Source organism: Myotis myotis, unplaced genomic scaffold (assembly GCF_014108235.1).
Source record: "Myotis myotis isolate mMyoMyo1 unplaced genomic scaffold, mMyoMyo1.p scaffold_m19_p_2, whole genome shotgun sequence".
NCBI lineage: Eukaryota > Metazoa > Chordata > Mammalia > Chiroptera > Vespertilionidae > Myotis > Myotis myotis.
Window position 1 is genome coordinate 69,239,416 of NW_023416324.1, and position 144,179 is coordinate 69,383,594.

Consider the following 144,179-nt stretch of genomic DNA (forward strand, 5'->3'; position numbering starts at 1 on the left):
TTTAAGAGGAACTGCTGGGACTCCAGCAGCCACCGTGTCACTCAGCCACAATCCCCACTGGTTTTTACAGCCTGAAGTTATGGGGACTTCTCTTTCTAGCACTGGAATCCTGGGCTGGTTGTCTGGGACCCCCTGCTCCTCACAGGAGGGCTCTATAGCCAAGATATGCCTCCGAATTAAAACCATGCCACATGTGGGTGTTAGAGCAACCTGTTCCATGCCTCTACCCCTCCTACCAGTCTCAACTTATTTTCTTATTTACTTTTCTAGCTGTATGACTTCCATTCAGCTAGATTTCAGGTGGTTCTGAATGATGGCTGTTCTGTATTTTAACTGTAATTTTGATGTGGTTGTGGGAAGCAGTGAGTACTGTGTTTACCTATGCCACCATCTTGGTTTTTAAGGACCTTTTTAATTGAAAATGGCTTTTTAAAATTTTAACCCAAACAAGATTTTTGTTAAAAGCTCTCTTGTATGGTTTGTTTTATATGAATAAGTAAAGCCACTATATTTAAAACTTAACTTACAAAATAGGAAACTTTAGGCTTATTATTCACCTCACCAAGAGAATATTCCTTTAAGTCATCAGTATAGGAAGCAGGGTTCTGAGTTACATATATTTAACATACATATAACTTCCCAGGTAGACATGTGCACAAAGTAAGGTATGTCTATTATAACACTCAATATTTCATTTATTTTGATTACTTAGGAAGTAAACCTAATATCTTCCCAAGTGTTTCCAAAATCAGCCTGATCATAATGACCTGGAAGATTATAGAATTGCCAGTCCTGTCCACTTGAAATTTCTCAATCAGTAGCTCTGAGGTGAGATCTAGGAATTTATATAGTTAATAATTTATCCATATGTTTCCTTATGATCAGGCAAGTTTGGGAAACATTAGTCTGCTGAGTAAAGCTCAGGTTTGTTTGTTTTGTTTTTTCATCTTAGCATCTAAAGTCCTCCACAACCTGGCCTTAAGGTACATTTCAAACATCTACAACATTTACCTTTGTTTAAAATGACCTATTTATTCACTGTTGTCAAATAGATACTTTTCTCCCTTGGAGCTTTGCTCAAGTTGTTCCCTCTGCCTAGAATATCCTTCTCTCATATATTTGTCCATCAGATCTTTCTTATTCATCTTTCAAGGCTCAACTCAAATTTGAACTTCTCTATAAGGGCTTTCCTGACCACAGGACCAGGATTGTGTTCTCTCTCCTATGAACTCCCACAGCTCTTCAAACCTCTATTGCAGTGATTTCCAAAATGTGATCCCTGAATCAGCAGTATCAGTATCAGTATCAGCTGGGGACTTGTTAGAAAGCCAAATTTTGGGTCCCTCTCCAGACCTACTGAATCAGAAGCTCTGGGTATGGTGCCCAGCAGTCTGTTTTCAAACAAGCCCTGTATGATTCCAATTCCAGGCTGGTGTGGGGGAGAGGGGGGGCAGTGAGGGGTGACCAGGCTGGCAGAGGGGGGCAGTGAGGGGCGACCAGGCCAGCATGGGGGCTGTGAGGGGTGACCAAGCCAGCATGGAGGGGCAGTTGGGGGCAACTAGGTGAGCGGGCGGGGGCAGTTGGGGGCGACCATGTCAGCAGGGGGGACAGTTGGGGGCAACCAGGCCAGCAGAGGGGGGCAGTGAGGGGGAAACCAGGCTGGCAGGGGGGCAGTTGGGGTGACCAGGCCAGCAGGGAGGGCAATTTGGGGCAACCAGGTTGGCAGGGGGGCAGTTGGGGGCGACTAGGCCAGCGGGGGGGGGGGGGCAGTTAGGGGCGACCAAGTCAGCAGAAAGGGGCAGTTAAGGGCGACTAGGCCAGCAGAGGGGGGCTGTTGGAGATGATCAGGCCGGTGGGGGGGGGCAGTAGGGGGCGACTATGCTGGCAGGTGGAGGCAGTTAGGGGCAACCAGGCTGGTGGGGGGGGAGGGGAGTTTGGGGCAACCAGGTTGCCGGGGGGGGGGGGCAGATGGGGGCGACCAGGCTGGCGGGGGGGGGGGGCGTTAGAGGTGATCAGGCAGAGGCAGTTAGGGACGATCAGGCAGGCAGGCAGGTGAGCAGTTAGGAGCCAGCGGTCCTGGATTGTGAGAGGAATGTCTGACTGTCAGTTTAGGCACAATCCCTGATTGGGCAGTCGGACATCCCCCAAGGGGTCCTGATTGGAGAGGTTGCAGGCTGGGCTGAGGGGACCTCCCCCACTGTGCATGAATTTTGTGCACCAGGCTTCTAGTTGTATCTATAAATAAATTAGATAATAACTATTGCATAGTGTGCCTATATACTGTCTATCTATCTATCTATCTATCTATCTATCTATCTATCTATCTATCTATCTATCCATCCATCTATAAAAGCCAAGCGACCGGAACAATGGAACAATCAGAACGACCGGTCACTATGACGTGCACTGCAGCAGCCAAATGGCTCAATTGGGGCTCCAATTGGCACCCCCAACCTCCCACGGCGCCTCCCTCTGGCTGGCCCTGCCCCTGATTGCCCCCCCTCCCATCAGGGGCAGGGCCGGCTGGCCAATCTCCCGTGGTGCCCCCCCTGGATGACCTCCTGCGCCCCCCTCCATGCTGGCCCAGCCCCGATTGGCCCCCATTGGGACAGGCTGGCTGGACGCCATCCGTGCACGAATTTGTGCACCGGGCCTCTAGTCAATACATAAAATTGAGATATAATTCATTGAAAATAATGGGAAATACCTTTTGTTATAGTAAAAGCCAACATAAAGTTTTACAAGTTCACTAACTGAAAAACAAGCTAAAAGAAGACAATAATCTAATTTGACTAATGTTTCATTTATTGCTTGAAGTTAAATAACAGATTCAGATAGCTACTGGATTTGTAAAAATCTTTAGTAAGACAAAACAACATTGGTGAATAATTTAGAAGATTCACTAACTAGCATTATTTTGCTTTAACAGAATACCTTTTTTCTTAAAAAAATATAAAACTAAAATTTTAAACTGGTTCTTGTCATAATTCAAAATATCTAATTAAACATAATTATTTCTAAGTAAAATTTAATTATCAGTTTACTGAAACAAAGCCACTGTAAAAGTACTTTTCCTAAAGTTACAATATAATAGGAAAATAAATAAGTCCAAATATTTTGTTGTGAAAATTTCAACAAAACTGATCAAATCCAAGAGAAATAAATCTGAACAATTATTATCTACTTTTAAAAACAAAAAAGCATCCTTTCTAATTAGGTATCTTTGTAATTTGTCTTATTAATATAAAGAGCACTGTCTTATTTTTGTTTTTAGAAAATACCATCAAATATTCCCAGAAAAGACTTCATTTCGTCAGCTTTATCATCAGGATGGTACCTACTGGGGGGAAAAAAAGCAAATGTAAATATAACTATTATTGTAACACAATTTATTTTAAAATACACAATAAATAATGTAATAAATACAAAATGAATAAACTTGAAGATTGCTGAAAGCTTAATATGTCAAGTGAACTTCAATATGCATAACCTTGTGGGAAGTCTTGTGGTGGAAAATTAAACTTCATAAACTGTCAGATAAGTTCCTTAGATATATCTTTAAACATATTAGAAAATAATGTCAGTTAATCAATACATCTATGACTTTGACTATTCAAGAGGTGGGGGAAATTGCTACAGAGTTACTCATAAAAATGAGCAGCAGTGGGTCATTTATTAGACTTAATGTAGCTTTCCCCCCATTGAACATGTAGAATTATGAAAGAACTGGTTGGCTAAAATATAACTTGAACTTTTGAAATATTAGCTGATCTCATTTGGATTTCTTATTTATGTATGTATGTATGTATGTATGTATGTTAGTTACTACAATATTATTGACTATATTTCCTATGCTGTACTTTACATCCCCATGAGAAGGTTAGCTCACCAGGGATCTAAAATTTCAATGTCTTTAAGTACATAAAATAATCAAGGAAAAAGAATGCTGAATTTCTCTGTAAAAAATTGTTATTGGTATTTCTTGGTATGTCTTTAAAGGGCTCTTACCTTAAATCAATTTTGTTTTTACATTCACTGTTTCTAACAAAGAAATCCACTTTCTTGACATAACTTGAAGAATTTGATCTTTTTTCAGAGTGAGGAAAGTATAGCCTTTCAATCACTGGTGACAGATTTTGTTGTTTTTCTTTTTGTAAATGGACCTATATTTTGAGTTTTAAATAAAACAGCCATCATTGAAAGTTTAACTATTCAAATAGAATTTAAAAGAAAAACAATGTAACACTTTAAAAAAGTATTTTCCCCAAATAAAAGTAAAATAAAAAGTGCTTCTTACAATATTTGTATTTTCATCTTGTTGAGGAAATGTCACTGAGGATGCGCCAAACTTGGATGTAGCAGAATTTAATAAATAAATATCTGGCTCCTCTTGTGATGAAACAAAACTAAAAATCAAAGTTAATTATTTGTAAAATATGTCAAATAAGATAAACAAATCATTCCAACTTAGAGATCAATAATTCTTTGGAGAATATGATTAAAGTTTACCATATTTGTCACCATAAAGATTGATGCCCTGTTTCTTAAGACTCATGGAGACTTGGTGTATCTCCTTTCCTTTGGACAAACAACAACTTAGATATTCCAAATTAGATAAGAATACTATTTTAAAGAGCAACTGAAATAATCACTCAACTATTTTCTTTAAAAAATTGGGTCTCATGCTTAATTGTCTTTCATCTAGCAATCTGTAAATCTTTTCTAGGTCTCCCTTTTAACCTCCTTTCCTTATTCTGGTCTCTGTGTGGACAGACATTTCTAGTTATCTTCCTATGTATAACTTTATAGTAGAATTCACCTTTAATCTTCTGTATTCAATTCATTCATTAAAAAACACCTGTTATTTGCTTCCATATCTCAGATATTGTACTAGGATCTGAGAATAAAGTGGTAAGGAAATCTTCAGGGAGTTACAGTTAGTAGAGGAACAGACAATAAGGAAATACATATCATTCTACAAATCCCTACGATGATTTTTTTTGTAATCAAACTGTTTATCCTGTGCTTAACAATCTTAGGTGATACCTTACTGCCTACTATGGAGGTAAAAAACTAGAGGCCTCTAGGCTACATCCAAACTACAGACATTATAATTATTACTTTTGGAGGAGGGCACTAGAGATTATCACATTTTTAAAATTAGTTGTCAAAATTACAAGTCAGGAGATATCACATAACATTTTAGATGCCTAGCATTTTATTTTTTTAAACTAGAATATTTGATAATACTAGACACCCATTTCCTGCATAGCAACAACTCGCTGGAGCTGAGTAGTGGTTTCTCTCTTTAGATGGAATACTCTACAGTTGGCTTTGACTCACCAAGTCCTGAAGTCAGGTTGAGTCTGTACCTATAAGATGCCTACAGACTCCTAATATGGTGCCTAATATGGCATTTAAGGTTTTTCACATCAGACCTCAGCAATCTCAGCCTTAATGCTGTGGTCAGACCACACTTTATTGATCCTTGAGCATAAGGATGCCTTTTAAAACCTTATCCCTTGCATATGCTTCTTCTACTTGCAATGCCTTATTGAACTCCTATTTAGCTTTCAAGTCTTGTAAAAAATGAAGATTCCTGGGCTCTAGCCCCAGAGACCACGATTCAGAAAGTTTAGTGTGGGGCCCAGGAGTGTGCATTTTAAACATCACCCCCTAGGTCAGTGATTCTCAACCTTCTGGCCCTTTAAATACAGTTCCTCATGTTGTGACCCAACCATAAAATTATTTTTGTTGCTACTTCATAACTGTAATGTTGCTACTGTTATGAATCATAATGTAAATATCTGATATGCAGGATGGTCTTAGGCGACCCCTGTGAAAGGGTCGTTCGACCACCAAAGGGGTCGCGACCCATAGGTTGAGAACCACTGCCCTAGGTGATTCTGATGCAAGTGGTCTGACAACAGCACTTTGAAAAACACAGCTCTAAGATTAAGAGGATTTAGTTTGGGTAATACTTTACAGCTTCTCTGACATCTTAAGACTTGATGCCCATCTCCAATTACATGTCAGGAGAATATAAAATTGTAAAAAGTTGTACAAACTTGTATTCCAAATCCAAGTTCTAAAACTTGCCTGTTTGACATTTCTCTTTGGAATTTGCTCTCTGACTCTTGGAGGCATAGTTCATGTTCCCTGGTAATTGAACTCAAAGTGTTTCCAAATCCTATATAAAGAGATAACATTTTGAAATAAAATGCCAGGAAACAGCTGAATGGAGCTTTTCACAAGATCTAAAAGGGCTCACTTTATACAACAAGTATGACCTGGCTAAGGAAGGAATGCATAATTCTTCTCAATAATAAAATTTCATTTGCATAGCTAAATAAGGGAACAAAAATAAGAGAGTAAAACCATGAAATATGTAGGGTAGCTTATTAGTCACTATATTAAAAGGTCTCTAAGTCACTATTATTTACTTACTAAAGGCCCGATGCACAAAATTCATACAAGAGGCTTGGCCCTCACAGCCATGGCGGCTTGCCTCTTGGCCCTCGCAGCCCTGGCTTCATCCAGAAGGAGGTTCGGAAGGTCGTTTGGCTGTCTGGTCTAATTAGCATATTATGCTTTTATTATTATAGATTTTTAATTCATGTAAATGATCAAATTAAAGTTCATTCAATATTTTCAATGGTCTACATGTAATTAAGATAATTAAAATGTTTCTATACACAGGGAAACATATTGTAATTGATTTTCCCAGTGTCAAAGCTATGCCTCATAGGATTAGGCTGTCTTGAATGATCAGTATAAATTGCTTCTTAACTTACAGTAGACAGTGCTTTTAATTTTGAGGTAGGGACCAGTAGTTGTCTTGTAATATAGGAAATTGTGCCTACTGATCCCATGCTGGAGATTTTTCTGGTCTACGTTGTGAAGGTGGTCAAATCCTATTCCTTCTGAAAGGAGTATTAGCTCTTTAGGTAATTCTTAGAACCCTGAAACAATATTTCAACTTCTATTTGCTTCCTTAAGAAAGCCTTTTTGAAAATAGGACTGGGGTGGATACATTAAAAGTAAACTATAATTCTGAGGAAATGATTTCCCTTCTTGCAGCCATCATGGGAGAGACTGTCATCATCTCACTGTCATGTCATACACTTACCAAGATTTCCACTTCACTGTTTTAGTGAACAGGAGTAAGTCTGCCAGTAACTCAAGGAACTAAATCCCATTATTTTTGGATTGAATGTGACTTAAATACAATATTTAATGCAAAGAAATAAATCCTTTCCTATTTATTTGTACCTGATAAAGTTAATAGTTCTCCTATAAATAAAAGTTATCTTTATTTTCTTGGCTAGCAGATGAATACTTTTAGAAAGGAAATATTTTTGTCCCAAATATTAGCAGACCATGTGCGATCTTAGAATGGAGAGCTGGATAGTTTGTTTTATGAGAAAAAATTGAATAAACAATCTGAATTTGAATAGGGTCTTTAACTAGATAGGGGAATAACATAATAGAAAAAGCTTATTTGTATACTATCCTCATGGAAGGACCTTGACCCTTGTCCTCAGGAGGAGGAAATGCTATCTGTGGAAGGGTCGAATTTTCAGTTCTGCTAAAAATTATAATCTTAACAAACCAAAGCTAATTAAGCAAACAAATAAAAAAAGACAAAAAAAATTAGTCCCAGAGGCTGAACTGAAAAACATTCAAAGAATATCTCAAGAAGTTATTTCATGCTAACATACAATTTTACCTGATGTTTTTGTGTTATCAGCTGAAAAGCTAGTAACTTCCATTAAGTTTTCATCATCAAAATCATCCCAAACTTCATTTTCCAATTCGAAGTTCACATTCAAAACTTCTGAAAATGGAGAGTTGTTTTTATCCACATCTATCAAATTCTGGTTTCCAGATGCATTAAGATTTCTGTTAAACAGCACTGCTTGAGGAGCTTTCTCATTTAAAGTTGTAGAATAGATCCAGCTAGAAAAATCTGCCATGGGTATGGAGAAAAGAGTATGGGTACTTTCTAAACCATAAGCATATCATCTACTGATCTATCAAACATACCTTTTAAGTATAAAACAGAGGTCTTGAATAGCTTTCAAAAGCATTGGGTCAAGCATTATTGAATACTGTTTAACCAATTCTATTCACTCAATTACACACACTGATAGTTGAGCTGACTTTAATTTTTAATGGATTCTTGTAGATTGAATAAAATTTCCATCTTAATTCCTATATGAGAATAACCCCACTCCAAGCTAGAGTTATTATTGGAAAATGGTCTTCCTCCCTTCAGCTCTTCTCCCTACAAGTTAATTTTTAGTATTTTTATGAAATATATTTATCCAAAATATATCTTAATTTTTCTCCTGCTAAAAAATCTTTAGTGCTTTACATTGTTTGAAGGCTGGGCTTAGAGCCAGACTACCTGGGTGAAAATTCCACCTTCCTCATTTACTAGTTGTATGATCTTAGACAAGAAACTTAAACCCGCTGAGCCTAGTTTTCTCCTCTGTGGAATGATAATAATATCTACAAGATTGTTATGGGGACTAAATGACTTCTCTTGTGCAGTTTTCCATGCCAGTGTGCTAATAATTGTTTAATGACTGCTTCTCCAAAAAGTATGAATATACATACATATTGTTTGTTTTATGTATTATATATATTTATTATAAGCAAAGGATATGCAGCACACAAAATTTGCAAATAATAAAATATACAGCATGCTTTATTATAAGTTCCATATATCTAATTGATTCTCACTGAATGTTTTCATTGAATTTTGCCAAACTTTTACATCTATGGTTGCAATTGACAAGTGAATGTAATTCTCACATGAATGTTGTTTGATATTTTTGTTGACGTTAACAAATAGGATAAAAGTTAAATAACAAAGACATATGTTGGGACTTTACCCATTCATCCACTGACTCAAGCAACTTGTTTGCTGAATTGGATTATATTTTTCAAATACTAGATGAATACTCCCTCAGTTTTTTTTGTGCTATTCACAATGTAATGGCTACAGACACAATACACTTCTAAATTTAATTTGTACTATTAACATTTTCTACATCACCTTTTTAAGTCTAAACAACAAACAAAACAATAAACCAAGTCTTGATTTGTGTGTTTGCTGATTTCCATGGTATAAATACTTACACTTTGGTTGATTTTAAGGTATCAACATAACATCACTGAATGCAAAGTTGAAAAGAAAGGCTAATAGCACCCTATTGTATAATATTTTCATTATATAGATACAAATATAGATGTAAAGAATCTCAAGAACACAGACAATAAAACGTAGTAGAATAAGTAGGATCTGATTACTTTTGAGTACTTATAGCCTTTGTTTTTAATATTTTTTATTTAATTGAAAGTTTATATATAATTAAACTTCTAATAATAGTTGAAAGATTCCCAAAATTTTAATAATAATCTCTCACAAGCCAGTATAAGCTTGCTCCAATCACTGCTAAGTTTCCTTCATTTTAAAGATCTTCTATCTTCTTCTTCACCTTTCCAAATCCTATTTTGTCCTTCAACTGCACCTACAACTACAGTTCACATTATTCTACTTTGTCCTTAAACTTCACCTACAACTACAGTTCACATTATTTTGTACATTGGTACACATTCACAATATAATATGTCCTAAAAATAGAACTAGGTACAAAGTGCATAGGGAATAGGACCTAAACTTACAATGGCAGTCAGAGTAACCACCTTTCAGATAGTAACATGGTAAGATGGTAACATTGGAATTTGAACTTGATAGAATTTTGTGACTATGGAGCAGGGCAAGAAGGAAAGTCAAGATATTCCATGAAGGGAGAACAGCATGTGAAAAGCATAACAGTATGAGAGATAAGAGAGTGCTTGGAAAACTGTATGTTTTCAGATTTTATGGAACACAAAGTAGAAGGAGAAGGCAGGGCCCACTGAGATTGCATAGGCAGTTAAGTGTGAGATTGTGTTGAAGCTTGTTTGACATGTTAAGAAATTTACTTTATTTTTCTTATAGGCAATGAATATTAAACATATTTTAGCAAGAAGCTTACATGATCAGGTATGCCTATTAGGTCACCTGGAATAGTATGAATTAGAGGATGAGATTGGAAGCAAAGAAAAAAAGTTAAGAAAGCCACTGCAATAAGTGAAAGACAATGAATATTTAAATTAGAGTAACAGCAGAAGAAACAGAGAGGAAAAAATAGATATAGAGATGTTTAGGTGGTAAAATACATAGGACTTGGTGATTAATTACATGTGAGGTAAGATATTTAGGCTGACTCTTTTCTGCCTTTTAGCAGCTTGGAAAATAAGAGAGTTCTTTCACTCAGCTAAGGAAAAATGAAAAGGAGCAGAGTGAGGTATAGAGAAAACAGAAAGAAAGAATTCAGATGCTGACATGTTAACTTTTAGGTGGATATGTCTAGAAAGGTGATGCATAAATGGGTCAGGGGCTAGACAGGAAGATCTATATGGGAGTATAGATTTAGAAATCATCCAAAGATAGGTAGTAATTGAAGACATGGGCTTAGGTGACATTGCCTAAGAAAGCTTTATAAAGTGAGAGGAAACAAACAAACAAAAAGGATCCTTTTGCAACATCAACGGAAAGAAAAGCCCGAGCAGTTGAAGAAGTAGCAGGAGACCCAATTTTGAGCGGTTTAATCGAAACCAAAGGAGAGATTTCCAAAAGGAAGGACAAGACAGAGTGTCAAATACTACAAAGCTCAAAGAAAATGAAAGGTGAAAGGAGTTCATTGAATTCAGCATGTAGGAGGTCACTAAATGGTCTGAGAAAAAGCAGTTTCAAAGGAGTGATGGAGAACTCAAATTTTAGTGAGTGAAGAGTGATAAGGAGGTAAAGAAGTGAGGACAGTGAGTATAAATTGCTCTTTCAAAATTTTTGTTTCAATGGGAAAGAAAGAGATAGAGAGTATAAAGACTACTGATTCTGTTTTTAATCTGCCTGGCATGCTTGTCTTTTAGTAGGAGTATCTTGTTCTTTGAGGAAACTGCCTCCAACATTCCATGTGAGGCTGGTGAGGATGTCATTCATTGCACTCTGGCTTCCCCAGTGCCACAGTGGGTGGAACACATGGCCCAGTCTTCAGGGTACAGGGAATACTTAAAGCAGGGGTGGGGAACATCTAGGCTGAGGACCATATAAGGCCTGAGAAATTTGGTCTGGCCCTGCCAAGGGATTAGGGGTGAGTTAATTAAACATTTGACCAAATATAGTGGGCTAATTTGTAAGTTGATAATTTTGTATGGCCCTCGAATGATGTTAAAAATATCCCAATGGCCCTTGGCAAAAAAAAAAAAAAAAAAAAAAAAAAAAAAAAAAAAGGGTTTCCCACTCCTGGCTTAAAGAATGAACACAACACTCAAATGAGGCCAATTGGGATGAACTCTGGTCTGCGAAAGCTAATAGGGAACACTGCATTTTTCTACTGAAGCTGTTAAACTGGGAAAATGTGAGCTGGGGGCATATTACCATGTGAGAAATCCCACTTAAAAAATAAAGCCAATTAATAACCAGGATATCTAAATAAATGAGTGAAAACCAGAGGCATGATGGAATCATTTGAATGCCTGGATCTAGAAAAATTAAAGCCAGATAACCTGTCTGGACTTAGCTTACATGAGATAATTGGTTTCCTTTTTTTGAATAGAATTTCTAGAAGTCAAAAAGGCCATAACTAGTTAGTTGGGGACATGGAGCTGAAGAGAAAAGAGATTTGAGCATATTTATATGCTAAAGAGAAAGAGACAATAGGGAAGAGAGCTTGTAAAAATGGGGGGGAAAAGAGAGGGATAAATGGTCTTTAAGTCCCAAGTAAGACAGGATTGGAAAGATTACGATTGCCAGTGGAAAGATAAACCCTGAATAGAAGAAAAGATCATTCTTTTTTAAGACAAATAGAAAGTTAATGATGGGTGCGGAGACAAAGAATTATAGAGTTGTGGGGTGGAAAGTTGAAAGAGTTCATATATTATTGGCTCAATTTTTAATTCTCACAGATAACTAAAAGTCAATTTCAATTTATAGAAATGGCGCTGAACTGGGAATCAAAAGATATGGATTCTATTTCTGGTTCTGCCATTAATTAGATGTGATTTTGGACAAGTCATTTAAACTCTCAAAGTTCTTGGCTTCTTTCACGGTAAAATGAGAAATTAAAATGTTATGATTCAACATGCTTTCTCATAAAATTTCTGGCATTTTTCTTCTTCCCTTTTGGAAATTGGAATACAGATAATAAAACTTGCTGTGTTTTTCTAAAAACATTTCTAAGAGCAATATTGGAATAGATTTACAGTATGTTTTGTCACCAAAGGCTAATGTATGAAAAGTGTAGTTTAGCCGAAACCGGTTTGGCTCAGTGGATAGAGCGTCGGCCTGCGGACTGAAGGGTCCCAGGTTCGATTCCGGTCAAGGGCATGTACCTGGGTTGCGGGCACATCCCCAGTGGGAGATGTGCGGGAGGCAGCTGATCGACGTTCCTCTCTCATCGATGTTTCTAACTCTCTCTCTCCCTTCCTCTCTGTAAAAAATCAATAAAATAAAATAAAATAAAATAAAAAAGTATAGTTTACATTATTCTTAGTAATAATAGTACCAAATACTATGGTAAGAGTTTTACATACATTATCTCATTTAATGCTAAAATATAATCAGATGAGGGTATCAAGAAAAACGGGTAAGTATAGTATGAAAGGTTACACAACTACTAAATGGCAGAGCTAGAATACTATCTAATAAAAGAGTAATATGCAAATTGACCATCACTCTAACACACATGATGGCCAGTAGGGCAGGGCAGTTGGGGGGACCAGGCCTGCAGGGGAGGGCAGTTGGGGGCGACCAGGCCTGCAGGAGAGGGCAGTTAGGGACAATCAGGCCAGCAGAGGAGCAGTTAGGCATTGATCATGCTGGCAGGGGAGTAGTTAGGGGTGATCAGGCTGGCAGGCAGAAGCAGTTAGGGGCAATCAGGCAGGCAGGCAGGTGAGTGGTTGGGAGCCAGCAGTCCTGGACTATGAGAGGGATGTCCCAGATTGGAGAGGGTGCAGCCTGGGCTGAGGGACACCTCCCTCCTCCCCGTGCACGAATTTCATGCACCAGACCTCTAGTATACTATATAGATCCTTCTTTCAAAAGAGGGGGTAGTCACTGCAGGAGAGGGGCAGAAAGATGGCGGATGTGGTCATGGGCAGAGACAAGTGACAGGAGAAGTGCCTCCTATCACTGCCCCTGTCCTGCATCTGGGTCATCATGAAGAGCTCGCCCGAGGTGTCCAGAATCAAACAGGAAGCACTCATGCTCATGGCTAACACTATGGAACACTTTGTTCAATATCTAGCCACCTATTCCTACAGACATGGCAGTGGAAAAGAAAAGAAAGCACTTACAATGATTTATTAAATACTGCAGAAGAATCAGAAACTTTCCAGTTTCTTGCAGACATATTACCAAAGAAGATACCAGCCAGTATATATCTAAAAATACTTAAGTAGAAGAGAGAAGAAGAAGAGGAGGGGGATAACAATGTTGATGAAAGTGATGATAAAGCAGAATCCTACATCCCAAAAAAAATTCTTTTGAAGTCCACCTAGTGAGGAGGATCCTGGATTAGCCCAGTCTTTAGTCTCCTCACCTTTCAGAGGCTTCAAAGACACTGTGCTCCTTCCTGGGATGCAGGGCCTGATGCACCTACACCATAAATGTCCAGAAGGAAAGTTGTCAGGCCCACAATGTAGTTGGAGGGCATGAAGAGAGAGCTGTCTGTACAGCCAAAGACAATTCTGCTTAACTTTCATTTAGGGATAGAATTCAAAGAGCTTCTAAATACCAGTTATGTAAAAGCAACTACATTCAGTTTTAGCTCAATGTAGTTTATGTTACATTTTGTTACATTATATGTAGTATGTTACATTTACATTTTTGTATTTCAAGAAAATTTGAATATTTGTCTAAATACTGCATCTTGAACTTAAAAGTTTTTTAATTAAAAGTTGTATTTTTTTTAACTTTCCATTGCACTGTTTTACTGTGAACATCTGCTATTTTTGTAAAATAGTTTTTATACTTTAAATAACAAACTAATCAACTGAATTTAGTTGCTAAAGGGAATTTATCTTATCCCTCAGGTGGGTTGGGGCATAACACTTGAAACCTACTGATTTCTATCAAATGAAGACCAGGGTGAATCACTGACTTGCTCACACAGAGTTGAACAGAGCCTTGGTTAGGACCCAGGACTTCATTGGGGACTCAAAGGCAGAAGTCTCTTCTAAACATTCCCTGCCTCAGAGAGAATAAGTAAATAGAATATAAAGATATGGTTCATCACCTCTGAACATTTATAAGTCCCTAAAGTGAAGCAGCCCAGGAGTGAAAGAACATATAGAAGCCCAGACCAGCAAAGAACTGTCCAGCCATGTCACTGTTGTTGAAAACCACTAAGTTTTACAGTGTCTTGTTATGCAACAATAATAACTGATACAATATACTTTAAAAAATAATACATTGTTGTCTCAGAACTGTCCAGATGCCAGCACGCTATTATAATTCTGCTTTCTGATATAGTGAAAAAATGTTCCTTTTAAGAAATATTTAAACTTAGAAAAAAAGAAAAAGAAAAAGCCAAACCCCAACCACACGCTAAATTGAATATTTAATACATTCTGTAGGAATATAAGGAATGCAACAAAGATGAGAATTTTATAATATACGTTAGACATTTATGTAAAAACTGTTCCATTTTTCCCAAAGAAATTTCCTCAAAATCTTGTCTTTGCTATTTTCTTCGGAGCAATAACCTGTAATTTCTACTCGAGCAGATAAGGGGTTCCATTGTGTTGGGCAGTAATTATAACTTTATGTTTCAAGTCATTATCACCTACAAACACTCCCTTTAATTTATTTCACTGCACAGTCTCACTGTACTGTTTCATAGTGAAAACACACTCCACTCAAATTCAAAGAGCCTGAACAGAAGCTAGAAGCCCAAGGATGTTTAGGTACTGCTTTAGTAACAATGTCTACTGGCACACACCTCCTATTCATTCATACTATTAAAGCTATGTTAATGAAAAAGGAACTCGGGAATGAGATCATTAACTATAACCAAATACATTCTAAATATAAATACCATGTGTTTCCTGATCAGTATCAGGCAAACATCTAAACCATCCACCCCGAGTTCTAAGAGAAAAAGGTCAGAGACAATTACAAAGAAGGTGCTTCACATTATTAGGTCGATTTTGAAAACAAGGAGGTTCCTGGGTTAATGCCTTTAGTCTTTCTTTTTATCAGAGATTTCTGTCGATCCTGATGTTGGTAATCCATTTATGTCTGCACCCTTATAGTCTATTTTGCCTTTGCTTGTGTCATTGGATTCTTGCACAGCTTTTCTAGGCCATATGCAACTAACAAAGGGGGAAATCAGAGGGTATATGTATGGCTCCAGGAACTTTTTGTAGATCCAGAGCAGAACTGGAATGATGATACAAGGAATGCACACCATTGTCCCAGGTGGGAGCTCCTGAGCCGCAACCACCAAGCCCAAATGGAAATGTCTGCACTTCCGGAGGGAGGGACCTCAAAAGTTGTATGTATTTTTGCAGTAAATGCTCTGTAGATCAAATTTTAGAACCCTCTATTATTCTAATGCCTTCCTTATTACCTGTGACACCTTTGTGAAATTTAAAAATAAGCATTTCTAGCATTTTTATCCCTAGAGAAAAATTTCAAGTCAAATCATAAATTTAAAAAGAAATTATTACCTCTGCATAAGCATATTCTTCTTAAACATTTTAGAATCTTTTGTATATTGAAGATATCTCATTTACTGTTCCTTTCTTTACACCCACGATAACTTTTTATTATCCATAAGAGAAAACCATAAGCTCTGTATTTTTTCACATTGGGTAAATTTTTGGCTCTTATCCTTTTAATCTTTTTTAAAAAATTGAGTTATTTACACCCAGTAAAAGCATCCTTAATGTTCAATCTGTTGGTTGTGTAAGCAAGTAGTTCCATCACCCCAAATATTCCCACATACCCTTTTCCCTATTCCCAGGCAACCACTGATGTTTTCTGCTCTCTTGTTTTTAAAGTTTATTTTTTAAAATAAATTTTAAAATCCAAAAAAGGGGGGTAGCATTAAGCAACACAGTTTTCATTGGAGGTTAAAGTATCATGATGAGACTTTTATATCATATATAAATTGGATTTGGAATAGTGGGCAGAAAAGAAATAAAAGTAGAAAAACTCTGTGAAAACAACATACTAGTAAAAGTAAGTACAGGGAAGGATAAACTCTGCTATGTAGTACAAGGAGTAAGTTATAGGTTGAAGAGAGATAAAAATAAGAGGGTTGAAAATCTTATACCTTCTAAGCATGTTGTAGTGACATTCAGGCTTTGAACAATTGGAAAAATGCTCTGATCCTCTAGGTGAGATCAGGGGATTCTTCTTAATCTTATATTGGGCCTAATGGCTATCATGGTGTCATAAGAAGTTGTGGGTACTCCAGCCCTTGCTTACTTAAGATCTTAAATTAGGGTTAGAAGAAGCATAATGACAGCTTAAAGAAAAGTGTGGCAATAGATACCAAGACCTTTTGGTATGGTTCAATAGATACACACATGAAATTATTTTCAGAAAACCCCACGCTTATCATTTCTACATATAGTTACTGAAAAAACAACTCTATGGCCAGGATTATTTCTCACACATTTTAACAGACTGGTTATTAAATATGACCCAATATGATGCTCTTAATGGCAGGATCCAGACTAATGATGAGCCAATCACAATATTAAAAAAATGTATATGCATTATCTCATTAATTGAATGACAAACACAGATAAAAGGCAAACCTAGATTACACACCAGCTATATCCTATAAATTAGATTATATTCTTACTAGAGGCTGGGTGCACGAATTTGTGCACCTGTGGGGTCCCTTGGCCTGGCCTGTGGGGATCAGCTGAAACTGGCTCTCTGATATCCTCTGAGGGGTCCCAGGTTGTGAGAGGGTGGTTCTTGGGTGGCGCACCCCAGAATCGGGCTCCTTCCTCTCTGATTCTGGGTGTTACCCGAGAACCGCAGCTGCCAAGTCACTGCAGCTTGGCAGCTCCTGTGTTGAGTGTCTGTTCCCTGGTGATCAGTGTGTGTCATAGATATTGGTGGGCTGCTTAGGCTTTTATATATATAGATATATCACAGAAATTGTAAGAGTCATAGGTTTTAGAGATATTAAAGGTCACCTATTTTAATCTCTTAATTTTAAAGGTAAGGCCCAAAGAAATAATTTTCCCAAGGTCACATGGTCAATTTGTAAAATTGGACTAATTTTATAAACAACATTATTTTAAATAATTCTAAAGATATGTAAAAGTAATAGTTCAGCATTTTAATACCTTCTGTACTCAAAGATCCCTTATTTCCTCAGCTTTTCCTCATAGTATCTTTAAATAAAAATAGTCAACACTATATAGGGAAGATTTTTTTTTTTTAATTCTAAGACAGATATAGTAAGACCATCTGAAATAACAGATCCAAAGAATTTAAAATTGGTTCAATAACCCAAGAGAAAAATGTTGCCAAATTTATAACCATAATGATTTCAGATGTTGATTTTTCTTTTTTTTTTTCTTTCTTTTTTTTGTAATTCAATTCTTTATTAAGGAAATTCGATTCTTTTGTTACAATTTTAGATTTGTGCTTGCAAACATTTAACATGGGGTTGGGGAGGGGAAACCAAGAACAACCCACACCACCCTTTCCTTTCCCCAGCTTCTGCTGCAGAAGCTGGACCTAGAATAGGGCTCCAGAGAGGGGTTTTCACTTGAACCTTGCCTGGCTCGAGCTCCGGGGCCCCAAAATGCCTTCATAACCTGGGAACCGGGCTCTGGGTAGTGTTGGGGGAGCTCTGGGTCGCCGCCTCCTAGACTGTGTAGGGGAACAGCTGGGTCGCCACCTCCCAGACAGCGTCGGGGGGACCACTGAGTCGCCTTCTCTTGAACAGCGTCGGGGGACCGCTGGGTCCCCTTCTCTTGAACAGCGTTGGGGGACCGCTGGGTCCCCTTCTCTTGAACAGTGTTGGGGGACCACTAGGTCGCCTTCTCCCGGACAGCGTCGGGGGACCGCTGGGTCCCCTTCTCTTGGACAGCGTCGGGGGACCGCTGGGTCCCCTTCTCTTGAACAGCGTCAGGGGACCTCTGGATCGCCTTCTCTTGAACAGCGTCGGGGGACCGCTGGGTCCCCTTCTCTTGGACAGCGTCGGGGGACCGCTGGGTCCCCTTCTCTTGAACAGTGTCGGGGGACCACTAGGTCGCCTTCTCCCGGACAGCGTCGGGGGACCGCTGGGTCCCCTTCTCTTGGACAGCGTCGGGGGACCGCTGGGTCCCCAGATTTTTCAATAACATTATTTGTTAATCCAAAATAATGAGAAATCATATTCTCTCTCAAGTCAATATCAATGGTAATTTACCTTTATCTTGATAATCAGATGGTTCTTGTTGAACATTTGCACAGATTTCATGCTGATCCCTCTGCTCCAGTATAGATAATTCAGGTGTGTTTAAATATTCTGACCTTTATAAAGATAAATAAAACTGTAAAAATTCTAAAGAAAATAATGAAATTAATCTGACTCTGAAAAATACTTATTCATATAAAGGAAAAAAAAGGGATGGTTCATTCACTCAACATTTCTATGATAAACTGTAGCAGCCTGGATAGTAAAGGGTAAAAAACAGGTTTTAATAGAATCAAGAGATACTTAGTCATCTTTATATGCCCCAAATATGTAGACTATCTGCTATCTATGTATAGCCTTAAAAATCTGTTGCTAATGCTACTTTCTGTTAGATAGAAAAGATAGGATCTCTTGAAGTAGTGTTGGCATCTGTTCTGCATGAGTTAAGTATATTAAATATCATCCCTGCATATAAAATTCCCTTATCCGAATGGGAAATGACATATAGTATTGCCATCTAGGCATCAAAACATAGGTAAAGGATGCTGACTTATTAACTAGGAATACGAGCTTCAGTTATTTCACCTCTACAATGGAATAAAAATACCTTATGTTAAGGGCAAAAGACATAATATATAAAAGTAAAAATTTTTAATTATAAAGTATTTTATTATAAATCTGAGGTATTATTAGTATACAGTGGACCTCTAAATGGAAAAGGTTAGACTTTGTACACAAACATGAATTCTCTTTTTAAACTATACTCATCACCTGTCAAATTTAGAAAGCAGAGAGAGCCTGATAGAATGACATATAGGATGGGTAGTTTCTGAGGGAAGAGATTATTCAATGAATGTTAAAGTATTCTTTAACAGTAGAGTTCTAAGTAAGTTTAGGGTCTGAAAGATAATGTAACTCTTATGATGTCATTACCTTATGTAACCAAATTATTACCATGATTTGAAAGTAGCTAGTGACCACCCTTCTCTGGGTAAATGACTACTTGGAGGAACACAGAGTTTATGATGAATATTTTACCTTGATATACTAGGAAGAGAAGCTTTTGGAGTAAAACCAAACTCCTTAAGGTCCACACTTTGAGATTTATTCATTTGCATCTATTAATGAAAAAAAAAGTTTGGCTACCAATTTCACATCAATACCTTTTAACAAATGAGCCAAATAGTAAAATTCCTGCTGGTACATAAAGACCAAAAACTAATGAATTATGAACTTAGGCTAGTTCTCAAATCATATTTCCTTCTTAGGCCCTTCTTAAATGTAGATATTCTTCAAGGTTCTTTACTAGATATTATTCTCACTCTACACATTCTCAATCAAAGATTTCATCTACTCCCGTAGCTTTAATGATTAACTACATGTGAATGACTCTCAAATATATATTTTTAGCTTAGCTCTCTCCTAATTTTCAAACAGTTTTGTCTGGCTGTCTGTAAAACAACTTTAGCTAGACATATTGCAGGCCTCTAAATTCACTATTTCCCAAATTGAACTTATAGTGTCTCTACACCTCCAAGCTTGCTTTTCCTTCGGAGTTCCTACCCCAATGAGGCCCTACATTTTTTCCCAGTTGCTCGAGCCAGAAAGTTGGTCATTATCTTTAACTACTCCTCTGTCACCCCTCATAACCATTTAAGTACCAAGCTAGTTGATTCTATCTATGGAAAATATTTTATACTTCTCTGTGTTGCTACTTGCCACTACACTAGACTAGGCAATCATCTTGCTTGCATTATTGTAAAACCCACCTAATGAATCCTTACATTCCTTTTGTATCATTCACTAATCCATTCTCTACATTGCATACATAATAAACTTTACCAAATGCAATTCTGATCATGTCACTGATTAAAGTCCTTCAGTGACTACCCAGTACTTTCAGGATAAAGTCCAAATCCTTAAAATAGCAAACAGATGTTTATGATCTAGCTTCTACTTACTTTTCCAGCTTCATCTCTCTCCACTCCCCCCACCACTTATAACTGAAGTCCAGACATATTGTATTACTTCAATTTTCTAACTGAAGAGATCTCTATCTCTTTCTCAACTCTGAAACACTGCATATTCTCTACATATAGAATATTTTTCTGTCCCTCTCTACCACCATCCTGGTGCCCACCTCTTCATACTTTGCTTATGCCAATATATCCCTTAGGTCTCAATCATGATTATTAGGAATCTTTTCCTGACCTATAAAGTGTGAAGTGAATACACTTTCTATCTAAGTGCAAGTTATCCTACACTTCTGCCACAGAATCACCTATAATACTATACTGGAAAAGCCTATTTACTTAGCTATCTCCTTCACTCAACTGTAAGCTCTATGAGAACTAGGGCTAAAACTGTCTTATTCACCACTGTATCTTAGCACCTATTATAGTGCTTGGCATATTTTTGGTGCTCAATACTATGGAAAGGAAAAAAAAACTAATATGGAATAAATATGAAAGAAAGGAAAAACATGAGCAGCTAAAAAATTCTCTCAGATGGTAGTCATTTCAAACTGCATGCCTCTCCCTGTTTCCCAATATTCCCCTTGATTTACCCTCAGGATTTAGGATCTTCATTCTTATACAAGCTCTAGAAAAGAAACAGCCATCTTCTTGACGTGGTTATTTTGTGGCCTGACCCATTATTTTGCCCTGGCTATGATGACTTAGGCTTAGAATAAGTGTGCTAGTGACTAGCCTATTCAACAGTAGGAACTCCCATTTCTTCATTATTTGGAAGGGAGGCTCTTGCTCAGTACTCATCTAGGTGCATAAATCAAAATTAACTCACACTTCCCAGCCCAGTACAGCAAAGACTGAGCCAGAAAAGGGCAAGAGTGTCTAGTCTTAATTATTGAACCAAGCCAAGCTGCATATCCCTCCTTTCTCAAAACAAAACTAAACAAACCCAAAAAACTAATGAGGGAAGAGTCAGTAAATATGTCCCAAAAGTGTACTTACAGATTGATTATTAAGAACTATAATACCTTTTCCTTTAAAAACAGTGTTATGAATAATGGTCATATTCCTAGTCAGGCCCTCAAGTACACTGTGGCTACCTACTTAATTGATACTCAGTAAAGGAATATTCATATACATTTATTTACAGAATAAGGGATAAATGTTATGAAAAATAACCTTGAGACGTTTAACTGGAGGAAGAGATGAAAAAGCATTTCTGTTTCTTAAATCAGATAAATATGAAGAAATTGCTGACTCTTTCATTTCTGACTTCTGTGCAACTCCAGTTTTACCTATGAAAAAAAATTAAAGATTCTTTAGATTAAACTTCAGGTATTGTTCATAGAAAGCCAAATTTCTTTAAAATTTCTAATCTAATATTTACTTTTTCAAGTTGCCCACAAGAGAAAGAAAACTATTTGTTGCAAAATGCATCGTGTAAATATCACACATAAATAATTAGGATGTAATTACTATTTATCAAAAACCTTTCAATTTTTAAAACTTGAAATAAACTTGGGTTATGGAACTCACAGCAGTCATGTCCACAAGTCTGTTTATTTTTACAGTGATGATTACATTCTCGGTTCCCAGGTTTTTTGCAGGTAGTCATTCCTAAATTAATATAAGATAAACAAACCAATTTTTACTATATCCTATCTAATAAAGGAGAAACATGGTAATTGGCGTATGACTGCTACCCTTCCCATTGGCTAATCAGTGAGATATGCAAATTAACTACCAGCCAAGATGGCGGCCAGAAGCCAGGCAGCTTGAAACTAACATGAGGCTTGCTTGCTTCAGTGACGGAGGACTCCAAAGTTCCCCGCCTGCCTTGCCGGCCTCTGAGCCTGCAGTTTAAGAAACATTGTAACAAATATAGAAGCTAAACAAAACCCCAGAAACCAGCTTTCAGCTAGCTGGGATCTCAGAGCTGGAGTTATACATTGTTTTGATTATAGAACCTAAACAAACCAGATACCTTCTTTCAGCAGCAGAGGCCTCAGAGCTGGAGCCAGAGCTAAAGCTGGCCCAGAATAAAAAAAAGAAAAAAGAAAAAAAGAAGCAGTTGGGAGCTTCAGTCCCAGCCTGAAAACAGCCATCAGCCCCTCACCCAGACTGGCCAGGCAACCCAGTGGGGACCCCCACCGTGAAGGGTGTGTGACCAGCTGCAAACAGCCATCATCCCCTCATCCAGGCTGGCCAGGCACCCCAGTGGGGACCCCCACCCTGATCCAGGACACCCTTCAGGGCAAACCAGCCAGCCCCCACCCATGGACCAGGCCTCTATCCTATATAGTAAAAGGGTAATATGCCTCCCAGGACCCGGATCAGCAGAGCCGCGAGGCCTCCAGGCACCGAGATCAGCGTGACAGGGGGCAGCGCCCAAACCCCCTGATCGCCCTGCGGCTCTGTGTGTGACAGGGGGCAGCGCCCCAACCCCTCCACCCCACGGGCCCTGCTCTGTGTGTGACGGGGTAGAGCCATAACCTCCCCATCGGCTCTGCCCTGAGTGTGAGAGTGATGGCGCCCCAACCCCTCCTCCCCCAAGGGCCCTGCTCTGTGTGTGATGGAGTAGACCCATAACCTCCCCATCGGCCCCGCCCTGAGTGTGACAGTGGCGGCACCCCAACTCCCTGATCGGCCCTGCTCTGTGTGTGACAGGGGGCGGTGCCCCAACTCCCCTATCGGCCCTAATCTGTGAGTGACAGGGGGGAGCTCCTCAACCCCCTGATGGGCCCTGCTCTGTGAGTGACAGGGGGCAGCGCCCCAACCCCCAGATTGGCCCTGCTCTGTGCGTGACTGAGGGTGGCATTGCAACCTCCCGATCCGCCCTGCTCTGTGCATGACAGGGGGCGGCACCCCAACTCCCCAATCGGCCTTGCCCTGAGCCCAACCAGGGGCTGCACCTAGGGATTAGGCCTGCCCTCTGCCACCCGGGAGCAGGCCTAAGCCAGCAGGTCGTTATCTCCCAAGGGGTTCCAGACTGCGAGAGGGCACAGGCCAGGCTGAGGGACCCTCCTGTCCCCCCCGAGTGCACAAATTTTTGTGCACCGGGCCTCTAGTCTATTATAATGAATTTAATATAATTAAGTTATAACCAGTCTCTCCTTTCAAACAATACAAAAAGACTGATTTTTCACATTTCTTCCAATATTAACCCATTTAATATGTAATTTTTAAAAAGATAGTTCTGATAATAGTCCCTGTCCCACTATTAGTGGCAACTCAGCTTTTCACAAGCAACACTGAGCCATCTATAAGCTTTTGTTAATTTTCCTGAATTAAATAGAGTAACTCAGCACTTCTTGTCCTGAATGAGGTAAGAATAAGGGTGAAACTTTTTTGTTGCTTTGTACGTAAGCCTGAAGAACTAGGAAAGAAGCAAACCTCGTGGCATTTTGATGGCATCACTGATAGCTACTAGAAGATAGGACACCACACATATTTAATAGATGTTAGAAATAAGTGCTGAGTGGATTAAAAATGGCAGCAGAGTAGGAGGATGCTGCATGGTCATGCTCCCAGGAACAAGCTGAAATTACAACTGAAATATGAGAAGGCTTCCTGAATAATCAACTGAAAACTCACAGGAGAGAACCCTGATACCCAAGGACCGAAGGTGGAGCTGGCATAGAGACTGGTAGGAGGGGCAGAGATGTGACCCACAGAGGGGAACGGAAGTCCCAGAGAGATATCTCAGCCTGTGGTGAAGGGGGGGAGGTGCCACTGAGAATTCTGGGATCTAATCCTGGAGCTGGGCGCCCCAGCAGAGAGCACCAAACTGAGGAAGGTACCCACATAACATCAAGCTGTGAAAAGCAGTGGGGTGCTGTCTGCCAGGGAGTGGCAGCTGAAAGTTCAGGCACCCTCTTAAAGGGCCAAGGCACAAACATTCCCTGTGGAGCCACCCACCTTGTGCTCTGGCAGAGGGAGGGTGAAGTGGACTGGAGCTGTGAGAGCAGAAGCCAGCACTGGGGACTTGGGGACAAAGCTCAGAAGGCAGACACCCCAAGTCTCCTCAGCTCAGTCATTCCCTCATACAGCCACGTAGACATCTGCCTTGCCAGGGGGGAAGACAGTTGACACACCCTATTGGAAAACACCTTGCCCTGAGGCCGCTTAAGAGATTAAAAGTAACAATTCAAAGGAGCAGCAGCTGCTTGTGTAGCCCGCTCCCACCCAAGGAACAGCAGCCTCATGATCACCACACCCTCTGTCTGAGGAACAGCAGCTGTGTGTGAAGCCTCCCCCCACCAGCCAGAGCAGCCACCATAACTGTGAACAGCACCCACCAGAGGAGCTGTTACCAACTGAGGAGCAGCTGCTACCACAACCACCTGAGGAGCAACCGCAGCCCGAGGAGCCACTGCCACCCAAGGAGCAGCCACTGAACAACTCCACATCTAGATATGGTGGTACGATCAAACATGGGTAGACAAAGAAACCCCCAAAGGAAAGAAAAGGAGGACTCGCCAGAAAAGTAGCTAAGTGATACGGAGGCATGAAACATAACAGAAAAAGAATTCAGATTAAGGGTCCTAGAGTGCATAAACTGGATGGAGGAAAAAATCAACAACTTATGCAAGAAGCAAGAAGAAACAGATGAAAAAAATCAATAAATTATGTAAGAACCAAGAAGAAATGAAGAGTGATATAGCTGCAATAAAAAACACCATTGAAAGTCTCAACAGTAGACTAGGAGAAGCGGAGGACCGAATTAGCGAATTAGAAGACAGGGAAACAAAACACACCCAAACTGAACAGCAATTGGAGAAAAAAAATTAAAAGTCAGGAGGAGAGCCTAAGGGAGCTATGGGACAACATGAAACGAAACAACATACGAATAATAGGGCTGCCAGAACAACAGAAAGAGGAACAAGGGTTAGAAAACCTATTTGAAGAAATAATATCAGAAAACTTCCCAGAGGTGGGGAAGAAAAAAATCACACAAGCACAGAGAGTCCCAAACAAGGTGAAGCCAAAAAGACCCACACCAAGACACATCATAATTACCACGGCAAATGTTCAGGACAAAGAGAGAATCTTAAAGGCTGCAAGAGAGAGATGGAAAGTTACATTCAAGGGATCTCCCATTAGATTATCAAATGGTTTCTCAACAGAAACACATTAGGCCAGAAAAGAATGGGCAGAAATTTACAAAGTGATGCAAAGCAAAGGACTGAATCCAAGAATACTCTATCCAGCAAGGCTACCATTCAAAATTGAAGGGGAAATAAGAAGCTTCACAGACAAAAAAAGGCTAAGGGAGTTTATCATCACCAAGCCAGCAATGCAAGAAATGCTAAAGGGACTGGTGTAAAAATAAGAAATAAAAAGGTCAGAAAGAAAACAGCCACACAAAAAGAAATGGCTACAAACAAGCACCTTTCAATAATAACTTTAAATGTAAACGGACTAAATGCTCCAACCGAAAGACATCGAGTGGCTGAATGGATAAAAAAACATGACCCATACATTTGCAGTCTACAAGAGACTAACCTCAGAAGAAGGGACTCACACAGACTGAAAGTGAAGGGATGGAAAAATATCTTTCAGGCAAATGGAAATGAAAAAAAAGCTGGGGTAGCAATACGTATATAGGACAAAATAGACCTCAAAGTGAAGGCCATAACAAGAGATAAGGAAGGCCATTTCATAATACTAAAGGGATCAATACAACAAGAAGATATAACCCTGATAAACATATATGCACCCAATGCAGGAGCACCCAAATACATAAAAAAAACTCCTGGAAGATATCAAAGGAGAGATTGACAACAGTACAATCATAGTAGGGGACTTTAATACACCACTGAAATCACTGGATAAATCCTCTAGACAAACAATCAGCAAAGAAACAGCAATCCTAAATGACTCACTAGATCAGATGGACTTAATAGACATCTTCAGAACACTTCACCCCAAAGCCACGGAATATACATTCTTCTCAAGGGCTCATGGGACATATTCAAAAATAGACCACATATTGGGTCACAAACAAAGTTTCCCCAAATTCAAGAAGATTGAAATCATACCAAGCATCTTCTCAGACCACAAGGGCATAATATTAGAAATAAACTACAATAAAAACAACCCAAAATACTCAAACACTTGGAAGCTGAATAGCATGTTATTAAATATTGATTGGGTTACCAATGAGATCAAAGAAGAAATTAAAAACATCCTGGAAACTAATGACAATGATAACACAACAATACAAAACCTATGGGACACAAGGAAAGCAATCCTGAGAGGGAAGTTTATAGCTCTATAGGCCTACTTCAAAAAACAAGAAAAAATGATAGTAAATCATCTAACTCTACAACTCAAAGAATTAGAAAGAGAGCAACAAGAAAAGCCCAGAGTGAGCAGAAGGAAGGAGAAAATAAAGATTAGAGCAGAAATAAATGACATAGAGACCAAAAAAAAATACATAAAATCAATGAAACCAAGAGCTGGTTCTTTGAAAGGATAAACAAGATTGATGAACTTCTAGCCAGTGTCACCAAGAAGCAAAGAGAGAGGACCCAAATAAACAAAATCAGAAATGACAGGCGAAATAACAACAGACCCCACAGAAATACAAATGATTGTTAAACAATACTATGGAAAACTCTACTCCAACAAATTAGACAACCTGGAGGAAATGGACATATTCCTAGAAAAATACAACATTCCAAAACTCAATCAAGGAAGAATCTAAAAATCTCAATAGGCCAATAACTATGGAATAAATTGAAGCAGTCATCAAAAAGCTTCCAGCAAACAAAAGCCCAGGGCCAGATGGCTTCACAGGGGAGTTTTACCAAACATTCAGGGAAGAACTAAAACCTATCCTCCTCAGACTACTACAGAAAATCCAAGAGGAAGGAACACTTCCAAGCTCATTCTATGAAGCCAGCATCACCCTAATATCAAAACCAGATAAAGACAACACAATGGAAGAGAATTACAGGCCAATATCCTTCATGAACATAGATGCCAAAATCCTCAACAAAATCTTAGCAAATCGGATCCAGCAGTACATCAGAAAGATCATACATCATGACCAAGTAGGATTTATCCCAGGGATGCAAGGATGGTACAATATCCACAAATCAATAAACGTGATATATCACATAAAAAAATTGAAAGAAAAAAACCACATAGTCATATCAATTGATGCAGAAAAAGCATTTGACAAAATCCAACATCCATTTTTGATAAAAACTCTCAGCAAGGTGGGAAGAGAAGGATCATACCTCAACATAATAAAAGCCATATATGACAAACCCACAGCCAACATCATAATCAATGGGCAAAAACTAAAACCATTCCCCCTAAGAACAGGAACAAGACAGGGATGCCCCCTCTGACCACTCCTGTTCAACATAGTACTGGAAGTACTAGCCGTTGCGATCAGACAAGAAGAAGAAATAAAAGGCATCCAAATTCGAAAAGAAGAAGTCAAACTGTCCTTATTTGCAGAGGACATGAAATTATACATTAAAAACCCTAAAGACTCCATCAAAAAACTATTAGACTTAATAAATGAATACGGCAATGTAGCAGGATACAAAATCAATGCCAAGAAATCTATGGCATTTCTATATGCCAATAGTGAATTTACAGAAAGAGATACTAAAAAAACAATCCCATTTACCATCGCACCAAAAAAATTAAGCTACCTAGGAATAAACTTAACTAAGGAGGTAAAAGACCTCTTCTCAGAAAACTACAGGACGTTGAAAAAAGAGATAGAGGAAGACATAAAGAGATGGAAGAGCATACCATGTTCTTGGATTGGTAGAATCAACATCATTAAAATATCCATACTACCCAAAGCAATCTATAAATTCAACGCACTTCCCATTAAATTACCAACGGCATATTTCACAGATCTAGAAAGAACTCTCCAAAAATTCATCTGGAATAAAAAAAGACCCCGAATAGCTGCAGCGATCCTGAAAAAGAACAAAGTAGGTGGGATCTCAATACCAGATATCAAGCTGTATTACAAAGCCACTGTTCTCAAAACTTCCTGGTATTGGCACAAGAACAGACATATAGATCAATGGAATAGAATAGAGAGCCCAGAAATTGGCCCGAACCAATATGCTCAATTAATATTTGACAAAGGAGGCAAGAACATACAATGGAGTCAAGATAGTCTATTCAATAAATGGTGTTGGGAAAATTGGATGGATACATGCAAAAATATGAAACCAGACCACCAACTTACACCATACACAAAAATAAACTCAAAATGGATAAAGGACTTAAATGTACGACGGGAAACCATAAAAATACTAGAAGAATCCAAAGGCAACAAAATCTCAGACATATGCCGAAGCAATTTCTTCACCAATACAGCTCCTAGGGCATTGGAAACTAAAGAGAAAATAAACAAACGGGACTACATCAAAATAAAAAGCTTCTGCACAGCAAAAGAACCCATCAATAAAACAACAAGAAAGCCCACTGCATGAGAAAACATATTTGCCAATGTTATATCTGATAAGGGCCTAATCTCCAAAATTTATAGGGAACTCATACAACTTAACAAAAGGAAGATAAACAATCCAATCAATAAATGGGCAAAGGACCTAAATAGACACCTTTCAAAAGAGGACATTCAGAAAGCCAAGAGACATATGAAAACTTGCTCAAAGTCACTAATCATCCGAGAGATGCAAATCAAAACAACAATGAGGTATCATCTCACACCTGCCAGAATGGCTATCATCAAATCCACAAATGACAAGTGCTGGAGAGGATGTGGAGAAAAAGGAACCCTCGTGCACTGCTGGTGGGAATGCAGACTGGTGCAGCCACAATGGAAGACAGTATGGAGTTTCCTCAAAAAACTAAAAGTGGAACTCCCATTTGACCCTGTGATCCCACTTCTAGGAATATATCCCAAGAAACCAGAAACACCAATCAGAAAGGATATATGCACCCCTATATTCATAGCAGCACAATTCACCATAGCTAAGATCTGGAAACAGCCTAAGTGCCCATCAGTAGATGAATGGATTAGAAAACTGTGGTACATCTACATGATGGAATACTATACTGCTGTAAAAAAGAAGGAACTCTTACCATTTGCAACTGCATGGATGGAACTGGAGAGCATTATGCTAAGTGAAATAAGCCAGTCAATGAAGGAAAAACACCACATGATCTCACTTACTCATGGATAATAAAGACCATTATAAACTTATGAACAAAAATAGATATAGAGGCAGAGCTGCCTGGAACAGACTGTCAAACTACAGCGGGAAAGCCGGGGAGGGTTGAGGGGCGGGAGGGTGGGGGGGGGGTAAGAGATCAACCAAAGGACTTGTATGCATGCATATAAGCATAACCAATGGACATAAGACGCTGGGGGGTAGGGGAGGCCAGGGGATTGTTAAGGGCAGGAAAAAAAGGAGACATATGTAATACTCTTTGTAATACTTTAAGCAATAAAACATTTTAAAAAAAAGAAATAAGTGCTTTCGGGGTATGAGAAATTTGCTATATAAATTCATAGAAAGGAGAGATTGCTTCCAACCTGACCCCCCAAATAGAATTAATATATTTGAATATGTAATTTATTCACTTATTGTAGTTTAAATGGGCTTTTTTGTTGATCTTAGCTCTCACTAGTAAAAAGGAGGAAGGGAGAAACATTTGAACTGGTCCTTGAAGGACAGAAAGGATCTGGACTTGGGAAGGGGAACAAGGAGAGATGTCCTAGGGGAAGGACATGTTATCCAAAGGAGCAAACTACAAATGGTAAAAACAAAATCAGTTTACTTTTGCTAGAGAATAGATTTTAAGTGAACTAAAAATGTAGATAGTAAAGAGCTTTGAAACCTTTACAAGCTTTTACTCTCCGTTTTTAGTGTCTTTGCTCCATCAGCCTTTTTTCAATGATAATACTGTGTACATATAGTACCCTAGAGTAAATGAATAACCTGCTCACCACTATATGAGGCAACTGGCCAGTTACCTTGAGGGCTAAGCAAATCAATGTATTGGGTACCGATTAAGTAATAAAACATCCCTGGCAACTGGAAGCTAGTAGCAGAACAATATTGTTCCCAACTGAACATACACAACTTTGGAAGAATATAAACAATACTCAAATAAGGCCACACTGACTATAGAAGACAGAGATAAGACTACAGTGCAATTATTTCTAAAACTGGAGATACTAGTAAGGACCCTCAAGAACCACAAAAATAACTAAACATCCCCCTCTTCTGGCTGACACAAATGACTACTATTTCTTTAATCCTTTCATCTCCGAGATAAAAAATACCAAAATATCCAACACTCCACTTTCTGAGAGCACCCAATGTAGAACTGACCCTGCGTTCTCTAAAACCTTCTAAAAATCACCCAGCACAAGTGGAAATACTCAAACAAGCTCCTCAACTCCCCGAGATGACTCACAGTTCTGCCACTGCTCTACTCTTCAACACAGGTGTGCTCCCAGCAATCTTTGGTTTAAAGGTCTTGACATTTACTCTACAAGGAAGGCTATGTCTTGCAAAGTTTTGCCCTACTTCTTGACCTCATCTCTCGCAAGGCCAATTCAAACCGCACCTATATCATGGAGCTCTATCCTAATCACCCTATCTGATTTCTTTTTCCTTTGAGCGCCTATGGCATTTTCTTTGTTCCTCTCTGCTTACTACATGCTGCCTTATATTTAATGTATTTACATAAAAAAAAACACGGTGGAAAAGTAAAGGGCACCCTAAACTAGAGTAAGAGAACATGAGTTCTAATATGGGCTCTTACCTGTTAAAAATAGAGATTAAAAATAATACCTGTTCTGTTTACCTCACAGAAAAGATAAAATCAAATATGTGAGAACACTTTACAAACAAGGGATAAATATATTAGTGTATATGTTATCACTACTATTACATTAATTAAAGATTATATAGTGATTATAAAATTAAAATGGATCTGAATGTCATAAAGTAGAGGGGTACATGCTATTTGTTAACAGGGGGATTTGTCCTGGTCAGGTCCCTAAGGAAGTGACAGTTGTGCTGAGGAGTAAAAGTGGGAGTTGACAAGGCAAAAGAGAGGAGAAAGAGTATTCCAGGCAGAAGGACTAACAGGTGCAGAAGCTCTATGACAAGGGAAAGCACTGAGAAACTGAAAGAAGGTCAGTGTGGCTGAGCTCAGCAAGTAAGAGAGAGAGAGAGTGTAAGAGATGAAACTGTAGTAGAAAGGTCGACCTGTGTTTGTAGGGAAACAGCTCCACCATGGCACCCTGGCAATTGCACATAGGCCATATAGGCAAGGCTCAACTATTTACAGAATGCCCTCTGATTCTACTTGGGCCATGTCAACATAGGCAGTCTTGTGAGGAGAAGTTAAAGGTCATTTTTCATCTGCCTCCTTAGCTTGAAGGAGGCTATCTTGCATGCACCTGCCTAGAGGCAGTTTTCATTTACCTTCTGGTTACAGGCATAAGGACTTTTAACCTCACCCTTTTCAGGTACAGCTGCAGGCTATAAAACCACTTAGCTGCAACCTAGTGTTGACTCTTCAAAAACAAAGCAGGCTACCATTCTCATCACCTGGCCCCTCCCAGCAAGCAGTTGATACCTTGCTGATCTTGTTTTACTGTCTAAGTAATAAGCTGTCTAAATCTATCTGGGTCTCTTGTGTCCTTAAATAGCCAATTCTATGGAGGCGAGGCAAGTCTACATAGCAGCTGCCACCGCACTGCTACTTAGGGACTGACTGACTACCTGACAGTATGGAACTTGGTAATGTTTTGAATCTTCTATTCTAAAAGCTATGGGGAGCCACTGAAGTATTTTAACCAAAGAAGGGACATGACTGAATTTGCATTTTGAAAAAAAAATCAATCTGTGGAGTATAATAAGGAGAATGGATTTGAGAGAGAACAGAGTGGATGCAAGAAAACTAGTTAACTTACATGTGGAATCTAAAGAACAAAATAAACAAAATTGAAACAGACTCAGATATAGAGAAGAGGCTGATGGTTGACAGAGGGGAGGAGGGTTTGGGGCTGGGTGAAAAGGTGAAGGAACTAAGGAGTACAAATTGGTAGTTACAAAATAGTCACAGAGATGTGAATTACAGCATAGGGAATATAGCCAATAATACTGTAATAACTATGTATATAGTCAGGTGGGTATTTGAAATATTGGAGAGACCACTCTGTAAAGTATATAATTATCTAACCATTATACAGTACATCTGAAACTAATAAAGAATAATACTGAATGTAAACTGTAATTGAAAATATAATAAATACATAAATAAAACTAGTTAAGAAGTTACTGCAGTCATTTAAGCAAAAAAATGAAAGTGATTCAGTCTAGGTGGTGGGAGAAATACAAAGAGAATGGACTGATTTGAGAGATATATAGAAGGTAAAAATATATTTTATGGAGAATTAAGTGGAGTGCTTTTCTTTCTTGAGCAGCATATTGTTGTCCCTTAAGTTTTATTGCCTTCCTTTTAGTCCAGCAATATCTACCTTAAGTTTAAGTTCATTTAATATTTCAAAGATAAAGACAAATACATGGAAACACTTCACCATTTATTCTCTCTTCATAGATACTTCCTTTCTAGAGACCTCCACCTTCCTCCTAATGTAATCTAGGCCTGTCCTAAAGTTATCATCCTAAAACTTCCTTTCATTCAACTCCTGGACTGACTCTACTATTCCTCGATTCTTTGACTTTTCCTTTCTTGGTTAACTGCTTTGTTTTCTTGTGTTCATCCCCAAACTGCCCAAGAAAGGATGTGTGACAGTTAAACTTTCTGAATCCTTGAATGTATTAAAAAGTATCTTTATTTTACTTTCAAACTTAATTAAAAGTTTGGCTGGGTATAGGACACAGGATTTTTAAGTCTATTGTCTTCCAGCATCCAGTGTTGCTAATAAAAAGATTAACACAACTTTAATTTTTGTTCCTTGGAAGCATTTATGGTTTTCACTTTATTTGTGATGTTCTGAAATGTTACAATTAAGCCTCCTTTGTATATATCTTCCCTCATTCACCCTAAATAGCACTAAGTCTTTTTGATGTGCAGATTTGTTTCATTTCAAGTCTACAAAATTTTCATAAATTATGTCTTCTGATTTGTCTCTTCTCTCTTTATGGTAAACTTATTAGTCAGCTATCAGACTCCTAGGTTACCCCTTTGTCTTTTATTTTTTGTCTCCTTGTCTTTTTGCTTTCATTTAGTTTATACTGACTTTATCTTTTGGCCCTCCAGCTAGGCTATTTTTTTAGTTTTTATTTCCTTGTACTAACTCTTATTAATAGCTTTTCTCATGGCATCCTATTCTGTTTTATGATTTCAATTTAATATTTAATTTCTCTGAGGTTACTAATTAGTTTGTTACATTTTATTACATTCCTGAAATATCCTGTTGCTCTTTCATCCAATTTCGGTTTTATTTTGGGCTTTCTTTCATATGTTCCAGATTTTCCTCAAATATCTCTTCATCCTTGGCTATCTGTCTATAACGCAGTCCTATTCTAGCTCCATTTCACATATGAGAAAATTAATTCATACAGAGGTTAAGTAACACATTCAGGACTATGCAGATAATAAATAGCAAATTTCAGACTCTAATTCTGGTAGTCTAATTCCAGAGCCTGATCTCTCAACCACCCTGCCTTCCTAGTTATTCTGCTGCCTTAGTTCTCCACAAAAAAATGCATTTACTTTATTTTGGAAAAGAATCTACTGTTTTGGGGGTGGGAAGACTAGGAGGAAATGGCTGTTTCACAATAAGGAATAGAGAATGTCCCTTAACCCAAGAACTTTTAATAGATGCATTTCTAAACATTACCACAAGATGGTGCACAATGACTACACACATCTGCTCCCAGTGGTGAAAATTAAGTAGGACCTGAGAGTCTAATTAGAGATTCTGGGACTCCCCAAAATTTCAAAGCAGAGTTAGCAAGTCTTGTCTGGAATTAAGACTGTATACAAGTGTTTTTATAGAATTACAGTATATGGATATCACCTAAGTGACAAAAACTTTTTACTATCTTTCTGTTAGAAATGGCACTTAGGAAATATAAGTGCTCCCCTGCCTCCACTCCACTCCCTGTATCCTGCAAATTGTCTGAATTTGTCTTAACAAATAAAAGCTTACAGAGATTGAGAACTCGAAAAATAAGGTTCAAAGAGATAACTGACCTAAGTTAAGCTGTACTCTCATATATACTGTAAAGAGATTGCATATTTCATCACTATCATAATCTGAAATTCATATTTTTATAGTTTTGTCACATATTATGTTAAATTACATATAATTAATATGTTTTTAAAGCCCCCAGTTCCTAGTACTTAAAGTAAAATAAATTTATTAATGTCAACTAGAAATGTATTTAAGGAAAATACTTAAAATTATTTTAACAGGACCATTATGGTTGCTGGAGCAAGGGTCAGTTGCTTAAAAAAAATTCAGAGAAAGAAATTGAAATAGTGGCACCCATGACAAACTTAGCCTCACATCCTAATTTTAAATTCAAATAATTTGGTCTGTACATAAGCTACTGGAGTTAGTATTGCTAAAAGTATTACTTAGACTTCTGCAGTTTCTGATTTATGTTAATCATAGATTTATGCACAGAGTGATTTTATTTATAAACTAGAGGCCTGGTGAACGAGATTCATGCACTGGAGACCGGGGGGGGGGGGGGGTGTCCCTCAGCTCGGCCTGTGCCCTCTCACAGTCCGGGAGCCCTCTGGGAATGTCTGACTGCCGCGGAGGAGGAAGAAGCACCCACCACCACAGCTGGGCTTGCCAGCCATGAGCCTGGCTTCTGGCTGAGCAGCGCTCCCCCTGTGGGAGCAAAGTGACCACCAGGGGCAGCTCCTGAATTGATCATCTGCCCCCTGGTGGTAAGTGTGTGTCATAGCAACCAGTGGTTCTGCCATTCAGTTGATTTGCATATTAGCCATTTATTATAGAGGATGAGAACATTTTTTAATTTTTTGTCAAATACTATACTATAATTTTGTTATTTATTTATTAAGGAAAAGATTATATTGCTGAATTGAAGTTCTTGATTTTGCTCATATATACCAAAGAGTATAAAGAAAAGCAGCCCTGAGTTGGAACTTTTCTTCGGAGAGAACCAGACTTAACCCAAGAGAACAGCTAGAAAGAAGTTTCCATTTGAGGGAGGAAGAAAATGGCAGAGGTATAGACGGATGTGTCCTGTGCCTTGTCCCGGAGCAGATAAGGGTGAGCAGCTGAAACGGGTAACATACAGCCCAAATAAGCAGAAGATATTCAGCTGGGAGACAGTTTGCAGCTGGGAAAGACAGAGGACCCCCGCAGAAAGGGGACGGTTGGAGACTGCGGCTGAAATCTCTCCCAGAATGCCGGCTCAGCCGCGGAGACCACGCCATCTTGAGTGGCTATTATTGGAAGCGTATTTATCCAAAGACCGGGCATTCACGGCATCCAGAGATCGGCTACTAACTCGGAAACAATGGATCTCAAGCAGTGCAACTACTTGGACTTAGAGGGACCCTGCTTATCCTCACAGAAAGCAGAGAGAGAACTACATATCCAAACACCTGGAGAAGAAAGATCATGGTGAGACAAAGAACCAGGCCGCATATGAAAGAAAAACAGGCATCACCAGAAAAGGAAGTAAACGAAATGGAGGCAATGGAGGCAAGCAACCTGTCAGAAAAAGAATTCAGAGAAATGGCCATAAGGTGGATGAAAAGAATAGAAGACAAATTCAACAATATGTGTAAGAACCAAGAGGAAATGAAGAAAAACCAAGAAGAAATGAAAAATGACATCACTGCTATAAAGAACTCAATAGAAAGTATCAACAGTAGACTAGAAAAAGCAGAGGACCACATCAGTGAGCTAGAAGACAAGGTAGGAAAAAATACCCAAGTAAAGCAGCTTCTAGAAAAAAAAATTAAAAAGTAGGAGAGCCTAAGAGAACTCTGGGACAACACAAAACGAAACAACATCCGAATAATAGGGGTGCCAGAAGGAGAGGAAACTGAGCAAGGAATAGAAAACCTGTTTGAAAAAATAATGACAGAAAACTTCCCTAATATAGGGAAGAAAAAACTCACACAAATCCAAGAAGCTCACAGAGTCCCAAACAAAATGAACCCCAAAAGACCGACGCCAAGGCACATTATAATTAAATTGGCAAACACCAATGACAAAGCAAGAATCTTAAAAGCAGCCAGAGAGAGACAGAAAGTTACCTACAAAGGATCCCCCATCAGACTAGCGACCGATTTCTCAACAGAAACACATCAGGCAAGAAGGGAATGGAATGAAATATACAAAGTCATGCAAAGGAAGGGTCTGAATCCAAGAATACTGTACCTAGCAAGGCTATCAATCAAAATTGAGGGTCCAATCAGGAGCTTCACAGACAAAAAAGGACTACGGCAGTTTATTACCACGAAACCAGCAATGTAAGAAATGCTAAAGGGTCTGCTTTAAAAAGAAAAAAATAGGAAGTGAAGAAGGAATACAGGGGTAAAGAATAAAAATGACGACAAACAAGTACCTATCAATAATAACTTTAAATGTAAATGGATTAAATGCCCAATAAAAAGACATAGGGTAACTGAGTGGATAAGAAAACATGACCCATATATCTGCTGTCTACAGGAAACCCACCTCAGAAAAAAAGATGCACACAGACTAATGGTGAAGGGATGGAAAAAGGTTTTTCAGGCGAATGGAAGCAGAAAAAAAGCCGGGGTAGCAATACTTATTTCTGACAAATTAGATCTCAAATGAAGGTCATAAAAAGAGATAAGGAAGGCCACTTCATAATACTAAAGGGAGCAATCCAACAAGAAAAAATAACTCTGGTAAACATAAATGCACCCAATATAGGAGCACCCAAATACGTAAGAAATCTTCTGGAGGAGATCAAGGGAGAGACTGACAGCAATACAATCATAGTAGGGGACTTTAACACCCCATTATCACCATTGGACAAATCCTCTAAACAAAAAATCAGCAAAGAAACATCAATCCTAAATGACTCACTAAATCAGATGGAATTAACTGACATCTTCAGAACATTTCAAACCAAAGCCACAGAATATACATTCTTCTCAAGTGCACATGGATCATTTTCAAAGATAGACCATATATTGGGTCACAGGCAAAGTCTCTTCAAATTCAAGAAGATTGAAATCGTATCAAGCATCTTCTCAGATCACAATGGCATAAAACTGGAAATCAACTACAATAAAAACAATCCAAAAAAATCAAACACATGGAGACTAAATAGCACGCTATTAAACAATGACTGGGTTACCAGAGAGATCAAAGAAGAAATAAAAAACATCACGGCAACAAACGACAATGAAAACACAACAATCCAAAACCTAGGGGACACAGCAAAAGCAGTCTTGAGAGGGAAGTTCATAGCTCTACAAGCCTACTGCAAGAAACAAGAAACAATGAGAATAAATTACCTAACCCTTCAACTCAAAGAGTTAGAAAGAGAGCAACAAGAAAAGCCCAGTGTAAGCAGTAGGAAGGAAATAATAAATATCAGAGCGGAGATAAACGACATAGAGACAAAAAAAAACAAAAAACGAAAAAACAAACAAACAAAAAACAATACAAAAGATCAACAAAACCAAGAGCTGGTTCTTTGAAAGGATAAACACGATTGATGAACCTCTAGTCAGGCTCACCAAGAAACAAAGAGAGAGGACCCAAATAAACAAAATCAGAAATGATAGAGGCGAAATAACAACAAACCCCACAGAAATACAAAGGATTGTTAGAAAATACTATGAACAACTCTACTCCAACAAACTAGACAACCTGGAGGAAATGGACATATTCCTAGAAAAATAACCTTCCAAAACTTAATCAGGAAGAATCTAAAAATCTCAATAGGCCAATAACTATGGAGGAAATTGAAGCAGTAATCAAAAAGCTTCCAGCAAATAAAAGCCCAGGGCCAGATGGCTTCACAGGGGAGTTTTACCAAACATTCAAGGAAGAACTAAAACCTATCCTCCTCAGACTATTCCAAAAAATTCAAGAGGAAGGAACACTTCCCAGCTCATTCTATGAAGCCAGCATCACCCTAATATCAAAACCAGATAAAGACAACACAATGAAAGAGAATTACAGGCCAATATCCCTCATGAACATAAATGCCAAAATCCTCAACAAAATCTTAGCAAATCGGATCCAGCAGTACATCAGAAAGATCATACACCATGACCAAGTAGGATTTATCCCAGGAATGCAAGGATGGTACAATATCCGGAAATCAATAAACGTAATACATCACATAAAAAAATTGAGAGAAAAAAAACACACAGTCATATCAATTGATGTGGAAAAAGCATTTGACAAAATCCAGCACCCTTTCTTGATAAAAACTCTCAGCAAGATAGGAATAGAGGGATCATACCTCAACATAATAAAAGCCATATATGACAAACCCACAGCCAACATCATAATCAATGGGCAAAAACTAAAACCATTCCCCCTAAGAACAGGAACAAGACAGGGATGCCCCCTCTGACCACTCCTGTTCAACATAGTACTGGAAGTACTAGCCGTTGCGATCAGACAAGAAGAAGAAATAAAAGGCATCCAAATTCGAAAAGAAGAAGTCAAACTGTCCTTATTTGCAGAGGACATGATACTGTACATAGAGAACCCTAAAGACTCCATCAAAAAATTATTAGACTTAATAAATGAATTCGACAATGTAGCAGGATACAAAATTAATGCCAAGAAATCCATGGCATTTCTTTACACCAATAGTGAACTTACAGAAAGTGAGACTAAAAAAGCAATCCCTTTTACCATCGCACCAAAAAAATTAAGCTACCTAGGAATAAACTTAACTAAGGAGGTAAAAGACTTATATGCGAAAAACTACAGCACACTGAAAAAAGAGATAGAGGAAGACATAAAGAGATGGAAGAACATACCGCATTCATGGATTGTTAGAATCAACATCATCAAAATGTCCATACTACTGAAAGCAATCTATAGATTCAATGCAATCCCCATTAAATTACCAACGGCATATTTCACAGATCTAGAATGAACGTTCCAAAAATTCATCTGGAATAAAAAAAAGACCTCGAATAACTGCAGCAATCCTGAGAAAGAACAAAGTAGGTGGGATCTCAATACCAGATATCAAACTGTATTACAAAGCCACTGTTCTTAAAACAGCTTGGTACTGGCACAAGAACAGACATATAGATCAATGGAATAGAATAGAGACCCCAGAAATCGACCCAAACCACTATGCCCAATTAATATTCGACAAAGGAGGCAAGAGCATACAATGGAGTCAAGACAGTCTCTTCAATAAATGGTGTTGGGAAAATTGGATAGATACATGCAAAAAGATGAAACCAGACCACCAACTCACACCATATACAAAAATAAACTCAAAATGGATAAAAGACTTAAACGTAAGACGGGAAACCATAAAAATACTAGAGGAATCCACAGGCAGTGAAATCGCAAACATATGCTGAAGGAATTTCTTCTCTGATAATGCTCCTAGGGCAATGGAAACTAAAGAGAAAATAAACAAATGGGACTACATCAAAATAAAAAGCTTTTGCACAGCAAAGGAAACCATCAACAAAACAACAAGAAGACCCACTACATGGGAGAACATATTTGCCAATGATATCACCGATAGTGGTTTAATCTCCAACATTTACAGGGAACTCATGCAACTTAACAATAGGAAGATAAACAATCCAATAAAAAAATGGGCATCGGACCTAGATAGACACTTTTCGAAAGAGGACATACAGAAGGCCGAAAGACATATGAAAACATGCTCAAAGTCACTAATTATACGAGACATGCAAATCAAAAGGACAATGAGTTATCATCTCACACCTGTCAGAATGGCTATCATCAACAAATCAACAAACAAGTGTTGGAGAGGATGTGGAGAAAAAGGAACGCTTCTGCACTGCTGGTGGAAATGCAGACTGGTGCAGCCACTGTGGTGAACAGTATGAAGTTTCCTCAAAAAACTAAAAGTGGAACTCCCATCTGACCCAGCGATCCCACTTCTAGGAACATATCCCAAGAAACCAGAAACACCAATCAGAAAGGACATATGCACCCCTGTGTTCATAGCAGCACAATTCACCATAGCTAAGATCTGGAAACAGCCCAAGTGCCCATCAGCAGATGAGTGGATTCAAAAACAGTGGTACATCTACACAATGGAACACTATGCTGCGGTGAAAAAGAAGGAACTCTTGCCCTTTGCAACTGCATGGATGGAACTGGAGAGCATCATGCCAAGTGAAATAAGCCAGTCAGAAAAAGATAAATGCCGGGGTCCAACCCCAGCAGGTCCAGGGGTCCCCAAAGGCGTGGACGGAGTCAGCGAAGAAGGAAGGACACGGAGACAGTGTTCAGTTGACCAGCAGCCCAGCCAGGATCTCTAGCCAGGATCTCCAGCCAAGTTCTGGTCTGGATCTCCAGCGAAGTTATGGTCTGGATCTCCAGCGAAGTTCTGGTTAGGATCTCCAGCCAGGTTCTGTGGCCATGTTCTCTTGCTAGGTTCCCCAGGTTCTTCAGCCAGGTTCTGTCCAGGTTCTCCAGCCAGGTTCAGTCACCAGGTTCTAGTCAGGTTCTCTTGCCAATTTCTGTAGTCAGGTTCAGTCCAGGATCTTTTGCCATGTTCTCTCGCTAGGTTCTGTCTCTAGGTTCTGAGGCCAGTTTCTGTCCAGGATCTTTTGCCATGTTCTCTCCAGCGAAGTTCTTCTGTCTCTAGAGAAAGTTCTGTGTAGGTTCTGTGCCTCCTGGTTCTGTCTTCTTAGTTCTGTGTTCTAAGTTCTGTGTTCTAAGTTCTGTGTGTAGGTTCTGTCTTCTTACATCTGTATTTATGCCAGTTGATTCCAATCCTATCAATCTCTATTTCAAAGGTTAGGGCGTTTCTTATCTCCATTCCAGGGAGTAAAGATTATGCAGCTTAAGCGTGATTGTTCGTAGTTAAAGTGATTAATTACCCACCTGGCACTAGTTAAGAGGTTTTATTCCCTCCCTAACTTCAGGGGAAAATCCCTACCTGGGGAAACAACCTTTCTCAGAGACCTTGGTTAAAACACATAGTGCCAAGAAGGTGAGCAGACATATTAAGAACAGTATGCCATATATGCCAGGTCCCTTGAAACAGCAAGCATGGACCAACTCCTGGCAAATTCCCCCTTTTTTATTTTTTAAAAGCAGGCATTAAAAAGAAAAACCCAAAATGCTCTCTTGTATCCATTTTAAGAGTAGGATTGGCGCTTTCTGCTATTACCTGAGTCCTGATCTATCACCCCAGGGAGAGCTTGCCAATCCTGCACTTTCCCGGGGTGGAAAGGCTGGAGTGGGGTTAAGGATAAGGCTCCTTGGGCCTACCTCCTCCCATGCCTTTACATTTACCTTTCCTTCCTCAGAAAAGCATGGACATACTTCTTGTATAAAAAGGTTCTGTCTGACTAGGAGTAACCTTAATTCCTCTGCTAGCAAGCATATGTGTTAAAAGATCAATACAGAGTCTTATTTCTTTAGACTCAGTATGGCACATCTTCTTAATCTAAAGATCAATACAGAGTCTTCTTTCTTTGGACTCAGTATGGCACATCTTCTCAATCTAAGAATCAATACAGAGTCTTCTTTCTTTGGACTCAGTATGGCACATCTTCTCAATCTAAGTTCTGTACTATCCACCTTCTTACCCTACTTATCCTCTATAGGGGGTTCTGTAGCACCCTGGTGGAGTCCTATCCATCCCAAATGTGGGGGTTCTCAATGGGGGGGGCTTACCTAGGGGAATCCTGTTCCAGGGGTTCCCAAAGGTGTGGACGGAGTCGGCGAAGACTATCCACCCTCTTCCTACGGTGGAGTCCTATCCATCCCGAGAGTGGGGCGCTTACCTAGGGGTCCCTGTTCGGGCGCCAGATGCCGGGGTCCAGCCCCAGCAGGTCCAGGGGTCCCCAAAGGTGTGGACGGAGTTGGCGAAGAAGGAATGACACGGAGACAGCGTTCAGTTGATCAGCAGCCTAGCCAGGATCTCTAGCCAAGTTCTGGTCAGGATCTCCAGTGAAGTTCTGGTTAGGATCTCCAGCCAGGTTCTGTGTCCATGTTGTCTTGCTAGGTTCTCCAGCCAGGTTCTCCAGGTTCTCCAGCCAGGTTCTGTAGCCATGTTCCCTCGCTAGGTTCTCCAGCCAGGTTTAGTCACCAGGTTCTAGTCAGGTTCTCTTGCCAATTTCTGTAGTCAGGTTCAGTCCAGGATCTTTTTCCATGTTCTCTCGCTAGGTTCTGTCTCTAGGTTCTGAGGCCTGTTTCTGTCCAGGATCTTTTGCCATGTTCTCTCCAGCGAACTTCTTCTGTCTCTAGAGAACGTTCTGTGTAGATTCTGTGCCTAGGTTCTGTCTCTCCTGGTTCTGTATTCTCATTTCTGTGTTCTAAGTTCTGTGTTCTAAGTTCTGTGTTCTGAGTTCTGTGTTCTAAGTTCTGTGTTCTAAGTTCTGTGTCGTTACATCTGTATTTATACCAGTTGATTCCAATCCTATCAATCTCTATTTCAAAGGTTAGGGCGTTTCTTATCTCCATTCCAGGGAGTAAAGATTATGTAGCTTAAGCATGATTGTTCGTAGTTAAAGTGATTAATTACCCGCCTGGCACTTAGTTAAGAGGTTTTATTCCCTCCCTAACTTCAGGGGAAAATCCCTACCTGGGGAAACAACCTTTCTCAGAGACCTTGGTTAAAACACATAGTGCCAAGAAGGTGAGCAGACATATTAAGAACAGTATGTCATATATGCCAGGTCCCTTGAAACAGCAAGCATGGACCGGCTCCCGGCAAATTCCCCCTTTTTTATTTTTTAAAAGCGGGCATTAAAAAGAAAAACCCAAAATGCTCTCTTGTATCCATTTTAAGAGTAGGATTGGCGCTTTCCACTATTACCTGAGTCCTGATCTATCACCTCAGGGAGAGCTTGCCAATCCTGCACTTTCCCGGGGTGGAAAGGCTGCAGTGGGGTTAAGGATAAGGCTCCTTGGGCCTACCTCCTCCCATGCCTTTACATTTACCTTTCCTTCCTCAGAAAAGCATGGACATACTTCTTGTATAAAAAGGTTCTGTCTGACTAGGAGTAACCTTAATTCCTCTGCTAGCACGCATATGTGTTAAAAGATCAATACAGAGTCTTATTCCTTTAGACTCAGTATGGCACATCTTCTTAATCTAAAGATCAATACAGAGTCTTCTTTCTTTGGACTCAGTATGGCACATCTTCTCAATCTAAGTTCTGTACTATCCACCTTCTTAACCTACTTATTCTTTATAGGGGGGTCTGTAGCACCCTGGTGGAGTCCTATCCATCCCAAATGTGGGGGTTCTCAATGGGGGGGGGGCTTACCTATGGGAATCCTGTTCCAGGGGTTCCCAAAGGTGTGGACGGAGTCGGCGAAGACTATCCACCCTCTTCCTACGGTGGAGTCCGATCCGTCCCGATTGTGGGGCAAAGACTATCCACCCTCTTCCTACGGTGGAGTCCTATCTGTCCCGAGTGCAGGGTGCTTACCTAGGGGTCCCTATTCGGGCGCCAGATGCCGGGGTCCAACCCCAGCAGGTCCAGGGGTCCCCAAAGGTGTGGACGGAGTCGGCGAAGAAGAAATGACATGGAGACAGTGTTCAGTTGATCAGCAGCCTAGCCAGGATCTCTAGCCAGGATCTCCAGCCAAGTTCTGGTCTGGATCTCCAGCGAAGTTTTGGTTAGGATCTCCAGCCAGGTTCTGTGTCCATGTTCTCTTGCTAGGTTCTCCAGGTTCTCCAGCCAGGTTCTCCAGCCAGGTTCTGTAGCCAAGTTCCCTCACTAGATTCTCCAGCCAGGTTCTGTCCAGGTTCTCCAGCCAGGTTCAGTCACCAGGTTCTAGTCAGGTTCTCTTGCCAATTTCTGTAGTCAGGTTCAGTCCAGGATCTTTTGCCATGTTCTCTCGCTAGGTTCTGTCTCTAGGTTCTGAGGCCAGTTTCTGTCCAGGATCTTTTGCCATGTTCTCTCCAGCGAAGTTCTTCTGTCTCTAGTGAATGTTCTGTGTAGGTTCTGTGCAGGTTCTGTGCCTCCTGGTTCTGTCTTCTTAGTTCTGTGTTCTAAGTTCTGTGTGTAGGTTCTGTCTTCTTACATCTGTATTTATGCCAGTTGATTCCAATCCTATCAATCTCTATTTCAAAGGTTAGGGCGTTTCTTATCTCCATTCCAGGGAGTAAAGATTATGTAGCTTAAGCATGATTGTTCGTAGTTAAAGTGATTAATTACCCACCTGGCACTAGTTAAGAGGTTTTATTCCCTCCCTAACTTCAAGGGAAAATCTCTACCTGGGGAAACAACCTTTCTCAGAGACCTTGGTTAAAACACATAGTGCCAAGAAGGTGAGCAAACATATTAAGAACAGTATGCCATATATGCCAGGTCCCTTGAAACAGCAAGCATGGACCAGCTCCCGGCAGATAAATACCACATGATCTCACTCATTTGTGGATTATAGAGAACAAAATAGACTGATGAACAGGGACAGATCCAAAGACAGAGAAACAGCGATCAGACTATCAATCCCTAGAAGGAAAGTAGGGGAGGGAGGGGAAAGGGGAAGAGATTAACCAAAGGACTTGTATGCACGCATATAAGCCAACCCAATGGACATGGACAACAGGGGGATGAGAGCATGAGTGGGGGGGTGGGGGAGGATGGGGGCTAATAGGGGGGATGAGGACACATTTGTAATACCTTAACTAATAAAGAATTTAAAAATCCTATCTAATAATAGAGAAACATGGTAATTAGCCATAACTTTGCTACCCTTCCCATTGGCTAATCAGCGAGATATGCAAATTAACTGCCTACCAAGATGGCGGCCGGCAGCCAGGCCCCTGAAGCGAACAGGAGGCTTGCTTGCTCCAGTGACAGAGGAAGCCAATGTTCCCCGCCTGTCGCTGCTGGGCTCTGAGCTGCTCTCTAAGAAACATTGTGGCAAATATAGAAGGTAAACAATCCCCAGAAACCTGCTTTCAGTCAGCCAGGATCTCAGAGCTAGAGTTGCAACAAAGTTTCAAATACAGAAGGTAAACAAAGCCCAGAAACCTGCTTTCAGCAGCTGTCTCAGAGCTGGAGTCGAGCCTCAGAGTTAAAGCCGCTCTCAGCTCCAGTGACAGGCATAGAAGGTAAATAAATCCCAGAATAAAAAAAAAAGTAAAAAAGGAGAGGTTGGGAGCTTCAGTCACCCGCCAGCCTGAAAACAGCCCTCAGCCCCTCACCCAACCTGGCCAGGCACCCCAGTGGGGACCCCCACCCTGAAGGGTGTGTGACCAGCTGCAAACAGCCATCATCCCCTCATCCAGGCTGGCCAGGCACCCAAGGGGGACCCCCCACCCAGATCCAGGACACCCTTCAGGGCAAACCAGCTGGCCCCCACCCATGGACCAGGCCTCTATCCTATATAGTAAAAGGGTAATATGCCTCCCAGCACCGGGATCAGCGGAGCCACAAGGCATCCCAACACTGGGATTAGCGGAGCCACAAGGCCTCCCGAACCCGGGATCAGTGGAGCCACGAGGCCTGCCAGCACCAGGATCAGCGGAGCAGCGAGGCCTCACTGCCCCTATGTCAAGCGGAGCCACAAGGCCTCCCAGAACCGGGATCAGCTGAGCAGCGAGGCCTCCCAGCACTGGGATCAGTGGAGCCACGAGGCCTCCTGGCCCCTGGAGCAGCGTGACAGGGGTCAGCGCCCAAATCCTCTGATCGCCCTGCGGCTGTGTGTGTGACAGGGGGCGGGGCCACAACCTCCCTATCCGCCCTGCTCTGTTTGTGACAGGAGAAGGTGCCCCAACCCCCTGATCGGCCCTGCTCTGTGCCTGATAGGGGGGAGCTCCCCAAACCCCTGATCGGCCCTGCTCTGTGTGTGACAGGGTGCGGCGCCCCAACCCCCCCATGGGCCCTGCTCTGTGTGTGACGGGGTGGAGCCCCAACCTCCCCATCAGCCCTGCCCTGAGTGTGACAGGGGGGAGTGCCCCAACCCCCTGATCCGCCCTGCTCTGTGCGTGACAGGGATGGCGCCGCAACCTCCCCATCGACCCTGCCTTGAGTGTGACGGGGGCGGCACCCCAACCCCCCAATTGGCCCTACCATGGGTGTGACTGAGGGTTGCATGGCAACCTCCTGATCCGCCCTGCTCTGTGCATGACAGGGGGGAGCTCCCCACCCCCTGATGGGCCCTGCTCTGTGCATGACAGGGGGCAGTGCCCCAACCCCCTGATCGGCCCTGCTCTGTGCATGATAGGGGGTGGCGCCGCAACCTCCCCATCGACTCTGCCTTGAGTGTGACAGGGGGCAGCACCCCAACCCCCCAATCGGCCCTATCCTGAGCATGACTGAGGGTGGCATCGCAACCTCCTGATCCGCCCTGCTCTGTGCATGATAGGGTTTGGTGCCCCAACTCCCCAATCAGCCCTGCTCTGAGCCCGACCAGGGGCTGCGGGGCAGGCACCTAGGGATTGGGCCTGCCCTCTGCCACCCAGGAGCGGGCCTAAGCCAGCAGGTTATCTCCTGAGGGGTCCCGGACTGTGAGAGGGCCCAAGTGGGGCTGAGGGACCCACCCAACCCCCCGCACCAGTGCACAAATTTTTGTGCACCAGGCCTCTAGTAAATAAAAAAAAGAAAAGCAGCCCTGGCTAATGTGCTCAGTGGTTAGAGCATCAGATCTCGGACCTAAGGGTTGTAGATTTGATTCCTCATCAAGGGCAAGTATCTGGATTGCAGGTTTGATCCCCAGTCCTGGTTGGGCACATGCAGGAGGCAATCTATCAATGTGTCCCTTTCACATTGATGTTTCTTTCTCTACCTCACCCCCTCCCTCCTTTCCACTCTCTTTAAAAATCAATGGGGAAAATATCCTGGATGAGGATTAACAACAACAACAAAAAAAGGGTTTAGTATTTTTTAGCCCTAGCAGAGTGCACCAACCATTTTAAAACCATGTCTTCACATGGTCTTCCCTCTGTGTATGTTTGTATCCTAATTTCCTCTTCTTAAAGGATACCAGTCATATTAGATTAGGGCCCAACTAATTACCTCATTTTAACTTATTTACTTCTTTACAGACTCCATATTCAAATGAAGTCAAATTCTGAGGTACTGGAGATTAGAACTTCAACAAACAAATTTTTGGAGGACACAATTCAGCTCATAACTACAAGATATATGTAGTGCAATTTTTTCTGACACTCTCTGAGGTTGCCTTTCCCTCGCTTGATAGTGTCTTGTTCTTAATTTTAACATGGTCAAATTCATCAAATGTTTTTATAATTAGCATTTTTGTGTCCTATTTAAGTAATCAACCTATTCCAAGGTCTTGAAGATCTATTTTTATTTCTAAAGGTTTTATTGTTTTCCTTTCACTTTAAATCAACTATATATTTGTAAATAACTTTTGTGTAGAGTCTGAGGTCAGGGTCAAGACACTGATTTTGTCATAAATCAGTAACTTTACATCTGTAGGTCCATTTCTGGACTCTAATCTATTCCACTGATTAATGTATCTACCCTATGCCTATATTGTCACTCTCAATATCTACTGTTTAATAACAGGTCCTGCTATCTAGTAAGTTAAATTGTGCAGTTATATTTTCTTCTTCAAGTTTATCTTGATTATTCCTATTCGTTTGAGTTTTTGCATGAATTTTATAATCAGTGTGATGTTTCAAAAAAATACTTCTGGTATTGGGATTGCATTAAATCTAAATTAATTTGGAGACAATTGACATCTTTATAATATTGACTCTTTTAATCCTTAAAGTGGTATATCACTCAATTAATTATATTTTCCTTAATTTTCTTATAGTAATGATTTTTAGTTTTCATGTGGTGATATTGAATATCTTTTGCTACTGTATTACTATCTGAGATTTCTGATGTAATTTTTAATGGTAGTTTTAAAATTATTTCTATCTCTTTTATTTGACTGGTATATAATAATGTGCCGGGAGCCGGTCCATCCTTGCTGTTTCAAAGGACCTGGCATATATGGCATACTGTTCTTAATATGTTTGCTCACCTTCTTGGCACTATGTGTTTTAACCAAGGTCTCTGAGAAAGGTTGTTTCCCCAGGTAGAGATTTTCCCCTGAAGTTAGGGAGGGAATAAAACCTCTTAACTAAGTGCCAGGCGGGTAATTAATCACTTTAACTACGAACAATCATGCTTAAGCTACATAATCTTTACTCCCTGGAGTGGAGATAAGAAACACCCTAACCTTTGGAATAGAGATTGATAGGATTGGAGTCAACTGGTATAAATACAGATGTAACAAGACAACAGAAGACAGAACCAGGAGGCACAGAACCTACACAGAACGTTCTCTAGAGAAAGAAGAACTTCGCTGGGGAGAACATGGCAAAAGATCCTGGACTGAACCTGACTACAGAAATTGGCAAGAGAACCTGACTAGAACCTGGTGACTGAACCTGGCTGGAGAACCTGGAGAACCTAGCAAGAGAACATGGACACAGAACCTGGCTGGAGATCCGAGGCAGAACCTCTCTGGAGATCCAGACCAGAACTTGGCTGGAGATCCTGGCTAGGCCGCTGATCAACTGAACACTGTCTCTGTGTCCTTCCTTCTTCGCCGACTCCATCTACACCTTTGGGGACCCCTGGACCCGCTGGGGTTGGACCCCAGCAATAATGCAATTGATTTTTAAATTAAAATATAATTCACACCATAAAACCCATTCCTAGAAGTATACAATTCAGTCTGTTTTAATATATTCCCAAGGTTGTGCAACTACCACCTTACTTTAATTCTAAAACATTGTCATCACCACAAAAAGAAATCACATACTATTAGTAGTGGCTCCTCATTTTTTCCTATTCCTGTCCCTCAATCACTAATCTACACATATATTCCTCTGCAGCCATATCTTTGCTTTAATGCAAAACAGGAATATATATAGCTACTTACCTTTATTGGGTTCTGCTACAGTAGACCTATCTGAATGTTTAAAATGGGAAATCTCTGTTACTGATTTTTTTCGTATAATTATTTGATTTCCAAGCCTCTTGGGTCCTAAGTAAAAGACTGTAAATTTTCGCTGAATATCAAGTCCAACTAGAAAAAGGAAAAAAGCATATAAGTGATTATCCTAGACAAGAGGCCCGGTGCATGAAAATTATTGCACTGGAGTGGGGGTCCCTCAGCCCGCCTGCCCCCTCACAGTCCGGGATCCCTCAGGGGCGGGAGGCGACCCGGCGATCAGGGGAAGGTGATGCACTCATCACACCTCTGCTGCTGCCATTGCCTGCAGCACAAGCCTCAGTCGGCCCTGGTTACCTGAGCCTCGGGTGGCCCTGGGCAGCTGGGCGGCTGCCATCCAAAGCTTGCCTGTGCCTCAGGCCGGCCCTGGGAGGCTGGGGGGCTGAGGAGACTGGGGGACTCTGGAGGCAGGTGCCCTGGCAGGGCTGAGGAGACTGGGCATCACCATTTTGTGGCTATGGGTGCTGTCATCTTTGAGGGTGTGGAAGTCAATTAGCATACTCCCTCCTTATGGGCTGTGGGCGCTGCCATCTTTGCAGCCTGCTGCTCAGTCATTTGGTCGTCCCTCACTAACCCCCTGCTGGCCTGGTCGCCCCACGCAGCCTGTTCAGTTGTTTGTTCGGTTGCAACAGTTGCTTAGGCTTTTACATATACATAGATAATAAAAGCCTAATATGCTAAGTGTCTGGTCATCCGTTTAACCAATGAAAGCGTAATATGCTAAAGATATACTAAGGCCGCTCAACTGCTCACTATGATGTGCACTGACCACCAGGGGGCAGATAGCTGACTGGTAGACCAGTCGTTATGATGTGCACTGACCAACAAGGGGTAGATGCTCTGACTGGTAGGTTAGCTTGCTGCTGGGGTCCAGCCAATCATGACTGAGCGAGACAGGCTGACATGCTCTGGAGCACTCCCACAGTCTCTTCCCAGATGGCTAACCTCCCGTGTCCCTACCCCGCCCCGATTGTGCACTGGTGGGGTCCCTCGGCCAGGCCTGTGCCCTCTCACAATCCGGGGCCCCTTGGGAGATGTCAGAGAGCCAGTTTTGGCCCTACAACAGAACAACCAGTCGCTATGATGCGCACTGACCACCAGGAGGCAGACGCTCGATGCAGGAGCTGGCCCCTGGTGGTCAGTGTGCTCCCACAGAGGGAGTGCCACTCAACCAGAAGCCGGGGTCATGGCTGGTGAGTGCAGCAGCAGTGTCTTCATTCCTTCAATGAACTTACCATATTCAGAACTAATTAGATTTATGCTAAGTTCTGCAGATTTAAGAGCTCTCTTCACATCAATCTTTTTAGTCCAATTTCCAGCTTTTAGCAAAACAGAATCCCTGAAAAAGAGTACTTTAATGTATCACTTAATTAATAATCTGAACACTAAATAAAATAATATGTTAATATTCAAGAGCTGATTGATCCTAAGATATATCCTATCTGGTAGTAAACTGAAGTCAGTATTGAAAGTTACTTTCCCCAGATTCTTGGAAGAGGAACTGGAATGTCAGTGGAACTACCATTACCATAATTTTCTTAACTACACATTGACCCAAAAGCTGATTCCAAGTTGCACTGACTCACTTCAGGCCACCTGATATATAGTTGCTATCAATAACCCATGAGCTTATCCCTTAATCACTCACTGTAAAAATAGCTATACATAAATTACATGACTTTATGAGCACTTCAATAGTATAAGATTGATCTAAAATAGTTTGTATTTAATAACACCACAAACAAATCAACAACCAATTTTGTGACTGAACTTATTTTAGTCTCATACAATTAAGGTTGTCATTAGATTTTGTTGTCAGAGAGAATAAAGATTTGTATAATGATACTAGAGGCCTGGTGCACAAAATTCACGCACTCAGGGAGAGGTTCCCCTCAGCCAAGCCTGTGCCCTCTAGCAGTCCAGGAGCCCTTGGGGGATGTCCAACTGATGGCTTAGGTGGGGAGTGGGCCTAAGCCATCAGCCAGACATCCTTAGTGCTGCCACGGAGGCAGGAGAGGCTCCCACCACCACAGCTGCTGTGAGCCTGGCCTCTGACTGAGCAGCACTCCCCCTGTGGGAGTGCACTGACCACCAGGGGGCAGCTCCTTCACTGAGCATCTGCCCCTTGGTGGTCAGTGCACATCATAGCAACCGGTCATTCTGCCATTCGGTCGATTTGCATATTAGCATTTTATTATATAGGATATTCTCTATAAGTTTGCCATGGCTAGTTGCAGGAGCATAATTATCAGTGAAAGGGATATCCTATCAGTCACTGCAGTTTCTTTAGGAACCTTGCATGGGACATTTTAGGAAGGTATTCTCTATACCAGCAGTTCTCAACCTGTGGGTTGCGACCCCTTTGGCGGTCGAACGACCCTTTCACAGGGGTTGCCTAAGACCATCCTGCATATCAGATATTTACATTATGATTCATAACAGTAGCAACATTACAGTTATGAAGTAGCGATGAAAATAATTTTATGGTTGGGTCACAACCTGAGGAACTGTATTTAAAGGGCCAGAAGGTTGAGAACCACTGCTCTATACACTGGCAACAATTAAGAGATTTCAGAGTCACTGCCATTCCTGAATTTATAAGTACATACAATAATATGATTAGGAAGGAGCATAGGCTCTGGAGTCAGACTGCTTGGGTTCAAATCTAGACTTTAAAGAACCTATATGTCCTTGAACAAACTGATTAAATTCTCTTGGTCTCAATTTCTTCTACAAAATGTAATTAATAGTAGCATTTGTCCCGTACAAAGATTAAAAAATTAAATACCTGGAACCTACTAATTGCTCAAAAATATTAGCTATAGTTATAATTGATATCCTTAGAGTTTGTTTATGACATCTTGGAAAAAAGAGCAGTATTAGAAAAACCAACTCAAGTGAAAATTACAGAATGGCATGCTAAAGAACTAGGTATAAGGGAAGTACCTCCTTTATATATATGATCTGGTTGGCTGTATCCTATAATGGAGTTATAGTAGTTTGTTAGATTTAAATGTTGAAATAAAAGATATATTTTGAAGTGAGTGGTAAGGTCATGAATGACTGAAGAAAAGCAACAAATAAGAAAGTTCAGCAACAGTGGACTATAGATACTCCTAAAGGTTATCTGTTCACTTGTTTCCAACTTTGTTCATTATAGTACCAAATACAATAATCTAAAACAACAGACTCAATGTTAATATCTTCTTTAAAAGACAAACAGAGAAACTACCCCATTATAGCATCAGAAACATGTAAATTAATTAATCCTACAATGATTGTATTACTTTTTCTACTCAGTGGGTTTTTTTTATACTATAGACTTAGAAATAAAATGAAATAGAAATTTTTACACTTACATAATTTTGTGCTTAAAAACCAGTTGATTATCTGTGTCACCTATGATTAAGGTAACATAGTGAAAATCTGGTGCTGTTCTTTTAGTTTGTAGCTGTTCAAAGTTTCTTAATGTAATGGTCACTAATATTTCCGCCATCATGTCACTATATCTTGCAATCTTTAAAAGAGGATAGGCATAAAAAATATTAAAAATAGCCTTACTACTCACACTCAGATCCAACTCATCTATGAGTAGCATTATTCCTGATAAGACAATCAAAATATCTAGAAAATAAAATATTTACCTGTTTGACTTCGAGTTCATATTTTGGAAGATACATCACTGTTTCTTTTATTTGAGTTCCAAAAGGGGGATGCCTATTTAAAATCTAAAAACATTTATATCATTATATTATGACCACACTAAAAATTATTTTAGTAAAATACTTTATATAACAAATAGGTTTTTGTTGTTATTGTTGTTAATCCTCACCTGAGGATATTTTTCCCATTGATTTTGGAGACAGTGGAAGGGAGGGAGGAAGAGGACGAGGGAGAGAGAGAGAGAGAGGAAAAGAGAGAAAGAAACATCGATGTGAGAGAGATTGGAATCAAACCTACAACCCAGGCACATTGTCCCTAACTGGGAATCAAACCCTCAACCCTTAGGTGCCCGGGGCCAACACTCTAACCACTGAGCACAACAGCCAGGGCTAGTCAATAGTTTTAGTAATGCTTATTACTTAAAAACTTAAGTTAAAATACTTATGACTATAAGAAGAAAAATCATTTTACTAGAAATAAATATATAAAAGTTAAGCTTTAGAATTCACACTAAGAATAGAGGTAATATTAGGAATAAGAGAATGTTAAATACCAGTTCAAGTTCCCTTGCATCTGTTTCTTCTATTTTTTTAAAGGAAGTCAAACCTGCATTAACCATTGCATTTGACAATGTTATACCTGTGGAAAATTAATCAAATAGCAGTTTTTAAACAATCGATTTTAAACAAAATATATATTTAAATATTTAACTACATTGGTAAAAAAGTTAGATTCAGACTAATAACTGATTTATATTTTTATTGATTTCAGAGAGGAAAGGAGAGGGAGAGAGAATCATTGATCGGCTGCATCCTGCACAACGCCTACTGGGGATCAAGCCTGCAAGTCGGGCATGTGCCCTTGACTGGTATCGAATTTGGGACCCTTCAGTCTTCAGGTTGATACTCTATCCACTGTGCCAAACTGGCTAGGGCTAATTTTTTTAAAGTTTTTAAAAATCTTTTCAGTTAAATTAGTTGGGAAGTGACATTATTCAGTTGTTTATATCTTTTTTTTCAAATCGAAATAAACATACATTTGCTTACTATACAAAAGAAAGAGGAATTCTTTGGTTCACATGATGGCTCAGCCCTTAGTTTTATCATATGTCATCCATAAAGCAAGTACCAAGAGACACTTATTATTATATTCGTGTTTGAAAAAGGCAACATGATTCAGGGATGAGAATATTGCTTTATGAAACTATGGTATTCTGAGCATTTCTGTCTTAGAGTTCTCTCTTGTCTGTACCTAAATAAGATAATTTTACACTTCTGCTTAAAATTTCCAATACCTTTCCATTGCAATTGGAATAAAATTACAATTTCCTTACTATAGCCAAACTCCCTTACCTATATGCCTTGACCACAGCCTACCTCTCCCATCTAATTGTCTACCCTTCTCCTCTTGCTGAATATTGTCCAGCCACAATATATATTTTGTTCCTTAAATATATCAAGTTCACTTCCATCTTTGGACCTTTTCTTTTTGCTTTAAGAAACTAAAATTTTACGCCGAAACCGGTTTGGCTCAGTGGATAGAGCGTCGGCCTGCGGACTGAAAGGTCCCAGGTTTGATTCCAGGCAAGGGCATGTACCTGGGTTGCGGTCATATCCCCAGTGGGAGATGTGCAGGAGGCAGCTGATCGATGTTTCTCTCTCATCGATGTTTCTAACTCTCTATCTCTCTCCCTTCCTCTCTGTAAAAAATCAAGAAAATATATTTTAAAAAAAAAAGAAACTAAAATTTTAAATTATTACACTCATGAACGAACTTAACCAAATCTCCAAATAGAAGATATTGTCAGAAGTATAAAATTCCAAAATATTACCACTCTGTGTACGCACATATATTACTGATGATGGTATGACACTCCTATTTCCTTACTCATATCTTTATTCTTTCATGGGAATTTTTCTTATACTTAAGACACAACTACTATTCATAATTCCTTAATGTTCATTTTCATTTTCCCTCAAAACTTCTCCTAAATTTTAATTTTTCAGTTTATAAACATTGTTGAAAATCAATGTGTATTCTTTATTTCTTTCCTGATGCTCTTATAAGAGCTTAGATTTGCTTTTTTGCTTGATTCACTTTTCTATGATTAAATGTAGAAAAATGTTAGAGTTCGACAATTAGGGAGATAACAGAATTCAACCAACACTCAGACTGACAATATTCTAAGGTCAGAAAGACTGGCTTTTTCAAGTACAATGAAACTTTTATTAGTAACCATTTCATCTAATTTCAACTTTTTCTGTAAATTGCTATTTCCTAACTGTTATATAGAACCTCCTTCACAATTCAGAACTCTTGTCTTCGTGGGATGAGTGTGGCATTTGATTTGCCCGGACTTCTGTAGGAAGGTGACCCTTTTCATCAGGAATCTCTCCTCGAATTGGACCTGACTTTCACCAGCCAATCCCCACCTTCACCCCAGCTCCTAGAACTAGTCAGCTCTCTGCTACCAACTGATTTCAAATTTCAAGGAAATAAAAAAGTAGATCTTTGTTACAAGGAATAATAACACAATCCTTAATGATCCCTTACATGTTTTTTTTTCATGTCCCAAGATGCATATCCTATATAATAAAAGCATAATATGCTAAGTGTCCGACCAATTGGTCAACCATTCGGTAGACCGCTCGACCAGTTGCTATGATGTGCACTGACCACCAAGGAGCAGACACTCTGACTGGTAGGTTAGCTTGCTGCTGGGGTCTGGCCGATCGGGACTGGGCGAGAGGGCTGGACACACCCTGGAGCCCTCCTGCAGTCCCTCCCCGGCAGGCCAGCCCCCAACAGCCCCAATTGGGACTGGGCGAGATGGTCCCAATTGGCCCCAATCGCTGGCCAGGTCGAGGGACCCCACCGTGCACAAATTCGTGCACCGGGCCTCTAGTAAAATTGTAAAGCTAACTAGACTGTCAGTCATGGTCTAACAACTCTCTTTTTAGAGTTCTACCTAAGAAGGAGGAGGGTCACAAAGCCAATGGCAGCAAACTGGAAAACTCCAGAGTGTTTTAGTCATATCCTGGTCTTTGTAAATGTACCCCTCTAGAGTCTTTCAGTTCACACCCTGAACTAGATCCCAACAGACAGGAAATAGTCAGGCATAATCTTTTGTCTGCAGAATCTTTAAGAAGATTAGTACTAATATCATGCTGTTATTGAAAAAAATAAAGTTGAGATATAAGTAAGTGGTATAATTTTCTATAATGAATTAGGAATGCCAAGACTGCTAGTTCTGTACCTTGTCACTGAGATCAAAACAAAATAGTCATAAAAGTGGAAGAGAGAGCAACTCATAGTTACGTAGTTACTAAAACAAAATTTCACTTTTGATTTGAAAACAAATTTAAAAGTAAGAGCAATAGTTTTCATTGGGTTTCTTAATTAATTTAAAATGGAATTCTTTAAGCCAGAATAAATAAAAATCAGACTTTCAACACAAGTAAAGTACAGTACCTCATTTAGGCCTACAAACATAGTTTTCCTTTATAGGTCTATAACAGAGATGGCGAACCTTTTGAGCTGGGCGTGTCAGCATTTTGAAAACCCCTAACTTAACTCTGGTGCCGCGTCACATACAGAAATTTTTTGATATTTGCAACCATAGTAAAACAAAGATTTATATTTTTGATATTTATTTTATATATTTAAATGCCATTTAACAAAGAAAAATCAACCAAAAAAATGAGTTCGCGTGTCACCTCTGACACGTGTGTCATAGGTTCGCCATCACTGGTCTATAATAATCATAGAATAATTTTCCTAACAGCAAAATAAATTGCAAACATTGACAAACTGCCTGCCTGTATTCAGTACCTACCAATTTTTTCCAGCTGTTTGGATACATGCAGAGAGTTTTCCCAAAGTTTACATCGAAAACATTTAGCTAAAATCAAACTGTTCAATAGTACAGCAAAGTTCTTTTCTTGAAGAGCCACAAACTCTGACAACCCTAAAATAAAAGTTTTCAATATTAAATCTAGTACACTAGTTAACTGAAAAAATATTGAAAATACAAGAATCCCGTAACATACATCTTGTAATTCGTGAGCCACTTCTGAAAATCTTTGAGGTATCTTGTGTCAAAGCAAAGTCCTGTATGGGAATGCATCCTAACTGAGCCTGAATAAGACTGGGGAGAAAAAAAATTCATTATTTACTTTTAAAAATTATTATCTCACAGTATTTGACATCATTGACTGAAATATCTCTTCTTAAAATTCCTCTCTGCCTTGATTTCTGTGACAATACATGATCTATATTTTATATCATTATTGTTGCAAGTATTTTTTACTTCTTTTTCCCAATATCCAAAAGTTCAGTTCTCACTTCCCTTCTCTTCTTTATTCACCTCTCTTTCTCTCAAAAATCTCATTTCTTCTCAAGACTTTCATTATCTCTAGATTGATAAACTTCTAATGCTTACAGGGCACAGTCACTTAGACTGTTTAACCTCAACACATCTAAACTATTTGTCATATTCTCCTTCAATACAGTTCTGTCTTTGGGTTTTATTATATGTAAGTATTATAGAAAAACAATACAAACTGTATAATCAACAAATATTTATTAAATGCCTATGAGTAACAAGCATAATGTTAGGTGCTGATGACTCTGTTCAACATATGGTCAGTATCATATTAGTTAATTATTAGAAATCAGCAGCTGCTTGGCTTCAAAATTTGAGAGCTATGTAGTAAAAGAGGAAATAAGGAGCTACCAGCCACTGTGCTATTATCCCAGGTTCTTTGCTACTTATTTCTACTGTTTACTTATCTAACCAGAAATTGATACACAATAACTCTATGGGTGTAATTAAAATCATTAGACTCTCTTGTATTCTCTCTTGGTGGGTATTTTCTAGAAAATTTGTAGTCAAATATTTTATAGAAAATAAGAAAAACAAAACAAATGGAGCAAATGTACAATTAAAAAGAAAAAGACAGAAGGAAGAAAATAAAGACAAAAATCAGAAATTAGTGAAATAGAAAATAATAGAAAGCAAAGATAAAAAAAAAACCAACTAAAGTGAATAGAACTATTAAACATAGTCAATACCTAAAAATAAATGACTTAAAAAGATTACAATATAGCCCAGCCGAGGTAGCTCAGTGGTTGAGCACTGATCTATGAACCAGAGGTCATGGTCCGATTCCCAGTCAGGTCACAAGCCTGGGTTGCAGGCTCAATCCACAGTGTGGGATCTGCAAGAGGCAGCGAATCAATGATTCTCTCTCATCATTGATGTTTCTATTTCTCTCTCCCTCTCCCTTCCTCTCTGAAATCAATAAAAAAAATATATATTTTAAAAAAAGATTACAATAGAGAAACCCCTTGCATATCTGATTATGAAAAAGAAAAGGACACAAATACTATTAGAAACTAGAAAGGAGACATTATATATTTAGAGGAACATTTTAACTTATTAGAGAACAAAACTTTATGCCATAAAAACTAGCAAGGTAGATGAAATGAATGATATCTCAGAAACATATAAATTAACAAAAATTGACTCAATAAAAGTTAGAAACCCTGTAAAAAACAAAGAACATAAAAATTTTTTTAGAGAAACCCAACTTTCAGATCCAGTAACTGTGGTGACTAAAAGGGGTTGCTGCTTCTCTACCCTGAACCCAAACCTCTTTTTACAAATAAGCGAGAAGGAGGTTGATGGATCCCAGAATCTAATCCAAAAAGTGTGAAAAATCCCTTGGTGGTGAAACATTGGAAACTTGACCACTAAAAACAGTAATAAGACAAGTTTTCATCTACAAGTTAAGGAAAACAGAGTTAAAAAAAATAACACTAGAAATCAAGGAAATAACTATTAGAAATCACTCTTTATAGAAAATGTGCACGAAATTTGTGCACATTAAAAGGGAATTAGAGGAATATTTTAATATTGCTATTTGCTCTTTCTCTATAATAGAAGTGTCAGAGATGAAAGAAAATTAGTAAAATGTATATGAAAATCTTCCTCCTGTCAGAGTCTGGGGCGCACCGTGGGACCCAGAGTCAAGTCCCTGCCCACCCACGTGTGCCTCAAAATCATGCGAGACCCAGATCCAGCCGGCCCCACCCCCATTGGGGAAGATCCAGACCCGGCTGGCCCCACCCCTGTCAAGCCCCGCTGGGTGGGGGGGGGGGGTGCACCCTCAGGTCCCCTGGCCCGGTGCTGGGCAGGGGGCGCAGCCTCAGGTCCTCCAGCCTGGTGCCAGGAGGGGGGCACAGTTTCAGGTCCCCTAGCCCAGTGCCAGGGTGGGGGCACGTCCTGAGGTCCCCCGTCAAGCCCCACCAGGTGGGGTCGTGGCCTGAGGTCCCCTGGCCCGGGCTGGGGCAGAGGGCGTGGCTGAGGTCCCTCGGCCCAGACAGGGGTGGAGGGTGCAGCCTGAGGTCCCCCGGACTGGCACCGGGGCGGGGGGCATGCCTTGAGATCCCCCAGCCCGGCACTGGGGTGGAGGGCATGGCCTGAGGTCTCCTGTCAGGCCCCACCAGGTGGGGGCACAGCCTCAGGTCCCCTGCCCCAGCCCGGCGCCACGCAGCCTCTGGTCCCTGCTGATCGCTCGTTATGGCTCCTTATGGGAACCCTGCCTCTGCTGTGGGTGCAGCCATCTTGTGTTATGGGAACCCCACCTCTGCTGTGGGCGCAGCCATCTTGTGACAGTGTGAGGGTTAATTTGCATATTACCTCTTTATTATATTAGGATGATTGTCTACCTAGGAACTTCCAGCAAACCAACTTAAGAACTATTAGTACTGTTGATAGTTTGGCGAGATAGCCAAATAAAACAATCAAAATTTTAAAAAAAGTAGCCTTCCTATATATCATCAATGAATGATTTATAAAATGCAACGTCATGTTATTCAATGTAAAAAAGGATGCTGGCCTGGACAGTGTTGTTCAGTGGTTGAGCGTTGACCCATGAACCAGGAGGTCATGGTTTGATTCCTGGTCAGAGAACATGCCTGGGTTGCAGGCTCGATCGCCAGTGGGGGACATGCATGAGACAGCCAATCAAGGATTCTCTCTCATCATTGATGTTTTGTGTTTTTTTTAATCCTCACCCAAAGAGTGAGGATATTTTTTTCCATTGATTTCTAGAGAAAATGGAAGTGAGGGGGGGGGAGAGAGAGAGAAACATCAATGTGAGAGAGACACATTTATTGGTTACCTCCTGAACACACCCCAACTTGGATTAGGGATCAAACCTGCAACTTAGGCATGTGCTCTTGACCAGGAATCGAATCTGTAGGCCAATGCTCTAACCACTGAGCATGCTGGCCAGGGTTCATCATTGATGTTTCTATCCCTCTTTCCCTCTCCCTTCTTTTCTCTGAAATCAATTAAAGAAAACATATTTTTTTAAAAAACTCTGTTCATACTATCAAACTATGTAAAATGCCAAGAAATAAACCTAACAAGAGATATAAATCCTAAATAATCTTACCTAATAATACACATGTAAATTGACCATACCTTTGCTACGCTAACCAGCCAATCAGGAGAGTATGCAAATTAACCTAACAAAGATGGCGGTTAATTTGCATACATAGGCTCCAAGTGGAGCGAAGCCTGACGGCCTTGGAGCAGCGACAGCTGGAGCAGCGAAGCCTCACGGCCTCAGAGCAGCGACAGCCGGAGCCCGGCCAGAGCAAAGGCCTATGTCCCAGGTGCCAGAGGAAAACCGGTGCCAGCAGCCAGGGGAAAGGAAGGCCTATTGCACGAATCTCTTCATGCAACAGGCCTCTAGTTAAATATAAAATACCACAGAAAGACATAAAGATCTGAATGGATGAAGAGAGACCATATACCTAAATGGATTTCAAAACTATAAGAAGAATTCTTCCCCAAACTAATCTATAAAGCCAATTTCAACAGGACTTTTTATAGACCTTGATGAACTGACTCTAAAGTTCATAGGGATCTAGCCCTGGCAAGTGTGGCTCAGTTGGTTGAAGCATCATCCCATGCAGTGAAGGCTAGTGGGTTCAATTCCCAATCAGGGCACATACCCAGGTTGCAGGTTCGATCCCCAGTAAGGGCTGGGGTGCAGGAGGTAGCCAACAGATGATGTCTTTATCTCTCCTTCTCCCTTCTTCTCTCTCCAGAATCAATGAAAAACATATCCTCCAGTGAGGATTAAAATAAAAATAATAAAAATAAAGTCTATAGGGATCAAAAGTTCATAATGATCATAGGGAGAAAACTGAAGTAATAGCTCAAAACATCTTTTACAGATCAATAAGGAGGGACTTGCCTTATCAGATAACAAAACATGCAATAAAAGAAGAGTAAATAAAACAATGTGGTATTGTCACAGCAACAAAATAAATAGACTAACAGTAAATATTTATCAAATACTCCTGACTATCTTTGGAAGACAAAATATAATTAATTCTTAACTCATACCATACATAAAAATTAACTCCAAATGCCTTATGAAAAGCCTACAAGTAAAAATAAAATGATTTTAAAGTATTAGAAGAAATGATAGGAAAAGTCCTATGATTTTAGAATGCAGGGCAGAGACTGCTTTCCTACCAACATTTATTCTCACTTTCCTTCTTAAAAGCAAAATCCCAGTTTTAATCTAGACACATGCCACCAAGACACTTCCCAGTCTCCTTTGCATGTAGGCATAGCCATGGAACTAGGTGCAAAAGTGAGTTAGGACTTCCAAGAAGTCTACTGAACCGAGAGAGGATACTCAAATGTAATGGCTACAGCTCAAGCAGTCTTTTTGGACAATGAGGTAACCTTGAAATAAGTCATGAAGCTACCTCAGACTCTCTACTTTGAGTTATCTATTCTGTGATAAAAAAAAGTAGCCTATCTTGTTTAAGCTATTGTTATTCATTTTATTGCTCTTTGACTGTAGTTGAGGCTATTCTAAGAAATACAAAAGATCTTCCTAACATGATTTTATAGCAGTTTAAATAACATGTATATTCCCTAATAATTATTCCCTCCTAATAATAATATTCCCTTCTATATCCTAACCAAGCACATGGCATAGCATATCATAGCATTTGTGATTGCAAACTGAATAAAAATCATATTTCCTTTTGCATAAAACCAATTATGTATATTCCCTCCTAATTTTAAATTATAACTTTTTACTCATTAGATTGGCAAAAGTTCAAATATGCAAAACCACTATTGAGAAAATGTATGAAAATAGTCACTCTTTTTACATTGTGGATGGGAACTGTCAGAAAAGCCTTTTCAAAGGCAATTTGGCATTATACATGAAATCTTTTCATGTATGAACCCTTTTATCCAGAAATCCTTGAAAAATATGGTATAAGTTCATTTCAGCACCAATTATACTAGCAAATATTTATAAACTATATCTCTTCATCAAGAAGCGGTTAAAATTATAATATATTCATACTATAGGATGTATTGCTATTAAAATACATATTGCTATTATAATAAATGAAGTTGATATGTATATACTGATATAGAAAGAATATGACATTACTAGAGCAATAATTATAGCATGAACTTGCTTATATATAGACATTACAAATGTTTATTAGCACACCAATATGCATGAAATAAATTGAAAGGAAATAAATAGAAAAATTTACATCATACTACTGGGGAAGGGAGATAGGGGGTAGTCAAGGGTGACATTAGTCTTTGCTTTATAAATTTTACTTTTGACTCTTTACAAATAAATCCATGTCTTCCTTTCAAAATATAGTAACAAGAAACAAATTAATGAGAAATCACTGATTTGGAAATATATACTGAGTTCACTGGAAAATGTCATTTAAGAAAACAGCTAGCGCTGAGGGCGAAAAACCTGCAAATTAAAGTTATGAAAAATAAAAAAACAACGTTAAAATAAAGGGCAGAAACTTAAAGGATAAAAATTTTAAGTTAAGAGGATTAACATCTGGAATTCAACAACGTAACAGGGAAAAGAGGAAGACATAAAAGTGGTAACTATTAGCCATCATCAACCACCAAAAGACTGTACATTCTGGATTAAGAAAGGCCCTCTCTCTCCCTGGCCAAACTCAAGTAGATGCATAAAGGAGGGAAACAATAATGGGAAACAAAATTGTTATACGCATAAAAACAATTATAAAGTCATCAAATTTAAGTTTTAAATTATTCAAAAGAATGTATGACCCAATTTAAGGCAAGATAAATAAAAGCATTAAAATTGCAAATAGGGAGTTCTCAAGAAGATGCTTGTGGAAAAACACCTTGATTTGACTCACCAGTTGATGCTACAGAGTATATCAGAAAAAAACAAAACACTGAATCAAGAGATCTAGATTCTAGTTCTAGTTCAGTCCCCAATACAGCAACATAACCTTGGGCAAGTCACAACTTCTCTAGGCATCACTTACTTCATTTGTAAAATGGGAGGATTGGGAGATAATGATCTCTAAGGAATTAGAATTTCTAGAGAAATACAGCTAAGAAGCAGAACAAAAACTTCTGTTGTCCAAGCTATAGATCGGCCTGATAAATTGTTTAGAATGGGGAGAATTTTGTTTCTGAGACATCAAGGTATTTGGGAGATAATATTCAACGTGGTATCATGAAATATCCCATGGAAGGAGTGACCTCCTCTAGCTAAGGAGGGAAGAAATTTCTTCAGCTAACTGGTTTAATTGAGAACATACAAAAATCATTTTTACCTGAAATTGTATACTTGAAATCAAAAGGTTTAACACTAAGATATAAATATTCAGAAAACCAAGCACTTGGCATAGTACATCACTGCATTTATGATTGCAAACTGGGTAAAAGTCACTACAATTTACAATGTAACCTGTCTACTCTTCCACTTACAACTCCTCATTATAAACTTCCCATTCTTGGCAGAATATTCATCTCACTGTCATATATGCATTCCTTTACCCATGCTTTTGCTCTCTCAGAATGCCACTGTCATTCAACAGACATTTATTACATGTGTTTTCATACTGTCCATTATTTTTATATGTATGGTTCTCATTCAAGCTAATTTGAATGCTCTTGATGATAAGCATATCTTCTTTCTATCATCTACCTTGCCTAAACAGAACACACCCTCAATAAATATTTGTTGATTAAAAAATTTCACAAATCATGTTTAAATTGAAGTCTGAATTTTTAGAAATTAATTTCACACCTACGTTCTGACTCATTTTTATGTAAATATGTTCTTTTTTATACTCAGGAAAAATGTGAAATAAATTTTAAAACTATAAAAAATGTATAAATATGAGTCATGAACAGGTAGTCAGTATTTTAAGACATTCAACAATGAATTATCTTTACCAATTTACTTTCATTTCTCTTGTTTTAATTTTTCCTTCCATTGGAAATCTGTAAATAAAAACACAAGGCAAAATTTTTATTATTACTTATTTTAACAAAATAAAACCTTTTAAAATTATTTAAAATATTTTAACTTCTGTACCTGATAGTTATTCGATTTGGACTTCTGTTCAAAGTATTCAAAGTTTTCTTCTCATTTATCCTTAATTGTACATCTAGAAATTCCTTGCAGCTGGCTATCATTTTGACCTATAAAATTTCAGCATTTGTCCATTTAATTATGTCCATTCTTTCCTGTCATCCACTTTCTCTATACTTATTTCTCATGTTGCCTTGGGACACCGCAGTTTTATCATTGGGCATAATAGAGCTAAAAATTTGCTTTATACATTTTGCTTCTTTAAGGATTCACCCACTCATTCATTTATTAACAGAAGTTTACAAACACCTGTTATATGTCAGACATTGTGCTAGACACTGGGACTAAGATGTTAAAGATTAACAAAATAATCTTACCACATAGTAAGCCTTCAGTAAATGTTGCTCTTAATACTATTACTACTATTATATTATTACTCCCCCTTCTATAGTTTGCAAACCATTATCTCTATTGAGGCTAACTTTGTAATGAAAAGAATGCTTTAGATATCATAGTTATGCCACATGACTTTGAGCAAAGCACTCTCTCTGCTTTGGTTTCTTGCATCTGTAAAATGAAACTAATACCTATTCTAATTCTCTTACACATGTACTGAACTAAAAATCAAATGAATTAATGTTAACATTAAGATTTTTCTACTCTTGATTTCTTCTTAAAAATAATTTTACATGTAAATAAAGCCTACTTTTCGCCAATTTTTGTGCTATTTTTAGTATAATCCTATTAAAATAGTCAACTTAGATATTTTAAATTAAAATGAATGACTTAAATTTAAAAATAAATATAAATACCTTGTTTTATAGTCATGTCCCCAGTAAAGGGAGAAAGCACCAATACAGTTACCAGTTATCAACATGACTATCGTTCTCTTCACTGCTATAGCTGCAAAGTTGCCACTACTGTTGATATCTTAGTATACCTGTTTTTACTCACATTTCCCTACAATCAGTTCTCTTTTTTTTTTTTGTCTATCATCAATCCTATTCTATTTCTACTGTTACTGTTATTCTGTTGCAAAAGGTTTAGGGAAGAGTTGCATATATGCGGCACATGTGTCCCTCATTGTCCCTCACTAATGGCAGACTTTCCTAATATGTCATGCCACACGATTTGGGGTCTTTCTCAACATATTGCACTTAGAAGCCACTACCAATGTAATTGGCATTCTCGTGTAAGTTGAAGGGTAACTGCCAGCCCTACTCTGAGTATGTATATAAATTTTCTAAGCCCTGATACATAGATACAACTGAAAATACATTCTAAGACCTAATATTGAATATCTCATGATCAAATGTACATAAGGATGGAGGAGACATAAGCAATGTTAGAAATGCTTTCTTTTCTGCTCATTCATTCTTAAATTACATGATATACTAATTAGTTGTTTCCCCAATATTATTTTATACTGTATAAGTTTGTATTTATTTTCTAATGAAAATCAATTTACCAGATCCAGTAAAGTTTCTTTTCCACTAATTGTACAAAATTTCTTCACTGTTTCAAATGTAATATAATACCAAGCCATCAACCTTCCTGTCTCTGTGGTAAAAGATGGAAAAATAAACATTTACTCCATCAGCTGAAACAACTTGCTTTTCATGAGTTTAATAAACATTTCTTTAACATCTATTCCATGCCTGTAATGACATCAAGAACAAAAGACACACCAACAAATCTAGAAGATGTAGTCTCTGAACTTATAGGTTGGCTAGGGAGATAACCAGATGAAAATAACTGGACTAGAGAACAAAGTCCAGTTAATGATAACATTTACATATACAAACTTAAATAAAGAGGAAATTAAACTTAAGAAAATGGTCAATGTGGGGTAGCCTAGTAGAGATAATGTGTCTTGAGCAGGATTTAAAAGTAACTAATATGCCTTGGCAGAAAGGAAATAAAGCCATTATGACCTCAGGAAAAATCAAGATTTGCTAATAAAAAAAAGTAAAGTTTAAAAAAAAAAGATTATCATTAGAATACTTTTATGAGAGATGTATGGCTTGATAAACACATGGCTTGGTCATATACAGGTTATTTTACATAATGTGGGAATAATAGAAGTAATATTTCATGTTTATTGTAAAGATTAAATGCAATAATCCATGTAGAGAACTTAGCATAGGGTCTAACACTTTCATTATCAAAATATGATGATAGACTTACAGAGGCCCTGAAAGAGCCTTGAAATGCCATTAAAAGAGTTTAGATTTTAGATTTGATTTGTAAAATAAGAGTACCACTGAAAATTTTTGAGCAAAATTTAATTAAATTAGAGTTAGTATATAAATTATTTTAGAAATACAACACTGGGTTGACTGGAGTACGGGGGTTTGAGTGGGGGTAAATAATTGATTAAATGGAATTTGTTTTAAAAGCTACTGGTTTCAATTATAAATTGTCAAAAACATTACAAATAATTTCAAACCTTGTGAAACAGAAAATGGCTGGGAACAGGAAAACGGCATACTGCTTTTCAAGAAAAGGATTAACATTTATGTATGTACTACAGGTTTTGCTGAAGAAGGGGAAAAATTACATTCCATTAGACTTAGATACTCCATGGTACAGAAGATAAAAAAGGAACAGAGAAATAACAAGGGCAGCTTAAAAGCTGCTTTCTCAATTAGGAGTCTAGTGAATATATTCAGCAAAAATGTGAGTAATTCAATGGTTCAGAAAAATGGAGCTTCTGAGAGCAATGTGTGAGATATCAAGAATATGGTTATCAAGAAAACTAAATATAACTAGGGCATATTTAAAGCTGCTGCTCTTATCCTAAGTATTTATAAATTAATATAGGCTATATCCCTGTTAGAGAAAATTAAAGGTTTTGGTAAAAGACTTGATACTTGCTGGATTTTTAGTAAGGATGAAGGTTTCCTAAGTAAAGTATAAAAACAACATAGGAAGATTCCAGAAGTGGTTCTCTGAGGGAGCATGTGGCTTAGTGAGGCTTTGTTAGTGTCCACGATGCCAGGTGGACCATGGCCAGGTTCAAAAAGTGCAGAAAGGGGTTGGTGCAGCCCATCAAGCTCATCTTCAGACATTTATAAAATAGATTTCAGATTTAGGTGTGGCTTTATGAGCAAGTGAATATGTGGATAGAAGCCTGTATCATTGGTTTTGATGAGTATATGAATCTCATAGTAGATGATGCAGAAGAGATTCAATCTAAAACAAAGAAAACAACTGGAATGGATCATGCTACAAGGAGATATTACTCTGCATCAAAGTGTCTCCACCTAGAAATGACTTAATGAAGTGAGAAATTATTGAGAAGCAATATAGTTTGTGTTTTTCAGGTGTCCTTAGTTGGGAGAATAGTTCTTACACATTTATTCATATTGGCTTACAATACCCTTATGTTACTACCAGATGACAATAAATGATGTTGAATTGTTTTTGTTTCTGTTTTTTAAAAAATAACATAGAAAGGAAGCCATGAAGAAAGTGACTCAGGTAGAAGAAATAGAAAGAATTAAAAAAGATATGCAAGTGAAGAAAAGAAGTAAGGAGGCAACTTTGCTATCAATATACTAAAGTTATTAATATTCTCATAGTAGCAAATTCAGGATAATTCAAAATAAAAGTTATACAGTTGGGGGTTGGGGTGGAGGTAGAGGCCATAAGACCTCTCACATCTCCTACTGGAGATGACCCCAGCTACTATGTTCTGAATCCATCACCATGTTCATACCGAGATCACACTTCTCAAAGATGCTCCAAACCAATGAATGAGCATGGCAGGAATATTAAGGTAGGCTTATAAGACAAGGGACTCCTCTGATGGGCAATTTTGACTTGAAAATTCCCCATCAGCTTTGCCAAATAGTTTTAGGACTGCAAATTTTCCATCTTTCTTTTCTTCCTTCTCACCCTCCCTCCTACAGTGGTTCAAGATGCAACCCAGTTCATTAACTTTTCAAACCTCTTGCAGTTACACACCATTTTAAGAAGGTTAAATCCTTCTTAAATTCACACAAACTAAGACTTGGCCTTTTGAGCCCTTCTCTTTTACACATTACCAGGTAGAATAACTAAAAAGCTCAACAAAAACATAAGCATACCAATGAAAATACCTAGATATTTCAGTACTATGATGACAAATTTAAAAATAAAAAAACTGTATGAAGCAGAATTAAAACACAGAGGCTAAGAATTTAAATACAAAAATAAATACTGCCCTAGCTGGTTTGACTCAGTGGATAGAGCACTGGCTTGTGGACTGAAGGGTCCCAGGTTCAATTCCAGTCAAGGGCACATGCCTGGGTTGTAGGCTCAATCCCCAGGAGGCAGCTGATCAATGATTCTCTCTCATCATTGATGTTTCTCTCTCTCTCTCTCCCTTTCCCTCTGAAATCAATAAAAATATATTTTTAAAAAGTAAATACTGAAAAAGGTAAAGGAAAATATTAGTAATATGTAGGAATAAGAAGTCACAAAAAAAGAATTTATTAGAAATACTATTTAAGAACGTCCGTTTACATTAATGGCAGGCTAAGTATGAATCAACCCTCCTGCTGAAGGCAACTAAAATAGCTAAATGAAATACAAAAAGTATCTTTTATAAAGCATCAAAGAACTAATAAGATATTTATCTAGAAGAGGGCTTAAAACCAAAAGGATAAGTACACAAAATATTTACAAAAACTGATCACATACTAGGCCATAAACCAAGTCGCAACAAATTTCAAAAGATCATAATCATACAGAAAATGTTATCTGATCACAAAGCAACCGTAATGAAAAAACAACAACAAAAAGCTTGTTAGAAAAGAAAGATAACTTAAAAAATGTACAGAAATTAAGAACTATAGTTGCAAATAATCCACAGGTCAAAAAAGAAATCATGATGGAAATATGAAAATATAACAAACTGATTAATAATAAAAATACTACAAATCAAAGCTAATAAAAATTATTGGCCTTAAATAAATGTATAGTATTCTTGAATACTTACATACATATTTATTTCCTGAAAAGATACAACATATGCATTCCTATAAATTCTTGCATTCTGTAGAAATGCATACTAAATAGAACAGGGTTTATGGAAAAAGTATTGAAGCAAACAACTAAAGAATACAGACAGCCCTAACTGGTTTGGCTCAGTGGATAGAGCATTGGCCTGCAGACTCAAGGGTCCCAGGTTCGATTCTGGTCAAGGGCATGTACCTTGGTGGCGGGCACATCCCCAGTGGGGAGTGTGCAGGAGGCAGCTGATCAATGTTTCTCTCTCATCTATGTTTCTAACTCTATCCCTCTCCCTTTCTCTCTGTAAAAAATCAATAAAATATATTTTAAAAAAATACATGCAACCTTGTAACAAGAACACTAACCTAAATAATAATCCTAATAAAAATACTACCACAGTTAAAAAAGACATGTTAAATTCCTCATAAAATTGTACATACATACATACAATACACTTGTGTGTTGTTGTTTTTTTAAGTAGCTTGATGATAGAGGGTGTAACAAGAGGCTGCTGAGTTATAAACACAAAGGACAAAATGCCTAAAGATTGGGCATTGCATAATAGATATTTTCAAGGCAAAATACATGGCTAACCTGGCCCAGAGGAGGATCAGGTAAATGGGCATCATGTACAGTAATGTATTCCTCTGAGAATTCAGGTACATTTAGCTAGATTTGCATATTTTATGTTAAACTGCTGGAATAATGAAGTCAATATTACATCCCAAGAAACTTCTAATCATGAGTGCTAAAATTATAAAACATTCGTTCTCTCTCCTATTATACTCTAAATAGAATGAAAGTGAGAGCATAAGTAATCAATGTTCGAATAATTTAGAACTGGGAAAAGGATATCTACAAGTTATAGCAGGTTTGAAACAAACCAAAGATTTAAGCATTTCATTCCTCTGCCATAAGTTACCAGAATCAGTGAAGACAAATTCTATGCTGGTCAAAAAGAAGCTCTATAATTTTATAAATAGGATTCTTGTATACATTTATCATGTTAATGATGATACCATGTTGAGATCACAATTTAATTTTACCATTACCTAAGTTTAGTAGAACAAAATTTCGTATTTAGTCTTAAGTAAGCACTTGTGTTTTTCTGTGTGTGTGTGTGTGTGTGTGTGTGTGTGTGTGTGTGTGTCCTCACCCAAGGACCTTTATCCACTGGATTTGTTGGGGTTTTTTTGTTTGTTTTTTGGTGGTGGAGGGGGGTGGAGAGTAGAATGGATGGGGAGAGACAGAGAGAAAGAGAAACATCCATGTGAGAGAGACATATTGATTTGGTTGCTTCCCACACACAACTGGGGCTGGGATTGAGCCTGAAACTGAGGTACATGCCTTTGACAGGAATCAAACCCGCGAACCATCAGTCTGCAGGCCAATGCTCTATCCACTGAGCCAAACTGGCTAGGGCAAGCAATTGTTATATTTATTAGCAATGATGGAAAAGTTACCAGTTGGTTTGAAATTAACACCTTCATCCATCGTTATCAAGTCCAGAGATGATAAATCATTCAGATTCTTCAAACATAAATCTGTTCAATTGTAGAAAACATTTTTATTTTAGCAAAATAAAGAAGCAGCACAAAATAAAATTTATTATTACATATGTTAAAGTTATGTTTCTGTGCAATTGTTCTGGGAAGAACTGTAATCCCTACTTAAGTGGTAATAAAAAGCTCATTTAAATAAAAGAGTTGATAATACGCAAAAAATATTTTCTAATAGTAACAATAATACAAATAACAAGTGATAAAATAGCATTTACAACTTGGAGCTTTTAAAATAATATGTTTGTATTATCTCATTTAATCCTCAAAATAACATAATAAGGTAAGTGTATTAATATTATTTCCTATACAAGTTAGGAAACTAAAAAATAGGCTAAGTAACTTGCCGTAGGTCTAAATAATCACTTTGTCATATGACTTTAAATAAGGCAGTGGTTTCCTTTTTTAACTTTTATCAAAGATATAGACACACAAAGTATAGAGTCAAATAGTTTTAAAAGATAAAGAGTAAAATAGTTCTAAAAAATTGTTCCAAAAAACACCAGTCTTGTCCCTCCTCTGAGTTTGCCACTCTTAAGGCAACCACTTATGATTATTTTAACTGATGCTTTTGGTATTTATCTGAATATGGCACTATCGCTACTTGGAAGGAACCTCTGACAGGAAGCATTGCAAGTCACTCTCACTGATGGATGGGGATCAGAGTAGTAGGCTGCTGCTTAGAGTGCTCTCTCTGTCCTGTGCTATAAAGGCCCAGGAGACTGGAAACAGTTCAGAGCAGAGCCTGGGATTGCCACAATCTGTTCAAGCTTAAGTAGACTGACAGCTCACAAAAATACAGCCCTTCAAAGGCAAGGTTCTTTGGGAAATATTTTAATTTAAGAACATTGCTTAGGCAGCTTGATCATTTTAATTGTTTTAAGTAAGGTTTTTGAAAGTTTTGCTAATTTTCTTAATTACCCACTATTAATTTAACCTTCAGAAAATTAATCAGCTAAAGAAGAATGCTTACTAATGCTGAGCACTATTCCAAGGTTTAGGTTTATAGCAGTGGGCAAGACAAGGTTCCTTCTCTATAGAACTTTTTAATGAAGAAAGCAATCAATAACAAATAATAAATAATACAGTTTCAGGTATTGAAAGGTACTATGAAGGAAAATAAAGCTTAGAAAGGACATAGCGAATTATAGATTTGAACTTTTAACTAAAGCTTATGTGTATTTCTGATATAAAGCTACATAATTTCTGATGTAAAGTAAGGATATAGTCATCCTAATTTTCAACATACATAAACATGTCAACTTTCCTAAGAACACAAAAATAGCAGTAACAACATGGAAATCATTTTGCCTTCCTCTCTGTAAGGTAGGTTTAACTAAAGTAGTCCAGGAGAACCTCTTTGAGCAGCAGATTATTTGGACAAAGGCCTAAATAAAAGGAAGGTGCAGGCCATGTAAAATATGTGAGAAGTATTCCAAGAATAAGGAACAGATAGTAAAAAACCTGAAGTGGAAACAAGCTTGATGTTTTAAGGAATAGCAAAGGAGCCAACTGGGAAAGAGAGTAGAATAAAAGAGGAAATGACAAGAGATGAAGTTAGAGAAATAGGCAGCAAGATATCAAGTAGGACGTTGTGGGCTCTGGTGAAAGCATGTATTTGATTCTAAGAGTGATGGGGAGCTACTGGAAGAAATTGAGCAAGAAAGTATAACCAAATTTAGAAACAGCACATTATATGCTAAGGACCCTTCTTAAGAGAATTAAGGCAGACCTTCAAGGATACCAAAACATTATATTCAGTTCAAATATAGACAAAACTTAGCTACCTTTATAATGACTGAAGATAAGACAAATATACTGCCAATTTAACTAAAGTTAAATCATTACAGTTATCGGAATATAGCAAGATATTTCTTGGACTATCTGATTTCTTGTGTATATTTGATCACTATGATCACGATATATGCTTTAAAAACTCCATTACAAAATTGGTCAACAAATAAAGGATAATATTACTATAGATCTGTTTCTTAACAGTGTTATAAATATATGTTATTGCTTATCACCATCTTTCAATAATATATTTATTCCTTAAGGAATACAATTTTACTGTTTCATCTTTAAATCTTCTCTGTATTCTTATTTACCATATATGTACACCCAAGTATAGAATAAATTAAAATTGGCTAAATATTTTTAGTGGATTTAACATTGTTTTTCTTTCACTGAAAAAGTTACAATACAATGAAGAGGTAGGCATTTCTAATCCTAAAAATGCTCAACAACCATCTGATACTTTAAAAGACAGTTAATGAAATACTAAGTGACTGAAAAATAAAGCTGGGGTTTGATAGGAACACATCATTAGCACAGTTTAGAATAAGAAGCCCATTATCAAGCTAGGCTTTTAATTTTCAATCAAAATTAAACTAGAAAAGAAAAATAAAGAGTTGTGTCTATATGCAACATTTTCAAAGACCAGAGTCATTTAAAAAATAAAAAAATAACCAGGTTAACATATTATAGAAAGGAAGATATTCTGATGGAAACAACACGTAGATTAATTAAGAAAATGTGTATGTGCTGAACTTTATTTTGGTGTGAAAAGAAATAACTCTTGTTTCTTCTCTTCAAACAATAGGTTACTTTAAAAAAAAATAATTCCCAAAGAGTATTCTTACTTTCACAATAACTGACCTTTTTTATTAAAGTTTATAGAATATAATTTTTTGGAGGAAATACATCTAACCTTGTAATTTTGCTTCAATTCCATCTTTGTTCAAACCAGATGCAAAACCTGTATAAATTATAAAAATGTGTGAAAAATAAAATAGAATGGACTGAATTCATCTTTATAGGCTCAGTTTATACCCTACTTAACTAGAAAAGTGTAGTCCAATTAAATATTAAATTAAAAAATAGCTATGATTTTAAACAAGGCTTACATCTATAACAATAACCAGTGCTGAAATTCTTTCAATATCAAATGGCTTATCTTTTGCTTATTTGACTGTATAACAGTGACGGGGAATACTCTATATATTATTTTTCCTTAGAGATCTGAATGTTTTGAACCTGTATCCCTTAGAATGGTATTGCAACAAGTCAGGTTTTAATTTGATATTCAACAATCTCAAGTATTTTATAACCTGTAACACATGAAAGAACCCTCTAGAAGCAACATAACCAGATGTGTGTTACCTTTAGAAGCAGAATGAAAATTCCAGCAGCAATGGTAGTACTATATACTTTGATTTGAACGCCAGTTCAAATAAAATTCAAGACACTTTTTTACTTTATTTTAAATAATTTTAGGCATTTTTGTTATTTTTATTTGAGTTAATTTTTTCCCTAAAATGTCTGATTTCAAACCTTACTGAAAGACTAGAGATGAAATAATAAAGATTTTCACAGTTGTCTATTCTTGCCTCTAAATGTATTTATGACTCTTGTTACTTTTGTTTCTGCTACCTGTCAGTTTCTTTAATCTATTTTGTGACCTATTAAAATAAATATAGTTCCAACTGGTTTGAAAAAATTACTACTTTTCCAAGTAAAAGTAACAAACCATAATGAGATGGATTTTTCAAGGCTCTGATATAAAGCAAAGTTGATCGTATCCATTCCAAAGCAATATTTACATCTGTGATGGTATGCAATACTATCTCTGCATTCAAATGTTCAATAAGATGTCTGTGCAAACTAATTGGAAAAAGAATTTTTGCATTAGTAATAGATATTTCAATGCCATAGCTCTTGCTGTTTTAAACTTCAATAATATTTTGAATAATTAAATAACATAACTGAATAATATACTTATTACTACTTTAATAATTCATTAAGATAACTTAATTTTCAAAAACATAAGAGAAAACCATTATGTCAGTTCAACTTTTAGAAATATTATAGATTTCTCTCTATTCCATAGTTCTAGAAGACATTATTCTAAAAAGAGGTGGGGAATGACAGCAAATAACAAGTGTTAATAAGGATGTGGAGAAAAGTGAACCTTTTGTGCACTGTTGGTGGGACTGTAAACTAGTGCAGCCACTACAGAAAGCAGTATGGAGAGTCCTCAAAAAAACAAAAATAGAACTACCATATGACCTAGCAATTCCACTTCTGAGTATTTATCTAAAGAAAGCAAAAAACACTAATTTGAAAAGATATATGCACCCTTATGTTTACAATAGCTAAGATATGGAAGCAACCTAGGTGTCCATCGATAGAGGAATGGATAAAGAAAACGTGGTACATATATACAATGGGACATTACTCAACCAGAAAAAAGAATGAAATCTTGCCATATGTGACAATATAGACCTAGAAAATTACATTAAGTAAAATAAGTCAGACAGAGAAAAACAAATATATTATTTCACTTATACCTGTATGTGGAATCTAAAAAAGAAAATGAAACAAAAACTCAAAGATACAGAGAATAAACTGATGGTTGCCAGAGGGGAGGAGGTTGGGGAGTTGAGCAGAAAAGGGAAGAGGATTAAGAAGTACAAACTTCCAGTTATAAAATAAGTCACAGGGATGTAATGTACAGCATAGAGAATAGAGTTGAAAATATGGCAGTAACTATGTATGGTGACAGATAGTTATTAAATTTACTGTGTTGATCACTTTGTAAGGTATATAAATGTTGAATCACTGTTGTACACCTCAAACTAACACAATATTGTATGTCACATGGCAACTATAATTAAAAAATGAATAAAATCTGTTCTGGCTGGATAGGTCAGTTGCTTAGAGCATCATTCTGATACCCCAAGGTTGTGGGTTCAATTGGTCAGGGCACATATAAGAATCAACCAATGAATGCATAAATAAGTGGAAAAATAAATAGATGTTTCTCTCTCTCAACCCTTTCTCTTCCTCTAGAATCAATAAATTAAAATAAATAAATAAAATGTCAAAAAAAGCTAGGGTGTGAATTATATTCTATTCCTTCCAAGAGGATTATAATCAAACTAGGAGCCCAGCGAGCACACGGCACAGCCCGGCCAACCCTCCAGCAGCCCTGCTTTGATACCTGAACCTGTCCACGCAGAGCTCCAGCGCACCTGGACCAGCCCCCAAACCCTCTGGCCTTCTCTAGCTGCTTCAAGCCCCGCCCTCAGTCCCTCTAGTCACCTTGGGCTGGTCCCGCCTTCTCTGGGTGCCTCCCCACTTCCACCCGGTCTCTGGAGCAATGCTGCGGCTCCGCCCCATCATGGTTCTGGAGGACAGCATGGAAGCCTCCCGCCTGCTGCGCTGTGCTCCTTTCCCTGGCAGGTGGGCCGTGTGGCACTCAGAGTGCGAGCAGTGGGTGGTGAAGAACTGGTGAGGGGGACGTTATGGGCTCTCACCCCTGCCCTCCCCAGCACAGGATGGTCCCGCCTCCTCCGGGTGCCTCCCAACTTCTGGAGCAACACCCCAGCTAATATGCTAATGACCTGGTCATTACCTGTTACGAATATCAACCATTAGCATATTAGCTCTTTATTAGTATAGATACTTCACTAAAAGGACTCAGCTTGCTTATCTCTCTATCATTAAACAAATTTTAAATATGTAAAGAGAAGTGAAAATTATATTCCTCTTCATATGACTAATTTGGACTTTTATAACAAGGACACGTGATACTGCATGCTAAGAAACACTATGAATAAAAATATTGTATTATTTTTTAACTATTAAATTTCTTAAAAGGACATAAATTTTCTAGTTAAGATACTGAAAAGTTTCAAACAAATGGCCTAATCAAATTTCCTTTTAATATATCTTAAAAATATTGGCTACAGTAACAATATCTTGTTGGAATATTTTATTACCTGCTTTCTATAGTGTCACTACAAGCTAACATCTGAATATACTTCTCTTTTGTACTTAACCGAGTCATAATAACTGCAGTAGCTGTAGTGTCAAACTGGGGAAAAAGAAAACATACACACACACACACACAGAAATTTAATAAACATGAGCACGTGTTGATACCAGTCCTTTTCAATAACTCAAGACTTTGATTCTATATTAAACAGTCCCTTGTCTTAAAAAACAGTTGAAAAAGGCCTTAAAAATACTTCTGAATTTGAATGTTAACAGAAATTTTAATTCAAAATCTCCTAAGAATCCTAATATATAAAAAGCCAGGGGCCGTCACGACCGAAACAACCGGATGGATGACTTAATAGCAGGCTGCATGGGGTGACCAGGCCAGCAAGGGGTTAGTGAGGGACGACCAAACGACTGAACAGCAGGCTGTGTGGGGCGACCAGGCCGGCAGGGGGTGGCAGTTGGGGGTGACCAGGCCAGCGGGGGGGTGGGGGGTGGGGGCAGTTGGGAGTGACCAGGCTGGCAGAGGGGCAGTTGGGAGTGACCAGGCCAGCAGAGGGAAGCAGTTGGGGGTGACCAAGCCAGCAGGGGGGGCAGTTAGGGGTGATCAGGCTGGCAGGCAGAGGCTGTTAGGGGTGATCAGGCTGGCAGGGGGGGCATTTAGGGGCAATTAGGCAGGCAGGTAGGTGAGCAGTTAGGAGCCAGCGGTCCAGGATTGTGAGAAGGATGTCCAACTGCCGGTTTAGGCCCGATCCCTCAATCCTGGAGATTGGGCCTAAACCGGCAGTCAGACATCCCCCGAGGGGTCCTGAATTGGAGAAGGTGCAGGCTGGGTTGAGGAGAACACCCCCTGTGCATGAATTTCATGCACCGGGCATCTAGTATAGATATAAAAATACCACTTTGGTTTCAATATAACATAATTTTGGCAGTGGTGAAATTAAAACAATCTTAGGTAACTGTATATAAATTGTAATATTTGGTGTTCATATATAATCTAATTTATCCTATAAAATTATAGATTTGTTTAACATAGTATTTTGATATTCTTTGAAAAGATATTCTTCCTAAATATTCCGTTAGTACCTATATGAATGACTTCTTTATTCAAGTATTTGTCAAAGGCATGTTTGGTAATATGTATGAGATGATTTTTAATTGTCAATACCTGGAGACCACTACTGGCATTGTGTGCTAGGATCCAGGAATGCTACATGTTCTGCAATGCATGACAGTCCTACACACTGAAAAACTGTCCCATACAAAATGCCAATAGTATCTCCATTTAGAGTAAAAAACCAAACAAAGAAATTTTAACATACACATTCATAAACCCAATCATTTACCAACCAATGCTATATGGAGTGGAGGGAGTATGTCTTTTTTAGTGAGAGTTATTTTACTTCTACTCCTCCATTAAAGTAGATTGTCTAAGTTACATTTATTTTTAAACCTAATCCAAAATCCAAATATGAAATCTTAATCTTTTGTTTAACAAAAAATATACAAAAAGGATTTTGCCATTTACTTTGTCTTTAAACTAAATTACAAAAAGTAAAATGCTGTCACTTACTTGAGGTCGACCAGCTCTTCCAATCATCTGTAGAATATCTGTTTCACTGTACTCTTCAAACATTCCTCCAACATAATGCATTGTAGATTTTATAACTACTAGGTGAGCAGGCAAATTTACTCCCATTGCTAAAGTACTGGTAGTAACTGCATCAGATTAAGGAATATTACTTTGAAGCCAGATAATTTTAATGCTCAGGTAGGTATTTTCTTATAAAAGGTATATTTTTATAAATGTAATAGGCTCATATAGATAGAATTTATTTAAAAATGAAGAAAACTCTATAATGTAAAATAATACATCTTTTAAAATTATTAAATTCTCACTTTTCAAATTGCACTATGTGCAGTAACATGGTGAAGTACTAAAACTGGTAACAAGTTTAGCTATAACATGTATAATACATGAATAGTTACATAATTTTGGACTTGAGAAAAAAGCATAAATAAGGCAGAATACTTGAGCTTTTTATTTTATTGTCTTAAAAATAATTTTCCAAAATATCTAATAATACCCACAAGAATATACGTTACTTACAAAGAGCTGGTAAATCTCCAACAGTAAAAGCTCCTTCAACTACTTTTCTATCTGACAGCTCCATACCAGCATGGTGATAAGCAACACCATGTATTAAGATATCTACAATAGAAATATATCACCTGTTATGTACTGTTAATATTTAATCAGTAATTGACTCTTTTTAACTACAGCTGAAATACTATTCAAAAATACCTCTAAACCTACCTCTCAGCTTTGAATCTCTTATGGAATACGCATGCTTCTGTAACCTATTTTAAAATACCATAAAATTATTGTGAGTTAGTTCCATTAATATAGTTTATTTTGAGGCTTACAGATATAAAAATATTTTCACAATATCATTATTTGAAAACCATTTTTAAAAAGTAGAGAACATCTAACTTTCATAGTAAAAAATCCCTAATTTTACAACTCAGCAAAAAAAGTCAAATAACCTAATTTAAAAATGGGCAAAGGACCTAAATAGAAATTTTTCCAAAGAAGACATACAAATGGCCAACAGTAGATGAAAAGGTGGTCCATATCACTAATCATCAGGGAAATGCAAATCAAAATTACAATTAGATTGCACCTCATACCTATTAGAATCGCTATTACCAAATAGACAAGATAAGTGATGGAGAGGATATGGAGACAGGGGAGCCCTGTGCATTGTTGGTGGGAATATAAACTGGTACAGCCACTATGGAATTTCCTAAAAACTTAAAAGTAGACCCAGCAGTCCCACTTCTGGATTATAGCCAAAGGATACAAAATCAGTATCTCAAAGAAGTATCTGTACTCCCATGTTCACTGCAGCATTATTTCACAATAGACAAGTATGGAAACAACTTTAAGTGTTCAATGACAGATAAAGAAGCTATAGATATATAGACAGATGATATAGATATATAGATATAGATATAGATATATAGAGATATAGATATCTCATGAAATATTATTCAGCCTTAGAAAATAAGGAAATTCTGCCTTTTCAACAACATAGATGAACCTGGAAGGTTCAAATGTGTTAGAGACTCTTGAGAGATGAATCTTTGGGTGAGAGATTACAATAGATGTAGGATTGAATGTGGATTTTTTTAAAAAAAATGAAAACAGCACTATAAATAATGTTTCAAGAAATCTGGCTATGAAATAAAGACAGAATCATAGCTGCACAAAGATTCATTATCTCACTTAATCCTCCAAATTACTATTATCTTTATTTTACAAATGAGGAAACTGAAGTTTGGAGAGATCAAGTCACTTGAAAAGTTTACAAAATGAACCCAATTTTCTTATCTCTTCTAGATAATCCCTAAAAGTCTTTTTACCTCCAGGAAAAAAAATGAAAAAATATACCTCTCTTTCTGTTCCACAGTCATAATAAATTTAGCATTTTTCACAAGAACAAAAGCAGCTTGTTGCACACCTTTCCTTGTTGCACAAAACTAAAAATGAATGAATAATTTTTGTATTAATCATATTAAAAGCTGAGCATTACACTAAAAAAATAAGCAATCAACAATCCATACCACAAGTGTAGGTTTCTGATCAGAGTACTCTTGTATAACACTGGCAATTTTGTAGTTGAGGGTTAAATCAAACTTAAATTCAGTTTGGTTACTACAACAGGGAAATCCAAGGACCACTTTCTGAAGTTTCACTGGTCTATGTTTCTCATCCATTTTCAGACATATAGCAGGTCTTTCACCATTTGAAAGCCATTCTGCAATCTTTAAATAATAGAAATATACACATTAAGAGTTTTTTCTAATGAAGTTTTATGGTTAAATATAACCCAATTTATAGACTACTTTAAAGTCAAAGTATAAAAATATCTAATCAAATAGTTTTTTTCAATATTACATATTTCATTGACACTATCCTATTAATATATTGGTAAATATGATCCATAGTATTTCAAGATTATATCCACTTTCCACCATGATAAACTTCCAATTAATTATTATTTTATTTTACTTTCCTTCTTATGAGTCTAAAGTAAAATTAAATTGATTTTAGAAGAGAAATTGAATTTCTCACTATCATTATAATTTCTTTGCTATTTTTTCAGAACTATGTCTAGATACAGCTGACACTTTGGTGTTGTCCTAAGTACTAGCTAAAGAATAGCAAAGTAATGGTTGGCTTAGATTGGTAAGGGTTGACAAGTTCCAAACAAAGAACAAATAAATACTTGAGAGATGGCAGGACCAAAAGCATGTCAGACTAAATGCTAGAGTCACTAGCTGGAACTGTGGTGAGCAATGGTGAAGCAATCTTATCTTCATATAGCCTGCTTAGCAATCAGACTTTATGCCCTGTATGAACCTGACCATTGTTTTGACTGAAAGATGGATTAATAAGTTTCTACTTGCATAGGAAGGAATTATTAAAATATTTTCAAGGCTATCGTGGTTAGGGATGACATCACACAAGAACTTACAGTTTGAAAGCAGCAAAAGGCCAATTTTGAAGACCTTAATTTAGGGGAAAACTGAGAAAGAGGACTTGTAGAAGAGGCAGGGAAATAGCTTTCACAGAAGTAGTGATTATCACAACAGGAAAGAGTTTCAAGAATCAACAGGATAGCCCAGCCGGCATGGCTCAGTGGTTGAGCGTTGAGTTATGAACCAGGAAGTCACGGTTTGATTCCTGATTAGAGCATATGTCCAGGTTGTGGGCTCAATCCCCAGTGTGGGGCATGCAGGAGGCAGCTGATCAATAATTCTCTCATCATTGATGTTTCTTTCTCTCCCTCTCCCTTCCTCTCTGAAATAAATAAAAAATATATTTTTAAAAAAGAATCACATGATATTGGGAGCATTTATGATCTTACTCCCTGCCATGTATCATCAGTTTGTCTCAAATTAACTTGTAAAAACTTTCTTTAAAAATTACAGGATTTTTGCCCTAACCGGTTTGGCTCAGTGGATAGAGCATCGGCCTGCGGAGTCCAGGGTCCCAGGTTCGATTCCGGTCAAGGGCATATACCTTGGTTGTGGGCACATACCCAGTAGGGAGTGTGCAGGAGGCAGCTGATCGATGTTTCTCTCTCATCGATGTTTCTAACTCTTTATCCCTCTCCCTTCCTCTCTGTAAAAAAATCAATAAAATATATTTTTAAAAAAATTACAGGATTTTGATATTTAATAATAACTTAAAAACCAAGAAGGAAAATTTAGTATCCCACTGTGAAAAAAAAAAAGGTAAAGGACATAATCTAGCAAATTGCAAAAAGAGAACTTAAAGTAGTTGAGAATATATTAAAAATATTTACTAAAGTAGAAATCAAAATTTTCAATAAAGTACCATTTTAAATAAGAAATTTGACAACTATTCAAAAGTAATAATAATTTCATTATTATACTGTCCAGTGTTAGAATACAGAGAAATGGCTGAAGGTAGAAGTGTAAATGAGTATAACATTTATTGAAAGCACTGTGTCCTTACAGTTTTATATATCCTTGGACTTAGTTATTTTACTTATGATGTTTTTAAAGATACATTAATTTCAGCACTTTTTATGATAGCAAAACGTGAAAACAATCTTCCAACATTAAAACATTAGATAAATTATAATAAAACTGCAAAAATTGTATTAAAGAAAACTAATGACATGGAAACATTTGTATGTGACATGTAAATCAAAAAGCATATGTATATTATGATTCCATCTATACATCTGGAAAGACAAACACATATAATTTTCTCTATATGAACAGCTTATTTTGTTCACGTTCTCTTGAATATGAACAAAATAAGCTGTCATTTTAAGAACAAAAATGATTAATTGTGTCAAGTTAAAGCTAAAATTTTCCATTGGATTAGGCACTGTAACAGCTATTTGTGAAAACAATTTCTAAGAAGTAGCAAGAGGAAAAAGTCACATTATAGTGGGCTAAAAAGTAAATAGGAGTGAGAAGGCAGTGAGACTGTACTATTTTTCAAGTTTGCAGAAAAATCAAGAAAAAATAGGCCACATATACATTATAGAAAGTATAAAATGCATGTAATTATTTATTTTCGTGTCTGTATACCCCAGTAACCATAAGATTATACTCAAGGACAGGGTCTATATGTTTTCACTTTTGCATCTATCATTAGTGCTTATCTTACCACAATGCTAGGCACACAGAATTGGGGGAGGTGGATGGTAATCATCTAACCCAGTGGTCGGCAAACTGCGGCTTGTGAGCCACATGCGGCTCTTTGGCCCCTTGACCGTGGCTCTTCCACAAAATACCAACTTCTGCGCATGGGCCACAAAGTTTCAATCGCACTGTGTGTGCGCGCCCGCACGTGGTATTTTGTGGAAGAGCCACACTCAAGGGGCCAAAGAGCCGCATGTGGCTCGCGAGTCGCAGTTTGCTGACCACTGATCTAACCAATTATTTTTATTCCCCACCATACTTTGTTATAAAACTGGATTCAACTGGTTACAACAACCATAACATATTATTAGCCAAGTTATTACATGTTTTTGAAACTCATAAAACTAAGACTTTTAGATACTAGTAAACAACAGACTTGTACCAAAAAGGTTGTATTAAAAAGAATCATACAAATTTTATGGCCTTAATACTGCCTTCCCTATGAAATCTAATCATCACTTTCTACAACATACTTTCCTATTTAATTGGTTAGGTGCTTAACAAACAAAAAAACCCTCACTTTTTTCTAAGATTAAAATGTTTAATATTTCACTAGTTATGAAAAATATTACAAACTAAAATTCCAACTCACATCCTCAGCATTTGGAATTGTTGCAGACACAGCTACAAATCTCATTGGAATAATAGTGCTGGTATTTTCTAAAGTATGAGATAAAGACTGCACAGTTTTCATTCTGCTGACTACAACTTCAAGAGTTGGCCCACGAATTTCATCTTTTACAACATGTACCTAAGAAAGAAATCAAGGAAAAAATCATTAGCAACAAAAATAGAAATCTAATCAATTAAAATGTGAAAGAATACTAACACTCTTCTTTAAGAAAATAAGCATTTTCCAATTGAAGGCATAAAACAAACATATAGTTTGGTTGAAATATCTTGCTTCTATCTACTTATTCTAGTCATCTTTTTATGTTTATCTCTGAAAATGAATAATGTGTTCACTACCTCATCAATGAGAAACAGTCGAACCAGTTGAACCAAAGAGTTGTCTCTCCATTTTCTAGTCATGCTATCCCATTTCTCCTAGAGATAAGATGCAAGTGGTTTAATGCAAGGGATTATAATGAATGTTATTAAGATCTATCAATAAAATTTTTAAACTGACATGTGACAAATAATTGGCAATGTTTTAGTTAACATCTTATAAGTATCCTGAAAAATATTTTTAAAATTTGTAAGGATTTTGACAGTTATACAAGTATTTAAAAAATGGACCCCATTTATTTTTAAGTTTAACCAAAAATACTCAAAATTATAGTCTAATTACCTCTTTTAAGCTCTAGCAAGATCCTCCCTCTGCATCACATAATACTTGAATAGAAGAATATAAGCAATAAGTATGTTTACAAATTATCCACAATAACAAATTGCCTATTCATATCTTTTGTCTGTTTTTCCTATTTGGTTGGTTGTCTTCTGCTTATTAATTTGTAAATATCCCTTATACACCCAGAATACTATTATCTTTTGTTTGTTTTTATAATGCAAATATGTTTGTCCTTCTACTTTGTATTTTTCTTTTAACTTTTTTCTTGATGAAGAGAAATAGATATTTTCTAATAAACCAAGGAAATAATAAAGTATAAATAACACCTACTGGAGTTGTCATAATAATATGGGCATGCTGAATCTCAAATAGGTCATCCATTAGTGTATCACCAGTGAGTTCTTTACAATTCAATCCTATTGGTCCAAACTTATCTTTCCAGTCATCAAAACGCTGACTACACAGTGCTTTTATTGGTGCCACTATAACAATATAAGATATTTATTTTGAATGTCATTAAAATTTTCACAAAAATGTTGGTTAATAAATTTATGATAAAAACAACATATCTAGGCACTATCTAATACATATTAATTAAAAGTTAACAATAGAAGCATATCACTTAGAGTGATGAACGTAATCACCAAACAAAACTGAAAATAGAAAAAGAAGTGACTGCTTAAGAAATTGTAACTAAGATAAAGAGAGGCAGGACAAGAGATTATTGTTTTTCATTATAAATCCCTTTTGTAATAACTGATTTTTTTAACCATGTGCATAAATTACTTTGATGAAAAATTTACTATATATATATATATACTTAAGAAAGAAGAGTTCATGTGGAAGTTTCTAGAATTACAAAATGTTTAATTTTATTTCTTCATCTTGCCTATCTTTTTAAAAATAAACATGTAGCCTGGCTGCAGTGGCTTAGTGGTTGAGCGTCATCGACCCATGAACCAGGAGGTCACACTTTGATTCTTGGTCTGGGCACATGCCGGGGTTGCAGGCTAGATCCTTAGTAGGGGGTGTACAAGAGGCAGCCGATCAATGATTCTCTCTCATCATTGATGTTTCTATCTCTCTCTCCCTCTCACTTCCCGTTTGAAATAAAAAATATATAAATATTTTAAAAATAAACGTGTAAGGCCAAATTCTCAATTCAAATATTACTTTTTATGTATAACTGAGAAAATGTATTTTGAATTTAATGTAACAGATGACAGAAATGTGGTATGTTTTTATGAAAAGTATGGAAAACCAAATACTAAGGCCTATGTGTTGAATCTGAATTTATTTCTTACTTTATCCTCACTGGTTTTTCATTATTATAATTATTACTCTTAAAATTATAAATACTTACTGTAAACAATTTTAATGTTTGACCATGGCAATGGTACTTCCATTAACAATCTTGTTATTGCAAGTTCAAACACTACAGTTTTCCCAGAACCAGTTGGAGCACAAATCACAAAATTCCTATCTGTGTAAAGAAGCTAAAATATAAAATTTGATCAATCATGGGATATATAGAATCTTTCACTCCCATTCTCAATTTATTAGAAACTATGCCATAGGAAGACTCTAAGGAATAATAATAGCTCAAATATTTTCATCTTTAAATTTATTAAAATTGTTACCACCCTCATAAAATAACTATTAAAAATTTACCATTTTGTTTTATTTGTCAAAGCAATATGCCAGACCTAGAAGAAAATAATTTCTTTAGCTTCCAGAGAAAGTTTCATAAATCTAATAAATACAAACCAACCCTCCTATAAAAATCACATGCATTCATTTAACAAACATTTTTTGAGCTCCTTTAATGTCACTGAATGTGGCACTGGGGTCATAAAGATGAATGTGATCTAGTCCCTGCCCTTAGAGGGCAAACAATCTAGTAAGAACAAGCAGATAAGTAAATAATTATAATAAAATACTTACATCATCAAAGGCTTTGGACTGTATATAGTTGAAGTATGGGAATTCTTTGAAAATACTTCTAAATTTTGCCGCTTAGAATAACATTAAGGAAATATTTGGGAATTTTAAAAATTGGTTACTTTTCATTTAAAAATTAAGTTGAATTAATATTGACTGACAATATTTAATGATGAGCCATTAATACTTGCTATTTTGACATCATAAGAAAGGAATTAACATATATAGAGGAAGGGACCAAGATGGCAACAAAGTATGCTCCTGAATTTCCCCCTCCCACAGATTCACCAAATACACACCTATAAGCAATAAGTATGATTGCACCTACACACAGAACATTTCCCTCTGAGAGAGATCCTGAAACTTCAAGTTGAGTGATTCCTATACATTGGACGAATGAGAAAACATGAATTGAAATAGAAAGGAAAGGCTGAGACAATTCTCACCACAAATCCTACCCCTAGCACAGCACCATACAAGTGGGAAAGAACCCCCAACTCCCACCTTTTCCCTTAAGAGCAAGGGGTTTAAAACATACATCTAGTGACCAATTTTTAAGACTCCCACCTGAAGGACAGGCCCCGAAACACCCATCGCTGTGAGCCAATAGAGCTAGCTTGCATTCACCAGTTCCACAGGACCATAGCAAAGAAGTACTTTTTAAATGGGCACAGGAACACTGTCCCCTCCCCGACACACTCAAACACACACAGGTACACATCCAAGCTCAATACAGAAGGGACAAGCTCATCTTCAGTTTCTCCCTGGAAGGAATATAATTGCATACTTTCTCAGCTGCTGCCTGAGGTTCTAGCTTCTAATCATAACACAAATACATTGTTATTTAAGCAATTATGTTTTTATGAAGACATACAAAAACTGCCGGATTGTGATGTGTTCCTGTTAAAAGTTAAATAAGAGCATATTACTTCTCTGCTCAAATTCCCCCCTTTCTTTCAAACTGTATGGCTACAAAACCCTACATAATCTTGCCTCCTCACCTCCACCTTTGTGTTTCTGACCTCATGTCCTGCCTGACTAATCTCCTCTACGTATATTGAATTCTTTTCTGGTCTTCAAAAACATTAGCCAGTCTATTGTCCAGACTGTTCTTTCATATTTCCTTGGCTCTTTCACTTCCTTCTATTGCTTACATCTCACCTTCTCAGAAAGACCTACCCTAATTACTATATCTATCCTATATAATAAAAGCCTAATATGCTAAGTGTCCGGTTGACCGGTCGGCAGTTCAACCAATCAAAGTATAATATGCTAATGATATGCTAAGACCTCTCAACTACTTGCTATGATGTGCACTGTCCACCAGGGAGCAGACGCTCTGACTGGTAGGTTAGTTTGCTGCTGGGGTCCAGCTGATCGGGACTGAGCGAGACAGGCAGACACACCCTAGAGCCCTCCCATGGTCCCTTCCTGGCTGGCTAACCTCCTGCATCCCTCCCCAGCCCTGATCATGCACCAGTGGGGTCCCTCAGCCTGGTCTGTGCCCTCTCGCAATCCGAGACCCCTCTGGGGATGTCAGAGAGCTAGTTTCGGCCCAACAGTAGAACGGCCAGTCACTATGACATGCACTGACCACCAGGGGGCAGATGCTCAATGCAGGAGCTGCCCCCTGCTAGTCAGTGCACTCCCACAGGGGGAACACTGCTCAGCCAGAAGCCGGGCTCACAGCTGGTGAGCGCAGCAGTGGTGGCGGGAGCCTCTCCAACCTCCATAGCAGCGCTAAGGATGTCTGACTGATGACTTAGGCCTGCTCTCCCAGAGGGGAGAAGGCCTAAGCCGTCAGTCAGACATCCCCCGAGGGCTCCCAGACTTCAAGAGAGCACAGGCCAGGCTGAGGGACCACCTCCCCCCCCCTCAAGTGTATGAATTTTGTGCACTGGGCCTCTAGTTTAAGTAATATAAATCCATATATGAGATCACTTATTTGTTCTTATATCTCTTATACTTTTATACCTTTTGAACTAAAAGGTCTAATAAGTCCAGGAATAAAAAATGCAAAGAAGAAAAGTTTAAAAGTGAAAATTTATTCATGAGCATAAAAATAAAAAAATGTTCCAAAAATAATTGATATTTACCTATCTTAGAAAATAAAATGTGTATAAATGAACAGATAAAAAATTTAATTTTGTTATTCTAGTCCATGCTATCATTTACTTATCTAAATACATAAAAGTTCCTTTGATTCATGTTACTTAAATCAATTATTTTTATATAATATCATTTACATATATTGTTTTGTTACAGCGTAAAGGCAATAATTTTTAAATGATATCATATTCTTTACATTCATGTCTTCATTCCTTCAATGAACTTACCATATTCAGAACTAATTAGATTTATGCTAAGGTCTTCAGATTTACTCCCCGGCCCTGATCATGCACCGGTGCGGTCCCTCGGCCTGGTCTGTACCCTCTCGCAATCCGGGACCCCTTGGGGAATGTCGGAGAGATGGTTTTGGCCTGATCCCACAGGGGGAGCACCGCTCAGCCAGAAGCCGGGCTCATGGCTGGTGAGTGCAGCGGTGGTGGCAGGAGTCTCTCCTGCCTCCGTGGCAGTGCTAAGGATGTCTGACTGCTGGCCATCAGTTGGACATCCCCCTAGGGCTCCCAGAATGCGAGAGGGTGCAGGCCCAGCTGAGAGACCCCCAGAGTGCACGAATTTCATGCACCAGGCCTCTAGTCTATACATATACATATACATATACATATATAAAAGCCTAAGTGACTGGTCGACCGCTCAACTGGTCGACCAGTAGCTATGACACACACTGACCACCAGGGGGCAGATGCTCAATGCAGGAGCTGCCCTCTGATGGTCAGTGCGCTCCCACAGTGGGAGCGCTGCTCAGCTGACCAACGGCACCAGACACCAGGCTCATGGCTGGCAAGTGCAGCTGTGGCAGTATGAGCCTCTCCCTCGGACACTCCCCCTGCAGGACCCTCCCCCATCCAGACTGGGACCAGGATGGGGACTGGCATTGGGACTGACTGGGCATGAGTCTGCAGCTGCTTCTTGATCATGGGTGTGCCGGTATCACCCAGGACGGGCGCATGAAGACGGCAGCGGAGTGGCAGAGAGCCTACCAAGCAGTGGCAGAGGCTGGAGCAGGGAGGCTGGGGTGAGCGGGAGTGGCACACCTGGCCCAGGCTTGGGCTCCTCCCTGGCTGCCTGCCACTTTGGGTACTACTACATCCCTTGGGGGATGTAGGACTGCCAGTTTCAGCCAATCCCCACAGGCCAGGCTGAGGGGCTCCACTGGTGCATGAATCTGTGCACTGGGCTTCTAGTATAATTATAATCCTGAATCCCTGATCCCAGCATTCCCAAGTTAATCATCTTTGCTCCACTTTTTCCTTTCTCCCTATTACTCATCACCTTCTAAAATACTATATGACTTATTTATACACTTACAATTGTTCAAATCTATCCTCTCTCCAAAGAAAGTTAAGTCCTTAAGGACAATGATTCATTGTTGGTTTTCTTAACTGACATATTCCAAATACCTGAACAGTGCCTGGCACATAGTAAGCAGCCAATTAATATCGATTTGCATTTATTAGGTCAAGCAAATAATTTACAAATTTTCATTTTACTTTCAGTTTTGCAGAGTGTCAGAATATTTGTGCCAAAACAAAATGTAATTTTGAATTTGTTAATCCATCAGCTTTTGAAGGAATCTCATTTTTCCTCAAAAGATGTCTCTTCCTATAAAATATTTATTTGTAACAAGCCCACATGTGGGCCATCATGCTGGTTTTTCTCTCATTAGGTAGTTCCACGTTCACAAAAATGAATCTCTAATTCCAAGTAGATATAGAATCAGTTTTCTATTCATGGGAAAACTCAGCTACTAACATTGTTTATCATCATTATCAACACTTGGTATCAAATTTTTCCTTTCATTCAACAAACTCTCAGCAGTGTCACTGCCATTATATGTTATTACATGTAGGAAAATGTCTGCAGAACTGAAAATGACAAGATTACTGTGGCAACATCAATCTGACCAAACTTCTATTGTTCTGAGGATTCAAATACAGTAAAATATTGGGAAAGAAGCAGAACATAAGTTGTATTACCAAACTCTAAAGTTATCATCAATAGTATTCAGTATTCAACTTTATTTTTTAAAGTATGTTTTTGTTATTGATTTCAGAGAGAAGGGAGAGCTAGAGATAGAAACATTAATGATGAGAAAGAATCATCAATTGTCTGCCTCCTGCATGCCCTCTCCCCTCTGCCCAACTGGGGATTGACCCTACAACCTGGGCGTATGCCCTGACTGGGAATTGAACTGTGACCTCCTGGTTCATGGGCCCACACTCAACCACTGAGCCACACCAGCTGGACTCAACTGTAATTTAAATACTATAGACCTGGTGCACCTATAGTATTTGGTCAGTGCGCATCTAGCGATTGGTCAAGCGGTCGTTCTGGTTGCTCCAGTCATTAGGTCATATTATCTCTTAGGCTTTTATATATATAGATATGCTTGGAAACAATAAAGTGTAGCAACTCAGTGAGCTTGAGTTGAACTTTTTGAACAATACAATGGACACAATAGTAGCTAGTAGTCTTAATCAACAGAGACCTAAACAATAGAATCACTTCAGCTATCCTATATAATAAAAGAGAAACATGGTAATTAGCCATACCTCCGCTACCCTTCCCATTGGCTAATCAGGGTGATAGGCAAATTAACTGTGAGCCAAGATGGTGGCCAGCAGCCAGGCAGCTTGAAGCGAACATGAGGCTTGCTTGCTTCAGTGACGGAGGACTCCAACGTTCCCCACCTGCCACTGCCGGCCTCTGAGCTAGCAGTTTGAAACATTCTTACAAATATAGAAGCTAAACAGAACCCCAGAAACCTGCTTTCAGCCAGCCGGGATCTCAGAGCTGGAGTTGAAACAGTGTTTCGATTATAAAACCCAAACAAACCAGATACCTGCTTTCAGCAGCTGAGGCCTAAGAGCTGGAGCCAAGCCTCAGAGCTAAAGCTGGCCCATAATAAAAAAGAAAAAAAAAAGAAAAAAGGGAGCGGTTGGGAGCTTCAGTCACCCGCCAGCCTGAAACCAGCCCTCAGCCCCTCAACCAGACTGGCCAGGCACCCCAGTGGGGACCCCCACCCTGAAGGATGTGTGACCAGCTGCAAACAGCCATCATCCCTCATCCAGGCTGGCCAGGCACCCCAGTGGGGACCCCACCCCTGATCCAGGACACCCTACAGGGCAAACCAGCCAGCACCCACCCGTGCACCAGGCCTCTATCCTATACAGTAAAAGGGTAATATGCCTCCCAGCACCGGGATCAGCGGAGCCGCAAGGCCTCCCGGCACCGGGATCAGCGTGACAGGTGGCAGCGCCCAACACCCTGATGGCCCTGCGGCTCTGTGTGTGACAGGGGGCAGGGCCACAACGTCCCTATCCGCCCTGCTCTGTTCATGACAGGGGAAGGCACCCCAACCCCCTGATCAGCCCTGCTCTGTACCTGATAGGAGGGAGCTCCCCAACCCCCTGATCGCCCTGCGGCTGTGTGTGAGAGGGTGCGGCACCCCAACCCTTTGATCAGCCCTGCTCTGTGTGTGACAGGGTGCGGCGCCCCAACTCCCCCCTCCCCCCACAGGCCCTGCTCTGTGTGTGATGGGGTAGAGCCATAACCTCCTCATTGGCCCTGCCCTGAGTGTGACAGTGGCAGCGCCCCAACCCCGATTGGCCCTGCTCTGTGGGTGATAGAGGGCGGCGCCCCAACCACCCTCCACAGGCCCTGCTCTGTGTGTGATGGGGTAGAGCCATAACTTCCCCATAGGCCCTGCCCTGAGTGTGACAGGGTGCGGTGCCCAACCCCCTGATTGGCCCTGCTCTGTGTGTGACAGGAGGCGGTGCCCCAACTCCCCTATCGGCCCTACTCTGTGAGTGACAGGGGGGAGTTCCTCAACCCCCTGATCGGCCCGGACAGGGGGCAGCGCCCCAACCCCCGGATTGGCCCTGCTCTGTGCATGACAGGGGGTGGCGCCTCAACCTCCCCATCGACCCTGCCTTGAGTGTTAGAGGGGGCGGTGACCCAACCCCCCAATCGGCCCTACCCTGAGCATGACTGAGGGTGGCATCGCAACCTCCCGATCCGCCCTGCTCTGTGCATGACAGGGGCATCGCCCCAACTTCCCAATCAGCCCTGCTCTGAGCCTGACCAGGGACTGCACCTAGGGATTGGGCCTGCCCTCTGCCACCCGGGAGCAGGCCTAAGCCAGCAGGTCGTTATCTCCTCAGGGGTCCCTGACTGCAAGAGGGCACAGGCCAGGCTGAGGGACCCTCCCCCTCACCCCCACGAGTGCACAAATTTTTGTGTACCAGGCCTCTAGTACTATCTAATAAAAGAGTAATATGCAAATTAACCATCACTCCAACACAAAGATGGTGGCACCCAGTCCTCTCAGCCCTGCTGGAGTCCTCCAGTCCCAGAGGCAGCCGCTGAGAGCAGGGCCTGCTTGGCCGTCGCCATGGTGACCCAGGAGCATCCAAGTGGGCCCCGCAGACAGCAGAGAACCACAGGGAACAGGCCTAAGCAATCAGTAGGACATCCCCTGAGGGCTCCCAGATTGGAGAGGGTGCAGGTTGGGCTGAGGGACACCCCCTGCATGAATTTCATGCACCAGGCCTCTAGTACTAATATAACATGAAAAAGAAGAAGAAAAAGAATACTGTATTTATTAGAAAAAATAAGGGCAAGAAAACAATTAAATGTCAAAATTTTAACACTGACTACTAATATTAAATTAGTTCTCCCCCCAAAAAAATCTCTAAAATTCTCCAAAAGTTATTGTCATATTATGGCAAGTTCCAGTAAGGGATAGGAAGAATTTTCCATCATACAGACAATAAAACCAACTTCAAGTGTTTAATGCTAACCTGTTTTCCTATGTTCCCACCCTATTTAGATCACCTTAGAGAAGGAAGCACAACAGGAATGAGACCACACACTGAACAGAAGCACTAAAAGCTGGCTATGTCTGAAGTTATTACATCATCATATGTAACCCTCTTATTGTTCCCTCCTCCATTCTTTTTTTTTATGTATTTTATTAATTTTTAAATAAAATACATAAAAAAAATACAGGGAGGAAGGGAGAGAGATAGAGAGCTAGAAACATCGATGAGAGAAACATCGATCAGCTGCCTCCTGCACACCCCCTACTGGGGATGTGCCCGCAACCAAGGCACATGCCCTTGACCGGAATCGAACCTGGGACCTTTCAGTCCGCAGGCCGACGCTCTATCCACTGAGCCAAACCGGTTATGTCATTCCCTCCTCCATTCTAACACAGTTCAGTTATCTGCATTGGACGAAACTTTTCACAAGGGATTAAGCAAGTATTTTATTTTTTAATTTTGGTTAATCCTCACCAGAGGATATTTTTTTCTACTGATTTTTAGAGAATGGAAGGGACAGGGAGAGACAGAGAGAGAGAAACATCACTGTGAGAGAGACATATGGACTGGTTGCCTCCCGTATGCGCCCTGACAGAGTAGGGATGGAGCCTATAACCAAGGTATGCTCTTGACAGGAATCAAACTGAGAATCTTCAGTCCATGGGCCTATGCTCTATCCACTGAGCAAAACTGGGTAGGGCCAGGCAAGTATTTTCTAACCACAATTGAGAATTATCTCAATGTTCAGAGTACCCAGAATTAGAATCACTCTCCCCTAGATTTCTCTAGCTCAACCGCCCAATATCTGGAATTTACTTTTTTTTTTTTTTTATTAGTTAAGGTATTACAAATGTGTCCTCATCTCCCCAATTAACCCCCAACCTCCCCCTCACCCGCCCCCCTCCCCCCCGGCCCGCACACTCATGCTCCCATCCCCCTGTTGTCCATGTCCATTGGTTTGGCTTATATACATGTATACAAGTCCTTCGGTTGATCTCTTCCCCTTACCCCCGCCCTCCCCTACTTTCCTTCTGGGGATTGATAGCCTGATTGCTGTTTCTCAGTCTTTGGGTCTGTCCCTTTTCATAAGTCTATGTTGCTCTCTATAATCCACAAATGAGTGAGATCATGTGGTATTTATCTTTCTGACTGGCTTATTTCACTTAGCATAATGCTCTCCAGTTCCATCCATGTTGTTGCAAAAGGCAAGAGTTCCTTTTTTTTAACTGCAGCATAGTATTCCATTGTGTATATGTACCACAGTTTTCTAATCCATTCATCTGCTGATGGGCACTTAGGCTGTTTCCAAATCTTAGCTATGGTGAATTGTGCTGCTATGAACATAGGGGTGCATACATCCTTTCTGATTGGCGTTTCTGGTTTCTTGGGATATATTCCTAGTAGTGGGATCACTGGGTCAAATGGGAGTTCCATTTTTAGTTTTTTGAGGAAGCTCCATACTGTTCCCACAGTGGCTGCGCCAGTCTGAATTCCCACCAGCAGTGCAGAAGAGTTCCTTTTTCTCCACATCCTCTCCAACACTTGTTGTTTGTTGATTTGTTGATGATAGCCATTCTGACAGGTGTGAGATGATAACTCATTGTCCTTTTGATTTGCATGTCTCGTATAATTAGTGACTTTGAGCATGTTTTCATATGTCTTTCGGCCTTCTGTATGTCCTCTTTCGAAAAGTGTCTATCTAGGTCCGATGCCCATTTTTTTATTGGATTGTTTATCTTCCTTTTGTTAAGTTTCATGAGATCCCTGTAAATGTTGGAAATTAAACTCTTATCGGTGGTATCATTGGCAAATATGTTCTCCCATGTAGTGGGTCTTCTTGCTGTTTTGTTGATGGTTTCCTTTGCTGTGCAAAGCTTTTTATTTTGATGTAGTCCCATTTGTTTATTTTCTCTTTAGTTTCCATTGCCCTAGGAGCATTATCAGAGAAGAAATTCCTTCGGCATATGTTTGCGATTTCGCTGCCTGTGGATTCCTCTAGTATTTTTATGGTTTCCCATCTTACGTTTAAGTCTTTTATCCATTTTGAGCTTATTTTTGTGTATGGTGTGAGTTGGTGGTCTAGTTTCATCTTTTTGCATGTATCTGTCCAATTTTCCCAACGCCATTTATTGAAGAGACTGTCTTGACTCCATTGTATGCTCTTGCCTCCTTTGTCGAATATTAATTGGGCATAGTGGTTTGGGTCGATTTCTGGGGTCTCTATTCTATTCCATTGATCTATATGTCTGTTCTTGTGCCAGTACCAAGCTGTTTTAAGAACAGTGGCTTTGTAATACAGTTTGATATCTGGTATTGAGATCCCACCTACTTTGTTTTTTCTCAGGATTGCTGCAGCTATTCGGGGTCTTTTTTTATTCCAGATGAATTTTTGGAGAGTTCGTTCTAGATTTGTGAAATATGCCGTTGGTAATTTAATGGGGATGGCATTGAATCTATAAATTGCTTTGGGTAGTATGGACATTTTGATGATGTTGATTCTACCAATCCATGAATATGGTATATTCTTCCATCTGTTTATGTCTTCCTCTATCTCTTTTTTCAGTGTCCTGTAGTTTCTGGCATATAAGTCTTTTACCTCCTTAGTTAAGTTTATTCCTAGGTATTTTAATTTTTTTGGTGCAATGGTAAATGGGATTGCTTCTGTAGTTTCACTTTCTATAAGTTCACTATTGGTGTAAAGAAATGCCATGGATTTCTTAGCATTAATTTTGTATCCTGCTACATTGTCGAATTCATTTATTAAGTCTAATAATTTTTTGATGGAGTCTTTAGGGTTCTGTATGTACAGTATCATGTCATCTCCAAATAAGGACAGTTTTACTTCTTCTTTTCCAATCTGGATGCCTTTTATTTCTTCTTCTTGTCTGATCGCAACAGCTAGTACTTCCAGTACTATGTTGAACAGGAGTGGTGAGAGGGGGCTTCCCTTTCTTGTTCCTGTTTTTAGGGGGAATGGTTTTAGTTTTTGCCCATTGATTATGATGTTGGCTGTGGGTTTGTCATATATGGTTTTTATTATGTTGAGGTATGATCCCTCAATTCCTATCTTGCTGAGAGTTTTTATCAAGAAAGGGTGTTGGATTTTGTCAAATGCTTTCTCCGCATCAATTGATATGACTATGCGGTTTTTTTCTCTCAATTTGTTTATGTGATGTATCACATTTATTGATTTGCGGATATTGTACCATCCTTGCATCCCTGGGATAAATCCTACTTGGTCATGGTGTATGATCTTTTTGATGTACTGCTGGATCTGATTTGCTAGGATTTTGTTGAGGATTTTGGCATCTATGTTCATGAGGGATATTGGCCTGTAATTCTCTTTCATTGTGTTGTCTTTATCTGGTTTTGGGATTAGGTGATGTTGGCTTCATAGAATGAGCTGGGAAGTGTTCCTTCCTCTTGGATCTTTTGACATAGTCTGAGGAGGATAGGTTTTAGTTCTTCCTTGAATGTTTGGTAAAACTCCCCTGTGAAGCCATCTGGCCCTGGGCTTTTATTTGCTGGAAGCTTTTTGATTACTGCTTCGATTTCCTCCATAGTTATTGGCCTATTGAGATTTTTAGATTCTTCCTGGTTAAGTTTTGGAAGGTTGTATTTTTCTAGGAATATGTCCATTTCCTCCAGGTTGTCTAGTGTGTTGGAGTAGAGTTGTTCATAGTATTTTCTAACAATCCTTTGTATTTCTATGGGGTCTGTTGTTATTTCTCCTCTTTCATTTCTGATTTTGTTTATTTGGGTCCTCTCTCTTTGTTTCTTGGTGAGCCTGGCTAGAGGTGTATCAATCTTGTTTATCCTTTCAAAGAACCAGCTCTTGGTTTTGTTCATCTTTTGTATTGTTTTTTTGGTCTCTATGTCATTTATCTCCGCTCTGATCTTGTTATTTCCTTCCTTCTGCTTACAGTGGGCTTTTTTTGTTGCTCTCTTTCTAACTCTTCGAGTTGTAGAGTTAGGTCATTTATTCTCATTGTTTCTTGTTTCTTGCAGTAGGCTTGTAGAGCTATGAACTTCCCTCTCAAGACTGCTTTTGCTGTGTCCCATAGGTTTTGGATTGTTGTGTTTTCATTGTCATTTGTTGCCAGGATGCTTTTTATTTCTTCTTTGATCTCACTGGTAACCCAGTCATTGTTTAATAGCATGCTATTTAGTCTCCATGTGTTTGATTTTTCTGGATTGTTTTTGTTGTAGTTGATTTCCAGTTTTATGCCTTTGTGGTCTGAGAAGATGCTTGATATGATTTCAATTTTCTTGAATTTGAAGAGACTCTGTCTGTGACCCAATATATGGTCTATCTTTGAAGATGACAAATGTGCACTTGAGGAGAATGTATATTCTGTGGCTTTGGGGTGAAATGTTCTGAAGATGTCAATTAATTCCATCTGATATAGTGAGTCATTTAGGATTGATGTTTCTTTGCTGAGTTTCTGTTTAGAGGATTTGTCCAGAGGTGATAAAGGGGTGTTAAGGTCCCCTACTATGATTGTATTGCTGTCAATCTCTCCCTTGATCTTCTCCAGAAGATTTCTTACATATTTGGGTGCTCCTATATTGGGTGCATATATATTTACCAGAGTTATTTTTTCTTGTTGGACTGCTCCCTTTAGTATTATGAAGTGGCCTTCTTTATCTCTTTTTATGTCCTTCACTTTGAGATCTAATTTGTCAGATATAAGTATTGCTACCCCGGCTTTTTTTCTGCTTCCATTCGCCTGAAAAACCTTTTTCCATCCCTTCACCATCAGTGTGTGTGCGTCTTTTTTTCTGAGGTGGGTTTCCTGTAGACAGCAGATATATGGGTCATGTCTTCTTATCCACTCAGTTACCCTATGCCTTTTGACTGGGGAATTTAATCCATTTACATTTAAAGTTATTATTGATAGAAACTTGTTAGTCGCCATTTTTGTTCTTTACTGCTGCGTTCCTTCTTCGTTTCCTATTTTTTCTTTTTCTTTTTTTTTTTTCTTAATATATTTTATTGATTTTTTACAGAGAGGAAGGGAGAGAGATAGAGAGTTAGAAACATCGATGAGAGAGAAACATCGATCAGCTGCCTCCTGCACATCTCCCACTGGGGATGTGCCCGCAACCCAGGTACATGCCCTTAACCGGAATCAAACCTGGGACCCTTCAGTCCGCAGGCCGACGCTCTATCCACTGAGCCAAACCGGTTTCGGCCCTATTTTTTCTATTTACAGCAGACCCTTTAGCATTTCTTGCATTGCTGGCTTGGTTGTAATAAACTCCCGTAGACCATTTTTGTCTGTGAAGCTCCTGATTTTTTTTTTCTAGAAGCTGCTTTACTTGGGTATTTTTTCCTACCTTGTCTTCTAGCTCACTGATGCGGTCCTCTGCTTTTTCTAGTCTACTGTTGATACTTTCTATTGAGTTCTTTATAGTAGTGATGTAATTTTTCATTTCCTCTTGGTTCTTCTTCATTTCCTCTTGGTTCCTACATATATTGTTGAAATTGTCTTCCATTTTTTTCATCCACCTTATGGCCATTTGTCTGAATTCTTTCTCTGACAAGTTGCTTGCCTTCATTGCCTCCATTTCGTTTACTTCCTTTTCTGATGATGCCTGTTTTTCTTTCATATGTGGGTTGGTTCTTTGTTTCACCATGATCTCTCTTCTCCAGGTGTTTGGTTATGTAGTTCTCTCTCTTCTGCATTGATTTAAAGGCACAAAATACAACACTACAAGGCACAACATACAAGGCACTGAACAAAATGTATTCACGATATTAATAACCTCAAATAAAGGTGACCACCCGAGTGAAGAGAATTAGGGCATAAAGAAGAAAAAAGAGAAAAAGATTAAAGAGAAAAGGAAAAAACAAAAAGGAGTGCCGAAATGAGATTGGGAAAAGGGAGAGAAGAAAAAAACAAACAGACAAAAAAAAAAGTAAGAGAGAGAAAGAAATAGAGGTGGGGAAGAGGCTATTTGTATGGGGAGAAAACTTTAAGAGAACCGCAACTAATCTCAATGAATTCCAACAGCAGATTCCTGGAGATTAATGCAAACTACAAACAACCACTAATATCAAGCAAGGCAAGGGAAAACAGAAACACAAAAATCACCAGAGAAAGAAAAAATAAGCAAAACAGAAAAATGAAAATGAAAAACAAAACAATCTCCCAAACAAGCATAAAAAAAACCTAATATACTCAAAATCAAGCAAATACTAGCAAAACAACAAAGAGAGAGAAAAAAAAATTGGATAGTGAAGAAAGATAAGAGAGAGGTGTATATGGATTTAAAGCAAGGGATTGGAAATTAGATATATAAGTAGGGTGAAATTTAGACAGTGGGTAAAAAGAAGGAATAGGGAAAATCTAAAGCAGGAATAGGATAAGAGAAACAGGACAGCAAAAGGGGAAAAGTGAGGAAGGGAGTTTTGGCTTCAGGGTAAATGTGCGATAGAGAGAAATGATGCTAAAGGAATGATGAAAATAGAGTGTAGAACACTAATCCCAAAATAAAATAAAGAAAAATAAAAAAATAAAATGACACTTGAAAAAATGGTAAAATGATAGCAATAATACTGGTTTAAAAAATGTGGTAATTAAAAAGGTAAAAACAAGTGATGAAAAAAATAAAAAATAAATAAAATAGGTTCTTAATGAAATGGTGAAAAAAGAATTAAAAAAATATAAAAATATGCAGTAGTGAAGGTGCTTCAGATCTTCTACTCTTCTTTTTGGCACGCCTTAGTCCTGCCAGGCATTCAGGAGAGTGTTGAATTTCCCTGCGATACACTGTCCCTCCGTGCCGTAAACCACAGTCCTGATTTTAAGGCAGGTTGTATTTGTTTACTAGACTACCTTTATTTGTGATCACAGAAGAGACAGTTCGTGGCTCTGCCTCTGAGTGGCAGTGTGCCTGGATTGACCTCCGAGGTTATAAGTCCTCTCTATCAGGAGGGTTTTTTTTTTCTATGGTACTTGAAACTGATTTGGGAAAGTCCACTGCCCAGAGCTGGTTCTTTAATGGTTACTGTCCGCTCTGTTTCCCAGGCTCCCCAAAAAGAACTTTCCCCTACAGGCTCTGCGAATGACCCCAACTGGGGAATCCCATGCACTGGGTTTAATAATCAAATGCACGGATCTAAGGGGAACTGTAACAAGAGCCTGATACTCTGTGTAAATTTGCAAGCCTCCACCTTCCAGGTCTGCGCACAGTCTCCGCGCGCCCACTCGCCCCTGGCACCAAGCAGCCGGGGCACTGGCAAAGTCCAAGGCTGCTTTTTTACATCCAGTCCAGCTATGGGCTTATTTTTAGCGTTCCCTTCTGCCAGCAGCCCTGTGGGGCCCCTTCCCCACTCGCAGGTCACAATGGTCCCAACGGCCGCGGACTCTGTGGGGCGCAGATTTTGCCCTGCGCGCGCATGAGCTCGGTCCTCTCTCCAACCTGAACTGCAAACTGCACCTTTAGGGGAAGTCTAACCTTTCCGTGAGAAGAAGCAGTGCTCGTCTGAGTTCACGCAGTCACGCTGCTTGAGATCCCTTGTTTCCAGGTTAGTAGCTGATCTCTGTCTGGATGCCGGCAACAGCTACTCAAGATGGCGCAGTCTCCGCTGCTGAGCTGGCGCACCGAGAGAGGTTTCAGCTGCAGTCTCCAACCGTCCTTTTTTTTTCTGGGAGTTCTCGGTCTTTCCCAGCTTCAGACAGTCTCTCAGCTGAAAATCCTCTGCCTATTCGGGCTGTATGTTACCCGTTTCAGCTGCTCACCCTTATCTGCTCCAGGACAAGGCACAGGACACGTCCGTTTATACCTCCGCCATTTTCTCCTTCAATCTGGAATTTACTTTCTGTTTTGACAATTAGATCATAACTTTTTGTGGATTTTAAGTGCCTTTCCCCAGCTTTTGAGTCACTAATTCTGTACTCCTAAAGTACAATTTTGATGATATATAGCTTAACTTGCTCAAAAATTCTGCATGGTTTCTCCTCATTGCTTAATAAATTTATTAAAAATAAAAACAAAAACTTTTGACCTTGGTATTCATGGCAGTAAATTTTCTGATCCTAAGATACTTATCCAATATTATTTCCTACTACTGACTTAATCATAACTTTCATTTCAGCCAAACTGGAATGCTTGTTCTTTCCAAACACATTCCACACTTTTACCCTCACCCATCCTTGCTCGTGGATACACTTTTGCAAGAACATCTTTGTTACTTAATCGGCCTTTCAAGTATAGGGTGTCCCCCCCCGCCCCCCCAAAATATATACATACTTTAACAGCTGATAACTCAATTTTGAAAATGAAATGTATTTTAATAAACACTGCCTTTATATTTATTCAAAGTATGTATACATTTACTCAAAGTATGTATACATTTGGAGATAGGAAGATAAATAAGGTCCTTGCCTTCATAGAGTCCATAGATCATAGGGAAGTAGTCATAAAAACAGCTAATAAATTATAATAAAATAGAGTAAGTACACTCTTATAGACATAACACAGGGTATCAAAGAAGCAAAAAAAAAAAAAAGATGTTATCTCCAGAACATACATATGCACTCTAAATATGTAAACCAGATTATAAGTGTAAACCATTAATTAGGTTCTTTCAAAAAATGCTAGATTTGTAAAAATGTGCCCAATCCACTGTATGCCCTATTCTCATTCATTTTTCTCCTTCCCATATTGATCCCAATATGTTTTCCTTCCTAAAATATAAGAAATTATATCAATTTGTAAGTAAATATGCTCAGAGTTCATCCAATAATACAAACTCATTTCTGTACTTATCTTGTCCCAGACTGGTAACAAGCAGTTTACAAACTGGCATCAGACTGCAAACCACACTTTGAATAGCACTATCACGCACACTGGGTCTCTTACATGACCCAAAATATTCACTTTTCCCTCTTTTTCTTTGTCAACCAAAATAAACAGAGACACAATGAAACACAGTGTTTAAAAATTATGATTTCAAATAAAAGCTACCGTACTAAAATAAGTTAAAGGATACGAATTTCTGTGACAGCCTTCAAGGAATCTAAATCATTTCCTGTTACCCCTAAAATGAAAATCCTACATGTGTATATAGATATTTTTTAACCTTTCTCATAAAAACTGTTTCAATAAAATGTGCATAACCTTTTATTGACAGCACAGCTAAAAATACTATATCACAGTTTAGAATATAATGCAATATAATTAGAAAATGCAGCAATTGCACAAAGAGTGTTACCCTATTCAAATTTACTATATTTTTGTATTCTTCCCTATGCTAAGAAATACAGACTAGTTTGTACTTTTATAAACCAAGTGAAAAAGCAAGGAATTACCTTGAGCTTCATGAGGCTGGGATGCAACTGAAAAAGATGGTGCTTTCATTATGACTTCTCTGATTTCAGAAGCAGAAAAAGCACCACTTGCTGTAAACATGTTAACATCTGAATATTGAGGTTTCTGCTTACTATTGCTACATTTCCAGGGTTTCCCTTTGTTCATTTCTGTTTGGGCAATTTTCCCTGAGCCAACATGAGAATCCAAGTTTCCACTGTCACTAGAATAAGCACTCCCATGTATATTGTCAGATATTTTAAATAATCTGCAAAAGAACAAAAAAAGAAAAAAAAAACATGTGTGCATGTGAAAAACTATCATAAAATTGGTTCCTTTAAAAATACCTGTAAATTATGGTTTATTTAAACACAAAAATTAATCATTCTCCTAAAACATAATTTGTTAAGTTTACCTCTGAATTATGTATTTTCACTTTCCTAAAACTCAGATAAATCTATTTGTGGTAGCCAGTCTCTGAGATAGCCCCAATGATCCTTGTCTCCTGGTATTCACATCTTTCTGTAGTTTCCTATTTCAAATCAGGACTAGCTATGTGACTAGTAGAGTACTACGGAATCCAAATTTATAAAAGCATAAAAAACAATAAATACTTGGGAATAAATTTAACAAAATAAGTGTAAGACTTGTCCATAAAACATCACTGAAAAAATTTTAAAAATTTAAATAAATGGAAAGATATCCCATGTTGATAGATTGGAAGACTTACTGTTATTAAGATAGCAATACTACTCAAGTTGATCTTCAGATTCAATACAATACCTATCAAAATCCCAGCTGGCTTCTTTGCAGAAATTTATCCTAAAATTCATATGAAAATGCAAAGAACCAAGAATAGCCAAAAACAATCTTGAAAAAAGGAATAAAGTTGGAGGACTCACCACTTACTAATTTAAAACCTTACTACAAAGCTACAGCAATTAAAACATGTGGCATATGCCAGTATGAGATATATCCTTATGTCAGGCATAAGTACAGAAATATTAATCAATGGTACAGAATTGAGAGTTCAGAAATAAACCTTTTTGTGGTATAATAGGAAATATAAATTTGGTCTTTTTTTTTCTAGCTCCTGGCACAGAGGAATCTCCTGTGTGGTAGAAGTGATAGAAGCATCTTTCACTATTTATAAGAAGGCCCTTTCAATCATATCTGAGTTTATGCTAATGAAGTGACTCTTCTAGGGTCCCTAGATGGTTTCAGGATGGGGATGATGCCAGAAAGACAAAATCTTGATTACAGGTTTGAAACTTTTAGCCCCACTGCTGACATTCAAGGAGGGGAAAGGGGCTGGAGACTGAGTTCGATCACCAATGGCCAATGATTTAATAATGAAACTGCCATGATTTGAAATACCCCTAAATAACAGGGGGTTCTGAGAGCTTCTGGACTGATGAACACATCTAGGTACTGAAAGGGTAACACACTTAGAAAGGGCATGGAGGCTGAGTGTGCCCTCCCTCTCCATACCTTGCATCTCTTTCATTTGGCTGTTCCTAAGTTGGATCCTTTATAATGAACTGATAAATGTAAGTAAAACGTTTTCCTGAATTCTGTGAATCATTCTAGCAAATTATCAAACATAATGTACAGTCATAGGAACTCCCAAATTTGTAGTCTGCAAGGCAGAATTGTGGGTAACCTGGCACCCTATTTGTGGCAGGGATCTGTAGTGGGGCAGTCTTGTAGGACTAAGCCATTAACCTGTGCAATCTGACACTGACTCTGGGAGTTAGTGTAAAAACTGAATTATTGGTTATCCATTCAAATCAGAGAATTCGCTGGTGTCAGAAAACCTCCATACCTTACATTCATAGTCAATTGATTGTCAATGAGGGTGCCATTACATTCAAAGGAGAAAAATTAGTGTGTGTTTGTTTGTTTGTTTATTTGTTTGTTTTCAACAAATGGTGCTGGAACAACTGGACATCTACATGCAAAAAAAAAAAAAATGAAGTTGGACTCTTACCTTGCACCATACTTTTAAAAAAATTAACTCAAAATGGATCAGAAACCTCAATGTAAGAGGTAAAATGCTGAGAAGAAAAGTAGGAGTAATTCTTCCCAACCCTAGATTAGGCAATGGTTTCTTAGATATGACACCAAAAGCCCAAGCAATAACAACAAAAATTGGGTTTCATCAAAATTAAAACTTTTGTACTGCTAAAGACACCATCAAAAAAGTGAAAAACAACATTCACAATGGGAGAAAATATTTGCAAATCATATAGTTGATAAGGGACTTTTATCCAGAATATATAAAGAACTCTGAAAACACAATAAAAAGACAAATAACCCTGGCCAAGTGGCTCAGTTGGTTGGAGCATCATCCCATACACCAAAAGGCTGTGGGTTCGATTTCTGATCAGGGCACATACCTAGGTTGCAGGTTTAATCCCCAGTTAGAGTATGTACAGAGGGCAAAAGATCGATGTTTCTCTCTCACATTGATGTTTCTCTCTCTCTCCCTCCCTCTCTTTTTACAAATCAATAACACACACACACATATCCTCAGGTGAGGATAAAAAGATAAATATATAAAAATAAAAAGACAAATAATCCAATTAAAAAACAGGCAAAGGATTTGAGTAGACATTGCCCCAAGAAGATACACCAAGAGCCAATAATCACATAAAAAGATGCCCAACATCATTAGTCATTAGGGAAATACAAATCAAAACCACAATGAGATACCACTTCTTCACACCCACTATAATAAAAAAGACAGACAATAACAAGGGCTAGCAAGGATGTGGAGAAACTGAAACCCTCATATATTGGCTCAGTGGTTGCGCATCGACCCATGAACCAGGAGGTCATGGTTCGATTCCTGGCCAGGGTATATACTTAGGTTGCTGTCCTGATCCCCAGTAGGGGGCATGCAGAAGGCAGCCAATCAATAATTCTCTCTCATCATTGATGTTTCTGTCTCTCTCTCCCTCTCTCTTTCTCTTTGAAATCAATAAAAACATCTTTGAAAATAAACCACACACACGTATATTAGTGGTTGAAGGGGCTGGGTCAGGGAGAAGAATGGGGAGTAACTGTTAATGAGTATAGATTTCCCCTGGGGGAAAGACAATGTATTAAAATTAGATAGTAGTGATGGTCCACAACTCTGAATATTCTAAAAACCATGAATTGTACACTTCAAGTTAATTAGATCTTAATAGAGCTGTTCCAAAATATTCATAGACACCAATCTCAACTGGGCCATTTACAGTGTCCAAAAATGCTACCATTATTCGAATTAGAGCTTTCCCATTCTCCATAATTTTTCCATCCTTCTCATACTTGTTCAATACCTCTACTTTTCCCCCTCAAACTCTACAGATGACCTCATCACTTATGTCATAGAGAAAACAAAAACTCCCAACTAGATCTCTTCTGAATCATAAATGCACATATCCTATCTGGACAATTTTTTAAGTACCTAAAATGAAATGTCCAAATCTGCACTCATCATCTTTCCCCAAACCTGTTCCTATTTGATAGTTTTCTATATCACGAAAGGGCACTACCATCCTTAATCATTCTGGCTCAAGCCAGAAACCTAGAAGTTCGGTCTCATGTCCAATAATTATTTAAGTCCTATGGGATTCTATCTTCTAAATAACTGTCAACTCTCTCATTCCTGCTACCACAATCCTAGGTCAGGTTACCATTCTCTTACCTAAACTGATAAAATAACCTTCTAAATGGCCCTTCTGAATGTATTCCAGCTCCCTTCTAATTCATCATTCTGGGGCCAAAATGGACTTTAAATAAAAAGAGAAATCTAACTTTACTCCACAGCTGAAAACCCAGGACCTTGAACAATGGTTCTCAAATTTTACTGTGTGTAACAATCATTTAGAAAATGAGTTGAAAATAATGGTTTGTTGGTGTCATCCCCATGTTCATATAGACTGTGATTCAGAAAGTCCAAGTTACGACCCAGGAATCCAAATTTTAATGAGCACTCCAGATGATTCTGATGCAATAGATCCACAGGCCACAGTTTAAGAAACACTGCCTTAAGGAAAAGAATTAAATGTTACCCTGGCCTATAAGACTCTGAATGACTTGGCCCTTCTGTATCTAACCTCTCAGCTTTCTCTCTTTATAATAGGGGAGGGGAACCTTTCCTGCCAAGGGCCTTTTGGATATTTAAAACATCATTCGGCCCTGACCGGTTTGGCTCAGTGGATAGAGCATCGGCCTGCGGACTGAAGGGTCCCAGGTTCGATTCCGGTCAAGGGCATGTACCTGGGTTGCGGGCACATCTCCAGTAGGGGGCGTGCAGGAGGCAGCTGATGGATGTTTCTCATTGATGTTTCTAACTCTCTATCCCTCTCCCTTCCTCTCTGTAAAAAAATCAATAAAAAATATTTTAAATAAATAAATAAAACATCATTCGAGGGCCATACAAAATTATCAATTTAAAAACTAGCCTGCTCTATTTGGTCACACATTTAATTAACTCACCCCTAATGCCTTGGTCAGGCCAGACCAAATGATTTCCGGACCTTATAAGGCCTGCAGGCCAGATGTTCCCACCCCTGCAAACTAAGGAAATTTTTTAAGAATAGGCCAAGCTCTATGCCACCTTAGGTCTTTTGTACATACTATTCCTTCTGCGTGGAACACTCTCCTTTATTTGCACTTAGTTTTATTCTATTCCTCCTTAAAGTTAAACTTAAATACCATTTCTTCAGGAAAGCCTTCCCTGACAGTCCAGAGCAGATTAGGACCCATTCTATATGCTCTAACAGCAGTTCTCAAAGGATGGTGGAGACTATTTCAAGGAGTTCATAAAATCAAAACTATTTTCATAATACTACTAAGGCATTATTTGCCTTTTTCTCTCTTATTCTTGCTAGTTAACATGGAGTTTTCCAGGGGCTCCAAGTCATGTGATATTACAACAAACTGAATGCAAAATCATATATGAGAACCCAAGTATCTTTTATGAGTTAGAAATGTAAAACATTTGCAAAATCATAAAATAATATCACTCTTCTTCACGGAATTATTTTTTGTTTCAGAAAATAATTATTTTTAATAAAAATATACTGTTTAATTTAACAAATATGTTTATTATTTTTAAATGTATTAGTAAACAAATATTTTTCAAATTTTTGTTTTAATTTCTAATATGGTTAAACACTAATACTTAAATATTAAAAATAACCCAAATAAACAAAAGTTATTTGAAAATCCTCAATAATTTTTAAGTGTAAAGGAGTTCTAACAACAAAAAGTTTGAGAACCTCTAATTTAACCATATACTTCAGCAAAAATAACTGTCGTACTAATATATTTAGTTATTTACTATCAGTCTTTTCCCCTATTAAGTTGTAAGTTCTCCTAAGACAAGAACCTATCACTAGAATCCCACAGTTAATGGAGTGTGTGGTACATAATAGAGTCTATTGTTGTTGATGTTTTTCTCATTCAAATTCTACCATATTTCATACTTTTGGACATATACATAACTATTCAACTTTATCACTGAATATTATTTATTTCATTTAATTACCTTTTTCTGAAGGCTGATGTGCTCTCTCCTTTTTCTTCTGCAAAATTAACTAATTTTGTATCATCTGGAATATTTTTCTCAGGTGCTATGTCAGTGCCAATGTGATTTCTGAATTTCTGAGAACCATATGTCAGCTTGCCAGAAACATGCAATAAGCCATTGTTGCCTGTCCCTCCTAAATTTAGATCATCTTCTTCAGACTTATTAGAGAAAAAGGCAAATTGGAATTTTTGCATTGGTGAAATATAATTTGTGTTTTCATTAGTTTTCTTTAAATTTGATGTTAACATTTTTTGCCTCTTTTCCACACCTACAAAAATGGAATGTATTGATTATTACATGTTCTCCATGAACATAAAATTTCAAAAGCATGATGAAAAATTTAATAAAAATTTTCAAAAAGGTTTACTAGGTAAATATGAAAGCAAAAAGAAGTATTAGTACAATAGTAAGATAATCAGATATATTATGTGAGGTTTTGAAATATAGGTGACTGTCACTTAACGGTATATCATATCACTGAAGGGCCCACAGAAATTAAGAATTCTTTAAATTAAATTTGAAATTTATACAAAATCTATAGAATATTATAAAATAGGTTTAATCCCTGACCCATAGAAATAACCATATTTGTAATATTTAAGTATTTTATCTACTTCAAATGATATAATTATAAAGATTTAAAACTTACATAAACAATTTACACACAGAAATATAATGACCAACCATATACTATGATTCAGTAATAAAATACATGATAAATGTTACTATGATTCAGTAATAAAATACATGATACAATGCTTTTAAGTTTATAATGTTGCCTCTAAAAATTAAGATAAAGGAATACTTTCATTAGGGTTACAAAATTGTAGGTTTCTTTACAGAGACTTTATAAGCATCTTTGGGAGGTTTGGGAGGAGTTTGGAGGCTTTAGTAGGGTTTGAATTTATATATATATATATATATATATATATATATACACACACACACACACACACACACACACACACACACATACACACACGCACACACAAATATATATGTCCACATATATATGCACTATGGTATATATATATTGTATAGTCTGTATATTATTTGGTACATGCAATAGTACATATATGTTTGCATTTATAAATATATATAAAACATAAATGCATGAACCTACCGCCCAATTTAAAAATGAAAATTTTGCCAACAATATTACATTAGATCACATATACTATTTGAGTGTGCTTGGTTTTTAGCTTTACAAAATGATAGTATCAAACTACATATGATCATCTGCCTCTTGTTGTTTTCACTCAATAAATCTGTTTCCTTAAACCAGAGGATCCTACTTTTAGTAAAGGGCAAGGTGAAAACTAAATAGCGATGATAGTTTTAATGGTAAGAGGAAACAAAACTCACAGAACAACAGAATGCGTATATGTGATAGTATATTGTGTGCATGTGATATGTATATGTAAGTGTAAGTATATATAGAGAAGGAAAATGTTTTAGATCAGCGGTTCTCAACCTGTGGGTCGCGACCCCTTTGGGGTCGAACGACCCTTTCACAGGGGTCGCCTAAGACCATCGGAAAACCCATATATAATTACATACTGTTCTTGTGATTAATCACTATGCTTTAATTGTGTTCAATTTGTAACAATGAAAATACATCCTGCATATCAGATATTTATATTACAATTCATAACAGTAGCAAAATTACAGTTATGAAGTAGCAATGAAAATAATTTTATGGTTGGGGGTCACCACAACATGAGGAGCTGTATTAAAGGGTCGCGGCAATAGGAAGGTTGAGAACAACTATTTTAGATTTTTAGATTTGAATAAGAACACTGATCTGAATAAGAGAAGCCTCTAACTTTCATTTTATTCCATTAAAAATAAAAGGAATTAAAGTGTTACTAAATTGTTCTTACATTGACATGAGCTGCATGGGTTTGGCTTTATAACAGATATGTGATAATTTACCTAACAGTTTATGACTTTCTATTTCTTCTTCCAATGCCTGAGTATCTGGAATTTCTGAAACCAATGGAGCAGGTGGGAGAAAACAATCCAATGATTTTCCACTACCTGGATAGCTATATAAAATACAAAATTGTAAATATACATGTTAATAGAACATAACATCAGAAACTATGTATTTATCAATAAACATTACTCTATCACAGACTCTTATACATCCTGTAAATTAACTGTCTGTAGTAACTTTGATTTATCCCTATATAGCAATGTTCTCAATATTTTTTTCCTTATGTCATAACATTAATGACATTGCTATGTGAGATATGCTACCTGAATAATGGCTATATCTCCATCTCCTTTTCTTCAATTCAATGCTTGTGACAGGAATCTTAAATATGTTCCAATATTTTTTAAAAAGTAGTAAATCATTCTGAAACTTTAGTACCTTAACTATTACAAGTGACAAATTACTTTTGACACACCTCATAACTAATCATGGGTCATCAGTGTAAATGACACAATTACTGATATTCTAGAGTATTCCTAAAGCATTATTACAAATTAATGTCCTAACCCAAATATTCTTGGTCCAGAACCATCAAAAAACACAGAAAATCCAAGCCAGTTGAAAGTAATAATCATTTTGTAAACCTACAGCAATTGACCAGATTATTGCAACCCTGTTAGCATTGATAACTAACAATCCCCTTATCTTTCAGCTGTGATCCTATTAACAGATAATGCTTTAATGTTTTCTTATAATGTATAAACAGTTTATGCACTGTGAGCCACTCTTATCAGTTAACCAGAGGCCCAGTGCATGAATCTGTGCATGGGTGGGGTCCCTCAGCCTGGCCAGCCCGGCGGGGCCAGCCAGGGGGAGGGACCACGGGAGGTTGGCCGGCCGGCCCTGCCCGTGATTTGGGCCCATCGGGGCCGGGCCAGGTGCTGGAAGGTGTGCTGCAGGAGGTTGGCCAGCCTGGGGTGGGGGGGTGGGGGGTGAGTGACTGCGGGAGGTTGGCTGGCCACCAGCCACAGGAGGTTGGCTGTGGGAGCACAGTGACCACCTGCGGGAAGCTCCTGCATTGAGCGTCTGCCCCCTGGTGGTCAGTGCATGTCATAGTGACTAGCCATTCCAGTCATTCGGTCATAACCGTCATTTAGGCTTTTATATATATAGACTAGTTGTTCCAGTCATTCGGTTGTAACCATCGTTTAGGTTTTTATATATATAGACTAGTGGTCCGGTGCACGAAATTCGTGCACGGGGGAGGGTATGTTTCCTCAGCCTGGCCTTCACCCTCTCCAATTTGGGACCCCTCGAAGGATGTCCTACTGCCAGTTTACAGGGATCGGGCCTAAACCGGCAGTCGGACATCCCTCTCGCAATCCAGGACTGCTGGCTCCTAACCACTCACCTGCCTGCCTGCCTGACTGATTGCCTCTAACCACTCTGCCTGCCGGTCTGCTTGCTCCCAACTGCCCCCCCGCCCTGCTGCTGGCCTGCTTGCCCCCAAATGCCCCCCTGCCAGCCTGATCACCCCAAACTGCGCCCCCTGCTGGCCAGCTCGCTTCTACCTTCCCTCCCCACTGGCCTGCTCATCCCCAACTGTCCCCCTGCTGGCCTGCTCACTCCAAACTACCCCCCCCCCACTGTCCTGATCACCTCCAACTGACCCCCACTGATGGCCTGCTTGTCCCCAACTGGCCCCCCTGCTGGTCTGCTTACCCCCCACCAGCCTGATCACCCACAACTGCCCTCCCCTCTTGGCCTCTAACCACCTCTACCTCGGCCCTGCCACCATGGCTTTGTCCAGAAGAACATCCGGAAGGTCTCCCAGTCTAATTAGCATATTACCTTTTTATTAGTATAGATGAATTATTTTATAGAATGGGCATTTTATTACAGATGGTTTCCCATGGCATTTTTTTCTAAAGAAGTAAAAATTACTTTAAAAAATGTTTCAGGAAGACTTTGAGAAATTTACAGTATCTGCTTTTCTTCCAAGAAAGTTGTCACTTTTATGCCAGAGTGAGAATTATTTGTATCCTTTGTATGTCAGCATTGGGCCACTGTGACTGGGGGGCACTTAGCTGGACTTGAGAGTAATTATCTTGCTCACTGGCTGGGAGGGAGGGTGTGTGGCAGAGGAAATAAATACTCGGTTCTGGATTATTCATAGATTGCTGACTTTCTGGATTGATTGTGCAAGCCCCTCCTTTTATTGATGTCCACCTTCTATTGACAGACATCTACCCTGATAGAGAAATGAGATGAAACTCTCTTTCTTTTCATTGTATTTGCATTTGAATTCCTAAGGTGTGATAATTCCTCAAAAAAGCCTAAAGCAATATACTGTGCTATCATTCTTAAAGGCAGACTTACTTTTCAGCTTCATCTGGTTTTCCAAAAAACAAATTATCCAAAGAAAACAAGGAGTCATTTGATTTCGACATGTTAAAAACTGGATTCTGTCATAAATCTAAAAAATACAGAAAAAGAAGTTTATATTTTACTTACAAAAATGTAGAAAAATATTCCTAGCTGCATAAACTATAATCATAAATTTCTCAGAAAAACCACAGACTACCTTCCCAGCTGCATCTCCTGCAACTTCCTCCAAAGCGCTTCAATATTCAAATACGTTATTCTCTGTTCTCCACTTTTTCATGCATTTCACACTGTGCCTCTCTTCATACTGCACCAATGCTTAGAATGTGTTTTCTTTCATTCTCGACCTGGCATAGTGTAGGTCAAATGTCATTTATCCTTCAACAGCTTCTCTAAATTTGTCCACTTACCCAAAACAGAATTAATCACGCCTTTAGGGCTTTTATAATACTTTGTTTATACCATTATTTTTAGTTAGGATAGTGCATTTTATTGTGAATGTGTATGTCTCTAACAATAATACTATGTACATATTCAGGGACTTGCTTCAAAATATAGGTGGAGAGGTAGAGCAGTATTAATGAAACAAGATTGGCAATTATTTGATAATTGCTAAAGCTATGTAATAGGTATGTGGAGTTCATTATAATGCTCTGTTCTGCCTATGTATGTATGTTTGAACTTTTCCAATATAAAAAAATTTACAAGTTTAACATATAGATTTAAGTTTACATTCATATTACATAACATATATAAATGTTTACATTCCTTTTTAAAATATAATTTTTACACTCAGAGATGTTATCTAAAGGCTAAAAACATTCAGCATTGGCTCCTGGGAATAGAATAAAAATATAGGGCACAAAGAAGCCTCAAATTTGATAGGAAATAGTAGAACCATTTCTACACACATATGTTGCTTCCTTTACATTGCCATTCTTACCCTGCACGTGAACATTACATCCCATTTTTCTAAATTCTAAATATGATAGAAAATTCTATATAAAACATGAATCAGAGGCACTAATCGTAAAACATAAATCACAATTCTATTTATTCTGTGATAATTAGTATGTACACTGCAAATCTTTGCTTAGGATAGAAGCTAAAATCAAAGAAACTATATGAGTGCCATCTCATGGAGAAATCCATATTACCAAACCAAGTCCCTCCAATTTTCAGTCCTCCCTCATGTGGGATGAGACACATGTGGGAGTACGTAGACACATGCACCTTTTGACAACACACTACACAGAGGGCTACATTTGTGTATAGTGTATGTTGTGAGGTTTTTCACTGTTTTAGTTGTTGTGTTTTTCGCCCTTCCATCTGTTCCATCTGTTTAACTCAATTGCCTTCTTCATTTTTCTCAATGTATTAATCAGGTAGTCACCAACAAAAACAAACAGTAAAAGAGAAACAAATTAGTATGGTTCGTTAAGTGTCTAAAACAATTTTTGACTGGATGAACAATAGAAGCCTAGGATAACAAAGTGGGAGGCAGAAAGGAGTCAGAAATATGCTAACAGTGTCGTCAGCATCCTCATTTAAGTAAACAATTTCAGAACTTGAAAACAACTACCTGATAAAGTATAAATGAAAATGCTAATCATGTTTCTTTTTTATCCAAAAAGTAACCTAAAAAATGTTCCCTTTCTAGTCTTAGGAGAACCATAGAATATTAAATAACCCAAAAAAGTTGCAAAATTAAAACTCACCAGATCACTTTTATATGGCTTTGCTACCTCAGAATTTAAGAAGAAATCTTAAGCCTACCGTATCTGTTTGAATTTATTATTCTAAAAGGAAGTGCAAAACAATGATGAAACAACAGATTAAAAATATTTGTTTCGGAAAAAATTACTTCATAAACTAATTGAAACCCCCCCTAAATGCACAGCAAATATTAAAAACAACCACCACCTTCTGATTTGATTTCTAGTTCTGGCATAAAAGGAGAACTTGCTTGAGTTCAGAATAAAAACATGATGCATGATTTTGTTCGGTTGGATCCCTATTGAAGAAAACACCCCTGGCCTCCAGTTCTGCATCCCCACGATGTGCATTACTTCTCTTCATGGCACTCACCGGTCACTGGGATGATCGTACATGTTCAATTGTTTATTCTGCTTTCTCTAGAATGAGCAGGGACTTTTTGCTCAGTGTATTTCAATAACCCAGAACAGTGCCTGGCACAAGGCAAGTGGTCCGTAAGAATTTAGTGTGGAATAAACGCATTAGCAACGATCGGTTTATAAAAATAATTTTAAATAAAAAGAATTTCCATCAACTCTGAAACTTAAAAACTTCTACCCCCAAACCTTTAATGTTCAGTTTTAAAAGGTGATTTTTTTTTCTGGTTCAGTATTTATGTAATCAAATGATAAAAGGCCATGAATTTGAAACTTTCATTATGTAAATAAATATTTTTTGAAAACACGGGCCCTACAAGGGACCTTAGCACATTTCTAAGAGTTTGTAATTGTAGGAGACCCTCGATTCTGAATTCATTAAAATGTTAGGTTTAGAGTCAGATTTTCTGAGTAAGTTTCCATGTGGATTATTTTTTACAAAGTTTTCATTCAGGCATGTGGTGTAAAATTATATGGTAACAATTACTTTACGGTTTTGTGTGTGCTTTGCCTCTAGTCGCTCTTAAAACACTGAAACTCTTCCTGTGACGACGCCATTTGTTGGCTGGTGAGAGGACCCGCACCTTACCTAGCTATCTTCGCGACAATTCGGAATTTTCTTCCAGTTTAAAATCCTCACTGAATAAAATGTTCAGATCTATTAGTTATCTTTCACAGTTTTTACCCTCAGAAATATACTCCTTATTTCAAGAGTGCAACCATCGTCTTATAAAATATCGATTTGCAGGAATCGGTTAGCCACCGAAGAAGCCAAGACCAACATTCCCGGGAGAACCAACCATCCGAGTGAATTTCATGGTTGGGAATGTGGCAAAGGAAGAGAAGAAACCTGGGAACACATTTCCACGGTCTCTACGTCCCGGGCAGGGACAGGCCCACACAGCCGCCCGGGCCCAGCACCTCCCCCGGGGCCCCCACAGGAGCCGGATCAGGGCCTGACGCCACCCCCGCCCTGTGGATGCCTGCGGACACCTCATACCCGAGCACGCCCCCTGCAGACTCGCGGCCGCGGCGGGCGCCTTCTGGGCCTGGTCCAACACGCGCGCATGGCGCGAGCCCTCCGCCGTGGGCCGCGGTTCCCACTGCGTCAAACAAAATGGCTACACCACACACGCAGGCCCCACCAGCTCTCGCTCTGGGGCAACACACCTGAAGGTAAACACGAGGGGCTCCGAGAGCCACCAAAACCGCCACCCAGCCGGCTCGTGGGCGCGCGAGGCCACAGTCCACGCGAAAGCGAACTGAAGCCCAGACGTCGCGGGCTGCTGACTGGACCGTGGCTCAGGAGTGCCGGGCCAGGGGCCGGAAGTCTGCTGTCTACGACGCCCCTCCGCGTCCGCTGCAGCCCAGGAGCCCGCTTCAAAGAGTCGGGTTGTCCAGTTCTGACCTGCCCACCAGATGTCCGGGCCCCAGTTCTCCCCTCCCTCAGTTCCCCCCTCCCTCAGTTCCCCCCTCCCTCAGTTCCCCCCTCCCTCAGTCCCCCCTTCCTCAGTTCCCCTCTCTCTCAGTTCCCCCCTCCCTCAGTACCTCCCTCTCTCAGTCCCCCCTCCCTCAGTTCCTCCCTCCCTCAGTTCCCCCTCTCTCAGTTCTCCCCTCCCTCAGTTCCCCCCCTCTCTCAGTCCCCCCTCCCTCAGTTCCTCCCTCCCTCAGTTCCCCCCTCTCTCAGTCCCCCCTCCCTCAGTTCCTCCCTCCCTCAGTTCCCCCCTCCCTCAGTTCCCCACTCCGGGGACATCCGGGCTCCTAGAGGAGCCCCTGTTCCCGGCCCATCAGGGCCCGCAGCCGGGCTAAACCCAGCTCCAAACAGTGGATCCTGGGGATTCCCCAAGCCCTCCCTTCCCACCTCTTCTTTTTTACTCCAGAAATTTATAATTAGTCTTGACTATGGCGCTGGCAGTATAAGGGCAGCCTGTTAAATAAGGCTACAGTATAAATTAAATAACGCTTTTAACCCTGGTAACCTCTGTTAGGACAAGGGTCTCAAGGTCTGGACGGTTCTTATTAAATGTCATTTTTGCTGAATGTTGAAATGTAGCACAGCATTTTGTGGAGCAGCTGTAACGGGATGAGCTTGGCCAGAGCCTGAACCCAGGAGGGTAGCTGTCGCCAACTGCAAAGAAGAAATAAACGTGTAATTAACCAAGTAGTGTAAAGGCAATGGCTAAGCCTCTCTTCCGGAGACAGAGCTTTGTATGCGAACCCCCCGTCTTTTTTACTTGCTGCAAGTAAATAAAACTATGAGGACTTTCAACCTTTTTCATCTCTTGACACACAAACTAGTTACTAAAAATCTGCAGCACGTGTTTTTTTGCCAATCTGACAAAAAGAAAAGTATAGTTTTGACTCATTCACACTGGACAGCTATTGTTGTGTTGACATCATTTTTTTTTTTTTTTTTGACAATCTAAGAGGGAAAAGAGGTCCGTGCCCCTGACTAAGCAGTCAAGGATTGCCTGTTTTAAAAATGCTCGCAGCACACCAGCTGACGATCCGGCTGTAGACAACCACACCTGGTTCTCCAACGGCGCACCCCAAGGGGCGAACCCCTGGAGTTCCGTAATGCCTCTATCCTGCTTTCCCTCTCCACAAGTTTGCCGATCCTAGGTACCTCGTAGGGGGACTCGTACCTTTGTCCCTCAGTGTCTGGCGAATTTCAGCTAGTTTAATTGTTACAGAAAACCAGAGAAGAACCAAGCAATGCTTAGAGAGATGGAGTTACATTTATTATTATTATTATTATTATTATTATTATTATGTGCGAGCCCAGAGAAAAATGTCTCTAGAATTCTGGGCAAAGTCACACAGGAACTTTCCTGTATTTATACCATTTTGCCCTCTTTGTCTCCCAAATGTGGGGTTTTCCCGGTTCCCTTTGCAAGTTCCTAAAGAGCCCTATGTGCTGGGGCTTTGAGACCTCAACCAAAGGCTTGGCCTGGCGCCAGCACTGATACCTTCGTCTGGGGAAGGTTTAATGGCCTCTCTGGAATGGGCGTAGTCTTATTTTCCTTGTTATTTAAGCAAGCAAGCATTTCCAGAAGCCAAAAATAGCAGGGTTAAAATTTCAAACAGCAGTTTTTATATAAGATGGATGCTTCATAATGTTTTCAAAGTTCATCCATATTGTAGCATGTGTCAGAATACCTTTTTTAAAGCTGAATATGCCAATATATGTATGTACCACGTGTTGTTTGCCCAGTCAACCTATGGATGGACATTAGTGTTGTTTCCAGTCTTTTGGCTATTGTGACTAATGCCGCTATAAACATTGGTGCACAAATATCTGCTCTGCTGGAGGCCTTACTTTCAATTCTGTGCTTCTATACCTAAGAGAATTGCTGAGTCACATGGTTAACTCTAAATTTAGTTTTCTGAAAAAAACCACTGAACTTGTTTTCCACAGCTACTGTATGACTCTATATTCTCACTAGTAGAACAGAAAGGTTCCAATTTCTTTACATTTTTGTCAACACTTATTATCTTCCTTTTGTTTTAACAAATTATAGCCATCCTCGTAGATGTGAAGTGGTATCTCATTGTGGTTTTGATTTGAGCATATTTTGACTGAAGGGAATTTACAGTGAGCGGCTAATTATGTTGAGCATCTTTTCATGTTCTTAATGGCCATTTGAATATCTCCTCTGGAGAAATGTCTGTTCAAGTCCTTTGCAATTATTTTGTGTTATTTATCTTTTTATTATTGAACTGTAGTTTTTCAATATTTCCAATATTAATCACTTGTCAGATATATCATTTGAAAATATTTTCTCCTATTCAATATGTTATCTTTTTGCTTTCTTTATTTTTTTTTTAATCCTCACCCAAGGACTTGCTTATTTATTTTAGAGAGAGTGGAAAGGGGAGAGAGAGAGAAACATTGATGTGAGAAAGAATATCAAGTGATTGCCTTCCATATGTGCCCCAACTGGGAAATCAAGCACACAACATAGGTATGTGCCCGGACTGGGAATTGAGCCCGAAACTCTTATCAGTGGGGTGTCCTCCGTGTCCCCACCTATTGCTGGTGAAAGTGGCGCTCTTGGGATGCCATGGGAACAAGAATTTCCTGAAGGCCCCCCACAGGAGGATGAGGTATCATGGAAAGCTTTATTGATGAGATAACATAAAAGGAGTTCCCCTTCAAGGTCCCATCTCCTTCTGTTCCACCATGGATAAAGTCCTATTTTGGTCTTCAGCAGAGGTAGGATTAAAGCCACTGCCCAGAGTTCCCATTCCATGTTGAAGCACAAACCAGTCCAGTGTCTGGCTAGCCTAGGCTGGGTTCCTAGCTGCAGTCCATTGGGTGTGGGGCCTGGATGACCCTGGGCCATGCGGCTTCTAGGGCCACATGGCACGGTGTGTGCGGGTCATGGAGCAAGTAAGAAACAGGAGCACAGGTAGCAAGAGGGGGGCGAAGGGAGAATTCTTTGTCTCTGGGGAGTTTAACTGGAAGCTTATCCAATGAATCCTTCAGGATTTTCCATGCTTGCACTGGCTCTACCCCCTCTAGCCAATGATTTTGTTCCCAGGTTAGACTGACAGACAAGCGCCTTCCTACATCACCCCAACTTCATTGTGCATGAGCCCATCTTCCCCTTTATTGGGCCCCTTCCCCTAGTGCCGTGGTCGGCAAACTGCGGCTCTCGAGCCACATGCGGCTCTTTGGCCCCTTGAGTGTGGCTCTTCCTAAGCCTTAGGAGTACGCTAATTAAGTTAATAACAATGTACCTACCTATATAGTTTAAGTTTAAAAAATTTGGCTCTCAAAAGAAATTTCAATCGTTGTACTGTTGATATTTGGTTCTGTTGACTAATGAGTTTGCCGACCCCTGCCCTAGTGGCTTACAGGGAAGGGACTGATGGTTCCCTGGGAAGTGTAAAGTTGCCCTTCCTAGTGAAGTGCCCCGATGACCATGATTACCATGTCTGCCCCCCACGTTGCTCCTTTTCTATTAGTCACATAAGCTAGCTAATTACAAGGGTAAAACAACCTTTCTGTATACAGGATGATGCTCCAACCAACTGAGCCACACCAGCCAGGGCCTTTTTGCTTTCTTGATAGTATATCCTTTGAGGCACAAAAGTTCTTAATTTTCATTAAGTCTAATTGACCTATTTTGCTTTTGTCACCTGTGCTTTTGGTGTCACAGCCATGAAATCATTGCCAAATTCAATATCATGAAGATTTTCTTCAATGTTTTATTCTAAGAGTTTTGCTGTTTTAGCTCTTAAGTTTAGATCTATGATCCGTTTGAGGTACCTTGTGGACCAATAAGGTGTGTTTATTTCAAATCAAGGGTGTGTGTGTGTGTGTGTGTGTGTGTGTGTGTGTGTGTGTGTATACGTCCTAGAAAGACGGGAAGAGCTTGCAAGACATATAATAGGTATTCATGAACACAGGAACAAGATAGGCTTCTGCTAATACAACTGATGCCATAGATTCTGGCTCATAACTTCAACATAGACACAATGTTTTCTGCTTCCTAATCTCCTTCTTTTAAACTCTGATCAGGAAGAATAAATATGGAAAAATTAGTGCTGATGACCCCAGATAAGCAGGAACCAGGAAATGTTGAAGTTTCAGAACGATTTCTCTCTATGTGACAGCCAGAAATGTGTTGTGTAATTGCTGTCAGACTTGGGGGAAAGATAAAATTTAAAAAAAAAAAAAAAAGAAAGGTAAGATCAATTCTGAAAACTGTAGAATTAATGTCTGAGGGAAGGAAAGGAAAGAAGAGGGGGAAAAAGAAATCTAAATCTGGTATTGTGGGATTCTTGGGAGGAAAGAAAAATTTAACGAGTTATGCACAATTCTGTGTGGAAGAGTCCAATGTATTTAGTAGATGCTTAAATAGCAAATGGATGATTGAATGAAAATCAAAGGATACATTTTTCTTTAGGGAAACGCGTAGCAATTCTCTATGTAACCAAGAAAATTGATGACATAAGTTGGTTAGAAAGTAATTCCTTGAGTTCCAGTTGTGGGAATATGTTTAATGATGAGGCAGAAGAGACTTGTTATCTATATTTCAGAAAACCTGTTTGTTTTTCAGGCAGAAATTGACTGCTCCAGCCCACATGAATTTAAAATAGCTTCTGTTTTCCGAAGCCAAGAATGTTGATTCTAATGGGACTGCCAGACAGGGTGTTCCAATTAGAACCAGACCAAAGCATCCCACAGCCACAGCCAAACAGATTGTATTATTACAAAGAGTACCAGCTTCCCATAGAAATCAGTTGATAGAGATTCAGTATTCAATGGCTTATGTAATTACATATGTCTAAAATATGGTAACACAAACCCTGAAGTAAAAAGCAAACATCCCAGAACAGAAACTTTGGGACAAAGAGCAATATTCTATACTGGAATATAATTATTTCCTAATTAAAAATTAATGCCAGTTCCTTCAGGAGTAAATGGAGACTGACTGGTCACCAATATATATTTTCTACATGGTAGTTGTATTTAGATTTATGTAACAAATTGTACACACGTCTCCTTACAAAGTATATTAGGTTTAGACATTCTTACCAAATTCTTCTGCCACTATTATAAAGTCCCTGTGTAAATAGGAATTAATATATTCCTTCGAGTGGTTAGTGTCTAAATGTGGTATACTTTATAACTATTATAATCAAGATTCAGGCATACAGGATTTTATATAATCTACATGTATAAAAGCCTAAGCGACCGGATGACCAGACAACCGGCCAGTAGCTATGACACACACTGACCACCAAGGGGCAGACACTCAACACAGGAGTTGCCCCCTGGTGGTCAGTGCACTCCCACAGCGGGAGCACCACTCAGCTGACTGATGGGCACCAGACGCAGCAGAGCAGTAGCGAGCCTACTGATTGGCGACAGCAGGCACAGCAGGGCCAGGATGAGCAGGAGTGGCAAGCAGGAGTGGCAGGTGGCATTGGACTGCTGGTTTCGGCCAATCCCTGCAGGCCACACCGAGGGACCCCACCAATGCACGAATCCATGCACTGGGCCTCTAGTCTTATATAAGACTAGAATGAAAGATGGAATACATTACATTAGCAAAAATTATTTAAAATAACTTTTAAAAGCCACTTAAAGACATTTATAAAGATATTTACATGTCAGGAATCTATCCTAATAGCCTATGTGGTGTCACACCCTCACATCGTCACAAGATGGCCATCACAAGAGGGCTGCATGCACAGTGGAGGTGGGGCCTGGTGGCCACTCCATGTGGTGAGGCTGAGGCTACCACAGCTCCACGTGGTGCAGAGGAGGCCAGTCCTGGTGGAGGAGGTGAGTTGTGGCAGGGGAGGGCAGTTGGGAGCGATCAGACTGGCAGGGGAGCAGTTAGGCGTCAATCAGGCTGGCAGAGGGGTGGTTAGGGGGCAATCAGGCTGGCAGGCAGAAGCAGTTAGGGGCAATCAGGCAGGCAGGTAGGTGAGTGGTTAGGAGCCAGCAGTCCCAGATTGTGAGAGGGATGTCTGACTGCCGGTTTAGGCCTAATCCTGCAAACCGGCAGTTGGACATCCCCCCAAGGGGTCTCAGATTGGAGAGGGTGCACACTAGGCTGAGGGACACCCCCCACCCCCCATGTATGAATTTCATGCACCGGGTCTCTAGTCAGGATATAAAATAGATTTTAAGAACAGGCATTCTTGGTTTTGTTTTTTGTGGGTTTTTTTGTGTGTGTTTTTTTAATATATCTGATTGATTTTTTTACGGAGAGGAAGAGAGAGGGATAGAGAGTTAGAAACATCAATGAAAAAGCAAGATTGATCAGCTGGGGATGTGCCTGCAACCAAGGTACATGCCCTTGACCGGAATCGAACCTGGGACCCTTCAGTCCACAGGCTGACACTCTATCTACTGAGCCAAACCGGTTAGGGCTTGGTTTTGTTTTTTAAATCTTATAGTAATACTAGAGGCCCGGTGCACAAAAATTTGTGCACTCGGCGGGGATGGGGGCTCCCTCAGCCCGGCCTGTGCCCTCTCGCAGTCTGGGACCCCTCAGGAGATAACTGCTCCTTTTTTTCTTTTTCTTTTTTATTCTGGGCCAGCTTTAGCTCTGGCTCCAGCTCTGAGGCCTCTGCTGCTGAAAACAGGTATCTAGTTTGTTTGGGTTCTATAATCGAAACACTGTATCAACTCCAGCTCTGAGATCCCAGCTCGCTGAAAGCAGGTTTCTGGGGTTTTGTTTAGCTTCTATATTTGTAACAATGTTTCAAACTGCAAGCTCAGAGGCCAGCAGCGGCAGGCGGGGAACGTTGGTTCCTCCATCACTGAAGCAAGCAAGCCTCATGTTAGCTTCAAGCTGCCTGGCTGCCGGCCGCCATCTTGGCTGGCAGTTAATTTGCATATCTTGCTGATTGGCCAATGGGAAGGGTAGTGGATGTACGCTAATTACCATGATTCTCTTTTATTAGATAGGACTAGAAGGCCCGTGCACAAAAATTTGTCCACTGGCAGGAAAGGGGGGTCCCTCAGCCCAACCTGTGCCCTCTCACGGATCACGCTGCCGCTTGCCCTGCCTGTTCTGCCTGCCCCACCCACCCCGCCCAAGAAACCACAGGCCCGGATCCCACGCTGGGGCGAGTGGCCGCTCAGATCTGCTGCCACCCACCCCACCCAAGACACGGCAGGCCCAGATCCCGCGCTGGGGTGGATAGCAGCTCTGATCACGCTGCCGCTCACCCCGCCCACCCCTCCCACCCTGCGCAAGACATGGCAGGTCCAGATCTGCACTGGGGTGGACAGCAGCTTGGACATACTGCCGCTCGCCCGACCGCCCCACCCAAGACACAGCAGGCCCAGATCCCGCGCTGGGGCGAGCGGCCGCTCAGATCTGCTGCCATCCACCCCGCCCAAGACACGGCAGGCCCGGATCTCGCCTTGAGCGGCGCAGCGGGATCTGCCTGCAGTATGCAAATTAGCCGCCATCTTTGTTGGCGGTTAACCGCCATCTTAGTTGGCAGTTAATTTGCATATCGCCCTGATTAGCCAATGGGAAGGGTAGCAAAGTTACGGTTAATTACCATGTTTGTCTATTATTAGATAGGACTAGAGGCCCAGTGCACAAAATTTGTTCATGGGTAGGGTCCCTAGGCAATCAGGGCTGATCTGTGGGGCTACTGGGGGGGCCCCGGCTGGCACCTGCCTTGTCTGGCCTGGGGCCTGAAGGCTGGGGGTAGCTCTTGCATTGAGCATCTGCCCCCTGGTGGTCAGTGTGCATCATAGCAACTGGTCATTCCACTGGTCGTTCTGCTGTTAGGTTGATTTGCATATTAGGCTTTTATTATATAGGATGATCAAAGACTAATTAATATTATTTATATATTGTTTAGAAATAAGATAGTTTTTGAGGTGATATTATTTTGTAGTTAATAAAGAGATTTGCAATGTTACAAGTAACCAGTTAGTATACTGGAGAGATTGAGGTATGGGCCGAATAATGGAGGTAAGAAACACCGTGAAGAAACAGGTATAATGCATCTGCCTATAATTTTTCCCAGGAAGGGGAAGAGAGTCATGAGAGATGCTATTGCAACTTTCAGAGAATAATTCATTTATGATATATATTAAGTCAGGATACATTTAAGAATGGATTATCTCATGTTTAAATAGGTCAAAGCATTGAGAAAGGACAGTGCATATAATAGCATATATTTTAACATTTTTTAATGATCCCTGGAACTTAGTTGGGAGAGCTGTATCCATGTCTGCCCAGAGTCTGAAGCCACCACAAAGAGAAATAGACATGTCCATTTTCTCACAACAGCTGCCACCATCAACAATCGCCAGAGAAGGGAAGGGGCTAAATCTAAAAATATTCTCTAGAAATGTTGGCTGTTCATGGCTCCTGCCAGTCCTGTAAACAGGAGACAGCTTTCTGGAGGAAGAGTGGGCATATTGAGTGGGCATGGATAAGGAAGAAAATTTGCTCAGTGCTGAGGTTAGGGATCCCTTCACCCCCAAATCAGGACATCCTAAGAAAGACTCATTTGCATCCAGAGATCGACAGACTCAGCAAGCAGCAGCAAGAGAAGTTGTATGGACCAGGCTATGGACGAGAGGCATCTAACCAATGCTCAGAGACCATTCCCAGGGCCCAGCCCCACTTAGCCTTCCAGAATGAAAGGTCCTGCCTTGGGAGAGATCTGCTTGACTCAAAGCAACACATTGCCCAGGTGGAGGTGGTGAAATGGGCTGCAGAAGTGAGCCTGGCTTATGAAAAGTATATGCTATTTATAAAAGTTAATAGGACTGATTGCTAAAGGCAGGAGAGTTGGTAAAGCCTCATTCTCCAGTTTTCAGCTGGGAAATAGAAGAGATAATTAGGTGGCGGTGGTAGGGGGGTGGTGCCAGAGAAACTGGGATTCCAGCAATTAGGGGGCTTGGTTTCAGAGTAATAATTTGTTTTGTTGTCTTTGATGGGGAATGGGGAAAGAGTTACCTGCATTATCTAATTCAGATTAGTGGTCTATGAAACACCAGTGTCACAACATAATGCATAAGCATTCTACAGTTTACAAATATCTGTTAATTTAATGGATGAGTAAAATGTCTGAGAACTCACACAAATGGTGTGTGTGCATGTCTGAGAGAGGGGGTAAGAGGGTAGATGCATTGTATATGGGTGCTATGAGGAAGGTAGAGTGGGACCAAATGAATGGAGACTAATGAAGAAGGAATATTGTCCTTCCACTAGTAAATATAGTAGTGTGGGTTAAAGCACATCCAGATGAAAGCATTCTGGACAGGAACACACTCCAAAAGGTGAAGACCACAGACTAAAGAAAATACATGAAGATTGAGAGGGAAGTAAAAGCCCTTTAAGCCTAGGAAACAGCATGTAAGGTAAGAGAATGATTAACATGAAAGTGAAACAAATTAATGTGTATTTTTAGAAAATTTTCTAGATAACTGTGAAATAAAAACTGTCAAATTGTAAGGTGTTGTTGAATATTAGGAATTTTATTCACCTATTTTATGTCCTTCATTGACAGAACACTTCAAACATGCCATCCTAAGAAAAGAAATTACAGAATTAACTCTAAAGAGAAGTCCTGCCCAACCCCATAGCCTGCGTTCACACTTTCCCTTCCGCTCACCCATGTAGGAGTGGGTGAATGACCAGTAGAACACTGCTTTTTCCAGCAGGATGCTTTGTTTCACAAGATACCTGAGGAACTTTTGACTGAATAAATTATTTTGTAAGCTACAAGATATAATATGGAGAATTCGAATTTTTTTTTCTGAATAAAAGTAGAACACTCCGGCTGGGTGGCTCTGTTAGCTGGAATGTTGTCCCATTACCAAAAGATTACAAGCTCATTTCCTAGTCAGGCAAACAGCTATGTTGCAAGTTTGATCCCCCATTAGGACTTGTATGGGAGGCAACTGATCAATGTTTCTCTCTCTCTCTTTCTTTTCTTCTCTCTCTAAAAATAAATTTTAAAAAACATATCCTTGGTGAGGATATTTTTTTAAAGTGCCACTCATAAAATTTTAGCTGACATTTTCCCCACATCAGAAAATATCCTAGAATGATTTGATTTCAATTATAGTAATTTTTCTAGAATTCCCTATACCTGGTCCTTGGCTCTTTCTAAAAACCATATTACTTCCCTTAAACAGCAGTTCTCACTGATTTTTGTTGTTGTTACTGTTTAAATGTTACAATTAGAAAAAGTATATATATATATATATATATATATATATATATATATATATGTTTTTTATTGATTTAGAGAGAGAGGAAGTAAGTTGGAGGGAGAGAAACACCGATGAGAGGGAGAAACATCAATCAGCTGCCTCCTGCACATCCCCTACTGGGAATTGAGCTCGAAAACTGGGCATTTACCCTGACCAGGAATCGAACTGATGATCTCTTGGTACATGGGATGACACCCAACCAACTCAGCCACACCAACCAGGGCTAGAAAAAGTATATTTTAAAAATATCTCTGACTTTGAACAAATTCCCATTTTATTTGCAACATCTGCTGTTACCTAGAGCAGACAAAGTGTACAGAAGATATAGCTTACCTTAGACTTTACTCTCAAGTGGCATTTTTCTCAACATGTTCATATACACAAATCACATAAAAATATATATATCAAAGCATCTTCTAACCAGCTCTGAAAATTTTAATTTTTTTATTTCTCCCAACCTAACATCTGAGCTGCCATATGTTTTGAAATTTTCCAACTCATGGAGATTGCATAGCAAGTCACAAACCTGCATATTGTAAAGTACATGACTGAAACATTTCTAACACAGAAGATAAGAATCATTGATCCACATGCAAATGGGAAAATGTACATACACACCTCAAACACAAATCTGCTAAAAATATTTATCAAGTCACAAAATGTTGACTTTTTGCCTTGGTCATTTATAAGTAGAATGCCTCTTGATTTATGTTTCCTAACTAATGAAGTTTCTCAGAGGTTTCTTACCTGTGCTTTCATTTCTGGATGCTAAAAATGAATAAAATCTTAGGCCAAATAAAAATATCCAGCTTTCTTATTATACTGAGAAACTGACAGTAATAGTTACTCACTGGCAGAATCAGAGAACTCAAATTCCCCTATACCTTGTCCCCTACTCTTTCTATAAACCATACAATCTCCCTTGGACAAAGCTTACTAGATAATATATAGCACATTGCATTCAGGTTTGGATGATTCATTTTATAAGAGACTAGAGGCCTGGTGTACGAATTTGTGCACAGGTGGGGTCTGGCTGGCCCGCCCTGATTGGGGTGGGTTGGGGGGGACTGATCAGGGGCAGGGCCAGCTAGGGGAGGGACCTCAGGCAGTTGGCCAGCCAGCCCCGCCCCCTGGTTGAACTCCCAGTCGAACTTCCAATTGAGGGGATAATTTACATATTAGCCTTTTTATTATATAGGATGTTAATGAACTAAAGTGTGTTAAAAGGTGGGAAAACAAGAAGATTAAGACCCTAAGACCTAAAGAATATCTCAAAAAAGGGTCAGGGGGTGGGAATTCTGGAGAGGTAATATGGACTAAGAGGAACATGCTGTCTCTTTTCAAATATTTGAGGGACTGTTGTAGAGGAACAGATAATTTGTTCATGCATTTATTGGCATGGTTTCAGAGGGCAAAACCAGGACCACAAAGTTAGGGTTGTTACTGACTGAGAAACAGATTTCAGCTATGAAGAGCATGAAAAAGGTCTTCACAATTTTTCTTGTCAAATGTATTGATAAATAATTTATGTACAATAAATTCCATCCATTTAACACATACAATTCAATGAGTTATGATAGTTATATACATCTGCAAAATCATCATCTAAAAAAAAAATACAGAATATTTCTGGAATTCCCAAAATTCTTCCTTCCCTTTACAGTCAAACCCTCCCTCTGCTCTTGGCCACAGCCAACCACTGACCTGCTTTTGGGTGCTGTAGTTTGCATTTTATATAAATGGAATCATACATCATGTATTCTTTTGTATCTGGTTTCTTTTACTCAGACTAAGTATTTTCAGATTCTTCTCTATTGTTTCAAATATTGGTGGTTTGTTACCTTTATAGCATTCTCTTGTATGGATATACCACATTCTGCTTATCCATTCAACGATTAAAAATTTGGGTTGTTTACAACATAAATTATTGTGAAAAAAAGCTGCTATAAACATCTGTGTAAAAGTTTTTATGTGTACATGTATCTTCATTTTTCTTGGGTGTGGAGAATGGCTACAGTGTTTGGACAGGTTCAAGCCTTGGTCTAATGAGAGGGCACAGTCCTGTCATTGCCATGTGCAAGTCCCAGCTTGGAAGGCAGAGCCCTCCCAGTACAATTATAGCCAACAGCTATAGTTGTAAGCTTGAACCTATGGTCCGAACACGTGGCCCCAGGTGTCTGAGTAATGTGGGCTTGATAGAGTTCAGGTGCATGTAATTGAGTAGATTAGAACAGTGTGAACATCTTGACCATGCCCTTACTTTACCTTGTGGAATCTGGCTATAAAATTTTCTTTTATGATCATGCTTCTTGTGTCCTAGCTAAGAAATTTTTGTTGATTTGGAATCTATTTTATTTTCTAATAGTTTTACAGTTTTAGCTTTTACTTTTAGATACAGTGCATTTGAATAAATTTTGGGTATTGTGTGAGAAGTAAGGGTCAATTTTTTTCCATATGGATATCCAGTTTTTCCAGTTTGTTGATCTTTTCTCTTTCACATTAAATTGCCTTGGGCACTTTGCTGAAAAACAATTGAACATATACATAGACAATTAATTCCATTAATGTATATATACATATTTTTATCTTATGTGAATATTTATATTTTAAGTGCATCTTTATATTTAAAGTACATCTCTGGTAGTCAGCAGATGATTCTTCTGCTTTTTAACTCATTCTGTTAATCTTTGTTTCTTCATTGGATTGTTTAGTCTATTTACATTTAATGTGATTATTGATATGGTTGTATTTAGGTCTACTATTTTTACTTTTAAAATATTTTTATTGATTTCAGAGAGGAAGGGAGAGGGAAAGAGAAATAGAAACATCAATGATGAGAGAGAATCATTGACTGGCTGCCTCCTGCACACCCCCAACAGGGGATAGAGCCCATAACCTGGGCATGAGCCCTGACCAGGAATCCAACCGTGACCTGGTTCACAGGTTGATGTACAACCATTGAGCCATGCCAGCTGAGCTTTACTATTTTATTAATATTCTGTTTGTCATCTCAATTTTTTTGTTTCTCTCAGCACCTTTTCCTAAATATATTTTAGTTTGTCTCTGCTTTTTAACTATACATGTTAACATTTTTAAAGTGGTAGCTTTAGGTAATACAATATGCATTCTCTATGCCACCTCCCTCCACTGTGACAGCATGGCCCTTGGAACAAAACATCCAAAAGAAAAAAGGGGGAGGGGGAGAGTTTATTCCAGTTATAAAATTAACAAGGTCTGAGGATCTAATGTACAGCATGGTGATTATAGCTAATAATATTGTATTACATACTTAAATGTTTCTAAGAAAGTAGATCTTAAATATTTTCACCACACAAAGGAAATGGTAATTATGTGACAGGACAGAGGTGTTAGCTAATGCTATAGTGGTAATCATTTTGTAATATGTAATTGTATCAAGACATGTTTACACCTTAAACTTATGCAATGTCAATTATATCCCAACTAGAGGCCTGGTGCACAAAAATTTGTGCACTCGGGGGGGAGGGGGGGTCCCTCAGCCCGGCCTGTGCCCTCTCCCAGTCTGGAACCCCTCGGGAGATAACGCCCTGCTGGCTTAGGCCTGCTCCCGGGTGGCAGAGGGCAGGCCCAATCCCTAGGTGCAGCCCCTGGTTGGGCTCAGAGCAGGGCCAATTGGGGAGTTGGGGCGCCGCCCCCTGTCATGCACAGAGAAGGGGGGATCGGGAGGTTGCGATGCCACCCTCAGTCACGCTCAGGGTAGGGACGATTGGGGGGTTGGAGCACCGCCCCCTGTCACATTCAAGGCAGGGTCGATGGGGAGGTTGCAGCGCCACCCCCTGTCACTCACAGAGCAGGGCCCATCAGGGGGGTTGGGGCTCCTTACCCTGTCACACACAGAGCAGGGTCGATCAGGGGTTTGGGGAGCTCCCCCCTGTCACGCACAAAGCAGGGCCCATCAGCGGGTTGAGGAGCTCCCCCCTGTACTCACAGTGTAGGGCCAATAGGGGAGTTGGGGCACCGCCCCCTGTCACACACAGAGCAGGGCCGATGGGGAGGTTATCGCTCTACCCCATCACACACAGAGCAGGGTCCGTGGGAGGCGGGGGGGGGAGTTGGGGCGCCACCCCCTGTCACGCACAGAGCAGGGCCCATCAGGGGGGTTGGGGCTCCTTACCCTGTCACGCACAGAGCAGGGTCGATCAGGGGGTTCAGGAGCTCCCCCCTGTCACGCACAGAGCAGGGCCCATCAGGGGGGTTGGGGAGCTCCCCCTGTCACGCACAGAGCAGGGTGGAGCAGGGGGTTGGGGAACTCCCCCGTATCAGGCACAGAGCAGGGCTGATCAGAAGGTTGGGGCGCCTTCCCCTGTCACACACAGAGCAGGGCAGATAGGGAGGTTGTGGCCCCGCCCCCTGTCACACACAGAGCCGCAGGACGATCAGGGGGTTTGGGCGCTGCCCCGTACGCTGATACCGGTGCCAGGAGGCCTCTTGGCTCTGCTGATCCCGGTGCTGGGAGGCATATTACCCTTTTACTATATAGGATAGAGGCCTGGTGCATGGGTGGGGCTGGCTGGTTTGCCCTAAGGGTGTCCTGGATCAGGGTGGGGGTCCCCACTGGGGTGCCTGGCCAGTCTGGGTGAGGGGCTGAGGGCTGAAGCTCCCAACTAATTTTTTTTTCATTTTTTTTTTTTTTTTATTCTGGGCCAGCTTTAGCTCTGGCTCCAGCTCTGAGGCCTCTGCTGCTGAAAGCAGGTATCTGGTTTGTTTGGGTTCTATAATCAAAACAATGTATAACTCCAGCTCTGAGATCCCGGCGGGCTGAAAGCAGGTTTCTGGGCTTTTGTTTAGCTTCTATATTTGTTACAATGTTTCAAACTGCAGGCTCAGAGGCCGGCAAGGCAGGCGGGGAACGTTGGTTTCCTCCGTCACTGAAGCAAGCAAGCCACATGTTAGTTTCAAGCTGCCTGGCTGCCGGCCGCCATCTTGGCTGGCAGTTAATTTGCATATCATCCTGATTAGCCAATGGGAAGGGTAGCGGTCATACACTAATTACCATGTTTCTCTTTTATTAGATAGAATAAAGCTGGGAATAAATGAATGGGGAAATTTGTTCTAGTCACATGGTTCTTAAAGTTTTGCTTCAAAATTTGTCTGCCTTTGTTCAGTCTCCAGAACCCTTATGTAGTCTTGTTTTTCTATATTTTGTCCAGAGTATTACCATTTTTATTCATGAGAGGAGTGGTTTGTTAGATACTCAAACTTCTCCATATCAAAAGCAAACCAGGACTTACTTAAATCTTGTATTGTTACTAAAATGTTGGGCCCAAATATGCAATTTCCTTGATACACCAAGATTTGTATAAAACTTTTTTAGGTTATAGTTAGTGACAAACCGAAATAAAAAAGTAATATTATTTTTCAGTAGTTACTCATGTACTCTACATCACAAAAATCTCACTTTCTGTATTAACACTTCTACACTTTAAGTATATTAGTATGAACTTTCAAAATAAAATTTTCAGGATGATTGCATCATGGAGTTACTCTAAAAGGGAATTTCTACCTTCATTTTTTAAAATAGTAACTATTCCTCTCCTGAATTTCAAGGAGTTTGCTTATTTATAGTTAACAATTTGACTTTGGAAAAGAGGGGACAGAAAATCTTAAAGATATAGATTTTGAAATCTTGGCTATTTAAAGATGTCAGAATTGGGAATAAAGCTTCTCTAAAAGTATAGCATACATTGGTAGTTTAAAAAATAATAATTTTCAGAATTTGTGAATATTCTATAAAAAAATGGTGTACGTAACTCTGATATGAATGAAGTTTACTATTATGTTGTTTTAATAATATATGTAAAACTAGAGGCCCGGTGCACAAAAATTTGTGTACTCGGGGGGTAGGGGGGGTCCCTCAGCCCGGCCTGTGCCCTCTCGCAGTCTGGGACCCCTTGGGAGATAACGCCCTGCTGGCTTAGGCCTGCTCCCGGGTGGCAGAGGGCAGGCCCAATCCCTAGGTGCAACCCCTGGTTGGGCTCAGAGCAGGGCTGATTGGGAGGTTGCGATGCCACCCTCAGTCACGCTTAGGGTAGGGCCGATTGGGGGGTTGGGGCACCGCCCCCTGTCACACTCAAGGCAGGGCTGATGGGGAGGTTGTGGCGCCACACCCTGTGACGCACAGAGCAGGGCCAATCAGGGGGTTGGGGAGCTCCCCCTGTCATGCACAGAGCAGGGCCAATCAGGGGATGGGGCACTGCCCCCTGTCACGCACAGAGCAGGGCCCATCAGGGGGTTGGGGAGCTCCCCCCTGTCACGCACAGAGCAGGGCGGATCAGGGGGTTGGGGTGCCACCCTCTATCACCCACAGAGCAGGGCCGATCAGGGGGTTGGGGCGCCGCCACTGTCAAGCTCATGGCAGGGCCGATGGGGAGGTTATGGCTCTCCCCATCACACACAGAGCAGGGCCCATGGAGGGGGTGTCGGGGCGCCACCCTCTATCACCCACAGAGCAGGGCCGATCAGGGGGTTGGGGTGCTGCCACTCTCACACTCAGGGCAGGGCCGATGGGGAGGTTATGGCTCTACCACAGCCATGGGCAAACTACGGCCCGCGGGCCGGATCCAGCCCGTTCGGCTGTTCTATCCGGCCCATGGAGCCGAAAGAGCGGAGGGTTCTCTTCCTCTCCCCTCCGCTCCTTCACCAGCAGCAGTGTTAACATGGCAACGTCGGGAAACAGGGCCGCAGCTCCTTCTTCTGAGTCCAGTTTAAGAACCCATTGTGGCCCTCGAGTCAAAAAGTTTGCCCACCCCTGCTCTACCCCGTCACACACAGAGCAGGGCCGATCAGGGGGTTGAGGCGCCTTCCCCTGTCACACACAGAGCCGCAGGGCGATCAGGGGGTTGGGGAACTCTCCCCTATCAGGCACAGAGCAGGGCTGATCACGGGGTTGGGGCGCCTTCCCCTGTCACAAACAGAGCAGGGCGGATAGGGAGGTTGTGGCCCTGCCCCCTGTCACACACAGAGCTGAAGGGCGATCAGGCGGTTTGGGCGCTGCCCCCTGTCACACTGATCCTGGTGCCAGGAGGCCTCTCAGCTCTGCTGATCCCGGTGCTGGGAGGCATATTACCCTTTTACTATATAGGGTAGAGGCCTGGTGCACGGGTGGGGGCTGGCTGGTTTGCCCTGAAGGGTGTCCTGGATCAGGGTGGGGGTCCCCACTGGGGTGCCTGGCCAGCCTGGGTGAGGGGATGATGGCTGTTTGCAGCTGGTCACACACCCTTCAGGGTGGGGGTTCCCACTGGGGTGCCTGGCCAGTTGGGTGAGGGGCTGAGGGCTGTTTTCAGGCTGGCGGGTGACTGAAGCTCCCAACTGCTCCTTTTGTTCTTTTTTTTTTAATTCTGGGCCAGCTTTAGCTCTGGCTCCAGCTCTGAGGCCTCTGCTGTTGAAAGCAGGTATCTGGTTTGTTTGGGTTCTATAATCGAAACACTGTATCAACTCCAGCTCTGAGATCCCGGCGGGCTAAAAGCAGGTTTCTGGGCTTTTGTTTAGCTTCTATATTTATAACAATGTTTCAAACTGCAAGCTCAGAGGCCAGCAAGGCAGGCGGGGAACGTTTGTTTCCTCCATCACTGAAGCAAGCAAGCCTCATGTTAGCTTCAAGCTGCCTGGCTGCCGGCCGCCATCTTGGCTGGCAGTTAATTTGCATATCTTGCTGATTAGCCAATGGGAAGGGTAGCGGATGTACGCTAATTACCATGTTTCTCTTTTATTAGATAGGATAATTTAAATGATTCTGTTTTACTCCCTCTATTCTCCCTGGGTGAATAGTCTAGATGCCCGCCAAAACTCATCTTTCCTATCTTTCATACAAAGTTATAGCTAGACCTATTAGCTAGGGACAACAGCTGTGACTCTCACTTGCAGTTAAGTGTAGCCACATGACTGAGTTTCTGCCAATCAAATGTGATACAAGTAAAGTGTGTCACTTGTGACTCACCCTTAAGATACATTCTCTTTTCCACCAGCTAGAACTCAAAGTGACCCAGTTTTGACCATGGAGGTGGCAGCAATGCCCCAGGATGAAAGCACAACATGATAGATAGAACACGGGTCCCTAAATGGCCAAAACCAGTAGGGCTGTCTGCCGACTGCAACACTAACAGCATACCACCTTATGAGAGAGGAATAACATTTACCTTCTTTAAGAAACCCAGTAATGTTAGGTGTCTTGTTTCAGCAGGTTAATCTTACCCTAATACATCCTGAGTTTGGTCTCAACTCTTCCAGGCAGCAGATTCTACCATTGCTCTACCCCATGCCCTTTTACACAGGGCACCAGAAGCAAGAGCACCTGTCATTCCAACTATAAGAGTCCTTCCAGGCAGCTACGTCAGTTGGTTGAACATTGGGACTAGGTAGATAGAAGTTATTGTCTGAAGTAACTTTGACCAAGGCCAATGTAAGAACAGTTATGCTTCATTCCCAGAAGCTCTCTTAAATGAGGGGCTAAAATTAACTGTCTTAAAATCCTCACATTCTTCGCCTCCTGACCTCATTCTTTGTCTCTGGCACAAACCCACCCAACTTCTCCCCAGACTTCTTCCAAAGTGAAGCTAAGAGGCTCAAGAGCATCATTTTTAACAACTCCAGAAATTGCCATACACATCAGAGTCCAATTAGTGTTTTGTACACTTGGTTTTCCCTATCACTGTATAATGTTATTACCATTAGGTACAGGTCCCAACTCTGAGACAGTAGGAAGAAGCTGAACATTTCCTCTTTTCTTGTGATAATTCAACTTTTCTTGATTAAATTTGTACCATGTTCTTGGCTTACCTGAGTCTTGAGAGCAAAAGAATGCAGAATATTCCATTGTCTCCCTGGTATGTATGTCTTAACGTCTCACTGACCTGTACAGTATCTCATGAGTTGACTAACTTCCCAGTCTGTTTTAAATACTTACCCTTGGTATATCCCTTCCTCCAATACAGGTATCTCCATTTCAATTTTTCTTCTAATTAATAGCTCCCTCACAATAACCTCTTTCTTCCAAACCATGAGAGGACATTTCTTTTTCTAATTTCATTGTGTATCTTTGAATGCAATCGGATGCTTGATTAAGATGCCATTTTGTAACTTCCTGTTAGAATTCCCATTCCCCACACCTTTCTGAGCCCTTTTTGTAGTGACCTTATGGTCTGTCTTGGGCTCCAGGAGTATCAGAGATGCCTGCAGGCTAACCAAACTTCTTTGCTTTTCCTCAACCCAGAGCTGACTACATTCCCAGTCCCATTGTATTTTATAAGACCTAATGACTAAGTTCTATTATACAATTAGAAGCGATGTGTCAGCTTGGGGCCAAGGCAGCTAAAAGACAGTGTGCTATCTTCACACTGCTTTTAATCCTTGGCAGGCCAGATGAAAAGGGTCCAGGAAGAACTCAAGGTCCAGAGGAAAATGAAGCCAAAAGACAGAGGAGCCTGGGTCCCTGAAAGATCCCGTGGAAGGGCCCCTGCCAAACAGCTAATAAGACTGATAAAAACAAGAAAATAAATTTTTGTTATTTCTTGAAATATATTTTTATTGATTTCAGAGAGGAAGGGAGAGGGAGAGAGAGAGAGATAGAAACATCAATGATGAGAGAGAATCATTGATTGGCTGCTCCCTGCACGCCCCCTACTGGGGACCGAGCCCACAACCTAGGCATGTGCCCAGACCGGGTATCAAACTTTGACCTCTTGGTTCATAGGTCAACGCTTAACCACTGAGCCACACTGGCCGCGCAGATTTTTGTTATTTTAAGCCACTGAGATTTGGGTGTGGGGAAAGGGAAAGAAAATCTGTTACTATGTTATAGCTTAGCCTTCCCTAACACACCAAGTAACTTTCCCTCAGTTATACTTGAATATCCTCTAATTGAGATTTTTAAATCAAAATAATTATGTGAAATAACTAAATCACACAAAATATCAATTTAAACACTCATTTTTCTTAATAGGTTGCTATTCAAATTGTAATCACTGATATTTTCTCACTAAGGAGAGAAAATATTAGGGTGGTTTCAATTATTTTTTGAGTAAATGTTTTAATTGAACCATAATATACATACATATACACATACATACATAGAAACATAAAAGTCCTAAGTACAAAACTTCATGTATTTTTTTACAAAGTGAACACCCTGTACTACCAACCTCCTGGTGAAAAAACAAAATAATTATCTTTCTGCAAATATCACTTCAATAGATTACTATTGCCTATACCTAAACTTCATATAAATTAAATTATATAATATGTACTCTTTTAAAAATATTTTTATTGAATTCAGAGAGGAAAGGAGAGGGAGAGAGAGATAGAAACATCAATGATGAGAGATAATCATTGATTGGCTACCTCTGGCACGCCCCCTACTGGGGATCAAGCCCACAACCCGGGCATGTGCCCTCGACTGGAATCGAACCTGGGACCCTTCAGTCCACAGACCGACGCTCTATCCACTGAGCCAACTCAGCTAGGGCTAATATATACTCTTATGTGACTAACTTGTTCCTCTCAATATTATGTTTATGAGACTCATCCATGTTGCATGTAGTAAATTTGAGTTTTATTGCTGTCTAGTATTCCACTTTAAGAATATGCCAAATGTCTTTAAGCATTCTTCTGTTGGTGGATATTGAACCAGGAAGCAGCCCAGACACGAATATGCCACACCTTGATTTTGGACTTTCCAGACTCCAGAACTGTGAGGAATAAATTATTGTTTATAAGCCATCCAGTCTATGGTATTTTTTATAGCATATGGAACAGATTAAGGTAGACATTATTTGTTTCCATTTTGAAGCAATTACTAATAGTGTTGCTATGAACATTCATATACATGTCTGTTGGTGTACTTATGAATGTATATCTCTGTTTGGCACATGTTCAGTTTTAGCAAATAGTGCCAATCCATTTTCAAAGTAGTTGTACCAGTTGACTTTCTCTCTAATAGCGCCACATCCTAGCTAATTCATTGTTAATTGTTTAATGACAACTACCCTGATAGGTGTGAATATTATCCCATTGCAGTTTTAATTTGTACTTCTCTTATGATTAAGGAGTCTGAGCATCTATTCATATGTTTATTGGCCATTTATATCATCTATTTTTGCATATGTGAAATGCCTAACCCAGTTTTCTACCCCCTTCTTTTCTTTTAAACTGATTTGTAGGCATTCTGTATATATTCCAGGCATGAGTCTTTTGTCAGCTATGCATATTGTAAATATTTTCTCCTACTCTTTAGCTTTCTTTTTCACCCACTTAACAGTGACTCTTAATAAACAGAAGTTCTTAATTTTAATGATTTCAATTTATCAATAGTTCCCATTTTGGTTAGTGCCCAGTTTAAGAAATCTTGGCCTACTCCATGTTCATAAAGATATTCCCCTATGTTATCTTTTAGAAATGTTATTACTTTGGTTTCCACAAGAACTGATTTTTGTGTTTGGATTTTCTCTGTGGATATTCAATTGTCCTGGCACTGTTCGTTGAAAAGAGCATCCTTTTCCCCATTGCCCTGCAGTGGCACCTTTGCCATATACAAAGTGCGAGCTTATTTTTGAACTCTATTCTTTTCCATTGGACTAGTTGTCTATCATTGTGATAAGACCACACTGTCTTAATTATCACTTTAGAATAAGTCTTGGTATTTGGTAATAAAAGTTTTCCAACTTTATTCATCTTTAAGACTTTCTTTTTATATGTGTTCCCATATAAATTTTAGAATTGGTTTGTCAAGTTCTACAAAAAAATGCTACTGGGATTTTGATTAGCATTGCATTGAATCGATAGATTAATTTGGAGAAAATGGAAATCATATAATATTGTTATTATCAAGTGATTTCCTGTTTATTAATTTGTATTTTAATTCTTTGTTTTGTAAATTGGGATATTAGTCCCATGAGAGCAGGAATTTTATCTATTTTGTTTGCTGCTTCATCCCAGAAGCTAGCACATTGTAGGTTCTCAATAAGTATTTTTTGAAGTAGTTAATTAATGCTCTGTTGAAATTCCATTTTTATCTTCCTTTCCTCCTTTGCTTGGTAATTGCAAATCATATGCCATTTCTTTGGGGGAACTTTTTTCTGATGTCCAGACTGGGCCAGGGCCTCCTCTTATCAGTCCCTTGTTATGACATCCTGTACTTCTCTTTCTTAGCACTTACCTACATACTATTATACAACAAAAATAATTATTATACAATATAATTATAATACAATTATTATACAATAATTATTATACAATATTATATAATTATTTGATGTCAATCTCCCATCTAGAATGTAAGCTCTGTGAGTACAAGGACCAAGTCTGTCTTAATTTTTTATTCACTGCTATACTTCCAGTACCTGGCCTGGTAATGTGCACAGGCAAGAGTCAAAAAAAATTATTTTCTGAAAGAGGCCTAGACTCCCTCTGCTATTTATTAAAAATAGAAGTTGTTATAGGCCAATGCTTTGATATCATAACATCAAAAAAAATCTCTCTAGATGCTTTCTGCTGCTTTCATCCTCTGGATTACTTGGTGAAAATTCTCTATCAGATATTGTGGGGTAGAGAGGGAGTCCTTCATGATCCTTACCCAGATTGGCTGAATCAGAAGACTCTGCTAAAATGGAACTCAGGAGGCTACATTGCTAAGAAACTCTGTGAGTAACTAGTGCAGTGGTGAGTTTGGTGCACTTCTTTGCATTACATTCATGACACTGCTGCTTCTTTATCTCTCTGCGCTCCATGATTTTGTAACACTGCTCTGGGGCCCGTTTCTCATCATCCCTGCCCATGTGTGTTCTGCCTCTGCTCTCCAGGCTGCACTTTCTCTTTGGCCATCTGCCCTCGAAGGACAGCTGGAAGGCCACCCTGACTGCCTAGTTAAAAACCTCATTAATCGCATCTTTATCTTTCTGGTCATGCTGACCACCCGGGCTACAGAGGCCACACACTGTCACAGCTCTCTGATCCAACTTCAGAGACAGTAAAAAGGAAATAGCTCAAGATTTAGGGCATTTTGAACCAGGAAACCACAATTGGCTGTCTGTGTGACCTTCAAAATGTCACTTAGCTGCTCTTCACTCCAGGTACAATAATACCTGCCATCCCTGTTTTAGAAGTGTTGTGAGGGTCAAATAATATCATGTATCATGTCAGAACTTTATAAACTATACATGGATATATAAGTATTAACTATAATTAATAACCTCAACCATTCAACTCTTTGCATGATGGGAGGGACTATTGACACAGTGTAGAGTTTGATGAGAAAGGACATCCCCCTGACACTGCTTTGTTCCTTCTAAGAAATAAGCCAACTGGCTAACTGTTGTCTCCTCTGACTTCAAAATGTCCCATACACTGTAGTTAGGGCTGAACAGCAAAATCTCTTAACATTTTTATTACATTACAATATTTCGGTATTCTTTATTTTTATTTGGGTTCTGTTAACATTTTTGAGCCTGTTTATTTTGCACTACTCGTCTGTATGGGTTACATAAACTTGCCTTGGTAAAAACTAATATTTTTTCAAGTAATGAAAGTAGAAAAGTCTCCAGTTGTTCTTTCAAAAAGTAAAAAATATTAATCTCTCAGGTGACATAATGACTTCCATCTCTGTAATGAACTTTAATAATCCCTCACCGGTAGGCTATTACCCAATCCTGCTCATTCTAATCTATAATGCGCAATTCTGTCCTCTCCCCTTCACCTCTGCTGCCATTGTCTTGTTCCATTCCCTCCTGACTTAACTGCCTTCATTTGCTGCCTTCCAATTCTCCCTTCACACCACCATTCGGGGTCAGCAAACTATGGCTCATGGGCCAAGGCCGGCCCATAACATTTTATTGGATCACAGCTGCACTCCTTCATTTACATGTTGTCCACAACTGCTTTGGTGCTACAACTCCAGGACTGAGTAGTTTTGAAAGAGCCCATACGGCCTGTGTAGTGGGTTGAATAATGGGCCCCCAAGAGATATGTTCACACGCAAGTCCCTGGAACCTGTATATGTTACCTTTTTGCAGATGTGATTGATTAAATACAGGATCTTGAAATGAGATCATCCTGGATTATCCAGGTGAGCCCTAAATTCAATGTCAAGTGTTCTTATTTGAGACACACAGAGAAGGTGATGTGAGGATGGAGGCAGAGATTGGAATAATGTGGCCACAAGCCAAGGAAAGCAAGGAATGCCTGGCACCACCAGAAGCTGGAAGACACAAGGAGCAGAATCTGCCCCCTAGAACCACGGGAGGGAACATAGCCCTTTTGACATCAAGCCTCCAGAACTGTGAGGAAACTAATTTCTGATATGTTAAGCCACCAAGGTTGGGAACTGTTTACAATAGTGTTAGGAAATTAATGCAGCATACAAGTCTAAAATATTCACTATCTGGTCTTTGAAGACAGTGTTTGCTGACCTTGCATTGGAATCATCTTTCTAAAGTACAAGTCATAAATAGCCCCTTATTTCAGAAAACAACAACAACAACAACAACAACAAAAACCCCAAACTTACTAGCATGACGATGAGAAATTTCTTAACTTACTCCTGTCTGTTTCTCCAGCTGTATATTGCCTACTTTCTCGCATTTCTCCTTTTTTAAAAAATAAACTTTTAATTTTATAATACTTTTAAATTTACTGAATAATTGCAAAGATAGTATAGAGGGTTTCCATATACTGTGAAACCAGTTTTTCCTAATTATTGACATTTTACATTAGTGTAACATATTTGTCACAGTTGACCAAAGGGTCCCAGGTTCAATTCCAGTCAAGGGCATGTATCTTGGTTGCAGGCTCCTCCCGACCCAGGCCCAGGTCAGGGTGCATGCAGGAGGCAACCAATCAATGTGTTTCTCTCACATTGATGTTTCTCTTTGTCTCTCCCTCCTTTCTCTTCCACTCTCTCTAAAACAGCGGTCGCCAACCTTTCAGACCTCACAGACCACTAAACTCATAATTTTAAATCCCACAGACCACTAATATGATTTTTTTTAAAAGATAAATACATTTGTAAAATGATCAGAGAACTTCCATTTTATTAATATAAAATGCACCTATCTTTATATATAAAACCCTAATACGCAAATAGACCGAAGGGCAGAACAACCGAACAACCAATCGCTATGACGTGTGCTGACCATCAGGGGGCGTGCACAGAACATGACAGGCATCAGCAGTAGGCGTCAGAGCACAGAACATTGGGCATTGGCTGCAGCAGGATGGTGGAGCAGGTGAGTGGGGGTGCCAAACCAATGTGGGGCACTGTCGCTGTCATCAGGGTGAGCCTCTGGTGGTCACTGAAAATTCTTTGCTCCCGTGCACTGCAGTCCTGCTGGGCACTCACACCTGCTGCCAGCACCGGCCCCACTCGCACCCAGCACTGTCAGCAGGTGCAAGCGGTGGCTGCCAGCCCCAATTGCCCCTCAGGGCTTCTCCACCTACCCCTGCTTCTGAGGGGTGATCGGGGCAGCAGCTGCTGCTTGCACCCACTGAGGGCGCCGGCCCCACTCGCACCTGCTGCTGGCCTTCAGTGGATGTGAGTGGGGCTGGCACTGTCAGCGCATGGGAGCGGCGGCGGCGGGAGCAGGGCTTCTGGCAGACAGGGGACCAGGGGCCACAGCTGGAGGGGCTGGGCAGGGGTGCAGAGGATGGGCCAAGACCCACTCCTTTGCCCACTGCAGCCTCTCGGCCCACAGTTCCTTTTAAGGTGCACAAATGCATGCACTGGTCCCTAATTTAATATAACAACATTATAAATACTTATTTAATCATAGCAAAATCTTCAAAGGTTGTTTAATTGTAACAAATTTATTAAAGTAAGTTTAATTTTTACAAAATAATTGAAGCTTATTTAAGTATTAAACATTTTTAGAGTGTGATATTTGCTCCTGTTTGCTTGAAATAAGTTTATGGATTTTTGACTCCAATGATGTTATTGCAAGATGGAGAGCCGTATTTATTTCAAGCCAAGACCAGTACCAAGTTTTAATTGCTGTGAGGATTAACAACAAAACAAACAAACAAACAAAAAAGAATTAGAGATGTTAGCCATACTCCAGAGATATTTTTGAGGTATTAACAAGGGGACTTGACAAATGAAGATGTGGAGCAATGGTTCTCAACCTTGGCTGCACATTAGAATCACCTGGGAATCTTTTTAAAATCCTGATTTCTGGGCCTCATCCTCCGGAAATTCTGTTTCTTTGTTATGAGGTGGGGCCACAACATTAGTAACAAAGAAACAATTTCCAGAGGATGAGGCCCAGAAATCAGGATTTTAAAAAGATTCCCAGGTGATTCTAATGCGCAGCCAAGGTTGAGAACCACTGCTGTAGAGGAGGAAGAATAGAGTGGAATTAATCACTCAATATAGGTCATCCATACCTGAGCGATACTAATCACGTGTCACTCTTCATACTTGCCATAAGAGCCAAGGTCTCAAGCTCTTACATTTTTTTGAACCTTCTAGCTAAATGCCTTTTTTCTCCCCCAGTCATCTCTCTGGCAAATAATTTCTCTTCAATATTCTGTTCTTTGTAATCTTCTTCACTGCTTCTGGGAAGTCTTCCACTACTTTGCCTTCGTGTCCTCCCTCCACTCTACTTCCCTGAGTCGGGGAGCTTCCACTCTTTCTCTTCCCATAGAGCTCATACATCCCTGTAGCACCCTGTACTGTGCTGTTTGATTTGCTTACATATCTGTCCCTGGAAGGCATTGCATCATATTCATAGTACAGTCCCTGGCACAGAGAGAAGTTAATGTTTAATTGATCAAGTCTTCACTATAATTTCTCAGAAACAGAAAACAAATTACTTATAAGTTTCATATAAGAAAGCCATTATCAAAGCAATCACTGGTAAATCTAAAATATAGCTAATGTCACCCACAGTGCACTTACAACTTCTGATCTTTTGCAAGCACATTCCGTGTCATTCTAAAATATGTTTCATGGAACTGCCTATTGAGAGGCATGTGTAGCAAAGCCACGCTTTGGTAGTTCCAGCCTTCAGTTTTAAATTCCGTTACTCTTCTGGTTTGAAGGAAGAACCACAGTCACCATTTCTTTTTTTTTTTTTTTTTTTTACTTTCATTTATTAATTTGAGAGAGAGATAGAGAGAAACATTGATTTGTTGTTCCCTTATTTATGCATTCATTGGTTGATTCTTGTTTGTGCCCTGAGAGGGATTGAACCTGCAACCTTAGCACTCTAACAAATTGAACTACCTGGCCAGAGCCACAGTCTCCATTTCTAAAAGTTAAGAATCACTAATGCAAGTCAAAGAACTAAAGGCCTAAATGTTTATTAATTGAAAGTTTATGTGGATGTTTTTAAACATGGTGTGTGTGTGTGTGTTTCCATTCCTTATCTTTTAGAATACTCTTTTCTGTTTCAACAAAATTAGATTATGGTTATTAACTTAATTACTTTGATTTACAAATGTGATCAGTTCACACTGATTATGGAGGTGTTTTCCTTCTTATAAAGTTACTTGTATGTATTTCTTTTCATATTAGAAACACGTTCACAAGTTGGCTATATTTTTATAAATAATAGACACTGCATTTCCTAAGATCAAGAGCAACTGCCAACATCTATGCCTTGTTCAGCTTTTTATAGGTTCCTCTCAGGAGTTTCTCAGGGGGGAAAAATGATG

At 39.5% G+C, this 144,179-nt stretch overlaps 2 protein-coding genes and 1 pseudogene across 2 annotated transcripts; 1 reads left to right on the forward strand and 2 right to left on the reverse strand.

The window, feature by feature from the left end:
* Positions 1–3,270: 3,270 nt before the first annotated feature.
* HFM1 (helicase for meiosis 1) lies at positions 3,271–112,717 on the reverse strand. Its single transcript, XM_036351359.1, has 38 exons — positions 112,647–112,717; positions 110,264–110,376; positions 108,287–108,596; positions 102,747–103,012; positions 102,428–102,475; positions 86,483–86,553; positions 85,902–86,034; positions 84,869–85,020; positions 84,217–84,294; positions 83,840–83,998; positions 80,626–80,826; positions 80,453–80,541; positions 79,316–79,359; positions 79,109–79,210; positions 78,572–78,717; positions 76,998–77,092; positions 74,744–74,877; positions 73,925–73,972; positions 71,119–71,199; positions 66,126–66,217; positions 64,661–64,767; positions 64,519–64,566; positions 57,266–57,363; positions 57,052–57,183; positions 53,770–53,855; positions 53,198–53,281; positions 52,913–53,070; positions 50,789–50,892; positions 49,482–49,628; positions 21,995–22,075; positions 21,638–21,753; positions 19,527–19,606; positions 18,501–18,604; positions 7,730–7,837; positions 6,100–6,190; positions 4,298–4,406; positions 4,009–4,163; positions 3,271–3,340 (listed from the first exon to the last, which is right to left on the reverse strand). The coding sequence occupies exons 1-38, from the start codon at positions 112,715–112,717 to the stop codon at positions 3,271–3,273; spliced, it is 4,311 nt and encodes a 1,436-aa protein (XP_036207252.1).
* Positions 13,193–13,614, forward strand: LOC118677480 (annotated as a pseudogene).
* LOC118676837 (UPF0729 protein C18orf32 homolog) lies at positions 15,088–15,555 on the reverse strand. Its single transcript, XM_036351370.1, has one exon. The coding sequence runs from the start codon at positions 15,525–15,527 to the stop codon at positions 15,297–15,299; it is 231 nt and encodes a 76-aa protein (XP_036207263.1). The 5' UTR covers positions 15,528–15,555; the 3' UTR covers positions 15,088–15,296.
* Positions 112,718–144,179: the final 31,462 nt, after the last annotated feature.

Bases quoted from the DNA above. Each gene is read 5' to 3' on its own strand.
- LOC118676837 (XM_036351370.1), bottom strand. From the start codon at position 15,527: ATGGTGTGCATTCCTTGTATCATCATTCCAGTTCTGCTCTGGATCTAC.
- HFM1 (XM_036351359.1), bottom strand. From the start codon at position 112,717: ATGTCGAAATCAAATGACTCCTTGTTTTCTTTGGATAATTTGTTTTTT. The intron at 21,754-21,994 runs GTGAGTTCCATA...TTTTTTTCATAG, and splicing joins GACTTGTGGACATGACTGCT to GTAAAACTGGAGTTGCACAG. The intron at 6,191-7,729 runs GTAAAATTGTAT...CTCTTTATATAG, and splicing joins TGATAACACAAAAACATCAG to GATTTGGAAACACTTTGAGT.